The sequence below is a fragment of the Dendrobates tinctorius genome, unplaced genomic scaffold (assembly GCF_039654945.1).
Source record: "Dendrobates tinctorius isolate UK_male_01 unplaced genomic scaffold, ASM3965494v1 ptg000128l, whole genome shotgun sequence".
NCBI lineage: Eukaryota > Metazoa > Chordata > Amphibia > Anura > Dendrobatidae > Dendrobates > Dendrobates tinctorius.
In genome coordinates, this window is record NW_027361796.1 from 4,692,168 (window position 1) to 4,836,346 (window position 144,179).

Consider the following 144,179-nt stretch of genomic DNA (forward strand, 5'->3'; position numbering starts at 1 on the left):
GGGACATCACTGTAAAGTTTCAGATCACTGATCTGACACTTTGCAATGCACTGTGTCAGACCGCGATCTGACAGGCACTCAGGAGGCTTTCTCAGCGCCTGCTCTCAGCAGGCACTGAGGAAGCCGCCTTCCTGCAGGCCCCCGCGGCCATATTGGATCCAGGGGCCTGCAGGGAGGAGGCCCTCGGAACAGTGCGATCACATCGCTCTGTTCCGAGGGTCTCAGGGAAGCACGCAGGGAGCCCCCTCCCTGCATGATTCTTCCCTATGCCCCGGTACACTCGAATCATGTTTGATCGCAGTGTGCCGGGGGTTAATGTGCCAGGTGTCAGCTGTGATAATCAGTTGACACCCTGCCGCGATCAGCGGCGCTCCCCCCATCCCCCCTGATTGCGGTGTCATACTATCCCGTCCCCGGTCATACGGGCCCGGGTACCATGGACGTAATAGTACATCGGATGTCAGTTGAAATTCCGCGCAGTTTTGATTAGTTTTTCATGCGGATTTTTATGTGTTTTGTAAGCTAAATAAAGACATTATTTAAAAAGAAGAAAAAAAAAATTGCAATGTCATTTCATTGTTCAACCTCATAAATATATACACATAGTGGGTATGGAAAGTATTCAGACCCCTTTAAATTTTTCACTCTTTGTTCCATTGCAACCATTTGGTAAATTCAAAAGAGTTCATTTTTTTTTCTCATTAATGTACCATCTGCACCTCATCTTGACTGAAAAAACCCCCCGGAAATGTAGAAATTTTTTGAAATGTATTAAAAAAGAAATACTGAAATATCACATGGTCATAGGTATTCAGACCCTTTGCTCAGACACTCATTTAAGTCACATGCTGTTCATTTCCTTGTGATCCTCCTAAGATGGTTCTACTCCTTCATTGGAGTCCAGGTGTGTTTAATTAAACTGATAGAACTTGATTTGTAAAGGTACACACCTGTCTATATAAGACCTCCTAGCTCATAGTGCCTGTCAGCCGAAATGAGTATCATGAGGTCAAAGGAACTGGCCAAGGAGCTCAGAGACAGAATTGTGGCAAGGCAAAATATCTGGCCAAGGTTACACAAACTTTTATGCAGTACTCAAGGTTCCTAAGAACACATTGGCCTCCATAATCCTTAAGTGGAAGAAGTTTGGGACCACAGGAAGTCTTCCTACACCTGGCAGCCAAACTGAGCAATCGTGGGAGAAAGGCCTTGGTGAGAAAGGTAAAGAAGAACCCCAAGATCACTGTGGCTGAGCTCCACAGATGCAGTAGGGAGATGGGAGAAAGATCCACAAAGTCAACTATCACTGCAGCCCTACACTAGTCGGGCCTTTATGGCAGAGTGGCCCGACAGAAGCATCTTCTCAGTGCCAGACATATGAAAGACCGCATAGAGATTGCTAAAAAAACACATGAAGGACTCCCCGACTATGAGAAATAAGGTTGTCAGGTTTGATGAAACAAAGATAGAACTTTTTGATAATTCTAAGCGGTATGTGTGGAGAAAACCAGGCACTGCTCAACACCTGCCCATTACAATCCCAACAGTGAAACGTGGTGGCAGCATCATGCTATAAGGGTGTTTTTCAGCTGCAGGAACAGGATGACTGATTGCAATTGAAGGAAACATGAATGTGGCCAAGTACAGAGATATCCTGGATGAAAACCTCTTCCAGAGTGCTCTGGACCTCAGACTTTGTCAAAGGTTCACCTTCCAACAAGACAATGACCCTAAGCACACAACTACATTATCAAAGGAGTGTCTTCAGAACAACTCTGTGACCATTCTGGACTGGCCCAGTCAGAGCTCTGACCTAAACCCAATTGAGCATCTCTGGAGAGACCTGAAAATGGCTGTCCACCTACATTCACCATCCAACCTGATGGAACTGGCAATGATCTGCAAGGAAGAATGGCAGAGGATCACCAAACCAAGGTGTGAAAAACTTGTTGCATCATTCCCAAGAAGATTCATGGCTGTACTAGCTCAAAAGGGTGCTTCTACTCAGTACTGAGCAAAGGGTCTGAATACTTATGACCATGTGATATTTCAGATATTCTTTTTTAATAAATATGCAAAAATTTCTACAATTCTGTTATTTTTTTTCAGTCAAGATGCGATGCAGACTGTACATTAATGAGAAAAAAATTTACTTTTTTGAATTTACCAAATGGCTGCAATGAAACAAAGAGTGAAAAATTTAAAGGGGTCTGAATACTTTCCGTACCCACTGTATGTAATACGAAGCCCTAAGTTTATTAATGAACAGGTTTCAGCCAGATACCATCATTAATAAAACGTTAAAGAGTTAAAGACACACACATACATGAAATCTGCGTGAAATGCAATGGGTTTTTTTCTCAAAATATTGAAAAAAAAAAAAAATTGTGTGAGCTCCTGCGTAATTTTCATAACCAACAGAGGGAGAGCCGACAGCTGAGAGCTGATGTTACTATTCTTAGAAGCCAAAAGTCATTAAGGTTCCCAGGCTATTAATATCAGCTCACAGATGTTTGTTTAGCATTTACTGGCTAGTTTACAGAACCCCAGAAAAAAAATGACATGGGGTCCCCCTGAAAAAATTGAACCAGCAAAGGCTAGGCAGACAACTGCGGGCTGATGTTAATTGCCTAGGAAGGAGCCATGGATCAGGCTACAGACATCAGCTCTCAGCTGCCCCAGAAATGGCGCATCTTATAGATGCACCAATTCTGGCACTTAGCCTTACTTTTCCCACTTGCCCTGTAGCAGTAGCAAGTGGGGTTCATGTTTGTGGGGTTGATGTCACCTTTGTATTGTCAGGTGACATCAAGCCCACGACTTAGTAATGGAGAGGCGTCTATAAGACACCTATCCATTACTAATCCTATATTTATATGGTAAATAAACACACAGCCAGGATAAAGTCCTTTATTTGAAATAATCACACATACTCCTTTATTGAATCTTAATTTACCCTACTTACTGAACACCTAATCCCTGTCTCTTGCAACAAAACTAAAATAAACCAGCATATAATACTCCCTGTCCGACATTTACGATCTCACGTGTAGAACAGTCACATCGGCAGATGTGTCTGCTCTACCCAGCCTCCGGCAGTACACTGACAGAAGGTAATCCCTCCCGTAGTGTATCACTGCACTGCCGTGAGAGTTCACCGAAGTTCATCAGCTCCGGTGCTCTCATGGCACTACTGCTGTGTGAGAACTTTCTCACGGAGTGGTGTCGTGAGAGCATCGGAGCTGATCAGCTGATGTACTCCATTGAACTCTCATGGCAGTGCAGTGATAAACTATGGGTGGGATTATCTCCTGTCAGAGTATCGTCTGAGGCCGGGTAGAGTTGTAAGATCTCCCAAAGTAACTGTTCTACACGTGAGATTGTCGTGGGACAATCTGGATTACCTGGACTACGGCGAACAGGGAGTATACGTTGGTTTATTATTTTACATTATTTCTAGGAGGTGAGGGCGTCGGGGATTTGGTGTGAGGTGAGTACCAAATGGTTTTTATTTTTATGTGAATATGTAATTTTATTTATTATTTTTTTTTAACTATGAGCACAGGCGCCAAGATCATACTACTCTACCATCAGCGGCACCTGCTGTCACTGTTATCAGTGACAGCAGACATAGCCTGATGGGAGCAGTAGTCTCATCGGCCAAAACCTGCTTTTTCACCACAGGTCACCTTTGTGGGTCACAGTCAGCTGCGGGATCACGCTGACATCTGCCAGCATGTTCCCACAGCGCTGTGACCAACAGTACTGGCGGTAGCATTACTGCGGGTGACAGTCACAGCTGCGAGGTTACGCTGACATGTGACAGCATGATCCCGGAGTGCTGTGACCGACAGTATCGGCGGTAGTGTTACCGCACACAGCTGCAGACACCTGCACACATACGCACATATTCTCCGCCCACACTCTTCCTCCTTCTGACATCATTTACTTTTCTGCAGCATTTTTTCCAGCACATCCACAGTAAATTCGCAAACCTTTTTTCACCTGCGGTTGTGCTGCGGATTTGACTGACGCAATAAAAATCAATGGGTGCAGAAACGCTGCAGATACGCAAAAAGAATTCACATGCTGAGGGAAATAAAACTCTGCAAATAAGGATAACAATTCAAGAATGCCTTTAACATTGTTTAAGTAATCACTTGCGTTTTTGGAGCATTTCCACAAGGCAAAACCGCTGCGGAAACGCAACAAATCCGCAACGTGTGCACAGAGGCTAAGCTGTACACACACTGTACTAATCGTATTTGTCACGACATCTGTACATCTACCTATTCTATTTGTATTTACTGTATGCAATCCATCTCTTCTATCCTGTCGGCTCCTGCAGTGATTTTATAGTACGCGGCACATGAATTGCCGGCTTTTCTTGTATCTACCTATGCAATATATACAGTACAGACCAAAAGTTTGGACACACCTTCTCATTCAAAGAGTTTTCTTTATTTTCATGACTATGAAAATTGTAGATTCACTCTGAAGGCATCAAAACTATGAATTAACACATGTGGAATTATATAATAAACAAAAAAGTGTGAAACAACTGAAAATACTGTGTGTCTTATATTCTAGGTTCTTCAAAGTAGCCACCTTTTGCTTTGATTACTGCTTTGCACACTCTTGACATTCTCTTGATGAGCTTCAAGAGGTAGTAGATTTGAAGCATGACTTGGAATGTGATTGACAGGTTGGTCACACTCGTCAAACATAGTGTTTGACGAGTGTGACCAACTTTTTACTATTGAGGCTGCCTATGCAGCCTCAAAGATAGATTATTAAAAATAATTAAAAAAAATAAAAAATCCTGATAAACTCACCTTCCGGCATTCCGCACAGCGTCCCCAGGCCTCAGCGATGCTCCTGTTCCCAGCAATGCCTTGCGACAATTACCTTTGATGACGTAGCGGTCTCGCGAGGCCGCTACGTCATCACAGGTCCTTGCCGGCCACAAGGCATTACTGGGAACGGGAGTTGGCGGGAGCATCGGTAAGGCTGCGCGGGACGCCGGAACGTGAGTATAACCCGATTTTATTCTTTTTTTTTTACAGGGATATGGTACCCAGGACCTGGAGGACAGTCTCCTGTCCTCCAGACTGTGGGTACCATCCGCAGATGAGCCGCTCACTTTGCGCATGGTGGGCATAGCCACATGCGGAAAGTAAGAGGATCTCATGCATCCCTATGTGTGCGGAATCGCGTCGATTCTTTGCGGAATCGCGTCGAATCCGCAAAAATAATAAGCCTGCTGAGTTTTTTTCCACTATGCGATTCTGCTGCGGAAAAAAACGCAGCATTAGCACAGCAGGTGCGGAATGCCATAGGAATGCATGGGGTGCGTTCTGTATGCATTTTTGCAGCGTTTTCGCGGCAAAAACGCATACAATTCGCAATGTGGGTACACAGCCTTAGGCTACAGCCACTCTATCAGTATTTAGTCAGTATTTCACATCAGTATGTAAGCCAAACCCGGAGTGGGTCAAACATGCAGAATTGGGGCACTTGTTTCTATTCTACCTTGTCCTCTGATTGTTCCTCACCTGGTTTTGGCTTACAAATGCTGAGAAAAAATACTGAACAAATACTGATAATGTGGCCGTAGTCTAACAGATGATACACGGGATGCTAAAAAAACATAAACAACATCAAGCAAGGACGGTTGAAAATCTGATCCAGTGCCCCCCAACCCTCCTCCCACCGCATGGGAAAAAAAAATCTGATGTGTGAATTCAGCCTTAGGCAATGTTGGACCCTTTATCAAGCCTTAGGGTACCGTTACACCTAGCGATGCACCAGCGATCCCGACTAGCGATATGACGCGGTCAGGATCGCTGGTGCATCGCTAGGTGGTCGCTAGTGAGCTGCCACACAGGCAGCTCTCACCAGCGACATCGCTGGGGTCGGGGATCGCTACTTACCTGTCACACTAGGCGATCCTGCGTCCTCCCGCCTGGCTCCACGCGTCGCTCGTCGGCGCCACAGGAAGCCCAGCAGGAAGTGGCCGACGAGGAATGGTCCAGGAGCTTCTCGCGCGATCAGCGATAACCAGCGGGGGAGCCGGTCGGAGGTAAGTATCACATGTAGCGATATCGCTAACAATATCGCTGCAACGTCACAAAATCGGTGACTTTACAGCGATATTGCTAGCGATATCGCAGTGTTTAACGGGGGCTTTACAATGGGACCAGGGATATTGGCCAGCTGCATTTCATTCTTTTCTGTAGTAGGAGGGATGTCGCTTGCACAGATTATGGACTTTATGCAAATGAATATTTAGCATCTGAAACCAGATGTCCGGATTGCAAATCACAGCATCAGCAGAATGAGACAAGGAAACAAATTGGCCATCAACGTTATTTTATTGACAACTTCACATCTACAAACTGACCACTGATGTGTGGGGTATGAATGTGCTTACTAACATTTAAAAGTTAAGGCACACATTTCATAAAACATTCTTCAGAGTCGGGGAAAAAAGTGACAGAATTTCATACATTTTTTTTCACAGTTGTTCTGAACATATTTCACATGTAGTTCTAAAAATGAACCATCTAGGCAAAATGTAACCGCACGCATGCATCAAACACACTGGGCAAAGTCATTTTCCTGTTTATATCCTCTTAGCTTTATGGATGTTTTGTACAACAGTTACATAGCTACATAGGGTGAAAAAAGACCAAGGTCCATGAAGTTCAGCCTTTCTCCACCAACTGTACATTTTGTCACTAAATTAACTATACGTTATATCAGCAACTGCATTATTACCAGCACCCTTTGGGATAAATCTTATATTTCTTAACACTTTAAGTTTGGATTTATTAGAAAAATGTTCCTGTGTCTAGAGATTGTCATTACATATTTATGGATCCCAAGGAATTTTTTCTCAGAACAACATCTACTTAATGTGCTCAGTGCTGATAGTAACACTGCTCAGTAGCTCAGTCCTACTGTATGGATCCCATTGTACTCAAGAAGGGTATTTATGTCAATAAGAGTCAGTGGACACATTAAAATGGTCATCTCAAGGGGATATAACCCTGTAACGCATCATAACGCCATCAGCTCCCTGAGGAAGATCATGTGAAAAATGCGTTGGAGTTGCTGGCATGGTATCCCACATGAGGCAAGAAACTGGTGTTGGTGTGTGCATGGATACAGTGCTACACTTAGTCTGTCTGTGTATTAAAGTTATACAGGTATTGACTGATCACTAATACATATTGACGTGATATGTATTTTCTGTGGATTACGGCACTCACAGCTACTAGGAGCTGGTGACAGATGCCCTTTAGTGTCACATTAATAGTGTTAAGCAAGAAAAACCCGAAGGACCCTGGTCTTGCGTACACACATCGTGCCAGACTAATCAGAAGAGGTGCTGGGGATGGTAGGTCTGTAGGATTCTGGTCTGGCCACCACAACATATGGACGAGGAAGCCAGAGCAGGTTCCTGGGAATCTTTTTGCTCAACTTTACATATTAATGATATTCTTTACGAACTAGGTTGGAAAGCCTCTTCTATGATAAGACGTTGTGGTCCCCAATGTCTAGGCTCAAAATACATCCATCACAAAATGATCACCTTGAAACATTTCCAAATATGATATAAAATATACATTTTAAAAAAATTAGTTAGATATTGTAAGAAGCGGAATTATAACAAGAAGCTCTTATCTATGAGGTAAAGGAACTAAAGCTTCTTAGTTTATAAATGCTGAACGCAGGCTGCCGATGAGGTAGTCTGGGTATGACCTGGTCTGCTGGCTGGTGTTTTCAGAATGTAATGGCATTAGTATGGCACTCATCTACAATACAATCATCATGCACTAAAATACATAGCTCTAAGGATATATCCCAGAATAAAGTCCAGCTAAAAATCAACCTCAGCTATATAAAATGGCTACCTCTGTACAGCATGAGGGCCACTTGATCGCTAAAACTCAATATGGTCAGGTCTTTATGGCTTCACTTTCAACTGGTGAGCAAACTGTATACAGATCCTAACCACTCTTAGGCCGTCCCTAAAGCTACGTGCACACATTGAGTATCTGGCGAGTTATTTACCTCAGTAATTGTAAGCCAAAACTAGGAGAGGAACAATCAGAGGAAAAGTATAATAGAACCATGTCACCACTTCTCTATTTATCACCCACTCCTGGGTTTGGCTTACAAATACTGAGGTAAAATACTGACCAAATACTGAAGTAAAAAAAAACTCACCAAACATTCAGTATTTTACCTCAGTATCTGTAAGCCAAAACCAGGAGAGGAACAATCAGAGGAAAAGTATAATACTAACATGTCACCACTTCTGTATTTATCACCCACTCCTGGGTTTGGCTTACAGATCCTGATGTATAATACTGACCAAATGCTGAGGTAAAAAAAACTCACCAAACACTCAGTATTTTCCCTCAGTATCTGTAAGCCAAAACCAGGAGAGGAACAGTCATGAGAAAATTATAATAGAGACACGTCACCACTTCTGTATTTATCACCCACTCCTGGGTTTGGCTTACAGATACTGAGGTAAAATACTGACCAAATGCGGAGGTAAAAAAAAACTCACCAAACATTCAGTATTTTACCTCAGTATCTGTAAGCCAAAACAGGAGTGGAACAGTCATAGGAAAAGTATAATAGAAACACGTTACCACTTCTGTATTTATCATCCACTTCTGGGTTTGGCTTACAGATACTGAGGTAAAATACTGACCAAATGCTGAGGTAAAAAAAACTCACCAAACACTCAGTATTTTACCTCAGTATCTGTAAGCCAAAACCAGGAGAGGAACAGTCATAGGAAAAGTATAATAGAGACACGTCACCACTTCTGTATTTATCACCCACTCCTGGGTTTGGCTTACAGATACTGAGGTAAAATACTGACCAAATACTGAGGTGAAAAAAGCTCACCAAACACTCAGTATTTTCCCCCAGTATCTGTAAGCCAAAACCAGGAGACGAACAATCATGAGAAAATTATAATAGAGACACGTCACCACTTCTGTATTTATCACCCACTCCTGGTTTTGGCTTACACATACGGAGGTAAAAAACCCTCACCAATTGCTCAGTGTGTGCCAGGCCTAATTTTCAGGTGTTTTTTTTGCTATAGATTTTCTGCACTAATAGCGATATTGTGTTTTTTCATTGTGTTTTTATCTGGTATTTTTCAGCTGAAGATTTTGTCTCTTTTTGTTATTTCATGTTTTATATAAAACTACTTTGTTTTGGAAACGTCCTGTTGCTTAGCTATAGTAATACTTTAATGATAAATTCATATGTGGATTACACAAATTTCTTGTGCGTTTCCTCTACAGAACCAAGCGAAAAACACATGTATTTGGGGTTTTTTTTATCTGTAGATTTTTCTTATCTCATTTAAGTCTATGGGGAAAAATCTGCACATAAAGCGCAACGTAAAGAAAAATGTACATGTTGCGGATTTGAAACATGCGGCGCAAGTCAGTTTATGCTCAGTATAAAAAGCACAGTGGGCATGAGATTTCTAGAAATACCATCCACTTAGCTGGAATTTTAAAAGGCTACGTTTTTGACACGGCGAAAAAATGCAGCATAAAAAAAAGCTCATCGTGGCAAGAAAGCCTAAATTTACATAATACAGAAAATGATTATGCAGGAGGATTGTACACCCTGAGCTAGGCAAAAATAAAGCATATGGTGTCATCACAAAAGAATACAGGAGAGAGGGTGAATGGAAGGGGGAGGGTAACATTTTGGTAACACTGAATAAAATGAATACAAGAGTACTACAGAAATTATTTGTCTTTTTAGATAACATATGTAAATAAAGATATGCTACCCAGATTCTGCCACAATCATAGACATTGTGCAAGTGGCAATTGTAAAAAAAGCATAAAGCACTGATTTAAGGAAAAATCACTTAAGGCAGCATGAAAAATAATGAAAACGTACAGAGAAGAAAAAGCAGCTTTGGCTAAAGTTCAATTATGTGGAGCCTTTTTAGCATTGTTGTGACATTCTCATAAATTTTGCCCCTGTTAAAATTTCATAGGTTACATAATTATAAAAAAATTAAAACACGATCTTATCGATCAATTAATTAAAAAACAACTATCATTTAAAATGATGTTAAAAGGCAGTAAATTAGCAGGCACATTAAACTGCGATCATGAAATTAAAAATGAAAATTGCTGGATTAAAGTGGTTAAAAACGTTCATGTTTAGCAGATGGCAACCAACAGTCCAGGTTTCAAAGGTGTTTTCCCTTCAGTCTTGACTCGCATCAGGAAGCTTTGTTTGCAGGAATGAATGAACATGGGGCCAGATCTTGTTAGTTTCAGTTCCTGAAAAAGTTTCCAAGACACCCTTGTTTCTAGAGAGACCACAAAGAAGGATTATTCAAGGATAATTTATGCACAATGGAAAGATTGCACATCCTGGGAGATGTATAAGACTAGTGTAAAGGTACTGTCACACATAGCGATGTACCAGCGATCCCGACCAGCGATATGACGCTGTCAGGATCGCTGGTACATCGCTAAGTGGTCGCTAGTGAGCTGCCACACAGGCAGATCTCACCAGCGACATCGCTGGGGACGGGGGTCGCTACTTACCTGTCACACCAGGCGATCCTGCGTCCTCCCGCCCGGCTCCACGCGTCGCTCGTCATCACAGCAGGAAGCGCCGCAGGAAGCTGACGAGAAACAGTCCAGCCTGTTCTCGCGCGATCAGCGATAACCAGCAGGGGAGCCGGTCGTAGGTAAGTATCAGACACAGCGATATCGCTAGCAATATCGCTATAACGTCACTAGTTATAGCGATATTGCTAGCGATATCTCTTAGTGTGACAGGCCCTTAAAACAGTGGAGACCTTGCCCTTGTCAACCATTCACACTGCATTGGCGTACTCATTTTCCAGACTGTTGTCTAAATGGTTTCTACAGATAATTACTTCAGTTTTTGTATAACATTATATGTTCCCATATGACAGCATGGCAGCAAGAGCCACAAAACAGTTAAAATAAAAAGTGCAATCAATATAAATATGTTCACAGAAGCTGAGAGATTCTATTCCCTAAGGGGCATTTGTTTGTTATCAAACAAAAAAATGTTGGTCAGGTATAGGTTGAACATATTTTCTAATATGCCACTTTGGTACACTACTGTTCACTTTGTCTTTGTCAGGGATACTGAGGTAAGAAGAGGCTGCTCACACTGCTGTCCACCCTGCTTTTCTGATTTAATACTGGATATATCATGGGTACTGAGGTAAGTATAGACTGCTCACACTGCTGTCCTTCCTGTCTTTCTGATTTAATACTAAAAATACCAGGGGTTCTGAGGTAAAAAGAGGCTGATCACACTGCTATCCACCCTGTCTATCTGATCTATTACTGAAGATACCAGAAACAAAGAAGTAAGAAGAGACTGCTCACATTGTTGTCCTATCTGACTTTCTGGTCTAATACTGTTATTACCAGAGCTGCTAAAATAAGAAGAGGCCACTGTCTACCCAGCATTTCTAATTTAATACTGGAAATATTAGGGATGCTGAGGTAAGAAGAGTTTGCTCACACTACTGCCCATCCTGGCTGTCTAATATATTACTGGAGATACCAGGAGTAGGGAGGTAAGGATAAGCGGCTTACATTGCGGTCCACCCCGTCATTCTGATCTAATACTGTTAGCATCTGGTGTAAGATGGGGCTGCTCAATCTGCTGTCCATCCTGTATTTCTGATCTAATACTAGAGACAACAGCGGTGATGAGGTAAGAAGAGGCTGGCAAGTGGCCTTTTTCAAGTATAAACAAAATGGTAGATGAAGCTTAATCTGCCATTTTGTTTATGCTTAAAAAAGGCAGCTTGCTGGCCAAAACGTTGCTTTTATGATGCATTTTGGATGAATAAATGCACTCTCTCTCTGGTGCATTGGAAATGATTTGTCTCTGAATTTGCTGGTAACTGTGAGAAGTTGCCGCAAGGAAGCACAGAGCTTGTGGAGTGGTGCTAAGGGAACTTCCATTACCAACACTGTGTAACACCCGGTCCCCGTCCTGGCGCTGTGTCCAGGTCTGCCGCTGCCCCCCGCTCTGGGCACTCACCTCTAGCCTCGCACGCTGTCCTTAGGCAGCAGCCGGCCTCCTCTGGATCTCATGCTGCTGCTCTGCATTCAGGCCTCCCTCCTGTCTCCACCTCCTGGCGTCCCGTCGGCAGATCTGTAACTAAAGCTATTAGGGCACGCCCGCCAGCATTCCTGCCTTCTTAAAGGGACAGCGTGCATTTTTCAAAAAGTGCAATTAACCAATGGCAGTGCACTGGCTGCTATTTCTGGCCTCTCCTCCATGGAGCGAGCGCCGGAGCAACGAGTATCAATCATTGCTACATCTGGTTCTCTTACTAACCTGTCTGTGCTGTGTCTGCAGTCTCTGTGCATTCTCTAATGCTATCAGTATCCTGATCTGCCTGGTTATATCTGCAACCATCTGGGCGAAAGCCATCCCGCCAACAGCCATCTGAGTCCGAGGACTGTGTCAAGGTCACTGGAACCAGCTACTTACCAACTACCCTGATCCAGGACCTGTCCCATCACGGACTCTGCTGTTATCCCTTTTGGTCCCGCTGGGACAGCTGCCACGTGTCCTGGGGCTAACTGGAGGTAGCACCTGTGTCCTCCGGGTATTCCATTCTGGTCCTGTCTGAGGGGCTTTACTACGGGTACACGGGGCTCACTAGTCACGCCCCCTTCGGAGCCCCCCGGACCGTGGTCCCGAGGTTCCACTTTAAAAATAAAAAATGAATGTGAACTTCACCATCTCTGCCTCCGCTTCCATTCGTTACAGATTGCTCCGGCCATGGAATCCGCTGGACCCCAGAGGCCTCCGACTATGGAACTGTGCCAAGAGGTGACCAGCTTAAAATATCAACAGGACAAGATCACGTCTTATCTACGTAACCTGTCCACCCGTATGGATTCTCTACTGAACCCGGCTGCTCCTGATTCATCTATCAGCACCCAGGTACCTGCTGTCACGGCAAGCAAGGGTCCTCGCCTGGCGGCTCCTCCCCGATTCCATGGTTATCCCACTCAGTGTCGGGGTTTTCTCAATCAGTGTACCCTACACTTCGAAATCTTGGGGCACATGTTTGTTTCTGACCGTGCCAAAGTGGGCTTCATTATGTCACATCTGGCAGGAGAGGCTCTCGCCTGACTAAACCCGTTATGAGAGAGAGGAGACCCGCTGGTTAATGATCTTCAATCTTTCCTAGAGACTTTTCGCAGGACCTTCAATGAACCTGGCCGGGCCACGTCGACCACTTCTGCCCTGCTTCGTTTACGCCAAGGAACCCTCACGGTGGCTCAGTATGCGGTTCATTTCCGCACCCTCTTGTCTGAGTTATCTTGGAACAATGAGGCCTTGCTGGCAACCTTCTGGGAGGGCCTATCTGGAAAAATTAAGGATGAGCTGGCGGGACGGGACAGGCCTACCATCTTGGATGACCTGATTTCCTTGGCGACCCGGATTGACCTGCGTTTTCAGGAGCGTTCCATGGCAATTAAGCGAGACAAGAGGTCCTACCACCTGGACTCTAGTTCTTCCAAAATGGCTACCTCATCCTCTTCTCCCGAAGCTATGGAGATAGATCGCCAGCCGCCGCCAGGAGGCACATCGCAAAGATAGAAGCTGTCTATATTGTGGTAGTTCCGAACACCTGATCCGCTCCTGTCCAAAGAAGTAGGGAAACTCCTGCACCTAGGCTCGGTATGAGAGGCCACCCTAGGTAGAGAACGTTCCTCTCCTTCGTTGCAGATCTCAGTCTCCGTGACCTGTGGAGCAATAAAATTTTCTGGACTCTGTCTGTTGGATTCCGGAACCGCCAGGAGTTTTATCCAGCAGACGCTTGTGGATCGTTACCACTTACCAGTTCAGGCTCTTCCCAATCCGTTGCGGGTGACCGCTGTCGATGGCCAGCCACTGACCGAACCCGTCCAGTTCCAGACTGAGCCAGTGGAACTCCGAGTAGGTCTTATGCATTCTGAAAGAATCCGTTTTTTATGTGTACCCTGGTTTGTCTCACCCCTTGCGTTTAGGTTTGCCTTGGTTTCAGAAACACGAACCAGTCCTTAATTGGAGAACAGGCGAAATTCTACGTTGGGGAGATCCTGCACGGACCGTTGCAAAGATTCCTGCATGAACCGTTGCTTAACCCGGATAGAACCAGTTTCACCCCCGGTCCAACCTGCTACCCTGCCTGGGTTACCATGCGCTTACTGGTCCTTCTCGGATGTCTTCGGGAAAAAGGAAGCTGAAAAACTTCCTCCCCACAGGTCGTATGACTGTCCTATAGATCTTCTTCCTGGTACATCTCCTCCCTGTGGGAGAGTTTACCATCTTTCCCAGGCAGAGACTCAGGCTATGTCGGACTACATCCAGGAGAATTTGGCCAGAGGGTTTATCCGAAAATCATCATCTCCGGCAGGAGCAGGCTTCTTCGTGAAGAAAAAGGATGGATCCTTGCGGCCCTGTATCGACTATCGGAGACTGAACCAGATCACGGTAAAAAACAGGTACCCTTAGCCTCTAATTTCAGAACTGTTTGACCGTCTCCGAGGGGCCAAGATCTTCACCAAACTGGATCTCGGAGTTGCCTACAACTTGATCCGAATTAGGGATGGAGACGAATGGAAAACAGCCTTCAACACCCGTGATGGTCACTACGAGTACCTGGCAATGCCGTTTGGTCTAAGCAATGCACCCGCTGTTTTCCAAGAGTTCGTCAATGACATTTTCAGGGATCTGCTTTACACCTGTGTTGTTGTCTACCTAGACGACATTCTGATTTTTTCCACTGACTTGGTCTCGCCCTGGAGGCAAGTACGCCTAGTCTTACACAGGCTCTGGGAGAACAGACTGTATGCCAAGTTTGAAAAGTGCCTCTTTGAACAATCCTCTTTGCCTTTCCTCGGTTACATTGTTTCCTCCACAGGATTAAAAATGGATCCAGAGAAGTTATCGGCTGTACTCAAGTGGCCTCGTCTGTCTGGGCTGAAGGCCATACAGGGATTTCTGGGTTTCGCCAACTACTACAGACAATTCATACCTAACTTCTCCACCCGAGTGGCACCCATCTCTGCTCTGACCCGGAAAAGGTACAAATCCCAAGGATTGGCCCCCTGATGCTGAGGAGGCTTTTGTTTCTATCAAAAAGGTCTTTGCTGTCGCACCTGTTCTTCATCGTCCCAACTCTAATGAACAATTTTTTCTTGAGGTCGATGCTTCCTTTATAGGTGCGGGAGCCATACTAACCCAGAAATCGCCCACTGGGCGAATGCACTCCTGTGGTTTTTTTTCCAAGGTTTTTTCTTCCACAGAGAGGAATTACTTAGTTGGAGATCGGGAATTGTTGGCTATCAAATTGGCTCTGCAGGAGTGGAGGCATCTTCTAGAAGGAGCTCTTCATCAGGTAGTCATATACACCGATCACAAAAACCTTGCTTACCTCCAAACTGTGCAAAGGCTGAATCTTCATCAAGCCCGCTGGGCTTTCTTTTTTGCTCGCTTTAATTTTGTTCTTCATTTTCACCCTGCTGACAAAAATGTCAAAGCAGACGCACTTTCCAGAGCCTATCTACCTCCTGATCAAGAAGAAGAACCGCAGCACATCATTGAACCCTCAAGGTCAGTCGCTGTCGCTTCTGCTGATCTTGCCCGGCTTCCCCCTGGGAATACTTTTGTGTCAGCTTCTGAACGTACTCGTGTCCTTCGGTGGGGTCACTCATCCAAGTTGGCTGGTCACGCCGGTCAGAGAAAGACTCTGCAACTCATCTCCCGGTACTACTGGTGGCCTGCTATGGCTAAGGACATTCAGGAGTACGTCTCAGTCTGTCCTTCCTGTGCCCGTAACAAGACGACCAAGCACCTACCCACAGGAAGGCTTCAGCCTCTTCCAATTCCGTCCGCTCCCTGGCAACACATCGCGATGGACTTCATCACAGATCTCCCGATCTCATCTGGCTGTTCTGTGGTGTGGGTAGTGGTGGACCGCTTCTCTAAAATGGCTCACTTCATTCCGCTACCTGGTCTTCCAACTGCTCCTGAGTTGGCGGATCTGTTCATCCGGCACATCTTCCGTCTCCATGGTTTCCCTCTCCACATCGTGTCCAACAGAGGAGTCCAGTTCACCTCAAGATTCTGGAGAGCAATTTGTAAACTGGTATGAATTGAACTAGATTTTTCCTCAGCATACCATCCCCAGTCCAATGGACAAGTGGAGAGGACAAATCAAATCCTGGCTGGATTCCTGCATCACTTTCTCAACGCGCATCATGACGACTGGGTAGACTTACTGTCCTGGGCCAAATTTTCCTACAACAACCAAGTAAGTGAATCTTCTGGAAAGTCTCCCTTTCAGATTGTCTTCGGACTGCAACCCGGAATACCTCTTCCCATCTCCGGATCATCTGGCGTTCCGGCTGCCGATACTTTCTCCGAAGATTTTTCTAAGGTCTGGAGGGACACCAAAACTGCTCTGGAGAAAGCCTCCCAGTGTATGAAAAGGCATGCGGACAAGAGACGATTGGATGCGCCTATCTTTCGCCCCGGAGACAAGGTAGGACTCTCTTCAAAGTATATCTGTTTAAAGATGCCATCCTACAAATTGGGTCCCTGGTTCATCGGACCATTTGAGATCTTGAGACAAATCAATCCAGTCTCTTACAAGCTGAAGTTGCCTACTACGTGTGCCTAAATCCTTTCATGTTTCTCTCCTCAAGCCAGTAATTTTGAGCCCCTTCTTTAAGGATCCGGGTACCACTCCTGACCCTGTCTCGGGGGATGATGTTTTTGAGGTAAAACATATCCTGGTCGTAAAAAAAGTAAGGGGTAAGACCTATTACCTGGTGGACGGGAAGGATTTTGGTCCTGAGGAGAGATCTTGAGAGCCTAGAGAGAACATCCAGGCTCCTCTTCTCCTTAAAAGATTCTACGCAGGCTTGAAGAAGAGGGGGTGTAAAGAGGGGATACTGTAACACCCGGTCCCCGCCCTGGCGCTGTGTCCAGGTCTGCCGCTGCCCCTCGCTCTGGGCACTCACCTCCAGCCTCGCACGCTGTCCTTAGACAGCAGCCGGCCTCCTCTGGGTCTCATGCTGCTGCTCTGCATTCAGGCCTCCCTCCAGCCTCCACCTCCTGGCGTCCTGTCAGCAGATCTGTAACTAAAGCTATTAGGGCACGCCCGCCAGCATTCCTGCCTTCTTAACCATCTTCACCCCCAAGGGTGGTTTGCACGTTCATGACCGGGCCAATTTTTACAATTCTGACCATTGTGCCTTTATGAGGTAATAACTCTGAAACGCTTCCATGGATCCCGGTGATTCTGACATTGTTTTCTCGTGACATATTGTACTTCATGTTAGTGGTAAAATTTCATTCATATAACTTACGTTTATTTGTGAAAAATACGGAAATTTGGCGAAAATATTGAAAATTTCGCTATTTTCCAACTTTGAATTTTTATGCCTTTAAATCACAGAGATACGGCACACAAAAAACTTAAGTAATGTGGGGGGAACCAGTGTTTCGGCGCATGGCAGAGCTCAGAAGGGAAGGAGCGCCGTTTGACTTTTTCAATGCAAAATTGGCTGGAATTCTGATCGGACGCCATGTCACGTTTTGAGAGCCCCTGATGTACCTAAACAGTGGAAACCCAATTTGTCCTGAGTACGCTGATACCCCATATGTGGGTGTAAACGACTATTTGGGTGCATGGCAGAGCTCGGAAGGGAAGCAGCGCCATTTGACTTTTTTGGCTGGAATTGAGATCGGACACCATGTCGCGTTTGGAAAGCCCCTGATGTACCTAAACAGTGGAAAACCCCCACAAATGACACCATTTTGGAAACTAGACCCCCTAAGGAACTTATCTAGATGTGTGGTGAGCACTTTGAACCCCCCCCCCACTGCTTCACAGAAGTTTATAACGCCCGGGTGTGAAAAAATCGTATTTTTTCCACAAACATGATCATTTAGTCCCCATTTTTTTAATTTTCCCAAAGGTACCAGGAGAAAATGAACACCAAAAGTTGTTGTCCAATTTGTCCTGAGTACACCGATACCCCAATATGTGGGAGAAAACTACTGTATGGGCACACGTAGGGGCTCGGAAGGGAAGTAGTGACATTTTGGAATGCAGATTTTGATGGAATGCTCTGCGGGTGTCATTGTTGCCTTTGGAGAGCCCCTAATGTACCTAAACAGTGGAAACTCCCCACAAGTGACCCCATTTTGGAAACTAGACCCCCCACGGAACTTATCTAGATGTGTGATGAGCACTTTGAACCCCCAAGGGCTTCACAGAAGTTTATAACGCCTGGGCGTGAAAATAAAAAATCATATTCTTTTCCCACAAAAATGATATTTTTGCCCCCATTTTTTTATTTTCCTAAGGGCAACAGGAGAAATAGGACCCCAAAAGTTGTTTTGCAATTTGTCCTGAGTAGGATGATACCCCATATGTGGGGGTAAAACACTGGGCGCATGGGAGAGCTTGGAAGGGAAGATCAGACCCCATTTTGCGTTTGGGGAGCCCCTGATGTGCCCAAACAGTGGAAACCCCCCAATTCTAACTCCAACCCTAACCCCAACACACGCCTAACCCTAATCTCAGCCCTAACCCTAGCCCCAACCCTAATGGGAAAATGGAAATAAATACATTTTTTAAATTTTATTATTTTTCCCTAACTAAGGGGGTGATAACGGGGGGTTTGATTTACTATTTATGGCGGTTTTTATTTTTGGCACCTGTAACATGTTAAAAGACGCTTTTTATTGTAAAAATAGTTTTTGCATCACCATATATTGAGAGCTATAATTTTTCTGTATTTTGACCTACCGAGTCATGTGAGGTCTTATTTTTTGCGGGACGAGTTGACGCTTTTATTGGTATCATGTTCGGGCACGTGACATTTTTTGATCGCTTTTTATTACGATTTTTGGGACGCAGAATGAACAAAAACCAGCGTTTCATGAATTTCTTTTGGGGGGTGCGTTTACATCGTTCCGCGTGCGGTAAAATTGATAAAGCGGTTTTATTCTTCGGGTCAGTACGGTTACAGTGATACCTCATTTATGTCATTTTTTTGTTTTGGCGCTTTTATGCAATAAAAACAATTTTATATAAAAAAAATAATTATTTTTGCATCGCTTTATTCTGCAAAGCTATAACTTTTATTTTTTCTCTGATGATGCTGTGTGGCGGCTCGTTTTTTGCGGGACAAGATGCCGTTTTCAGCGGTACCATGGATATTTATATGCGTCTTTTTGATCGCGCGTTATTGCACTTTTTGTTCGGCGGTATGATAATAAATCATTATTTTTTGCTTCGTTTAATATTTTTATTTTTTAAGGGGTTCGCTAAAGGGGTTAACTAATGGGACAGTTTTATAGGGCAGGTCGTTACGGACGCGGCGATACCAAATATGTGTACTTTTATTGTTTTTTTTTTATTTCCAAAAAATTAATTTATTAGGGAATATTTTTTTTTATTATTTATTTATTTAGCGATTTTTTTAAAATTATTTTTACACCTTTTTTTTTTTTTTTTAAAAACTTTATTAGGTTGTCCCAGGGGGGACATCACTGTCCTGTGACAGATCGCTGATCTGTTTCATCACAGATCACTGTGACAGATCAGCAATCTGTCACAGGCAGTGCAGAAGGCTTCCTCATGCCTGCGCTTTGCAGGCACTGAGGAAGCCAGCTCCCTGCAGGCCCCCGAAGGTCCCCATCGCCATCTTGGATCCGGGGACCTGCAGGGAAAGAGCCCTCTGCAGCAGCGCTGCACATTGCGCTGCTGTGGGGGGGCTCAGGGAAGCACGGAGGGAGCCCCCTCCCTGCCGATGCTTCCCTTTAACCCCTGGTACACCGCGATCGTGTTTGATCGCGGTGTGCCCTGACACATAGTGCCGGGTGTCAGCTGTGATAATCAGCTGACACCCGGCCGCGATCAGCGGCGCTCACCACGTGAGCGCCGCTGATCGCGCTAGACGTACTATCCCGTCCATGGGCATAGGGGCCCGGGGCCCATGGACGGGATAGTACATCTGATGTCAGAAAGGGGTTAAAGGGACAGCGTGCATTTTTCAAAAAGTGCAATTAACCAATGGCAACGCACTGGCTGCTATTTCTGGCCTCTCCTCCATGGGGAGGGCGCCGAAGCAACGAGTATCAATCATTGCTACATCCGGTTCTCTTGCTAACCTGTCAGTGCTGCGTCTGCAGTCTCTGTGCATTCTCTAATGATATCTGTCTCCACAGTGTATCAGTATCCTGATCTGCCTGGTTATATCTGCAACCATCTGGGCGAAAGCCATCCCGTTCCGCCATCAGCCATCTGAGTCCGAGGACTGTGTCAACGTCACTGGAACCAGCTACTTACCAACTACCCGGATCCAGGACCCGTCTCATCACAGACTTTGCTGTTATTGCTTTCATCCCTTTTGGTCCCGCTGGGACAGCTGCCACGTGTCTGGGGGCTAACTGGAGGTAGCACCTGTGTCCTCCAGGTATTCCATTCTGGTCCTGTCTGAGGGGCTTTACTACGGGTACCCGGGGCTCACTAGTCACGCCCCCTTCGGAGCCCCCCGGACCGTGGTCCCGAGGTTCCACTTTAAAAATGAAAAACGAATGTGAACTTCACCATCTCTGCCTCCGCTTCCAATCGTTACACACTGTAAGAAGAGGCTGCTCACACTGCTGTCCACCCTGTCTTTCTGATCTAATACTGGGGATCAAATTAAATAGTAGAAGGGCCTTCAGTTTATTAAATCATGAAAATATACCCTAAAAACAGATACTTTATTGATTGTTGGTTAAACACCCCAAAAGCGTGACTCAAAAAAACAAAAAGCAAAACAAGTGTTCCACAATACCAACAAAGGAAGGGTACACTGCACCGATCTTGGACACATTCCATCATGGTGTCAGGCCTCCTGATGAGCCTAAGCAGGCGAAACGCGTTGAGGCGCTAATGATCTTATGGCGGGTGGCGGTGGCACAGATGAGTATCAATACTCCTGTGACATGTTCTGACGTTTATTGGTGGTAACATGAGCTGGCAAATTTGGTTCACGGATGGGATGCTTATATTGGCTCTTGGATAGGAGCACTATCCTTCTAGTGATACTGTTTGGATTGTATATTGTGTGCAATTAGCTCGAGACACTAGTGGTGTGCAAAAAGGTTTTTTCAACGCCATGTGGCACCATTATATAAGCGACAAATCATGAGCCTTTATATAATTTAATTTTTCTGTGTACTTTATCATTGACACGGCTATTATCTTTACATCGTGCAAAGGCTAATGCATACTGTGTCACCCGTGAGGCCATCTAATGCCTATTGTGTTCTAATGTTTTTAATTTTAAAGGGATCTAGGACCCTCTTAAAGTAGGATTATCTATGTCTAGAATGAGGGGACCCCTTAGCTATCGGGTAGAGGGTCTCCTTTATTGGCTGTAGGGTGCAATAGGGCCTCTAGAGTAAGCCATCGTTGAGTGGGGGCGCCACAACGTTTCCCCCTAGGGTGCCAACCTCTGCGGCCAGGCATGTGCTAGCTTAGGTGACGCACCAGGGATTCCTAGTACCCTTCCTTTGTTGGTATTGTGGAACACTTGTTTTGCTTTTTGTTTTTATGTGTCACGCTTTTGGGGTGTTTAACCAATTTGTTGGTTTTTAATCAATAAAGTATCTGTTTTTAGGGTATATTTTCAGGATTTAATACTGGAGATATCAGAAATGCCGAGGTAAGAAGATGCTGTTTAAACTGCTGTCCACCCTGTCTTTCTGATTGAATACTGGAGATATCAGGAATGCTGAGGTAAGAAGAGGCTGCTCACACTGCTGTCCACCCTGTCTTTCTGAAATGCTGAGTCGCTGCTGTGATCTAGATATAATCTAAGCCACATACTGTCAAAATACACAGCATATCTTCTTACTCCACATGCTCACAGGCACTTGTCCTATCAACATTCTAGGACACGTTTCTGTCAGTATAACAAGACAGTGCCATTTTCATTCTATACTGATTTCCTCCCTAGAAAAAAAAACAAATCTAATGTCCTAGTTAAAGATATTTAGAAATTTAATTCTGAGAGTTTTTCTTTATTTTGATCTATTATTAGACAACCCATTATAGGTAGATTTCCATAACTATAATATCAATGACAATCAATATCTGATCAGTGAGAGTCCAATTCCCTGCACCTACGCTGATCACCCAAATACAAGTGCTCCAGTAAAAGATGGGCAGGCCTTAGCCTCTAGTAAAGTTACGTTCAGGTCACATGTTCATTGTATAAATCTAACTTGTCAATGGAGTTCTACTGCTTAGACGTATGCCAAAGGCCATTTGTTATTAGTTTGGCTAGTGTACAAAAGAAGGAATAAAACTGCATACATTCAAGATATAGATTTAGCTGGACAGTTCATGTGTGGGTGCCCAACAAGTCACAACAGTGCGTAATATCAGAGTTTATGTAAAATCACCCTTGTTCATTCTAAGAGTTAAATAACCCAAGATCATAATCTGGTTTGGATTAAAAAATATATATTTTTAACAGATAAGTCAATAAATCTGTACACGATGGGCAAGTTGGGCACTGATCTACAAATCAGGTAATACGCCAAAGCTACAATTTTGGATCCTGCAGTTGTCTCTGCTGGTATTTACAACCTCATGGATCGTACATCTACAGACAATTCTTTCGTAAAAGAAAATACAAACTATTTGTCTTAAATCAAAAGCAATAATTACTTGTAATATTCCAATACGGGCCTTGTGAGTGCTTCATAAGCGGTTAGTCTTTTGATGACAGTCTCTGGCTTGTCGTCTTCACGTTGAATCAGAGTTTCTCCTGTTACGTCATCAATTCCCTATTACCAATATAGATACATAACAACCATCAATTCCCTTGTAATTAAACATTCCCAGTTCAATGGTAATAAAGATTAAACAGGTAGTCTCGTCTAAAACATTTATCTTCTATCCAGTGTATTGGTAATGATTTTCTCTTTCAAATTTTTCATTGCATTTTATCAACCAAGAGTAAAATATAAAATACAACAAGCACTTTACACAAATCATATCATAGCAATCACAAAAGAAAGCTAAAAATTCCAGAAACGGGATGTAGAGGTTTGTTCCCAATGTATTTGTCATTGTTTACTTTGCCACTGAAAAAAGACAAAAGTAAGGAATCTGTAGTGAGATCGACTGAGGTTAGATGACTTGTGAAGCAACAAAGCTTCCCAGAGGTCCCTGTAAGGGGAGTATGGAAGACGGGAAGGTCATGAACCATATTGTATACTCGAGACCAGGAATAGAGATACCCGCGGGCAGATGCACCACACATGAAGCATATCACCATTGGTCGTGGACAACCAAAAACAATTTGCAAGATAACCAGGAACCATATGTTTTATACGTGGGGACCCCATGTACCAGTACATGAGGACTTTGTATTGGTATTTATTTATTTACTTAACAGTCTTATATAGTGCCATTAATTCCACAGCACTTTACAGACATCATCGATATTGGTGGCAACCCCGCCCCTATGACTGAATACCGAATGCTGGCAGGAAGAATAAAGATAATTTTCTACCCACTGCATTCGGCTGCGTGTAGGTGCCGGACAGCATCATAATGTTGTTAACCTGAAGATTAGGCGAAAAAGACTAGTAATATGAGAATTAGAAAACAATATGTGAACATACAAATCCCCTTTTAAAAGACAATTTATTATGATAAATGTTAAAAAACACCTTCCCAGTGAAAAATCGGCAAATGCCAAAATATGGTAAAAAAACCTAATCTAGAGTGCTGCACAGCCCTAAGATAAGGCCTAGCTAATACCTTCCTATCTGTGGAGGCTGGCACCCTAAAAGTACGATATTGGCGCCCCCTCTCGATGAGGACTATCCCTCGCTTCCCTATTAATCCCTGATATCACAGAAGGGCAAACAATATTCAAATAGTGCATGGATGAAAGGATCAGAATGCCCTAGAACTAGTGCAGAATCACAGACAAATGTCACAAATTGACAATAAAAATACATAATACCCACATCATGAAAACATGTGACCCAAAATATGCTTCCAAGGCATGATAACAAATGGTCCCACTAAGGGGGTATACACATTCAGATATACTTGGTATACAATATATAGTCACTTATCATGTCTGTAGAGAACCCTCAACGCGTTTCCCCGTCGTGGTGGTTCATCAGGAGGTATAGCCGATACTGTTACTGATACTGTTGCCACTTCATGTCTGATATCACAATGTTGCTTGATGGCACCCAGGGTCAGAAAAAGGCAGATTTAAATAACCACCTTAATTAAAATAAGCACCACCCACTAATACTGGTGGCCAAATCAATGGAAAGACGCATATAATTAAACCCAAGTATGCACATGCTTCAATTCAGCTAAGCGCTAAAACCACACTGGAGCGCACCCAAGATGGCGCGGGACCTTCCGGTTAGGTTGACATCACATCCACTTTAATGCAGGTACCCGCGGGAAAAAGCTGGCGTGCGTTCCACAATGGAGCGCACCCAAAATGGCGCGGGACCTTCCGGTAGAATGACATAATATCCACTTAGAGTCATCACCATGGAGCCTAATCACGCTACCCGGGACTCATTGTGCGCTTTAAAACGGCGCATCAAAATAACATAAGAACATACAGTCCCCTATAAAGAACCCTGAACGGCAGCATTAGGATAAGAAAAATCGAAAAAAGGGGCAGAAGAAATACTGATAACACGAGGTACCTGCCATATGCATAACCAAAGTCCCAGGAGAGATTGAGGCCAATATTTTACCCCACCATATCACAGAAAACAGTGTATATATTAATATATTGAGACTCACAAAGAAACAGAGCATATTTTGGGCACATATAAAACTAAACAGAATACATTAGAATCAGTAATAAACATTACCATATGATACGCAGATTTGCCATACAATGCAGCCTATGCCATACAGGCATAATCCAATAGACCAGCAGTATAGAAGCCCCTTCAACCAGCAGAACCCATTTGACCAATCAGAGGATCATTCAAATAAAACAGGTATATGACATGTATTCGTTCATCCCATCTGGAGAGACAGACTGTAACCTGAGTGTCCACTCACATTCCCGTCTCAAAATCAAGTTATCCAGATTCCATCCCCATGTCCTTGGTTTGATCAGTTCAATCATACTGATGGTGATGTCGCACATACGGCCTTGATGTACCGCATTCATATGTCTGGCGACCGGGGTATCACGTTTGTTCCTGATATCCCCCAGGTATTCTCCCACCCTCACCCTCAATTCCCTAGTGGTCTTACCCACATAATCCAAGGGACAGGTACATGTGGCTTTTTACGCCTGTAGATCTGCAGTTTCCAAAATCCCTAATATAGGTCTTACCATTATGTGAGCTCGTAAAAGTTTTGCATTGAAGCATATCCTTTCATCCCTGCACTATTTGAATATTGTTTTCCCTTCTGTGATATCAGGGATTAATAGGGAAGCGAGGGATAGTCCTCGTTGAGTGGGGGCGCCAAAATCGTAATTTTAGGGTGCCAACCTCCACGGCTAGGAAGGTATCAGTTAGGCCTTATCTTAGGACTGTGCAGCACTCTAGATTAGGGTTTTTTTTCATATTTTGGCACTTGCCGATATTTCACTGGGAAGGTGTTTATCATAATAAATTGTCTTTTAGGCTACTTTCACACTTCAGGTTTTCGGCGTCAGGCGTGATCCGGCGTCGTGCCGGAACGCCGGATCCGGCAAATGTTTAGTAAAACCGGATGTGACGGATCCGGTTTTCTGCCGGATCCGTCTTTTTCTTGACAGACAAAACCGGATCTGTCTCATCCGGTTCATCCGTTTTTCTATCCGTTTTTCGACGGATTACGCCGGATCCGGTTTTTAAAATTGACCCTTGTGGCCTTCCGAACGGGACTGGCTACTGGAAAACTATATATAGCATGTTCCTACAGCCCTTCTTTGACAGGTTGTAGAGGAGAAAGTGCAGGTTGGAGAGAAGAGCAAGTTACTGGCGAAGATGGATGTTGTCATTGGAAATATTTTGAAGAATTTGGCGGATTTTATAGCGGAGGCGAATCGTTTGAGGGTGATTGTTCTGGAGGAGAGAGCGAGACAGCAGCGCATCAAGCATCGTAGACGACGTTTGTGGATCCACCCCATCACAGCCAAGAGAATGACGCGTGGGGTCTATTCTACACTCTGCATGGACCTTCGACGAAACCCGAATAAATTTTTTGGATATGTTAGGATGAAAATGGAGAATTTTGATTACTTGGTGGAGCGCATTGCACACCTCATAAGAAAAGCGGACACCTATTGCCGCTTCTCTGTTTCACCCACAGAGCGTCTGATGGTGACTTTAAGGTAAGCCACATTTATTGGATGTGATCGCATCAGAGCACACTTTCACTGCAATCTTGTTGGTGGTAGTTTGTATCTCCAAGTGTTATAGCTCAGTTTTGGTATGTAATGCTGTGATTTAAAACTAATTTATTGTTTTTTAATTCCCCACAGATTTCTTGCAACTGGAGAATCCCTTTCGTCACTGCATTTCCAGTACAGACTCGGGATTTCCACCATATCAGGAATAGTGAAGTACACATGCCGCGCACTGTGGGACTCCTTAGCTGAAGAGTTTTTACCAGAGCCCACAACAGAGAGGTGGATTGAAATTGCTGACAAGTTTCAACAGATATGTCAGTTTCCCAACTGCTTGGGCGCTGTGGATGGGAAACATATCCGCATTGTAAAGCCAGCTGGATCGGGATCGGAATATTTCAATTACAAGAAATATTTTTCAATTGTCCTCATGGCCATCGCTGACGCGGAATACAAATTTACTGCGGTTGATATTGGGGCCTATGGCCGCTCCAATGACTCTCAAGTTTTCAAACTGTCTGCCATGGGGCGTAAACTGTATGGAAACACCTTCCAGTTCCCACCACCTAGACCGCTGCCGCAAACATCTGGTCCACCTATGCCATTTGTCTGTGTAGGGGATGAAGCCTTCCAGCTGTCAGAACACCTTTTGAAACCGTACTCTAGCAGAGGATTGACAAGACCAAAATGCATTTTTAATTACCGCCTCACAAGAGCAAGAAGAATGGTTGAATGTACAGTGGGGCAAAAAAGTATTTAGTCAGTCAGCAATAGTGCAAGTTCCACCACTTAAAAAGATGATAGGCGTCTGTAATTTACATCATAGGTAGACCTCAACTATGGGAGACAAACTGAGAAAAAAAAATCCAGAAAATCACATCGTCTGTTTTTTTTTCATTTTATTTGCATATTATGGTGGAAAATAAGTATTTGGTCAGAAACAAAATTTCATCTCAATACTTTGTGATATATCCTTTGTTGGCAATGACAGAGGTCAAACATTTTCTGTAAGTCTTCACAAGGTTGCCACACACTGTTGTTGGTATGTTGGCCCATTCCTCCATGCAGATCTCCTCTAGAGCAGTGATGTTTTTGGCTTTTCGCTTGGCAACACAGACTTTCAACTCCCTCCAAAGGTTTTCTATAGGGTTGAGATCTGGAGACTGGCTAGGCCACTCCAGGACCTTGAAATGCTTCTTACGAAGCCACTCCTTCGTTGCCCTGGTGGTGTGCTTTGGATCATTGTCATGTTGAAAGACCCAGCCACATTTCATCATCAATGCCCTTGCTGATGGAAGGAGGTTTGCACTCAAAATCTCACGATACATGGCCCCATTCATTCTTTCATGTACCCGGATCAGTCGTCCTGGCCCCTTTGCAGAGAAACAGCCCCAAAGCATGATGTTTCCACCACCATGCTTTACAGTAGGTATGGTGTTTGATGGATGCAACTCAGTATTCTTTTTCCTCCAAACACGACAAGTTGTGTTTCTACCAAACAGTTCCAGTTTGGTTTCATCAGACCATAGGACATTCTCCCAATACTCCTCTGGATCATCCAAATGCTCTCTAGCAAACTTCAGACGGGCCCGGACATGTACAGGCTTAAGCAGTGGGACACGTCTGGCACTGCAGGATCTGAGTCCATGGTGGCGTAGTGTGTTACTTATGGTAGGCCTTGTTACATTGGTCCCAGCTCCCTGCAGTTCATTCACTAGGTCCCCCCGTGTGGTTCTGGGATTTTTGCTCACCGTTCTTGTGATCATTCTGACCCCACGGGGTGGGATTTTGCGTGGAGCACCAGATCGAGGGAGATTATCAGTGGTCTTGTATGTCTTCCATTTTCTAATTATTGCTCCCACAGTTGATTTCTTCACTCCAAGCTGGTTGGCTATTGCAGATTCAGTCTTCCCAGCCTGGTGCAGGGCTACAATTTTGTTTCTGGTGTCCTTTGACAGCTCTTTGGTCTTCACCATAGTGGAGTTTGGATTCAGACTGTTTGAGGGTGTGCACAGGTGTCTTTTTATACTGATAACAAGTTTAAACAGGTGCCATTACTACAGGTAATGAGTGGAGGAAAGAGGAGACTCTTAAAGAAGAAGTTACAGGTCTGTGAGAGCCAGAAATCTTGATTGCTTGTTTCTGACCAAATACTTTCCACCATAATATGCAAATAAAATGAAAAAAAAACAGACAATGTGATTTTCTGGATTTTTTTTTCTCAGTTTGTCTCCCATAGTTGAGGTCTACCTATGATGTAAATTACAGACGCCTCTCATCTTTTTAAGTGGTGGAACTTGCACTATTGCTGACTGACTAAATACTTTTTTGCCCCACTGTACCTTTGGTATTCTGACAGCCAAATGGCGGGTCCTATTGACTGCGATCAACCTCAAGACAGAAACTGTGGACGAGGTGATCAAAGCGTGCGTGGTACTCCACAATTTTGTTATCTGCAAGGAACCCATTTCCATTGAGGACACCTCTGAAGAAACCACCTTGCAAGATTACCATGACATTACCACTAGAAGTTCTGTGACGGTTTCAGTAATGAGGGACAATTTTGCACTATACTTTATGTCACCTCAAGGCAGAGTACACTGGCAGGATGACAGAGTGTGAAAGATTTGTGCCCAACCAAACTTTTGTACCTTCTGTACCAACAGTATATACCTTTGCCAACCAAAGTTGGCTATCTTGTCATGGTCTCTATTTTTAGCTTTAGGCCACAGGTGTGTACCTGGTTGTGTTTTATGCAAAGTATTTCACCTTTTAACAAAAGTTGTGTACATTGTTATGAAATCACCAACAATAAACACAACTTTTTAGGTGAAATACTTTGCTTCAAACACAACCAGGAACACAACTGTGGCAAAAAGCTAAAATTTACCCACAGTTATATACCTAGTTTTGAATACCATTTCACCTTTTAAATACCCTGTATTTAACCTTTTTCGCCGCAGAAAGAAATGACAGACAACCAGTGTAAAATAATTTAACTTTTATTGAAAAATGTTTTTTTTAGTAAACTTTTTTAAAATTTTAATAAACTTGTTTAATAAAGCTTTGAAACCATAAAACTGGTCATTTTTATTTAAATACACACATTATAAATCTGTGTAGTGTGTGGTGGAAATACTGCTGTAGGGGCTGCGGGACACTTCGACACTGGGAGTGTGGAGAGAGGACTGGGATCGTGGTGGGGAAGGAACAGTTAGAGGTGAAGGTGTGGAAAAAACTACAGAATGGGTGGACATGTGGGAAGCAGAAGAGGTGGTGGGTGGTGGAGTGGAGGGTTGGGCAGGGACTGTAGGAGCAGATGATGTTGATGGCAAGTTGTATGGGGAAGGAGTTTGGTACGGGGCAGGTTGCTGGAAGTGGGGAGATGTCTGGTACGGGGCAGGTTGCTGGAAGTGGGGAGATGTCTGGTACGGGGCAGGTTGCTGGAAGTGGGGAGATGTCTGGTACGGGGCAGGTTGCTGGAAGTGGGGAGATGTCTGGTACTGGGGAGGTTGCTGGTACTGGGGAGTTTGCAGGTACTGGGGAGGTTGCTGGTACTGGGGAGGTTGCTGGTACTGGGGAGGTTGCTGGTACTGGGGAGGTTGCTGGTGCTGGGGAGGTGGATGGTGCTGGGGAGGTGGATGGTGCTGGGGAGGTGGATGGTGCTGGGGAGGTGGATGGTATGTAATAGGAGGGGGAGGATGGAAAGTGGCTGGAGGGGGTGTAGATGTAATAGGAGGGGGAGGATGGAAAGTGGCTGGAGGGGGTGCAGGTGGAGGAACTACTGTGGTAGGAGGAGGAGGTTGGGAGGTAACTTGCTGGAGAGCAGCGTGGCATGAATGCATTACATGCATCTGCTGGGCAGGAGAGAGCGTTTCCATGCGCTCCACAACAGACCTGAAAAAGGTGTGGTTTGGCGAAGATCTTGCTTCTGAATGCATGGTTTGCAGAAGTGTCTTCACCTCCAGAATGCTGGAGTTGATCTGCTGATAGCCTGCGGAGATTTGCTCTGACAAGACTTTTAGACAATTCTGGAAAGATGCATTCAGATGCAAGAACTCTGGCGCATAAGTCTTTTCCTGACCCCTCTGCCGCTGCCGCCCAGTACCCGCAGGTGTACTAGAGGTGGCAGGGGCAGAAGGGTGGGGTAAAGGGAAAGCGATCTCCTCACCAGCAGCTTCATGTAATGTAGGCGGCCACGATGCTCCTGTGCTGGTGGATGGGACAGATGGGTCGAATGTGTGGGAAGGCTGGGAAGGTGCAGATGTACCGGGGCGGTCGAAGTGTCCCTCGGTGCCGGTCTCCTCAGGGATTGCCTCAGAAGGGTCCAATCGTGCAGGCTCCCGAGTGCTGCTCACCGTGCTGTGGAATAAAGAGAAAAAAAAACAATTAAAATAGTGACATGGTATGGCCCTGGCTGAAAAAAAAAAGTTACATCTAAACATTTTTTTGTCACATGTGGTGTGTAATATTTACCTTCTGGTGAGCATTGTCTCCCGGAGGAACGACAGGGCTCGTGCGTACTTGTACTTGCTCCTGCGTCCTCCAGATCCACTCGGGGCCCGCATCTCTTTATTGAACTCCTTCTTGAAACGATCCCTCACAGACCGCCACCGCTTCACAATTCTCTCCCCTGAAATGAGAAAGGACAAAGTGGTTAGTATACAACATCAGTGTTTCCCAAACTCCAGTCCTCATGGTCCCCAGGGGTCATGTTTTCAGGATTTCCAAAGTAAATAGAAATCCTGAACACATGATCCGTGGGGACCACGAGGACTGGAGTTCGGGAAACACTAGTTTAAATCAAGCAACCGGTACTGTATATACTTACGCTCTTTAATCTGGGCCCGAGCTTCGAGGTCCTCCCAGCGGTCCACAAGGAGCGAACAGATTTCCTCCCAGAGTCGTCGGGTAACGATCAGGTCAGCGTGGCGTCGGTCAGCCATATTCCAGAGCGGCTCCCTTTCTCTGACGAGATCGATGAGGCGGTCCACATCAATCCCTCCATCCTCACCGTCAGAGTCGGGAGCACGCTGTGAAGGCTGTTAAAGAAAAAGACAAAAATAACATAATTAGCCTCCACAAAAGAAATGAAATAAAAAGTGCAAAAAAAACAAAGCAAAAATATTTATACTTACACGCTGGTGACCGCCGCGTTGCTGTCGCCGATGACCCTGGGAGGCACTGCGAGGACCTCTTGGCCGAGCACCAGATTGGGAAGACTAGAGAAGAAAACAAAAAATGTTATGTCTTTGGATGTAGGCATTTGTTTGCTGTGTGTGGTCTGCAGAACATTGTTTTCTATGTGTTGTGTGTAGTGTGATGTTGTGTTTCTGCGTTTGATGCAAAAAACTTACCAATTGTGAGCCCACTCCAAGTGTCTGTCCACCCCTTCCTTCTTCTTCTGGGAGCTCCTCTTCATCTTGTGATTCCTGTTTTGAAATAAAAGGCAATGAATACACATATATTACAGAGATGATGGATTTTGGAAATAAAAACTTACCGTCAAACGCTGACGATGCGAGGGAGGGCTCCCTGAAGATGTGCTGTCTTCCTCATGGCCAGACTCCATGGCTGTGGGTGGTGTTTCTGCTGCTGTCATTGCTGCTGCTGCTGCTGCTGCTGCATCTATTGGGCGGCTGTTGAATAAAGAGAAACAAAGGGCCAATGAATATCTTGATATTCCATAGCCCTAGTTTGGAGGAATGGGGGATTTGATAATTACCGTCTCTCATCTGCTGCTGGACTCCCCTCCCGCTGTTCAGCATGCTGCTCCATTTGGGGTGGTGCTGATGGTGCTGCTGCTGCAGATGTCTGCTGCCTTCTCCTGCTCCTGGTTCTTGGCTTGGGTGGCATGTTGGGTGTGGCTGAGGGTTCCATTGTCTTGCTTTTATATATGTCCTGTGGGCAGAGCTACTGAGCATGCTCAGACCAAAGAAACCGGATCCGGCCGGCGGATCCGGCTGTCGCCGGATCCAGCGCATTGCGGCGCTCATAGGCTTTCATTGTATGAAAAAGCCGGACACGCCGGATCCGGCGTGTCCGCCTTTTTCGACGGATACAAAAAAAGTTACAGTCACCGTTTTTTCCAGATGCCGGATCGCGTCACATTGCCGGATCCGGCGAAAATCGGATGAAACGCATGGCCATCCGGCTCGATCCGGCTCTAATGCAAGTCAATGGGGGGGAAACCGGATCCGGCATTGCATTTCGACGGATCCGGTTTTAGTCAAAAGCGCCGGATCGCGCCTGAAGCAGAAAACCTGATGTGTGAAAGAGGCCTTAAAAGGGTATTTGTATGTTCTTAACCTGCAGTTTAACCCCATATCTGCAGGTTAACAGCGTTATTCCAGGTGACAGGTTCCCTTTAAACACCGGGCACTGCCAGATCTAACAGTGTAAAAACAATGCAAAAACTTATAAAAACAAAGTAATAGTACAGGTGCACCTTACAGAAGGGCTACAGCTATAATAATATAATAATAAGTCTTAAAAGTCCTTACTGAAACTTTTGGAGGATTGAATTCTGTGTTATATACTCTTCCACTACCAGCATGGATCCACCGTGCAGTAAGACGATCCTTAATGGTCTGAAATGGAACGTTCAAGTCAATGACTGTGTCTATTTGATGAGCCTTATCAAGAGCTTGTGCTTGAGGAACAGTCCTAGGAAAACCTATATGAAATGTTAAAACACAAAATTACTAGCATAGAAAACATTTTAATATTTATAATAGCTGAACGCGTCTGAAGACATCCAGAAAAAGCTCCACACCAGTTTGTGTGGTGTACTCGTACGTCAAATGTCAGGTCCCTGTGTTTGATATAGGCTTGGGAGCTAAGTCCGCATCTACTGTATCCTGGCAGATGGTGGTGTTATTCAGCCGTCATCTGCCGCTAACAGCAGCAAGTGCCACCTAGTTCCACCCACTGCTGTTGTTTAATGTCGCTGTCAATCTCTGACAGTTATATATACAGCATGCGGCCCAGGGACGCACAGTTCTATGCACTTATCGGCTCCCACGAGATATAATCATGCCATGCTGTTGGGTTGCCCTTACAGTCGGGAGTTAATGGAGACTCCTGTGCCAGCCATGACAACTCGGCTATGATGTCCAGCATGCGGCTTGTGTTCATAGGAAGCCATGTTTTTTTTGTTTACTATGTACTGGAGTATTGTGTAAAGTACAAGCAATCAGACAATTGCAGCTTCAAGTCTCCTGAAAGCACTCAAAAATATTGTATTATAAATACATTGCCAGGTCATTTTTACTGCATAATGAATACTATAAAAACAAAACCCAAAAAACTAATTCTGAAATTGCAATTTTTTTTTTCACAATTTCGCCAGACTTGGCATTTGTTCCCCATTTTCCAGTATGTTGCATAGTAAAATGGATGACGTCATTCAAAAGTACAACTCATTTCCCAAAAATTCAAGCCCTCAGACAGGTTTGTCGATAGAAAAATGAAAAAATAAAAATAAAAAAGTTATATTTCTTGGAAGAAGGGGAGGGAAAAAAATGGAAAATCATCAGTAAGGGGTTAACTGATCGTTTCATTATTAATCAACTATATGTGTCCATGCATTGCGTTAATAGTGAAGACCATTTTCCTATCCAGGGATTTATTCTCCCACGTGAATGGACAGTCGTTTGTATTTATGACCATTTATCTCACCATGTACAAACCATACACGGGAAGAATGGAGCTTACCATCTAGCAGCCAGTTATGGTCACCAAAGTTATTTAGCTCTTGTACGATTAGTCGGGTGATCACATCATCTGGCACCAGCTGACCTTGTTCTATGTAGGATTTTGCCAGGATACCAATTTCTGTGGAGAAAACATTATTATTCATATACCACATTTTACCCAGAATTTCAACATCTGTCACTCATATAAAATACACTGAAGATTTATTTAGCTCTACTACAATTTAAGTATTTCCAAATGATTCTGTCCAGAAGATCAATAAAGAAGGAATTCTTCAAAAGTCTGGTTGAGTGAAGAATCTGATTAAGATCAGGCTGTACACGTTAAAGGGGTTGTCCAGTCTATTTTGAGAAGTCTGCAGTCACTCTGAGTGACTGCAGACTTATGAATCCCGCCAACGCTCACACTGTGAACTGTGAAGGTTTGCCGGTTTCTAAGCCGGGAACGGTGGTGATGTATGCAAAATGCATACTCCTGGGCAGAAGATTTCTAGCCCACGCAGCCTCGCTCCATACACTTGGACGCGGCCATCCAGTGCAAGCGTTGGGGGATTCAGAAGTCTGCAGTCACACAGAGTGACTGAAGACTTATCGATCGATCTGATCTAAGCCTGTACCATACCAATCAAAGGCCAACTGTGCTACAGCCAGCATCCGCCATCCAACTGCTGAATGCTGCTATTAACCTCTTAAATTCCACTATCACTCTTTGACCGTGGTATATAAAGCGTGCTGTTGGGGAGCATGCCATTCAATATGACCATTTACCAGCCTGAAACTCAATTGCTGGGTGCCAACGGGTTGCCATGGCAGGCAGGGCCCATGCCTGCTTTGTTGGTACTCCTGGGAAGCCAAGCTATTACTAATACTATGGTACAGTCATATGTTAAAGTTTGGGCACCCCTATTAATGTTAACCTTTTTTCTTTATACTAATTATGGTTTTTGCAACAGCTATTTCAGTTTCATATATCTAATAACTGATGAACTCAGTTATATTTCTGGATTCAAATGAGGTTTATTATACTAACAGAAAATGTGCAATCTGCATTTTAACAAAATTTGACCGATGCAAAAGTATGGGCACCTCAACATAAAAGTGACATTAATATTTCGTAGATCCTCCTTTTGCAAAAATAACAGCCTCTAGTCGCTTCCTGCAGCTATTAATGAGTTCCTGGATCCTGGATGAAAGTATTTGTGACCATTCCTGTTTACAAAACAATTCCAGTTCAGTTAAGTTTGATGGTTGCCGAGCATGGACAGCCCGCTTCAAATCATCCCACAGATGTTCAATGATATTCAGGTCTGGGGACTGGGATGGTCATTCCAGAACATTGTAATTGTTCCTCTGCATGAATGCCTGAGTAGATTTGGAGCGGTGTTTTGGATCATTGTCTTGCTGAAATATCCATCCCCTGCATAACTTCAACTTCGTCACTGATTCTTGCACATTATTGTCAAGAATCTGCTGATACTGAGTTGAATCCATGCGACCCTCAACTTTAACAAGATTCCCGATGCCGGCATTGGCCACACAGCCCCAAAGCACGATGGAACCTCCACCAAATTTTACTGTGGGTAGCAAGTGTTTTTCTTGGAATGCTGTGCTGTGTTTTAGCCTCCATGCATAACGCCTTTTTGTATGACCAAACAACTCAATCTTTGTTTCATCAGTCCACAGGACCTTCTTCCAAAATGTAACTGGCTTGTCCAAATGTGCTTTTGCATACCTCAGGCGACTCTGTTTGTGGCGTGCTTGCAGAAACGGCTTCTTTCGCATCACTCTCCCATACAGCTTCTCCTTGTGCAAAGTGCGCTGTATTGTTGACCGATGCAGTGACAACATCTGCAGCAAGATGATGCTGCAGGTCTTTGGAGGTGGTCTGTGGATTTTCCTTGACTGTTCTCACCATTCTTCTTCTCTGCCTTTCTGATATTTTTCTTGGCCTGCCACTTCTGGGCTTAACAAGAACTGTACCTGTGTTCTTCCATTTCCTTACTATGTTCCTCACAGTGGAAACTGACAGGTTAAATCTCTGAGACAACTTTTTGTATCCTTCCCCTGAAAAGCTATGTTGAATAATCTTTGTTTTCAGATCATTTGAGAGTTTTTTTGAGGAGCCCATGATGCCACTCTTCATAGGAGAATCAAATAGAAGAACTACTTGCAAGTGGCCACCTTAAATACCTTTTCTCATGATTTGATACACCTGGCTATGAAGTTCAAAGCTCAATGAGGTTACAAAACCAATCTAGTGCTTCAGGAAGTCAGTAAAAAGTAGTTAGGAGTGTTCAAATCAAGAAAATGATAAGGGTGCCCATACTTTTGCACCGGTCAAATTTTGTTTAAATGCAGATTGCACATTTTCTGTTAGTACAATAAACCTCATTTGAATCCAGAAATATAACTGAGTCCATCAGTTATTAGATATATGAAACTGCTGTTGCAAAAACCAAAATTGTTATAAAGAAAAAAGGTTAACATTAATAGGGGTGCCCAAACTTTAACATATGACTGTATGACAGTACATAAAGCAATTAGATGATGATAAGTTCAAGTCCCACAAAGAAACTTAAAAAAATAAAAGCATAAAAATAAAAAAAATTTTGAATCAATCCCCTCTACTCCCATTAACCACTTCATGACCCAGCCTATTTTGACCTTAACCCCTTCACCCCCAAGGGTGGTTTGCACGTTCATGACCGGGCCAATTTTTAAAATTCTGACCACTGTACCTTTATGAGGTCATAACTCTGGAACGCTTCCATGGATCCCGGTGATTCTGACATATGATTTTCGGTGATTTTTGGTGATTTTCTCGTGACATATTGTACTTCATGTTAGTGGTAAAATTTCATTCAAATAACTTGCGTTTATTTGTGAGAAAAACGGAAATTTGGCGAAAATTTCGCAATTTTCCAAATTTGAATTTTTATGCCCTTAAATCACAGAGAAACGGCACACAAAAAACTTGATAACTAACATTTCCCACATGTTTACTTTACATCAGCACAATTTTGGAACCAAAATTTTTTTTTGTTAGGAAGTTATAAGGGTTAAAAGTTGACCAGCGATTTCTCATTTTTACAACACCATTTTATTTTTAGGACCACATCACATTTGAAGCCACTTTGAGGGGTCTATATGATAGAAAATACCCAAAAGTGACACCATTCTAAAAACTGCACCCCTTAAGGTGCTCAAAACCACATTCAAGAAGTTTATTAACCCTTTAGGTGCGTCACAGGAATTTTTTTGAATATTTAAAAAAAAATGAACATCTAACTTTTTTTCATACAAAAAAATACTTCAGGTTCAATTTTTTTTATTTTACCAAGGGTAACAGGAGAAATTGAACTGCAAAAGTTATTGTGCAATTTGTCCTGAGTACGATGATACCTGATATGTGGGGGGAACGACTGTTTCGGCGCATGGCAGAGCTCAGAATGGAAGGAGCGCCGTTTGACTTTTTCAATGCAAAATTGGCTGGAATTCAGATTGGACGCCATGTCACGTTTGGAGAGTCCCTGATGTACCTAAACAGTGGAAACCCCCTACAAGTGACCCCATTTTGGAAACTAGACCCCCCAAGGAACTTATCTAGATATGTGGTGAGAACTTTCAACCCACAAGGGCTTCACAGAAGTTTATAACATAAAGCCATACAATTAAAAAATCATATTTTTTCCACAAAAATGATCTTTTCACCCTCAATTCTTATTTTTCCAAGGGTAACAGGACCCTAAATGTTATTGTGCAATTTGTCCTGAGTACGCTGATACCCCACATGTGGGGGTAAACCACTATTTGGGCGCATGGCAGAGCTCGGAAGGGAAGCAGCGCCATTTGACGTTTTGGGCTGGAATTGAGATCGGACACCATGTCGCGTTTGGAAAACTCCTGATGTACCAAAACAGTGGAACCCCCCCACAAATGACACCATTTTGGAAACTAGACCCCCTAAGGAACTTATCTAGATGTGTGGTGAGCACTTTGACCCCCCCAGTGCTTCACAGAAGTTTATAACACCCGGGCGTGAAAATAAAAAATTCATATTTTTTCCACAAACATGATCTTTTAGTCACCATTTTTTTATTTTCCCAAGGGTACCAGGAGAAATTGGACCCCAAAAGTTGTTGTCCAATTTGTCCTCAGTATGCTGATACCCCATATGTGGGAGAAAACTACTGTATGGGCACACGTCGGGGCTCGGAAGGGAAGTAGTGACGTTTTGGAATGCAGACTTTGATGGAATGGTCTGCGGGTGTCATGTTGCCTTTGGAGAGCCCCTAATGTACCTAAACAGTGGAAACCCCCCACAAATGACACCATTTTGTATACTAGACCCCCCAAGGAACTTATCTAGATGTGTGATGAGCACTTTGAACCCCCCAGTGCTTCACAGAAGTTTACAACGCCCGGGCGTGAAAATAAAAAATTCGCATTTTTTCCACAAACATGATCTTTTAGTCACCATTTTTTTATTTGCCCAAGGGTATCAGGAGAAATTGGACCCCAAAAGTTGTTGTCCAATTTGTCCTGAGTATGCTGATACCCCATATGTGGGAGAAAACTACTGTATGGGCACACGTCGGGGCTCGGAAGGGAAGTAGTGACGTTTTGGAATGCAGACTTTGATGGAATGGTCTGCGGGTGTCATGTTGCCTTTGGAGAGCCCCTAATGTACCTAAACAGTGGAAACCCCCCACAAATGACCCCATTTTGAAAACTAGACCCACTAAGGAACGTATCTAGATGTGAGGTGAGCACTTTGAACCCCCAAGGGCTTCACAGAAGTTTATAATGCCAGGGCATGAAAATAAAAAAATCGTATTTTTTCCACAAGCATGATCAATTAGTCCCCAATTTTTTCATTTTCCCAAGGGTAACAGGAGAAATTGGACCCCAAAAGTTGTTGTCCAATTTGTCCTGAGTACGCTGACACCCCATATGTGGGAGAAAACTACTGTATGGACACACGTCGGGGCTCGGAAGGGAAGCAGTGACGTTTTGGAATGCAGACTTTGATGGAATGGTCTGCGGGTGTCATGTGCGTTTGGAGAGCCCCTGATGTACCTAAACTATTGAAACTCCCCACAAGTGACCCCATTTTGAACACTAGACCCCCCACGGAACTTATCTAGATGTGTGGTGAGCACTTTGAACCCCCAAGTGCTTCACAGAAGTTTATAACACTCGGACGTGAAAATAAAAAAATCATTTTTTTCCACAAAAATGATATTTTTGCCCCCAATTTTTTATTTTCCTAAGGGTAACAGGAGAAATTGGACCCCAAAAATTGTTTTGCAATTTGTCCTGAGTAGGCTGATACCCTACATGTGGGGGTAAAACACTGTTTGGGCGCATAGCAGAGCTTGGAAGGGAAGGAGCACCATTTGACTTTTTCAACTCAGAATTGGCTGGAATTGAGATCAGACGTCATGTTGCATTTGGAGAGCCCCTGATGTGCCCAAACAGTGGAAACCCCCAATTCTAACTCCAACCCGAACCCCAACACGCCCCTAACCCTAACCCTAGCCCTAACCCTAACCCTAGCCATAACCCTAACCCTAGCCCTAGCCCTAGCCCTAACCCTAACCCTACCCCAACACACCCCTAGCCCTAACCTTAGCCCTAACCCTAATGGAAAAATGGAAATAAATACATTTTTTTTATTTTATTATTTTTCCCTAACTAAGGGGGTGATAACGGGGGGTTTGATTTACTATTTATGGCGGTTTTTATGTTTGGCGGCTGTCGCACGCTAAAAGACGCTTTTTATTGTAAAAATAGTTTTTGCATCACCACATATTGAGAGCTATAATTTTTCCGTATTTTGACCCACCGAGTCATGTGAGGTCTTATTTTTTGCGGGACGAGTTGACGTTTTTATTGGTACCATTTTCGGGCACATGACATTTTTTGATCGCTTTTTATTCCGATTTTTGGGACGCAGAATGAACAAAAACCAGCGTTTCATGAATTTCTTTTGGGGGGGTGCGTTTACACCGTTCCGCGTGCGGTAAAATTGATAAAGCGGTTTTATTCTTCGGGTCAGTACGGTTACAGCAATACCTCATTTAGGTCGTTTTTTATGTTTTTGTCGGTTTTATGCAATGAAAACTATTTTATATAAAAAATAATTATTTTTGCATCGCTTTATTCAGCGAGCTATAACTTTTTTATTTTTTCGCTGATGATGCTGTGTGGCAGCTCGTTTTTTGCGGGACAAGATGACGTTTTCAGCGGTACCATGGATATTTATATGCGTCTTTTTGATCGCGCGTTATTACACTTTTTGTTTGGCGGTATGATAATAAATCATTATTTTTTGCTTCGTTTTTTATTTTTATTTTTTAAGGGGTTCGCTAAAGGGGTTAACTAATGGGATAGTTTTATAGGGCGGGTCGTTACGGACGCGGCAATACCTAATATGTGTACTTTTATTGTTTTTTTTTTTATTATTTCCAAAAAATGGATTTATTGGGGGAATTTTTTTTTTTTTTTCTAATTTATTTGGCGATTTTTTTTAAATTATTTTTACACTTTTTTTTATTCTTTTTTTTTACTTTATTAAATAGTCCCAGATGGGACATCACTGTCCTGTGACAGATCGCTGATCTGTCACATCACAGATCACTGTGACAGATCAGCGATCTGACACAGGCAGTGCAGAAGGCTTCCTCATGCCTACGCTTTGCAGGCACTGAGGAAGCCAGCTTCCGCAGGCCCCCGAAGGCCCCCGTCGCCATCTTGGATTCGGGGGCCTGGAGGAAGGGAGTCCCCCGCAGCAGCGCTGCACATTGCGCTGCCGTGGGGGGCTCAGGGAAGCACGGAGGGAGCCCCCTCCCTGCCGATGCTTCCCTTTAACCCCCGGTACACCGCGATCGTGTTTGATCGCGGTGTGCAAGGGGTTAACGTGTCGGGGGCGGTCCGTGACCGCCCCTGACACATTGTGCCGGGTGTCAGCTGTGATAATCAGCTGACACCCGGCCGCGATCAGCGGCGCTCACCACGTGGGCGCCGCTGATCGCGCCGACGTACTATCCCGTCCCCGGTCATACGGGCCCGGGTACCGTGGACGGGATAGTACGTCGGATGGCAGAAAGGGGTTAATGACCTGGCCATTTTTTTCAATTCTGACCAGTGTCCCTTTATGAGGTAATAACTCTGGAACGCTTCAACGCATCCTAGCGATTCTGAGATTTTTTTTCGTGACCTATTGGGCTTCATGTTAGTGGTAAATTTAGGTCGATAATTTTTGCGTTTATTTGTGAAAAAAATGGAAATTTGGTGAAAATTTAGAAAATTTAGCCATTTTCAAATTTTGAATTTTTATTCTGTTAAACCAGAGAGTTATGGACCACAAAATAGTTAATAAAAAACATTTCCCACATGTCTACTTTAAATCAGCACAATTTTGGAAACTAAGTTTTTTGGTTAGGAAATATAACGGTTAAAAGTTGACCAGCGATTTCTCATTTTTACAACAAAATTTACAAAGCCATTTTTTTTTAGGGACCACCTCACATTTGAAGTCACTTTGAGGGGTCTATATGGCAGAAAATACACAAAAGTGACTCCATTTTAAAAACTGCACCCCTCAAGCCACTCAAAACTACATTCAAGAAGATTATTAACCCTTCAGGTGCTTCACAGGAACTAAAGCAATGTGGAAGGAAAAAATGGACATTTTAATTTTTTAAACAAAAATTTTCTTTTAGCATCAATTTTTTCATTTTCATATGGGTAACAGGATAAAATGCATCCTAAAATTTGTTGGGCAATTTTTCCTGAGTACACCGATACCTCATATGTGGTCATAAACCACTGTTTGGGCGCACGGCAGAGCTCAGAAGGGAAGGAGCGCCATTTTTCTTTTTGAATGGAAAATATGCTGGAATATTTAGTGGTTGCCATGTCGCATTTGGAAAGTCCCTGTGTGCGTAAACATTAGATCTCCCCCACAAGTGACCCCATTTTGGAAACTAGACCCTCCAAGGAATGTATCTAGATGCATAGTGAGCACTTTAAACCCCCAGGTGCTTCACAAATTGATCCGTAAAAATAAAAAAGTACTTTTTTTTCACAAAAATTTTCTTTTAGCCTCAGTTTTTTCATTTTCACATGGGCACCAGGATTAGCTTAGTTACTCACCGATAACGGTGTTTCTCGGAACCGATGACAGCACCACGGAGAGAGGGGGTCCACCCATCAAGGACAGGAACCTACAGATAAAAAGGCGGCATCTCCTCCGCCCCCAGTTGGTTACAGAGCATCAGAGGGTCTCCCGGTTAGTTAACAACAAAAGTACATACATAACATTATAATATTGCATATTATGGAGAAGCCCCGTGTCTAACAAAAAACACTTTACACACATTAACTCATGCTCACCGCACACGTGAAAGGGGGGGAATAAGCGGGTGCTGTCATGGGTTCCAAGAAACACCGTTATCGGTGAGTAACTAAGCTATTCTCTCTCACCCATGACAGCACCACGGAGAGAATTTCAGAGATTGGTAGCTTAGGGAGGGACCACCGCCTGAAAGACCCTTCTCCCGAAGGTCAGGTCAGACGTAGAGGCCAGATCTAAGCGATAGTGCCTAAAAAAGGTAGAAGGTGTTAACAAGGTGGCCGCCTTACAGATATGCTCTATTGATACCTCTGATCTTTCTGCCCATGAGGTCGCCATTGCCCTTGTAGAGGGAGCTTTTAGACCCTCCAGGATGGTATTCCCACTGGATGAATACGCCAGGGCAATCGCATCCCTTATCCACCTTGCTAGGGTACTCTTGGATGCCTTGAGTCCCTTCCGAGGTCCCTGGAAACACACAAAGAGATACCCTTCCTTCCTACATCCCTTGGTGGCCTCTAGGTACTGAAATAGACACCTCTTCACATCCAGGGTGTGAAATTTCTCCTCTCCCCTATTCCTAGGGTTTGGGCAGAAGGAAGGAAGGACCACTTCTTGGGACCTATGAAAGTGTGTCGACACCTTAGGTAGGTATGCTGGATCAGGTTTCATTATGACTCTATCATCCAGGAATTTAGTGAACGGGGGTATTGCTGAAAGAGCCTGAATATCGCGCACTCTGCGAGCGGATGTTAAAAGTAAAAGTATAGTTTTTAATGATAGGGTTTCTAGGGGTGCTGATTGGATGGGCTCGAATGGGGGCCCTGTTAGTGCAGACAACACTAGGTTTAGATCCCATGACGGTATTTTCTGGGTGGTTATTGGCCTAGACCTGGCTGCGGCCCTCATAAACCGTGCCACCCAAGGGTTGCCTGCCACATCCTGGTTATAAAGGGCACCTTGAGCCGCTATCTGTACCTTCAATGTATTAGTTGCCAGCCCCTGCTCTAACCCTTTTTGTAGGAATTCGAGAATTTTGTGAATTTGGATTCCATCTTGAACCCTTACCCCAGAGCTAGATAGAAATTTCCTCCAAGTTCTACCATAGGCCCTGGTTGTGATCGGTTTCCTACTCTTTTGTAGCGTGGAAACCAGGTTTTCTGGAAACCCTCTCCCCCTCAGCAGTGCCCTGTCAAATTCCATGCTGTTAAATGGAGGTTCACTGCCCGAGGGTGTAACACGGGACCTTGGGACAGAAGGTCGGGGAGATCTGGTAGAACCCAGGGATCAGTTATTGACAGTATTCTCAGCCAGGAAAACCAAGATCTTTTTGGCCAAAACGGGGCTATTAGTATCATTCGTGCCCTGTCTTCTCTGACTTTCCTTATGACTGCCGGGATGAGAATGGGCGGTGGAAAGGCATACATTAGGCCCTGTGTCCATGGAAGCATAAACGCATCCAGGGCCCTTGGATTCCCCCTGGGGTCTAGGGAACAAAATGCTTCCACTTTTTTGTTTTTGTGGTCGGCAAACAGATCCATGTCCGGGGTTCCCCACATTTTTACAATTTTCTGAAAAATGGACTGTTTTAGAACCCACTCCCCTTGATGTAGCTGGGTGCGACTTAGAAAGTCTGCTGTCTGGTTTTCTGCTCCCCGTATTTGTAGTGCAGATAGGGACAGTAGGTTTATCTCGGCTAGCGTGAATATTTCGGAGGATGTGTTCATTAGTGTTCGGGACCTGGTTCCCCCGATGATTTATGTAGGCCACCGTCACTCGATTGTCTGAAAATATTTGGAAATGATGTCCCTTTAATACCGGTAGAAAGTGTGTTAGGGCGTAGCCTACTGCCAGCAGTTCCTTTTGGTTCGAGGAGGCTTCTAGTTCCTGACCTCCCCATTCCCCCTGAGCCACCCTGTTGCTCATGTGTGCTCCCCATCCCTTGGGACTGGCATCCGTGGTGATTATGTGTGTGACTTATCACCCAGGGGATCCATTTGGATAGGTTGTCTCTGTTTCCCCACCAAGCTAGGGAACGAGTAGTTTTGGAGTCTAGTGTAACGTAACCTTCCAAGTGACCTCTTAATGCTGACTGGTTGGCTAAAACATACCATTGGAGATCTCTCGTATGTAGCTGCGCCCACTGGACCCCTAACAGTGACATTGCTTTTCTTAGCGTTGCTCTTGCTGCCATCTGAGCGATCCTCTCTTTTTGTGGTCTGGCAGATAACACTCCTGGGTGTTTGAGTCCAGTGTCAGCCCTAGGAACTCCTGGACTTTCCTGGGCTCCAGCCTTGATTTTTTTAGGTTTAGGAGCCATCCGAGGTTTTTTAGAGTGCCCATCACCCTGTCCCTCTGTTCCCTGCATCTTTGGGCTGAGTTGCCCGCTACTAAAAAGTCGTCCAGATATGGGACTATTAGAACATCTTGTTCTCTTAGGTGAGCCATCATCTCTGCCACTAGTTTCGTGAACATTCGCGGGGCTACCGAGATCCCAAATGGCAGGGCCCTGTACTGAAATTCCCTTATTTCGCCTCCTATGGAGACCGCAAGTCAGAGGTATTGTCGGGAGTCTTTGTGGATGGGGACGTGATAGTAGGCATCGCTGAGGTCTAATACTACCATGAAGCAATGTGGAAAGAGAATTTTGATGGTCGACTTGATCGACTCCATTTTGAATTTTTCGTTTCTCGTTTTTGACATAATCGTTCAGTCTTTTTAGATTTATAATTGTCCGGAAGGTACCGTCCGGTTTGGTTATTAGGAAGAGAGGCGAGTAGAATCCTCTGCCTTTCTCCCGCGGGGGAACCTCCTGGAGGACTTTTTGTTCAACAGGCTTAGGACCTCTTTTTCGAGGGCTTCTTGTTCTTTTACTGATGATCTTAGTGGGGTCACTACATATTTTTTAGGTGGGAGAGAGAGAAAGTCTATCCTTAACCCTGATCCTATCAGATTTAATAACCAAGGGTTGTTCGATATTTTCCTCCAGGCTGGGAGAAAAAAGCTTAGCCTCCCTCCCACCCTGGGCAAACAGTCACTTGGAGGGCTTTTTGTCTCGGGACGAGTTACCAAAGAAGAACCCCATGTCTCTCCTTCTGTCGTCCCATTTCTGTTCTCTCGGGGGTCTCCTCTGAAAATTTTTTTTCGTTCCTAAAGGACCTTTTAAAGCCTGTGGGGCCTGTAGGGCCTAAATTTGGGAATCCCTTCTTTTTGTCCCCCGCCTTTTCGAGGATGTCATCCAAAGTCTCTCCAAATAGGAATTTCCCTTCACAAGGAATGGCACATAGTTTCATCTTAGTTTGTAGGTCCCCAGGCCAACATTTAAGCCACAGCGTTCTTCGGGCTGCGTTTGACAGGGCTGCCGTTTTGGATGACAACCTTACCTAATCAGCCGAAGAGTCGGCTAAGAAGGCCGCAGCTCCCCTTATCACGGGAATGGATTCCAGGATCTTCTCCCTGGGTGTACCTTCCCTTAGCTGCTACTCTAGTCGGTCTACCCACACCATGAGGGCTCTGGAGGTACAAGTTGCCGCTATCGCTGGCCTAAGGTTTCCTCCTGCTGATTCCCAGGTGCCCTTGAGGAAAGTATCAGCTTTTTTGCCTAATGGGTCCTTTAGAGTACCCATATCCTCAAAGGGGAGTGCAAATTTTTTCGAGGCTTTGGCGACCGCCACGTCTAACTTCGGGGCTCTGTCCCAGGACATGGACGCTTCCTCGTCAAATGGGTATTTTCTTTTAAGGGAGGGAACCGTGGAGTTCTTCCTATCTGGTCTCTCCCATTCTTTTTTTTATCAGGCCCTGTACATTCTCGTTTAGCGGGAATACTCTGCGTCTCTTTTGGCCTAATCCCCCAAACATTATGTCCTGGACTGATCTATCTGGCCGAGGGTCTGCTACCCCAATGGTAGACCTTACCGCTTTTACTAACATGTCTACCTCATCCAGGGGAAAGCAATGACGACCCTCTGTTTCCTCATCTGAGGATGACGAGTCAGTGTCTGAAGTATTTGATGTAACTTCCCCTGACGTCGAGGCCTCTGACTGGGAGGCTGCTACTGTGTCCCTTTTCTTTCCCCTCTCTTTGCGTTTTAGGGATGAAAGGGCACTTTGAAACTCCGATCGTATTACCGCTCTTAGATCCGAGGCGTAATCCGGGGTTTCATCACAAAGAACTTCCTGTATGCAGGAGTCGCAGAGTTTATTAACCCAAGCTGCTGGTAGCGGCCTTCTACAGGTGGGGCATTCCCTGTTCTTTGTCTTTTCTTTCTTCTTTCCCTAATAAGGGAAAGAAGTCTATTATAATGGGGGACATTCACGTAGATCACTTACCCCATCATGCGAGGATGCAGGTACCGGTTCAGGAGGAGGATTCAGATCCCTCACGGGCTGATCCACAGGAGGTGATTTGCTCCTCGCAGACGACTTGCTCCGCTGCGTGGAGTGCCTACTGGACCGGCCCTCTCACACGTCCTTTTCTTTTTGCCGGCGCTGGTGCCTGTGCTGCTGCTGCTCCTTATGCTGCTGCATTAGCTGCTCCTCATGCTGGTCGCTGTCCTCCATGTCTATAGGACGCTTCCAGCAAGGAGCATCTGCCGCCGTCTTCTTGAGTCTCCCGGGCCCTGACGGCAACCCCTCCTCCCAGCCTGCCCCACTGTGCCCCGGGGAGCGCGCAATGCGCATGCGCCAACCGCGGGGACCCGGAAGTCTTCATTCCATTTCCGGGGCAGCGCCATATTGGTACACCTTTGTACCACACGCTGCCCCCCGCGTGTACCGGCGTCCCTCCAGCCCCATTCTCTTTTTCGGAGCGGCGGCTCGGTCCTCCCCGCCCGCTCACCCTGTACAGCCCCTCGGCTACAGCGGTGGCGGCTTCAAGCACCGACCCCGGCCCGGCAGGGGCCTCCCCGCTGCCAGGACTACGAACGGGACGGCCCTGGCTCCTCTTCAAAGGTAAGCCTGCCGCCTGCTGCAGGATCCACGGGTCACCTGTCAAGGACAGGAACCCAACTGGGGGCGGAGGAGAGGTGCCGCCTTTTTATCGGTAGGTTCCTGTCCTTGATCGGCGGACCTCCTCTCTCCGTGGTGCTGTCATGGGTGAGAGAGAAAAAAATGGATCCTAAAATGTATTGGGCAATTTCTCCTGAGTACACCGATACCTCATATGTGGACATAAACCACTGGGCGCACAGTAGGGCTGGGAAGGGAAGGCGCGCCATTTGACTTTTAGAATGGAAAATTAGCTCCAATCGTTAGCGGACACCATGTCGCGTTTGGAGAGCCCCTGTGTGCATAAACATTGGAGCTTCCCCACAAGTGACCCCATTTTGGAAACTAGACCCCCCAAGAAACTTATCTAGATGTGTGGTGAGTACTTTGAACCCCCAAGTGCTTCACAGAAGTTTACAACGCAGAGCAGTGAAAATAAAAAATCATTTTTTTTCCTCAAAAATGACTTTTTAGCCCGCTATTTTTTATTTTCACAAGGCTAACAGGAGAAATTGGACCACAAAAGTTGTTGTGCAATTTGTCCTGAATACACCGATACCCCATATGTGGGGGGAACCACTGTTTGGGCGCATGGGAGAGCTCAGAAGGGAAGGAGCGCCATTTTGGAATGCAGACTTTGATGGAATGTTCTGCGGGCGTCATGTTGCGTTTGCAGAGCCCCTGATGTGCCTAGACAGTAGAAAACCCCCACAAGTGACCCCATTTTGGAAACTAGACCCCCCAAGGAGCTTATCTAGATGTGCAGTGAGCACTTTGAACCCCCAAGTGCTTCACAGAAGTTTATAAACGCAGAGCCATGAAAATACAAATTCATATTTTTTTCCTCAAAAATGATTTTTTATTTTCCCAAGGGTAACAGGATAAATTGGACCCCAAAAGTTGTTGTCCAGTTTGTCCTGAGTATTGTAGTACCCCATATGTGGGGGGACCACTGTTTGGGCACACATCGGGGCTCGGAGGGGAAGTAGTGACGTTTTGATATGCCGACTTGATGGAATGTTGTGCGGGCGTCATGTTACATTTATAGAGCCCCTAATGTGCCTACACAGTGGAAACCCCCCACAAGTGACCCCATTTTGGAAACTAGATCCCCCAAGGAACTTATCTAGATGTGTGGTGAGCACTTTGAACCCCCAAGTGCTTCACAGAAGTTTATAACGCAGAGTCGTGAAAATAAAAAAAAACATTTTTTTTGCACAAAAATAATTTTTTTAGCCTGCAATTTTTTATTTTCCCAAGGGTAACAGGAGCAATTAGATGCCCAAAGTTGTTGTGCAATTTTTCCTGAGTACGCTGATACCCCATATGTGGGGGTAAATCACTGTTTGGGCACACGTCGGGGCTCGGAATGGAGGGAGCACTGTTTGACTCTTTGAACGCAAAATTGGCTGGAATAAATGGTGGCGCCATGTCGCGTTTGGAGACCCCCTGATGTGCCTAAACAGTGGAAACCCCTCAATTCTGACTCCAACCCTAACCCCAACACACCCCTAACCCTAATCCCAACTCTAACCCTAACTACAAGCCTAACCCTAATCCCAACTCACCCCTAACCCTAATCTTAACCCTAATTCCAACCCTAACCCTAATGGAAAAATACAAATATTTTCTTTATTTTATTATTTGTGCCTACCTATGGGGGTGATAAAGGGGGGTTTATTTTTTTATTTTGATCACTCTGAGAATTTATCACAGTGATCAAAATGAATGAATGAATCTGCAGCCGGCAGATTCAGGTGGGCGCACTGCGCATGCGCCCACCATTTTCCAAGGTGGCGGCGCCCATGATCCGGGACAGTGGGACACCGGGACGGCCAGAGGGACATAGTAGGTAACGGGGAGGGGGTGAGGGGGAGCGGAGGGAAGCCAATCAGAGCGATCGTAGCCACGTGAGGGCTAAGCCACCCCCCCTGTGGTGAAGTAGAAAGGGTCCTGTGTGTGTGCATGTCGGGTGACCTCTCAGTGACCCCGGTCACCCGACCTGCAGGGGGGCTATTAATTCATGACGCCACATAGTTGTCATGGGTTGGATTGGCACAACTTTTCATGACGCCTACGTGGCGTCAAAGTTCGGGAAGGGGTTAAAAAAAGACAAAAATGCAATAAAAAAAATTACATACTTAGTACTGCTGCATCATTAAAATTCCAAGTTATCAAAATATAAAATTAATTAAACCTTATAAAAAAGCCTTAAAAAGAAAAAAATATAACAGTTAAAATTGTGGGGGGTTTTTGTTGTTAAAACTCCCACAGCACCACCGAACACCGCAGCGGCTCGCCACACATCCGAACACCTCCTTATCCCAGCTTGCGGCCTGCAGCAACGCCCCACTCTTGCCTCCTCCAGCCCCTACCCTGATTGACCGCAGCCACCACCCCTGGTAAGTAATAAGACGCATGGATTATAAGAAGTACCACCATTTTATTAAATAAAAAGGTTTTTTTTTCCTATTTTTCTCCTCAAAATTTGGGGTGCGTCTTATAATCCGGAGCATCTTATAATCCGCAAAATACGGTAAATAAAATCCTAATTGATCAGTTGCCTACAGAAGTCACATAATGAGTAAATTAAGTCCACCAGTGTCCAATTTATTCTCAGTATAACTACAGCTGTTCTGTGAAGGCCTCAGAGGTTTGTTTGAAAACATTAATCCCTTTCTGACATCAGACGTACTATCCTGTCCACGGTACCCGTATGACCGGGGAAAGGATAGTACGTCAGCGCGATCAGCGGCGTCCCCGGGGGGGAGCGCCGCCTATCGCGGCCGGGTGTCAGCTGATTATCACAGCTGACACCCGGCACTATGTGTCAGGGGCGGTCACTGAGAAAGCCTGCTGCAGCGTCTGACACTAGACAGTGATGCCCCCCCCCCGGACAATAAAATAAAGTAAAAAAAAGTGTAAAAATAATTTATTAAAAAAATTCCTAAATAAAAAAAATTCCCTAATACCAATTCATTTGTTAATAAAAAAAAAAACAATAAAAGTACACTTATTTAGCATCGCCGTGTGCGTAACGACCCGTCCTATAAAACTGTCCCACTACTTAACCCCTTTAGTGAACCCCTTAAAAAATAAAAGATAAAAAACAAAGCAAAAAACAATGTTTTATCATCATGCCGCCGAACAAAAAGTGCAATAACGCGCAATCAAAAAGATGGATATAAATAACCATGGTACCGCTGAAAACGTCATCTTGTCCCGCAAAAAACAAGCCGCCATACAGCGTCATCAGCGTAAAAGATAAAAAAGTTATAGCTCACAGAATAAGGCAATGCAAAAATAATTATTTTTTTTATATAAAATTGTTTTCATTGTATAAAAGCGCCTAAACATAAAAAAGACATAAATGAGGTATCGCTGTAATCGTACTGACCCGAAGAATAAAACTGCTCTATCAATCTTACCACACGCGGAACAGTGTAAACGCATCCCCCAAAAGAAATTCATGAAATGCTGGTTTTTGTTCATTCTGCGTCTCAAAAACCGGAAAAAAAAGTGATCAAAAAATGTCACGTACCCGAAAATGGCACCAATAGAAACGTCATCTCGTCCCGCAAAAAATAAGACCTCGCATGACTCGGTGGGTCAAAATATGGAAAAATTATAGCTCTCAAAATGTGGTAATGCAAAAACTATTTTTACAATAAAAAGTGTCTTTTAGCGTATGACAACTGCCAAACATAAAAACCCACCATATATAGTAAGTCAAACCACCCTTTATCACCCTCATAGTTATGGAAAAATAATAAAATAAAAAAAAATGTATTTATTTCTATTTTCCCATTAGGGTTAGGGCTGGGGGTGTGTTGCGGTTAGGGGTGGAGTTAGAACTGGGGGGTTTCCACTGTTTAGGCACATCAGGGGCTCTCCAAACGCAACATGGCGTCTGATCTCAATTCCAGGAAATTCTGCGTTGAAAAAGTCAAACAGTGCTCATTCCCTTCCAAGCCCTGCCATGCGCCCAAACCGTGGTTTACCCCCACATATGGGGCATCAGCCTACTCAGGACAAATTGCACAAACACTTTTGGGGTCCAATTTCTCCTGTTACCCTTGGGAAAATAAAAAATTGGGGGCAAAAATATCATTTTTTGTGGAAAAAAATATTTTATTTTTATGGCTATATGTTATAAACTTCTGTGAAGCACTTGGGAGTTCAAAGTGCTCACCACACATCTAGATAAGTTCCTTGGGGGGTCTAGTTTCCAAAATGGGGTCACTTGTGGGGGGTTTCGACAGTTTAGGCCCATCAGGGGCTCTCCAAACGTGACATGGCGTCCGATCTGAATTCCAGCCAATTTTGCGCTGTAAAACTCAAACGGCGCTCCCACATATCAGGTATCAGCGTACTCAGGACAAATTGCACAATAACTTTTGCACTCTAATTTCTCCTGTTACTCTTGGTAAAATAAAAAATACTGGACCTGAAGTAATTTTTTTGTGAAAAAAGTTAAATGTTCATTTTTTTTAAACATTAAAAAAATTCCTGTGAAGCACTTGAAGGGTTAATAAACTTCTTGAATGTGGTTTTGAGCACCTTGAGGGGTGCAGCTTTTAGAATGGTGTCACTTTTGGGTATTTTCTATCATATAGACCCCTCAAAGTGACTTCAAATGTGATGTGGTCCCTAAAAAAATGTTGTAAAAATGAGAAATCGCTGGTCAACTTTTAACCCTAAAAACTTCCTAAAAAAAAAATTTGGTTCCCAAATTGTGCTGACGTAAAGTAAACATGTGGGAAATGTTACTTAAGTTTTTTTTGTGCCGTATCTCTGTGATTTAAGGGCATAAAAATTCAAATTTGGAAAATTGCGAAACTTTCAAAATTTTTGCCAAATTTCCTTTTTCACAAATAAACACAAGTTATACGAATGAAATTTTACCACTAACATGAAGTACAATATGTCACAAGAAAACAATGTCAGAATCACCGGGATCCATGGAAGCGTTTCAGAGTTATTACCTCATAAAGGGACAGTGGTCAGAATTGTAAAAATTAGCCCCATCATTAATGTGCAAACCACCCTTGGGGGTAAAGGGGTTAAAGCTGTGTGCCCACGTTGCGTTTTTTTATGCGTTTCCGCCGCAGCGGAAACGCTTAAAAAATGCTACTAAAATGCATCCCCATGCAATCCTATGGGATTCCACAGTTGCTGTGCCCATGCTGCGGATTTTACCACTGCGGAATCGCGTAGTGGTAAAATCTGCAGTATGACAATTATTTCTGCAGAATCGCGTCGATTTCGCCACCATAGGATTTCATTGAAATGCCCACCATGCGCAAAGTGAGCGCTTCATGTGTGGATGGTACCCAGGGTCTGGAGGAGACAAGATTCTCCTCCATGCCCTGGGTACCATATTCCTGTAAAAAATAGAATTAGAATAAAAAATAGGGATATACTTACCCACTGTCGGCCCCTGGAGTTGTCCCGCCTCTCAGCCACACTGTCAGCATCTTCCGTTCCCAGGGATGCATTGCACGAATGACCTCTGATGACGCAGCGGTCTTGAGTGATGCTGCATCATCAGAGGTCATTGTCGCAAGGCATCTCTGGGAATGGAAGATGCTGGCAGCGTGGCTGAGAGGAGGGACAACTCTAGAGGCCGACAGTGGGTAAGTATTTCCATGCTTGACAAGTGTGACCAACCTGTCAATCACTTTTCCAAGCGATGCTTCAAATCATTTAGAAAAGCGCAAGCTAAAAACGCTTGCAAAACGCTTGTGTTTTGCGGGAAAATGCATGCGAATTCCACATGCGTTTTACCCACGGCAGGGAGTTGCAGAAATGTTGCGGACATTTCCGCAGCATTTCTACAACGTGGGAACTTAGCCTAAGGATCAAACAGGATCCTGAAAACCAAGAACACACCAGACAGGTCACAGATAAAGTTGTGGAAAAGAGTAAAGCAGGGTAAGGTTATAAAAAATAGCCCAAGCTCTGAGCATCTCTGAACCAAGATTTTGGAAAAATTCATGCACTGTGTGTATAATGAAATCTGTTCAATAGAGAATCTTGAAATGCTAAACGGGGTGTCAATTACACTAAACTGATGATTTGTCTATCTGATAGGTCATCAGTATGAAACCGGTGGGAGCTCTGACACCCCAACCGCTGTCATTTGCTGTAGTGACAGCTGGATGTTAACACATTGACTGGAGTCGCAAAGTGCACGTCCATTCAACGTATAGCAGCCACTGTTGGATGGGGCAGAAAAACTTCTATTAGAAATAGCTGGAGCTATTTTGCAGTAACAGGCAACGGCTGCTACACACTGAGTGGAGCTGAATTTTGCAGCTCTTTTCAAAAGACCAGATTTCTCAAGAATGCAAATTTGTATGCCAGACTTGTTCCACTGTGTGTTGTGGCAAATTCCACCTAATTCATTAACGAATTTTGTGCATCTTTCAACTTCAGAGTGGAATAAAATTGCCAAAAGTCACAAACTTTTTGTGACATTTCACAGTGTTTTATGACAATTCTGGAAAAAACACCTTGATGAATTGGACCCATAGGGTTGACATCCAGTGGTCAATGGCACAAATAACTGATCGGATATTGGACCCACACCGATCTAATATTTATGACATATTCCATGGAAAGGTGGTATCAATGTGCTATGACAGGTGAACCAGTTAAGGCTGTGTGCACACGTTGCCTTTTTTAGCGTTTTTGCGGTGTTGTTCATTCTTTGTGCGGAATCGTGGTGATTACGCACCCATAGGATTGTACTGAAACACTCACTTTACGCATGTGGCTATGCTCATCATGCATAAAGTGAGCGCTTCATGTGCGGATGGTACCCAGGGTGAGGAGGAGGGGAGACTCTCCTCCATGCCCTGGGTACCATAATCCTGTAAAAAATAGAATTGAAATAAAAAAATAGTGATATACGCACCCTTCGACGGCCACCGGAGTCTTTCCCGCAAGTATTTTGCTGTGTTCCGGGACATAGTTCACCGGAGCATGCACACTATTGCTTTTCAGCTTTGCCCGCAGTTGGGCAAAGCATACTGCGCACGTGCGGGAGGCAATTTGAATGCGCCTGTACGCGAACAACGCTATTCGCAGAACGGAATGCGTGCAGCACACCGATTTGGGGTGGAGAGAGGGACCAGAACCAACGCCCATCGGACCAGACCGAGGACATTTACATACAGTGCGGGAACAATATAAAAGGTTTTTATGGGTGATTCATGCAGAGTCAGGGGATTTCACAAGTAGTTGGGGAATGCATAGCTCACACTCTATATTAGATGATATTTTTACTTGATAGGCCAAAAAACTGGTGACAGATTCCCTTTAAAAAATTATTAAATAAAAGAAAAGGTGTGCTGCTTAGCAGACAGGATAATGAACTCAGATGACAGCACTGGATTTTTCCTTGGCACAGCTATCGGCAATTTACAGTGGGGAAAAAAGTATTTAGTCAGCCACCAATTGTGCAAGTTCTCCTACTTAAAAAGATGAGAGAGGCCTGTAATTGACATCATAGGTAGACCACAGCTATGAGAGTCAAAATGAGAAAACAAATCCAGAAAATCACCGTGTCTGATTTGGCAAGATTTATTTTGCAAATTATGGTGAAAAATAAGTATTTAGTCACCTAAAAACATGTAAGATTTCTGGCTCTCACAGACCTGTAACTTCTTCTTTAAGAGGCTCCTCTGTCCTCCACTCATTACCTGTGGTAATGGCACCTGTTTGAACTTGTTATCAATATAAAAGACACCTGTCCACAACCTCTAACGGTCACACTCCAAACTCCACTATGATGAAGACCAAAGAGCTGTCGAAGGACACCAGAAACAAAAAATTGTAGCCCTGCACGAGACTGGGAAGACTGAATCTGTAATAGGCAATTAGCTTGGTGTGATGAAATCAACTGTGGGACCAATAATAAGAAAATGGAAGCCATACAAGACCACTCATAATCTCTCTTGATCTGGGGCTCCATGCAAGATCTCACCCCTTGGGGTCAAAAAGATCATAAGAACAGTGAGCAAAAATTTCAGAACCATATGGGGGGACCTAGTGAATGACCTGAAAAGAGCTGGGACCATCATAACAAAAGCTACCAACAGTAACACACTATGCCGCCAGGGACTCAGATTTTGCAGTGCCATACGTGTCCCCCTGCTAAAGCCAGTACATGTCCGGCCACATCTGAAGTTTGCTAAAGAGCATTTGCATTATCCAGAAGAGTATTGGGAGAATGGTCTGATGAAACAAAAGTAGAATTGTTTGGTAGAAACAAAACTTGTCGTGTTTGGAGGAGACAGAATGCTGAGTTGCATTCAAAGAACACCATACCTACTGTGAAGCATGGGGTGGCATCATCATGCTTTGGGGCTGTTTCTCTGCAAAGAGACCAGGACGACTGATCCGTGTACATGAAAGAATGAATGGGGCCATGTATTGTGAGATTTTGAGTGCAAACCTCCTTTCATTAGCAAGGACATTGAAAATGAAACATGGATGGGTCTTTCAGCATGATAATTAGCCAAAGCACACCGCCAGGGCAACAAAGGAGTGGCTTCTTAAGAAGCATATGAAGGTCCTGGAGTGGTGTCATGAAGTGACTGACACCAGGGAAACTATAACAATGGTGGGCCCTGTCGATAGGGAACAGGGGGATGGACACATCCTGCACTCACTTGAGGATGTGCCCTGATCTCACTATCGTCCCAATACAAGGTTTTTTCACCCCGTCACTGAGCAGGATACCTAATCCCTCACTTGCCCTGCTCTTACCCCTAAGTAGGGAACTGGTGTCAGGAACACCGCACTGCATTTGCTCACTGAGCCAGTGCGCGTGTCCTGAGTAAGACAAACTGTGCTCAGAGATACCTGTGGAGTGGGCAGCAGTAGAGAAGATGCGTGCTTCAGACCCGCAGGACCTGAAGTACGTGACTGCTGGGGGCGTGGCCTAAACTCCAGAGAGCTAGAGCTGCAGGAAAACTCCTAGAATGGAAACTACGGAACAAAGTTACTAATTGGCATAAACAGGGACATAAACCAAATCAGGCCGGGGTCAAAGCACGAGATAGCACGACAATTACCAAAGGGCTAGACAGAACAGATAGTCAAGACGCAGCCAAGAAGTCAGAAACCAGAGAAGCAGATATACAGTACAGAATCAACAGGCAAACTCACAACGGGGAACAGAACCGGATCAGAACCACATAAGCAAGCTATAAGACAACGAACAGGCACACAGGGGTCAAAACACTCGGCTAAAGGCAAAAGTATAACTGACAGGGATTGGAGTTTCTCAGGGCTATAAAAAGCTCTCCCTGAACCAAAGAGAGGCCATAATAATTAACCCCAGGCATGCAGGTCAAAGCCTGCACTGAGCTCAAGACATTAACTCCTGATGTGCAGGTCAAAAACCTGCACTGGGATCATGACAACTGGCAGGCGAGAGCACTGGTCCCACCTCTGCACTGATACAACAAAAGGAATGGAAAGACAGACATGAAAAGGGACAACGTAACAAAAAACGCAACACTTAGCTTTCTGCTACAAAGCACCGCACAGCAGGATAAGACACCAGATCAGCGAACTCAGTAAAGCACCAATGCGCCCAGCCAGCTCCTTCCTCCAGCTCAGTCACTGCAGATTCCTGACCGACAGTCACCTGATGCATCAGATGACCTCTTGAAGGATGGTGGGAGTGGTCACCAGCCACATCAACTGACCCAGCAGCAATGCAATTACTCCAGCAGGCCAGCGGGGAAAAAACGGAGAGTGACCCTGGCCTATATCTGCGGCTTACGCAATATTGAAATTCACCCAAAAAGATATCTACATGTAACAAAGGGAATCCCAGCCTGATTGTGGCATTGCGCTCCCACACAACTTGTACTGTGGCCTAGTCTGCCTATCTCGCTCTAGTCATGCGTCAGCAGTGTACAATGTACAAGATCAAATACCGTTTCCTACGTTAACAATGGCAATGTAAAAATCGGATGCAATATGGCTGACAAACCTTTTTTTTAAATGGATGTAAGGGACTAACATTATAAACGGCTGGTTAGGCAGTGATATGATGTGAATGCGGCTGTGTTGGAGGGTATGGAGGACCTGACAGGATCCCTTTAATATATTCCAATAATCATATTATATAGCTCTGTGTATTTACAATTGCTCATTTTACCTTCTACCCAGATAATTCTTCTCTTTTCTGTTAGTTCTATGATATCTCATGATTATGACAAGATGAACCCCTCTAAGCTCTATGTAGAAAAAGGAGGCTACGTTTCCCTATGAGTCATTAGTCACTGCAAAAGTCCCTGGCCGGGGGAGGAGGAGCAGTTGGGTCAGGAGTTAGGGCCCCCTCACACATAGCGATGCACCAGCGATCCCGACAACGATATCACCTTGTCAAGATTGCTGGAGTGTCGCTACATGATCGCTGGTGAGCTGTCAAACAGGCAGCTTCACCAGCGATCAGGACCAGCGACATGCGGGTAACAAGCGACACATGTCGCTTAGTTACCCGCAGTGTATCTTAGTTACCAGCGCGCTGATGCAGGGAGCTGGTAACCAAGGTACATATCGGGTTTCTAAGGGGCACATGGCACTTAGAAACGCGATGTGTACCTTGGTTACCAGCTCCCTGCATCAGCGTGCTGGTAACTAAGGTACACATCGGGTTTCTAAGTGCCGCTCGCCCCTTGGAAACCCGATGTGTACCTTGGTTACCAGCTCCTGCTCGTTGGTCTCCCGCCTGTCACACGCAGAGATGCGTGCTGGCCAGCGGGAGACCAGCGATCAAAAAAACGTCCAGACGTTTCAACAACGATCAGCGATACCCGGCAGGGGGGCCGGTCGCTGATAGCTGTCACACACAGCGATCTCGCTGGTGAGATCGCTGTTGCGTCACAAATCGAGATCGCTGTGTGTGACAGGGGCATGATTTTTATAGGGACAAGAGACTTCCTGTTTCTACATAGAGAACAGAAAAGAGAAGAATTGGCTGGGTAGAAAGGTAAAATGGGCAATTGTAAGTACAATGCTATATAATATGATGACTGCAATATATTAAGAGGATAAAAACTTTGATGGGAGGAGGAGGGCTGCTTTAATGTGTAAAAATCATGTCCATACTCGTAATACGCTCATGTAAACGAGTCCTAAATTTACCCTAATGATGTAAAAGACATAGAAATCAAATTATTATTATGATCATTATCAAAGACTATAATCAGATAATAAGCAAGCAAAACCTCCTCTCCCACTTCACTTCTCAGTGAGCCAAGCGAGACTTTCCCATTCCATGAATTTCATAGGCCTCATGTGTACAGGGCACAAGTGTGCACTTGGCATAACTGGAGTTCGGCTTACTCTCCGTGGCATATTACCTACGTCGGCCTTTAGTCAATCACACTGAAACAAGGACAAATCTTTACGTGGACATCGGACTTGGGCAACCTTCAGTATCTTAATATTTGGCAAGTATACTAGAAGCAATGCCTTAGTAGTGGGCCAAGTTCAGACTTTGCATTGTAAAGCAACTGTAAAACAATAGGAAAATAAATGGTAAATTTACACTGTAAGAGCCAATTGGCCAGTCCGGATACTTGGACCATTCGGCAACATATGGTAGTCCTTTTCTGAGCGCTTGTGTGGTCTGCATCATTTCTACATGTACAGTCATGGCCAAAAGTTTAGAGAATGACACAAAAATTAATCTTTACAAAGTCTACTGCTTCATTTTTTCTAATGGTAATTTGCATATACTCCAGAATGTTATAAAGAGTGATCAGCTTAATAGCAATTACTTGCAAAGTCAATATTTGCCTAGAAAATGAACTTTAACCCCCCCAAACACATTTCAACATCATTGCAGCCCTGCCTTAAAAGGACCAGCTAACATCGTTTCAGTGATTGCTCCATTAACACAGGTGTGGGTGTTGATGAGGACAGGGCTGGAGATCAATCTGTCATGATTAAGCAAGAATGACACCACTGGACACTTTAAAAGGAGGCTGGTGCTTGGCATCATTGTTTGTCTTCTGTTAACCATGGTTATCTCTAAAGAAACACGTGCAGTCATCATTGCACTGCACAAAAATGGCCTAACAGGGAAGAGTATCGCACCTAGAAAGATTGCACCTCAGTCAACAATCTATCGCATCATCAAGAACTTCAAGGAGAGAGGTTCCCTTGTTGCCAAAAAGGCTCCAGGGCGCCCAAGAAAGACCAGCAAGTGCCAGGACCTTCTCTTAAAAGTGTTTCAGCTGCGGGATCGAGCTACCAGCAGTGCAGAGCTTGCTCTGGAATGGCAGCAGGCAGGTGTGAGTGCATCTGCACGCACTGTGAGGCGGAGACTCTTGGAGCAAGGCCTGGTCTCAAGGAGGGCAGCAAAGAAGCCACTTCTCTCCAGAAAAAACATCATGGACAGACTGATATTCTGCAAGAGGTACAGGGAGTGGACTGCTGAGGACTGGGGTAAAGTCATTTTCTCTGATGAATCCCCTTTTCGATTGTTTGGGACATCTGGCAAACGGCTTATTCGGAGAAGACGAGGTGAGCGCTACCACCAGTCTTGTCTCATGCCAACTGTCAAGCATCCTGAAACCATTCATGTGTGGAGTGGCTTCTCAGCCAAGGGAATGGGCTCTCTCTCAGTCTTGCCTAAAAACACAGCCATGAATAAAGAATGGTACCAGAATGTCCTCCAAGAGCAACTTCTCCCAACCGTCCAAGAGCAGTTTGGCGATCAACAATGCCTTTTTCAACATGATGGAGCACCTTGCCATAAAGCAAAGGTGATAACTATATGGCTCAGGGAACAAAATATAGAGATTTTGGGACCATGGCCTGGAAACTCCCCAGATCTTAATCCCATTGAGAACTTGTGGTCAATCATCAAGAGACGGGTGGACAAACAAAAACCTTCAAATTCAGACAAAATAAAAGCATTGATTTTGCAAGAATGGACTGCTATCAGTCAGGATTTGATCCAGAAGTTGATTGAGAGCATGCCAGGGAGAATTGCTGAGGTCCTGAAGAAGAAGGGTCAACACCGCAAATATTGACTTGCTGCATTAACTCATTCTAACTGTCAATATAACCTTTTGTTACTCATAATATGATTGCAATTATATTTCTGTATGTGATAAAAACATCTGACAAACACAAATAAAAACCAGAGGCCAGCAGATTATGTGAAAATATAATATTTGTGTCATTCTCAAAACTTTTGGCCATGACTGTAGAGTATTTGTACACAATGGTCCTGAGTCATCAAAGCTTTTATGGCCTTATTCTGGTGTAAAAAGCTTTGAAAATTCACAAAATTATGGCGCAACTTAAGGCTGCACTAAAATGTTGCGACTTTTACCATTGTCACACCATTTTTCCATAGCTCCAACAAAGTGGGCGAGCTGAGGTGGGATGGGAGCCATAAAGAGTGATGGCATTAGCTACGTCACACCACAAATCTTATTCGAGTGGGGACTGGAGTAGGATCTGGGGAGAGGCACAGGGAGACACACACCAAGCATCCGATGCTCCCGATTCATTAAGGGGTGTGCGCGTGTTAATGATTCAGGCGCGTCTGACGCCAGCGCTTTTCCTATTCAAGACTGATGTGAACAACACCGATCTTGATGAATTGGGGCCTGAGTTTTTTATGTGGATTTTAAAGTAGATTCTGTCCCAAAATCAACTTGAAAAAAAAACCAATGCTTCAAATACCCTTTGAATAAGCTCCTGCTCATTTCAGTGGGAAAACAACTACATTGCACGTTGTGCAACACCAACATGTGAATTCATGAGGGGTTTATGACTGAAGGGTAAAAAAAACTAACACTACAAATCTGAGTACGGAATCAATTAAAGCAGAAAGAAAAAAATGCACTTCCATAAATGCAGCATTAAAATACATGGCAAAAATGTAGCCAGTTTCTTTGTGACGCTCCTTAATGGTGTGTCCATAGTCTCAGTAGTGAATAGCATGGCGGCTCAGTGGTTAGCACGATGGCTTTTCAGGGCTGGGTCTTCGGCTCAACAATCTGCAAGTTTGTATATTCTCCCCATTTTTGGGGGGGGGTTTCCTTCTACTCAGTGATGTGACGGCCGATAATCACTGTACAGCACTGCAGAATAGGTTGGTGCTAGAACTATACTCATTTACTACCCGTAATTTACAAAATAGGTGTGAAAGTCATTGGCTGCAGCTTCTGAATGGCATTGGTGTGATCACTGAAGGGAGTGATTGGCTGCAGCGTCTGTGAACGGCATTGGTGTGATCACTGAAGGGAGTGATTGGCTGCAGCTTCTGAATGGCATTGGTGTGATCACTGAAGGGAGTGATTGGCTGCAGCGCCTGTGAACGGCATTGGTGTGATCACTGAAGGGAGTGATTGGCTGCAGCTTCTGAACGGCATTGGTGTGATCACTGAAGGGAGTGATTGGCTGCAGCTTCTGAACGGCATTGGTGTGATCACTGAAGGGAGTGATTGGCTGCAGCTTCTGATTGGCATTGGTGTGATCACTGAAGGGAGTGATTGGCTGCAACGTCTGTGAACGGCATTGGTGTGATCACTGAAGGGAGTGATTGGCTGCAGCTTCTGAACGGCATTGGTGTGATCACTGAAGGGAGTGATTGGCTGCAGCGTCTGTGAACGGCATTGGTGTGATCACTGAAGGCAGTGATTGGCTGCAGCGTGTGAACGGCATTGGTGTGATCACTGAAGGCAGTGATTGGCTGCAGCGTCTGTGAACGGCATTGGTGTGATCACTGAAGGCAGTGATTGGCTGCAGCAGTCATGACGTCACCACAGATAGGAGAGCGCGTCGATCAGTGCTAGGGACATGGTCACACTAGGCAGTTTTTCTGGCAGTGCAGCTCCTGATCAGTCGCCTGTCACACTTACCACAAGGCCACACAGGGCAGACTGTATTCTACAGGTAGCCGCTTCCGTTCCCGCAAGGAATAATCGATGCTACTTTCTGAGAAATCTACACACTACCATCAATACTCCTGGTGGATCCCTGCGCCTGTCCCCAAATACGTGCCCTTAAAGGCGCAGGATGGCGGCCATCATTGGCGCTGCTCAAGGCGTGGACAAGGACAGCACAGAACCTAGAGCAAGGTCATGGCCACGTATCCAGAGACAGGATCTACAGGTGAGATTGTTATACTCAGTAGCGCCCCCAAGTGTCATTTTGTGGTATTAACCTAGTTGCTTGAAGGGAAAATTTGCATAATTATCACTGAGGGGCATAAACCATGGATTGGAGGGGCGCAGGATAAAAGAGAAACCCTTCCAGAATCAGAGGGGCAGTACAGACTGGAGGAAGGTGCTCGGTATAAAGAAATAAAAAATCAGATGTCGGCTTTGACAAAGATGTGGGTGGTGCAGGGAATAATGAGTGGGCGCTGTCATAAATCCTGTGCACGTGGTTGCCCCTAGCAACCGGCCACCTTCCAGCTGTCACAGAAGGGTCTGAGGACAATGGCAGAAGCGACCAGATTGGGGGATGTAGCCAACTCCTGCAGGGAACATAGGAGGCAGCTGCCCAGGTCATGGTGGAAGCCTCCTGTCACCTTCACGTCACCCCGCCGCAGGACACGTCTGCACAGATCCCCCTCCCGCCGCCGCCGCCGCCGTACCTGTCCCCTTCTGCATGTTCAGCCTCAGCAGGTCTCCGCTGGACAGGTGCTTGAGCGCGAAGCGTTTCACGATCCTGTCGGAGATCGTCCCCTTCCCTGAGCCCGGGGGTCCCATGATCACTGCCCGGAACAGCACACGAGCCGCCATTGTGCCGATAACACTGGGACAGATCACGCAGAAAAGTTGATGGCAGTTGTTACACACAGGGGCCTGCACGATCGGCTGCGGGCAGGTCAGGAATGGAAATGTGCCTTACAAAATGGAAAAGCAAACTTAGGAAGGAGAGTGCAGAGACTGATGGGACCCGGGCTGCGATCACGGCCTGCGCCCCCGCCTCCCTCCAGCAGGGACTCGGTTATTCCTCCCCCTGAGCCCTGCACTCCACCCCCCCCCCAATGTCTCAGGTGACGGAGGAGGAGATCCGTGGCTGACGGCTCCGGCGGGAGCAGGAAGTGTCCGCCACCTGCTGCCATCACTCAGAGCCGTCATCTCTCGGTGACCGGTCACACGGAGCTCCGTGACTACAGAGGAGAGCCGCAGGGACAGGACCTTGCGTGACGTCAGGAGCATGTGACCACAGCTATGCTGCATGCAGGAAAGCTCCGCACTGTGCACGGCAAGCACGGCTCTGCACTGTAGGATACAAGGCTCTGCACCGTTACTCAAAACACAGGACTGCAGTGTGTACTTACTATATATACACACAGCTCTGCACTGGGTACTCTAATCACACCGTTCTACCCTGTGCAGTCGGTACACACCACCCTGCACCATGCCCTCTTCACCCACTCACGGCCCTGCCCCGTGCCCTCTACACCCACTCACGGCCCTGCCCCGTGCCCTCTTCACCCACTCACGGCCCTGCCCCGTGCCCTCTACACCCACTCAAGGCCCTGCACCGTGCCACCTACACCCACTCAAGGCCCTGCACCGTGCCCTCTACACCCACTCACGGCCCTGCACTGCGCCCTCTACACCCACTCACGGCTCTACATCATGCCCTTTACACCCGTACACGGTTCTGAAACGTACCTTCTACGCTTATGCACAGCCATGCATCATGCCCTCTACACTAACGCACGGCCCTGCTCTGTTGCCTGTACACACACTCACAGCCCTACACCGTGCCCTGTACACTCACTCATGGCCCTACACGGTGCCCTCTACACCCACTCATGGCCCTGCACCGTGCCCTCTACACCCACTCGCAGCTTTGCACCGTGCCCTCTACACCCACTCATGGCCCAGCACCGTGCCCTCTACACCCACTCACAGCCCTGCCCCGTGCCCTCTACACCCACTCACGGCCTTGCCCCGTGCCCTCTTCACCCACTCACGACCCTGCACCGTGCCCGGCACCGTGCCCTCTACATGCACTCATGGCCCTGTACCGTGCCCTGGACACCCACTCACAGCACTGCACCGGGTACCCTCTACACCCACTCACAACCCTGCACCGTGCCCTCTACACCCACTCACGGCCCAGCACCGTGCCACCTACACCCACTCAAGGCCATGCACCGTGCCACCTACACCCACTCAAGGCCCTGCACCGTGCCCTCTACACCCACTCACGGCCCTGCATCATGCCCTCTTCACCCACTCACGGCCCTGCACTGCGCCCTCTACACCCACTCACGGCTCTACATCATGCCCTTTACACCCGTACACGGTTCTGAAACGTAACTTCTACGCTTATGCACAGCCATGCATCATGCCCTCTACACTATCGCACGGCCCTGCTCTGTTGCCTGTACACACACTCACAGCCCTACACCGTGCCCTGTACACTCACTCACGGCCCTACACGGTGCCCTCTACACCCACTCATGGCCCTGCACCGTGCCCTCTACACCCACTCGCAGCTTTGCACCGTTCCCTCTACACCCACTCATGGCCCAGCACCGTGCCCTCTACAGCCATTCACGGCCCTGCACCGTGCCCTCTACAGCCATTCACGGCCCTGCACCATGCCCTCTACACCCACTCACGGCCTTGCACCATGCCCTCTACATGCACTCGTGGCCTTGTACTATGCCCTGGTCACCTACTCACGGCACTACACTGTGTCCTCTACACCCACTCACAGCCCTGCACCATTCCCTCTACACCCACTCACGGCCCTACATCATGCCCTCTACACCTGTACACGGTTCTGTACTGTACCTTCTACGCTAATGCACTGCCTTGCATCATGCCCTCTACACCCACTCACAGCCCTGCGCCGTTTCCTGTACACCCACTCATGGCGCTGCACCGTTTCCTGTACACCCACTCACGGCCCTGCACTGTGCCCTGTACACCCACTCACAGCCCTCCATCATTCCTTGTACACCCACTCACGGCACTGCACCGTGCCCTGTACACCCACTCACGGCCCTGGATTGTGCCCTCTATACCCAATCATGGCCCTACACCATGCCCACTATACACACTCATGGCCCTACATCTTGCCCTCTACACCTACTCACGGCCCTGCACCATGCCCTCTGTACCCATGCACGGCCCTGCACCATGCCCTCTCTACCCATGCACGGCCCTGCATCATGCCGTCTATACCCATGCATGGCCCTGTGTGAAACATGGCTCTGCAGTGTGCACAAAACCCACGGTTCTGCCATGTAGGAGACATGTCTCTTGAGTGTGCACTCTAGTCACACAGTCTGCTATGTAGGAGAGATGCCGCTCTGCACTATGCACTCTACACACACCACATAATGTACACAGCTTTATGTAGAGTATATACAGTGGGGAAAAAAAGTATTTAGTCAGCAATAGTGCAAGTTCCACCACTTAAAAAGATGAGAGGCGTCTGTAATTTACATCATACGTAGACCTCAACTATGGGAGACAAATTGAGAAAAAAAAATCCAGAAAATCACATTGTCTGTTTTTTTTTTTCACTTTATTTGCATATTATGGTGGAAAATAAGTATTTGGTCAGAAACAAAATTTCATCTCAATACTTTGTGATATATCCTTTGTTGGCAATGACAGAGGTCAAACGTTTTCTGTAAGTCTTCACAAGGTTGCCACACACTGTTGTTGGTATGTTGGCCCATTCCTCCATGCAGATCTCCTCTAGAGCAGTGATGTTTTTGGCTTTTCGCTTGGCAACACGGACTTTCAACTCCCTCCAAAGGTTTTCTATAGGGTTGAGATCTGGAGACTGGCTAGGCCACTCCAGGACCTTGAAATGCTTCTTACAAAGCCACTCCTTCGTTGCCCTGGCGGTGTGCTTTGGATCATTGTCATGTTGAAAGACCCAGCCACGTTTCATCTTCAATGCCCTTGCTGATGGAAGGAGGTTTGCACTCAAAATCTCACGATACATGGCCCCATTCATTCTTTCATGTACCCGGATCAGTCGTCCTGGCCCCTTTGCAGAGAAACAGCCCCAAAGCATGATGTTTCCACCACCATGCTTTACAGTAGGTATGGTGTTTGATGGATGCAACTCAGTATTCTTTTTCCTCCAAACACGACAAGTTGTGTTTCTACCAAACAGTTCCAGTTTGGTTTCATCAGACCATAGGACATTCTCCCAAAACTCCTCTGGATCATCCAAATGCTCTCTAGCAAACTTCAGACGGGCCCGGACATGTACAGGCTTAAGCAGTGGGACACGTCTGGCACTGCAGGATCTGAGTCCATGGTGGCGTAGTGTGTTACTTATGGTAGGCCTTGTTACATTGGTCCCAGCTCTCTGCAGTTCATTCACTAGGTCCCCCCGCGTGGTTCTGGGATTTTTGCTCACCGTTCTTGTGATCATTCTGACCCCACGGGGTGGGATTTTGCGTGGAGCACCAGATCGAGGGAGATTATCAGTGGTCTTGTATGTCTTCCATTTTCTAATTATTGCTCCCACAGTTGATTTCTTCACTCCAAGCTGGTTGGCTATTGCAGATTCAGTCTTCCCAGCCTGGTGCAGGGCTACAATTTTGTTTCTGGTGTCCTTTGACAGCTCTTTGGTCTTCACCATAGTGGAGTTTGGAGTCAGACTGTTTGAGGGTGTGCACAGGTGTCTTTTTATACTGATAACAAGTTTAAACAGGTGCCATTACTACAGGTAATGAGTGGAGGAAAGAGGAGACTCTTAAAGAAGAAGTTACAGGTCTGTGAGAGCCAGAAATCTTGATTGCTTGTTTCTGACCAAATACTTATTTTCCACCATAATATGCAAATAAAATGAAAAAAAAACAGACAATGTGATTTTCTGGATTTTTTTTTCTCAGTTTGTCTCCCATAGTTGAGGTCTACCTATGATGTAAATTACAGACGCCTCTCATCTTTTTAAGGCTGGTTTCACATTTGCGTTTTTTTGCGCTGGAAAAAAACGCATACCTGCGCATGCGTTTTTTCCCCTATATTTAACATGGGTGCGCATACCTGCGCGCTGGTAAGCGCACGTATGCGATTTTCATGCGCTGCGTTTTTTGGGGGTGTGTGTTTGTATTTTCCAGACGCAGCATGTTGCATTTTTTGGCCCTGCAAAAAAGCGCATGCGCACGTTTTGCGCTAAAAATGGCCATTATAGCCTATGGATGCGCATACGTGCGCACTGGCATGCTCATGTATGCGTTTTTTTGCACATGCGTTTTTTTTTGTTAACCATGGAATTTAGGGGTTTGGGTTAGAGTTAGGGTTAGTTAAGGGGGTTTAGGGTCAGGGTTAGGGTCAGGGTTAGGGTTAAGTATGGTTTGGATAAGGGTTAGGGTCAGGGTTAGGGTTAAGTATGGTTTGGTTAAGGGTTAGGGTCAGGGTTAGGGTTAGGGTTAAGGTCAGGGTTAGGGTTAGTTAGGGTTTGGGTTAGGGTTAAGTATGGTTTGGTTAAGGGTTAGGGTCAGGGTTAGGGTTAAGGTCAGGGTTAGGGTTAGTTAGGGTTTGGGTTAGGGTTAAGTATGGTTTGGTTAAGGGTTAGGGTCAGGGTTAAGGTCAGGGTTAGGGTTAGTTAGGGTTTGGGTTAGGGTTAAGTATGGTTTGGTTTAGGGTCAGGGTTAGGGTCAGGGTTAAGGTCAGGGTTAGGGTTAGTTAGGGTTTGGGTTAGGGTTAAGTATGGTTTGGTTAAGGGTTAGGGTCAGGGTTAGGGTCAGGGTTAGGGTTAGTAAAGTCATGGTTTGGGTTAGTGTGAGGGGCCACCTAATGTTGGAAAAAAACGCAAACGCGGTAAAAACGCACTAAAAACGCATACAAACGCATAAAAATGCTGCGTTTTTTTCATGCATGCTCATAAAAATGCTTGAAAAAAACGCAGCAGTTGTATGCTTTTGTATGCGTTTTTTCAATGCGTTTTTTTGCAGGAAAAACGCGCTGCAAAAAAAAGCAAGTGTGAAACTAGCCTAAGTGGTGGAACTTGCACTATTGCTGACTGACTAAATACTTTTTTTCCCCACTGTATGAGGTTAATTTGCCCCTTCATGACCCAGCCTATTTTGACCTTAATAGCCTGGCCATTTTTGGCAATTCTGACCAGTGTCCCTTTATGAGGTAATAACTCAGGAATGCTTCAACGCATCCTAGCGATTCTGAGATTGTTTTTTCATGACATATTGGACTTCATGTTAGTGGTAAACTTAGGTCAATAATGTTTGCATTTATTTGTGAAAAAAATGGAAATTTGGCGAAAATGTTGAAAATTTTGCATTTTTCACAATTTGAATTTTTATTCCGTTAAACCAGAGAGTTATGTGACACAAAATAGTTAATAAATAACATTTCCCACATGTCTACTTTACATCAGCACAATTTTGGAAACAAAATATTTTTTTGTTAGGAAGTTATAAGGGTTAAAAGTTGACCAGCGAGTTCTCATTTTTACAACAATATTTACAAATCCATTTTTTTTAGGGACCACCTCACATTTGAAGTCACTTTGAGGGGTCTATATGGCAGAAAATACCCAAAAGTGACACCATTCTAAAAACTGCACCCCTCAAGCTACTCAAAACTACATTTAAGAAGATTATTAACCCTTCAGGTGCTTCACAGCAACTAAAGCAATGTGGAAGGAAAAAATGAACATTTTAATTTTTCCAACAAAAATTTTCTTTTAGCATCAATTTTTTCATTTTCACATGGGCAACAGGATAAAATGGATCCTAAAATTTGTTGGGCAATTTCTCCTGAGTACGCTGGTACCCCATATGTCGTCATAAACTACTGTTTGGGCGCACGGCAGGGCCTGGAAGAGAAGGAACGCCATTTGACTTTTTGAATGGAAAATTAGCTCCAATCGTTAGCGGACACCATGTCGTGTTTGGAGAGCCCCTGTGTACCTAAACATTTGAGCTCCCCTGCAAGTGACCCCATTTTGGAAACTAGACCCCACAAGGAACTTATCTAGATGTGTGGTGAGCACTTTGCGTTATAAACTTCTGTGAAGCACTTGTGGGTTCAAAGTGCTCACCACACATGTAGATAAGTTCCTTGGGTGGTCTAGTTTCCAAAATGCGGTCACTTGTGGGGGGTTTCCACTGTTTAGGCACATCAGGGGCTCTGCAAACGTAACATGACGCCCGCAGACCATTCCATCAAGTCGGTATATCAAAACGTCACTACTTCCCTTCCGAACCCCGACGTGTGCCCAAACAGTGGTCCCCCCCACATATGGGGTACCAGCGTACTCAGGACAAACTGGACAACAACCTTTGGGGTCCAATTTCTCCTGTTAGCCTTGTGAAAATAAAAAATAGCGGGCTAAAATATCATTTTTGAGGAAAAAAAAATATTTTTTATTTTCACTGCTCTGCGTTATAAACTTCTGTGAAGCACTTGTGGGTTCAGAGCAGTGAAAATAAAAAATATTTTTTTTTCCTCAAAAATGATATTTTAGCCCGCTATTTTTTATTTTCACAAGGCTAACAGGAGAAATTGGACCACAAAAGTTGTTGTGCAATTTGTCCTGAGTACGCTGGTACCCCATATGTGGGGGAGAACCACTGTTAGGGCGCATGGGAGAGCCCAGAATGGAAGGAGCGCGATTTTAGAATGCAGACTGATGGAATGTTCTGCGGGCATCATGTTGCGTTTGCAGAGTCCCTGATGTGCCTAAACAGTAGAAACCCCCCACAAGTGACCCCATTTTGGAAACTAGACCCACCAAGGAGCTTATCTAGATGTGTAGTGAGCACTTTGAACCCCCAAGTGCTTCACAGAAGTTTATAAACCCAGAGCCATGAAAATAAAAAAAAAAAATTTATTCCTCAAAAATGATTTTTTTAGCCTGCTATTTTTTATTTTCACAAGGGTAACAGGATAAATTGGACCCCTAAAGTTGTTGTTCAGTTTGTCCTGAGTACGCTGGTACCCCATATGTGGGGGGGAACCACTGTTTGGGAGCACGGCAGGGCTCAGAAGGGAAGGAGCGCCATTTGACTTTTTGAATGGAAAATTAGCTCCAATCGTTAGCAGACACCATGTCGTGTTTGGAGAGGCCCTGTCTGCCTACACTTTGGAGCTCCCCCACAAATGACCCCATTTTGGAAACTAGACCCCCTAAGGAACTTATCTATATGCATAGTGAGCACCTTGAACCCCCAGGTGCTTTACAGAAGTGTATAACATAGAGCTGTGAAAATAAAAATAATTTTTTTTCCTCAAAAAATGATATTTTTTAGCCCGCTATTTTTTATTTTCACAATGGTAACAGGAGAAATTGGACCTCAAAAGTTGTCCAGTTTGTCCTGAGTACGCTGGTACCCCATATGTGGGGGGGGGACCACTGTTTGGGCACACGTCGGGGTTCGGAAGGGAAGTAGTGACGTTTTGTTATACCGACTTGATGGAATGGTCTGCGGGCGTCATGTTACGTTTGCAAAGCCTCTGATGTGCCTAAACAGTGGAAACCCCCCACAAGTGACCGCATTTTGGAAACTAGACCACCCAAGGAACTTATCTACATGTGTGGTGAGCACTTTGAACCCCAAAGTGCTTCACAGAAGTTTATAACGCAGAGCCGTGAAAATAAAAAAATCATTTTTTTTCACAAAAATCATTTTTTTTAGCCCCCAATTTTTTATTTTCCCAAGGGTAACAGGAGAAATTATACCCCCAGAGTTGTTGTGCAATTTTTCCTGATTACACTGATACCCCATATGTGGGAGTAAACCACTGTTTGGGCACACGTCGGGGCTCGGAATGGAGGGAATGCTGTTTGACATTTTGAACGCAAAATTGGCTGGAATAAATCGTGGCGCCATGTCGCGTTCGGAGACCCCATGATGTGCCTAAACAGTCGAAACCCCTCAATTCCAACTCTAACCCCAATACACCCCTAACTCTAACCCAACCCTAATCATAACCCTAACTACAACCCTAACCCCCAACACACCCCTAAACCTAATCCCAACTCTAACCCTAACCACAGGCCTTACCCTAATCCCAACCCACCCCTAACCCTATTCTTAACCCTAATTCCAGCCCTAACCCTAATTCCAGCCCTAACCCTAATTCCAGCCCTAACCCTAATTCCAGCCCTAACCCTAATTCCAACCCTAACCCTAATTCAACCCTAACCCTAATTCAACCCTAACCCTAATTCAACCCTAACCCTAATTCCAACCCTAATTCCAACCCTAACCCTAATTCCAACCCTAACCCTAATTCCAACCCTAACCCTATTTCTAACCCTAGCTATAACCCTAATTTCAACCCTAACCCTAATTCTAACCCTAAATGGAAAAAAAAAATATTTTTTTTATTTTATTATTTGCGCCTGGCTATAGGGGTGATAAACGGGGGTGTATTTACTTTTTTTTTCATTTTGATCACTGTGAGAGTGTATCACAGTGATCAAAATGAAAAATGAACGTGCAGCCGGCAAATTCATGGGCTCCGCCATCTTGGGCAATGGCAGGCGCACTGCGCATGCGCCCGCCATTTTGCAAGATGGCGGCGCCCATAATCCGGACGTCGGGACACCGGGAGCCACGAGGGGACATCGGAGGTACCGAGGGAGGGGGAATCGGAAGGTGGGGGGGAGCGATAGGAAGGGGAGGGGGGAGCAGATGATGACGGCGGCGACCGATCGCCACCGTCCATCGGTGGCGGGGACCGATCGGCCTCGCCAGTCGGTGTGGGGGGGGGTCGGGTATCAGTGTCCAGCCATGTCCGATGCTATTGCAGCATCGGCCATGGCTGGATTGTAATATTTCACCAAATTTCATTGGTGAAATATTACAAATCGCTCTGATTGGCTGTTTCACTTTTAACAGCCAATCAGAGCGATCGTAGGCACGTGGGGGCTAAGCCACGCCCCCTCGGATTAACCATAGAGTGTTCTCTGTGTGCGGGTCGGGTGACCTTTCAGTGACCCCGGTCACCCGACCCGCAGTAGGGCGATTTATAGCATGACGCCTACGTAGGCGTCATGGGTCGTGAAGGGGTTAACTATTTTACACATCACTTGACATCACTTTAATTTGGGGCATAAAAAAAGTTTGAAAATTGTTAAATTTTCAAAATTTTTGCCAAATTTACATTTTTTTTCACAAATAAACACAAGAAATTTTGAAGAAATGTTACTACTATCATAAAGTACAATATGTACAATCTCAGAATCAGTGGGATATGTTGAAGTGTTCCAGAGTTATAACAACATAAAGTGACAGTGGTCAAATTACAAAATTAATGCCTGGTCATTAACCTACAAAGTGGCTTGGTCCTTAAGGGGTTAATAACCTCATTGATAGCAGCCAAGGCGTGTAAGTGCGTGTAGTTCTACGTGCAGGGTTCATACTCGATACTGAATAAATCAGAAATGATAAAAGAATGGAATCACCATTTGCAGATCATTAACATGTCCATCGATCCTGTGATTTCCATAATTCCATGACTTTTCCTCGGTGTTGCAATTTCAATGTTGAGGAGTGTATAGTACAGTATATACAAGACATCCTAATTCATCTAATGATGGGGTTTATGATGTTCTAAACAAGATTTGTTTCCTAACTGATAAAAAGGCAAGTAATGAAAGGATGAGGAAGAGGATCAGTGATGTGTACCCTAGCAGGACCCATGGCAGCAATCTCACCACTGCACACCAATCATTTTTATGTACACTCTGTGATTCTCATTTGTTATTAATATGACAGTTCTGGGGTTCACAGTTGAGCTTATGATTTTCAATAACAGACCATTACCGAATACTGTCGTCAATTATCAGCTATCCAATTACCTGCATTTAATTTCACATTTGCACCATTTTGCAAGTTGACAGCCTTGTCATGTTATATAGCACAGCTACAACTTTTAAGGGAGTTTTTAATTGTGAACCATGAAAGTATCAGAGATACAATAAAGAAATAAACGTCTCCAATATAGTCATGATGTCAGCAACCCAAAGAAAGCAAAGGAAGTAGTCAACTTCTGCAAAGTATTGTCAGTCAAGATTGAACCCACAAATTTTGATCTTTGTACCGTTGTAGTCAATATTATCGGCATCAATAAAGATTGACCAATCATCAAAGGTACCCACTGATGAAGCTATAGGCGAAACGCACGTCAGAGTGCTGGGCAGTGAGGTCTGCTTTTATGGTCTAATGACGATGGCTCTGTGGTGGGTATGGATGTCTCTGCACTACTGCTCTTTGTTGAGAGCTTTGGCTGTGAGGTGTTTTACTCACACTTGAGGTTTATATGAATATGAATTGCACCTTTCACTTTTATATAATCATGTGCTGACTATAGTATTGTGCTTTTGCATTGCTGCCTCCTGTTTAAAGCTTCTGTGTTTCGAGGGGTCATTGTTACCATTGAGGTTTTTATAATAATTATCATGTGATTTTTTTTTTTTTTTTTATATAATCATTTTTTAGGTCCCTATATTTATATTTTGTTCATATATTTGTGCTTGTGCTGTACCCTCATGTGTGATTAATTTATTATGTGTTACTGATTATAATGTGCCATTGTGTTACTGACCACACTGCCTTCGCTTTTTTCTGGATTTTACGTTTTTTTTACTTGTTGAGTTTCGTTGACAATAAACATATTAGAAAATGTCCTATGGGGAAAACTGAAGTGCTTCATTTCCCTGCAGCACCATCACATGGGGAACTAAGCATTACCCAGTACTAATTCTAATCAATGGGCTGCCTGTGCAATGCAAAACAGGTCCTCCAGAGAGAGAGGGACTCTTTGTTAACTGCCCACCACGCGGAGGACCGACCAGGAGATTCAGACCCTGAAAATAGTGCCTTTTTATTCATTCAGAACTCCATAACAATGAATGTGAAAATGTCTTTTCTAAACTGGACAAGCAATTTAGACCAAAATCCTCCCGTGATGAAAAAATTCAGTACAGTGATCATTTATTTCAGAAATAAAGCTCTGGTAACAGCTCCAGTTAAAGGGGAAACTATCAGTGACAGATTATTATTATTATACATTTATATAGCGCCATTTATTCCATGGCACTTTACTGGGAAAAGGGGAAATATAGACAAGTACAAAAAATATGTGCAAGACAAGGGACACACAAGTACAGAAGGAGAGAGGACCCTGCCCGCGAGGGCTCACAGTCTACAGGGATGGGTGAGGATACACTAGGAGAGGGTAGAGCTGGTTGTGCGGTGGTTCAGTAGACCGAGGATCATTGCAGGCTGTAGGCTTGTCGGAACAGGTGGGTCTTCAGGTTCTTCTTGAAGGTTTCCGTTGTGGGTGAGAGTCTGATGTGTTGCGGCAGAGAGTTCCAGAGTATGGGGGAAGCACGGGAGAAGTCTTGTGTGCGGTTGTGGGAAGAAGAGATAAGGGGGGAGTAGAGAAGGAAATCTTGAGAGGATCGAAGGTTGCGTGCGGGTAGGTACCAGGAGACCCTGTTACAGATGTATGGAGGAGACAGGTTGTGGATGGCTTTGTATGTCATGGTTAGGGTTTTAAACTGGAGCCTCTGGACAATAGGAAGCCAGTGATGGGCTTCGCATAGGGGGGAGACAGGTGGATTAGTCTGGCAGCAGAGTGTAGGATAGACTGGAGTGGTGCCAGAGTGCTAGAGGGGAGGCTAGAGAGTAGGAGGTTGCAGTAGTCGAGGCGGGATATGATAAGGGCATGCACTAGTGTTTTTGTGGTTTCCTGGTTGAGGAATGCACGGATCCGGGAAATATTTTTGAGTTTGAGGAGGCAGGAGGAGGCGAGGGATTGGATATGTGGTTTGAAAGATAGGGCAGAGTCGAAGATCACCCCAAGGCACCGAGCGTGCGGGACTGGGGAAAGAGAGCAGCCATTGACATTGATGGATAGGTTTGGTGGAGGGGTACAGTGAGATGGGGGAAAGATGATGAATTCTGTTTTGTCCATGTTCAGTTTGAGAAAGCGAGCAGAAAAGAAGGCTGAAATAGCAGACAGACATTGTGGGATTTTGGTCAGTAAGGAGGTGAGTTCAGGTCCAGATAGGTAGATCTGCGTGTCATCGGCGTAGAGGTGGTACTTTAAGCCGTGGGATTCTTTGAGCTTTCCCAGGCCGAAGGTGTAGCTGGAGAAGAGTAGGGGTCCGAGGACTGAGCCTTGAGGAACACCGACAGACAGGGGGCGAGGTGAGGAGGTGGTGTGTGTGAGGGAGACGCATTTAGTGTTCGGTCTGTTAGGTTTGATGAGATCCAGGATAGGGCCAAGTCTGTGATGCCAAGAGATGAGAGAATCTGCAGCAGGAGGGAGTGGTACACAGTGTCGAAGGCAGAAGACAGGTCCAGGAGAAGGAGGACAGAGTAGTGTCGCTTGCTCTTGGCGGTTAGTAGGTCATTAGTGACTTTATTTAGGGCAGTTTCAGTTGAGTGATGCAGTCGGAAGCCAGATTGTAACCGGTAAAAGAGGGAACAGGAGGAGAGGTGGGAGGACAGTTCAAGATATACATGCTATTCCAGTAGTTGAGGCGTAAGTGAGAAGAGATATCGGGCGATAGACACAGAGGATGGGTCGAGGGAGGGCTTTTTGAGGATGGGTGTGATTTGAGGCATGCTTGAAGGATGAGGGAAAGACAACATTTGTAAATGAAAGGTTGAAGAGTTGGGATGAAGACTGTGGCAAAGTTAGGGATGAGGTGGGACGGGAGCGAGTCAAGCACACAAGTGGTGAGGTGTGATCTTGACAGGAGGTTGGAGAGCTGATCTTCTGTCATGGTGGAGAAGCTGGTTTTGGAAGAATAGTGCTGAGCAGCTAAGAGGGGCATTGGGGGCTGCGGGCCAAAGCTTTCTCTGACCGTATCAATCTTCTGCTTAAAGAAGGAGGCAAAGTCTTCAGCAGAAATGAGAGGAGATGGAGGAGGTGCTGTAGGACGGAGTAGAGAATTGAAAGTGTTGAAAAGCTGTTTAGGGTTGTGAGACAGTGAGGATATGAGGGATGCAAAGTAAGTTTGTTTTGCGACAGAGAGCGTGTACTTGAAGCTGGCAAGGGACTGCTTGTATGCGTTGAAGTGCTCGGTAGAACGGGTTCTCTTCCATCTCCACTCAGCGGTGCTAGAAACCCGTCTCAGTGCTGTGGTCAGCCAGGGCCGCCTGTTGATTGTACAAGTTTTGCTCTGCGTGAGGGGGGCGGTCGAATCCAGTGTTGCTGTTATTGTGGTGTTATAAAAGGTGGCAGCAGCATCTGTGTCATGAAGGGAAGCTATGTCTATGAGAGGTAGAAGGGACTCAGCGAGTGATTGTAAATTGAGGTGTTTCAGATTTCTGCAAGGGTGAGCAAGTTTGTGGAGTGGGGGTTGCGCAGTCGGAGAGGAGAGGGAAGAGAATGTCAGTAGGTTGTGGTCAGACAGGGGGAGGGGTGAGATAGTGAGGGAACAGAGACGGGTGAAGATAAGGTCCAGCGTGTGACCATCTTTGTGAGTGGCCACAGAGGACCATTGAGTGAGGCCAAAGGAGGCAGTCAGTGATAAAAGTTTAGAAGCATCTGAGGTGGAAGTGTCAATGGGGATGCTGAAGTCACCCATGATGATGGTGGGGATGTCAGCAGAGAGGAAATGGAGTAGCCAGGTGGTGAAGTGGTCGAGAAAGGTGGAAATGGCTAGTTCTGGGGAGTGGTAGATGACAGCCGGTTGGAGGGGGAATAGATGTGGACGGAGTGCTCCTTGAACGAGGGAAGAGTAGCAGTGGGTGGAAGTTGAATTGGGGTAAAGGAGCAGGTATCAAACAGGAGCAAGCCAACTCCTCCACCACATTTGTTACTGGGACGAGGGGTGTGAGAGAGATGGAATCCGCCATAGGAAAGCGCAGCTGGAGAGCCTGTTTCAAAACGAGTGAGCCAGGTTTCAGTGATGGCAAGGAAGGAGAGTTTGTTGGTGATAAAGAGGTCATGGATAAACGACAGCTTATTGCAGACAGAGCGTGCGTTCCATAAGGCGCCAGGTAAGAGGAGTGAGGGCTGGATGAATAGGTATGAGGTTATCATGGTTGCAAGAACGTGTAGAGGATCGTGGCAGGATGTTAGAAATGAGTGTGAGGATGTGTTGAGGAGGGCCAGGATTTGGGGATACGTTGCCAGCAATGAGTAGTAGCAGACAGAGCGTTAGAAGGTGGGAGCAAGATAGGACATGATGTGGCCGTGTGTCTGGAGAAAAGGACTGTATGTGGAGGAACAGATCTAAGGAGAAGGTTTGGTGGCTGGGGAGGATGGAGGGGGAAATGACAAGTTCCTTACTAGGTGGGGGCATTACAGGAGATCGAACAAAATAGAGAAGTATGGGGGTGAAAGTGAGAAGAAACCGAAACATTGTTGTGGTTATCTATTCTGTTACCTTTCAGTCAAATTCCAGTCCAATTCTAGTCTAATTCACAGTAGTGTAATTAGAAAGCTGTAATTTGAAATATGGATTTTGAAATATGCATGGTCAGACGCATGGCCCTGAATATATGTGCAATTGAGAGGGGTCAGCTGTGAGGAGGTTGTGGGTGTCATTGCCCAGACCACATGTTCTGACTCAAAGAGAGGTGATAAAAAAGGGGGGGAGGGATTGACTACTCAGGTATGCATGGAAGACACAAGAGGAATGAATACATTATGGATACAAAAGCAGTGCAATACCAGGGTAGGATTATATGCAATTCATATACACACACACGGCAGGAAAGTTGAATGGATGAGTGAGCATACCTGTGGGTATACAAAACAACTTGATTAGATGACGCAGGTGGTGGTGAGGATGAAGATTATACAGCAGTGATGACTGGGTAAGTGCATCACGGAATTCTAGTCTAATTCACAGTAATGTAATTAGAAAGCTGCAATTTGAAAGATGCATGGTCAGACGTATGACCCTGAATATGCAGATGCAGATATACAGTAAATTCTATTGTAGGCTTTCCCTGTATGATAAAAAATAGATAAAACCTACAAGAGATATAGTGAGCAAAAACCCTGCTGTAACTAAGTAAATAAAAAGCAAAAAGTGCATTTAATTCTTACTTTTCCTTATGGCAAAGTCATATGAGAGCTTTTTTTGTGTGTTTTTTTATATTATTGTGTGTGATAACGTGTATTCTTTAATGCTACTATTTTAATAGGCATACAATGTTAATCCCTTACTGACCAGGCCTAAGGGGCGTTAAGGACTGAAATGAATTTTTTTTTCCCCTTTTTGCCTCTCCATTTTTCAGCAAACAATAGCTTTTTATATTTTCATTGACTTGGCTGCATTTGTTTTATTGTATTTTTTGCACAATATAAATGATGTCATTCAGATAATATTTTTATGCAAAGCTTATATATATATATATACCGTATATATAATTTTTTTGATATTTTGTACTGTTTATGTTTCACACCAAATAACCTGTTGAATGAATTACTCTATGGTATTACAGTTGTGTAGATACCTAGTACATGTAGGTTGTTTTTCTTTACATATATGTAATAAAATGTATTTGTGAAAGAAAAAGGAAAGAACTCCAGCGTGTATACTGAGAAAAGTAAAAATTCCAATTTAATTTTCTCAGTATATACTCTGGAATTCTTTCCTTTTTTTTTTTTTTCTTTCTTCATTTTGGACTATGCCCTTGAGCAAGGTGCCTCTGTGAGTGTCCGACAACCAGGTTCCTGCAGAGATTGGTGAGCTGACTTTTCCCTTTACCTCTACCCTGCTGTTTTTTCAAAATGTATTTGTGTATGTGTGTATGTGTATATATATATATATATATATATATATATATATATACACATATATAAATATATATTTTTCCAGATATTTTGCATATTTATATATACAGTAGTTGTGGCCAAAAGTATTGACACCCCTACAATTTTGTCAGGTAATACTCAGTTTCTTCCTGAAAATGATTGCAAACGCAAATTCTTTGGTATTATTATCTTCATTTAATTTGTCTTAAATGAAAAAACACAAAAGAGAAGCAAAAAGCAAAACATTGATCATTTCACACAAAACTCCAAAAATGGACCAGACAGCACCCTCAGCCTAATACTTGGTTGTACATCCTTTAGCCAAAATAACTGCGACCCACCGCTTCCGGTAACCATCAATGAGTTTCTTACAATGCTCTGCTGGAATTTTAGACCATTCTTCTTTGGCAAACTGCTCCAGGTCCCTGATATTAGAAGGGTGCCTTCTCCAAACTGCCATTTTTAGATCTCTCCACAGGTGTTCTATGGGATTCAGGTCTGGACTCATTGCTGGCCACCTTAGAAGTCTCCAGTGCTTTTTCTCAAACCATTTTCTAGTGCTTTTTGAAGTGTGTTTTGGGTCATTGTCCTGCTGGAAGACCCATGACTTCTGAGGGAGACCCAGCTTTCTCACACTGGGCCCTACATTATGCTGCAAAATTTGCTGGTAGTCTTCAGATTTCATAATGCCATGCACACGGTCAAGCAGTCCAGTGCCAGAGGCAGCAAAGCAACCCCAAAACATCAGGAAACCTCCACCATGTTTGACTGTAGGGACCGTGTTTTTTTCTTTGAATGCCTCTTTTTTTCTCCTGTAAACTCTATGTTGATGCCTTTGCACAAAAAGCTCTACTTTTGTCTCATCTGACCAGAGAACATTCTTCCAAAACGTTTTAGGCTTTTTCAGGTAAGCTTTGGCAAACTCCAGCCTGGCTTTTTTATGTCTCGGGGTATGAAGTGGGGTCTTCCTGGGTCTCCTACCATACAGTCCCTTTTCATTCAGACGCCGACGGATAGTACGGGTTGACTCTGTTATACCCTCGGACTGCAGGGCAGCTTGAACTTGTTTGGATGTTAGTCGAGGTTCTTTATCCAACATCTGCACAATCTTGCGTTGAAATCTCTTGTCAATTTTTCTTTTCCGTCCACATCTAGGGAGGTTAGCCACAGTGCCATGGGCTTTAAACTTCTTGATGACACTGCGCACGGTAGACAAAGGAACATTCAGGTCTTTGGAGATGGACTTGTAGCCTTGAGATTGCTCATGCTTCATCACAATTTGGTTTCTCCAGTCCTCAGACAGTTCTTTGGTCTTCTTTCTTTTCTCCATGCTCAATGTGGTACACACAAGGACACAGGACAGAGGTTGAGTAAACTTTAATCCATGTCAACTGGCTGCAAGTGTGATTTAGTTATTGCCAACACCTGTTAGGTGCCACAGGTAAGTTACAGGTGCTGTTAATTACACAAATTAGAGAAGCATCACATGATTTTTCAAACAGTGCCAATACTTTTGTCCACCCTCTTTTTTATGTTTGGTGTGGAATTATATCCAATTTGGCTTTAGGACAATTCTTTTTGTGTTTTTTCATTTAAGACAAATTAAATGAAGATAATAATAACAAAGAATTTGTGTTTGCAATCATTTTCAGGAAAAAACTGAGTATTATCTGACAAAATTGCAGGGGTGTCAATACTTTTGGCCACAACTGTATTTATATTACTTTTTTTTTGCATATGTTACAAAGGAGTCTTAGATACAGGGTAAAACGGCACACTACGGTGACATAGATCACAGGCAGAGCCAATCTGGGTCTTCTAAGACCCAGCAGCTATGCTTTGTTGGCAGTTTCTCTTCAGGTCCTAGAGAAACATTGGCAATGCTAATGCCTCTCTACACTACATTTCAGTCATCCAATGCTTTATAGTCAGGGAACTAGAAGACAGAAATGGTAGTAAACCATTTCTGTCTTCTCAGGACACCAGCTGTGTTTTGTAGCAATTTGTTTTAACCCCGTGCCAAAAATTTACAATAGTAGAGTGTTACATGTATGACACTAGGTTGTTATGAGGTTAAATAACTCATAGAACTTTGGGGAAAACCGAACAATTCACCCATTTTTGGGGAATTTTACCATGAGGTTTAAAAAATATTTATCTTTTACTGCTTTTCTACAACAAAAACTTTTGATTTAAAAAAAAAAAAAATGTAATAGAGCCATAACTCTTTGCTTTGCCTTAAGGCCCCGTTACATTTAGCGATGCACCAGCAATCCTGACCACGATATGACCCGGTCAGGATCGCTGGTGCATTGCTAAATGGTCGCTAGTGAGCTGCCAAACAGGCAGATCTCACCAGCGACATAGCAGCGGTCGGCGGTCGTACTCACCTGTCAGACATAGCGAGGGTGACCGTCTTCCGCCCGCATCCATGGCTCGCTCGTCGGTGCCAGCAGGAAGCAGACGATGAGAAATGGACCAGGCCGATCTCGCGCGATCAGCGATAGCCAGCGGGGGAGCCGGTCGGAGGTGAGTATCACATGTAGCGATATCGCTAGCAATATCGCTGCAACGTCACAAAATCGGTGATGCTTTAGCGATATCGCTAGGGATATCGCTATGCGCAAAGGGCCCTTTAGGCAGAGTACTGACTGAAATCCTGCTGTGAGAACGTGGCTTTAAGGCCACATTCACACGTTCAGTATTTGGTGTTTTTTTTACCTCAGTATTTGTAAGCCAAGATCAGGAGTGGGTGATAAATACAGAAGTGGTGACGTGTTTCTATTATACTTTTCCTGTGATTGTTCGAAATCATACAAATGCTAATGTAAAATACTGAAGAATACTGAATGTGTGAACATGGCCTTATAACCAAATTCCCGCCGTGTACTGACTACACAGTTGGAAATATTGTTATTAGAGAATCCAGGCCTGAGGGGAATGCAATACAAGATTACTCTAGTCAGTGGAAAGTATGTCTTGGCACTGGCCGTGTCATATTATCATGAGCTCATGCGTATACAATCTAAATTTTCTCTTATTTTTAGACACATGATTGGCACATTGGGTTTAGCTAGTATTTGGTTAATGGCTTGTTTGCATGTAATATTTTTTCTATCCTTTTTTACTATTACTATCTTAGTTGTAAACATGAATAATATACGAATACATAATGTTTTAACATTTATTTATTAATGTGCATTATTAATGACCATTTTATGAAGATATAATTAGCATAAAAAGATAATGTTGTACATACATTGCTGACTTGCACTGATCTTGATTAATGTCAAGTCTTACAGTCCAAAGTGCATTTATAATTCTGTCAATTAGGGTATGTGCACATGTTGCGGATTCGTGTGCGGATTTTTCCACGCGGAATCTGCAGAATCCGCAGGTCAAAATGCCTGCGTTTTACCTGAGGATTTACTGCGGATTTAGTGCGTATTTTGCCTGCGTTTTTACACCTGTGGATTCCTAGAATGGAATAGGTGTAAAAACGCTGCGGAATCCGCACAAAGAATTGACATGCTGAGGAAAGTAAACCGCTGCGTTTTCGCATGGATTTTTCCGCAGCATGTGCACAGTGATTTTTGTTTTCCATAGGATAACATGGTACTGTACATCCCTTGGAAAACTGCTGCGGATCCACAGGGCCAAATCCGCTGCGGATCCGCAGATGAATCCGCAATGTGTGCACATATCCTAACAGATGATAAGCTTAAGGCCGGGGTCACACTAGAGAGAAATACGGACTAGTGAGAGGCGTAAAAAACACGCATTGCACACGGACCAATGATACTCTATGGGGCAGCTCCCAACAGCCGTATATTTCTCGCGCATATTTTACGGTCGGTGCCAATCACAGCATTCTGCGTATGTCAACGTAGTACGCCAATGCAAGTCTATGGGTGCGCAAAAACAACGCATTACACACGGACCACACATGTGACTTGCGAGAAATACGCACGACTTTAGCAGGTGACACGAAATGGACCAACCATTTATCAGGAAGCTTAGACATGCTAATTAGCTCAAAAAGCGCTCCAGACATCCAGGAAGTATGCCTCCACGGAGTCTAGCATCATGGCACCCTACTACCTGAATGTGAAGATGCTGATTATTCTAGTGCAGGAGCGCCCGGAAATATGGGACCAACGTGATGCCCATTATGCAGACCGGGCAAGAAAGGAGGCGGCATGGAGGCGCATATGTCGCCAGATGTTCCACGATTTTGGTGATCGGCCACGTGAGGAGCAGCAGCAAATGAGTAAGTTCAACTAAAAAAATGGTTGTAAACTACCTCACATTAAAAAAGGATTTTCGAAGTAGGCCCCCCCTTCCTGTGCTTGGGCTTTTTGCCTCTTGAGGCCTGTAGATTCGGATTTGACCCTCTGTTTTACCCTGACATAATTGGTCACTGTCCATAAGCTCCTCATAATGCCTAGGCAACCAATTTTCGTGTTGTTACTTGCCCCCTGAGTTTTTGTGACCCTGTGTATCTGGCCTGGTTGCCCCAATTATATATGCCACCCTGGGTAGAAATCGCATCCTACTAGGCCACATGACTGTGCTACTTTTTGTAAAGGTTGTTTTGCAAATATGTGAAATGTAGAATATTTTCTGTCACATTGCAGTTGAAGATGTGATGAGATGCTGGCGCAGCATCCGCGACCAGTACAGGCGGGAATGTCAGCAGCGGGCCAGAAGTGGGGATGCGGGCCACACTAAGCGAAAATATGTATACTATGATCGCCTCTCCTTCCTCGCTCCAATTCTGGATCTGAGACCATAAGTAGAAAACTCACACCACATTACACAGATCCTTTACAGGGCCCAAACCAACTTTTTTTTTTTTTGGCCATTTTATATTTCATAACAGAAGTCAGTCTAACCTTACTGAAAGGGAAACTGGGTCAGATACAGAGCCCATCATGGATCCTGTGGCTGGAGGGGAAGAGGTGGCTGGCCCATCTTCTCCCTCTCCAAGAAGCATGGGTCAAGTTTTGTCTACTGCTTGCCCTGCGCCTGCCCTTGGATCTGGACCTGCACCACAAACCCCACCACCAGGACCACAGCCACAAGAAGGACCGTCAGCTGCAGCACCACCCGCCATACAGGATGATCAGGGCAACATCAGCAGCAGCCCAACTGTCCACCTAGAGGGCTCCCCCCAGCCTGCTGTACCATCCCGGTGAGGTAGAAGAAGGCGCCAGATCCCTGCCCAAGATACCCGTACAAATGTGGACACAGGGGTCCTCAACTATCTTGCTCGAGTGAATAAGACTGTTGTGACTCAGGGCTAAACAACCCCAATAACGTTTCCTCTCCCCCACCCAACCAAAATCAAACTTGGAAACCAAGTGATGGGTGAAGGTCGGTCACAGCTTTATTGAATGTTTTCTCAAACAAACATTTTATAGGCACTTAGCTTCTCTTTAACCCGCGCTCGCTGCCAAATGCCCTGTTCTGTATTCACAGGCAAGTCGGCCAGCAAGCCGTAGCTTTGTGCCATTCCTTCTTTCACCGCTGTGACTTGAAACTACAATAAACAAAACAGAATGAACATCAGTAAACAATCATAACAAAAGGGAGGGAGGGTGGGACAAGCACTTCCAGAATCAGCTGCCAGGAGGAAAGAGGGAGGGCGGCCTCGGATCTGGTCCAATATAAGTACAGGAAGGGGCTGTACTAACCCCCTCCTTATCCCCATTGGCCCTATAACATTAAGTACCCACCCAGGACCATGACGTGGGTGGGCCAGCTCGATTAACCCCTAAGGAAGGGGGAAGGGAGGAAAGGCACCCCAGTCGGGCACTTTCCTTAAACAGTACAGTGCCCACCAGACTGTTGTGACTCAGGGCTAAACAACCCCAATAACGTTTCCTCTCCCCCACCCAAACAAAATCAAACTCGGAAACCAAGTGATGGGTGAAGGTCGGTCACAGCTTTATTGAATGTTTTCTCAAACAAACATTTTATAGGCACTTAGCTTCTCTTTAACCCGCGCTCGCTGCCAAATGCCCTGTTCTGTATTCACAGGCAAGTCGGCCAGCAAGCCGTAGCTTTGTGCCATTCCTTCTTTCACCGCCACGGAGGATCCTGTTCCTAAACAGGACTCCGACCCCCACCCATCAATAGTAAAGCTTGCTCCACTCCATCCTGCAGACCAGATAGAAAGATATCAAGCCCGATCTCGTTCAAATGTACCCCATCAGGCCTTAGCAGGGCACTGTTATTTCCTTCCAGTTGTCTGTGACGAACGACAACACCGAACCTCTCACGCACGAACCTAGAGATACGGGCATTGATAGACCTCCTCGAACGTTCGACTGCCATACCATCACGAGCCCCTTGCCACACCGCCCTCGGAACAATCTCCGACCAAACCAACACTAGTTCCTGGAAAAAAACATGAAAGCGTTCCATATCAGCCCGCATCATAGTTAGCAGCTCCGCCACCTTGTATGAGCACAGATCGTTTCCCCCCGCATGTAACACCAGAATGCTCGGCCCCCGAGCTCCTCTTGCGATCGCGACCACCTCCGGTAAAACTTGTGGCCACTGCAGGCCCCTAACACCTCTCCACATGAAAGCCACATCCCGAAATCCAAGGTGCCGTCCACCTGGGCGACACTCCGCACGCTGCGCCGCCCAGAAAATGTAGGAATGTCCCAGCAACCACACAGTTGGCCTGACGGAATCTGCAGAGAAAGAAATCGTTAATATAACAAATCTGGACGAATGTAACGAGCAAAGCAAGCTGATTTCCACCTCCCAATCCTCTGAACTTCAGCATCAGGAAGACCCTCCTTAGCTGCCTCCATAGCTGCTCCAATGCGAAACGAATGGGTCCCATACTCACCAGCTGGAACTCCTAACCCCTTCAAACATTTATTGAACACAGCCTGAAATTGATACCTAGTTAAAGGTAAATGATCAGCATGCGCAAAGAAAAAACTACCTCCCGTCCTCATAGACACATATTCCTTAAGCAAAGCGACCGGGCACAGTGAGAATCTGGCCGCCCGTAGCAAAACCCAGGAACCCCTACCTAAAGGATCAGTCTTCGATTTACGTATTCTCACGCGCACCGACTCATCCAAGAAAACTACATCCACAAACCGCAAACCACACCCCAAATCCAGCTTCGAACGAGGAACCAGTTCGCCAACCCTTAATGCCCCAAAAAATGCCAAGCCAAAAGCGGCAGACACAAGGGCTGCCTCAAAAGCAGAATTGCACACTTTAACGGTAATACCTATGAGTTGGCCAAGAAGGGCAAGGGACACCGGACGCCTACACTCATTACTAGGCTGAACCCTCCTCCAACCCTTCATAGCCTGTCGAACAATGAAACATTTGGTAACATCGGACCAACCCAATAACTGAAAGTGGAAAGCAACACCGGACAAGCGCTGCTGCGCTGACGTACCCGAGAGACCCGTACTATGCAAATGACACACGTACTCCACCGTAACTTGCAATCTCGAGGACTCGCACATCTGAACAGGTCTATTGCCCGCCAACTGACACCATTCCATCCATGCCTTACCATATGCTCGCCAAGTCGACTGGGACACAGAGGAACGAACCAGGGACATCAACTGTTCCTGACCACGTCCCATAGAATCTGCGGGCAACTGAAAACTTCCCGACGGGAATTGGGACCAGGATCCTTGGCAACCTGCAAGTCAGAAAAATCAGCATCGTTAAGCAGCAAAACATCGGGGTCTTGTACCAGTTGAGCCCGAAGCCAAATGTTGAATTTCAAACAACGCAAAGCCAGTCTACGAAGAAGACACAAAACCGGCGGAAACCTGGACGAGAAATGATTGAGGCAACGAGCCACACCTGGATCAACCATCCTCCAATGAATTTCCTGATTGCACAGCAGATCACCCCACAACTCAATCAAAACCATGATCGGAAAAATCGCACACATGGTCCTGTCATTACAAAAACCCAACCTGACCCAAAACTCCGGCCAATTCTCCTGACATAAGCGATTTCCAAATCCTGACGTAAAACCAGAGCCACCCTCCCCAGACGTAAACAAATTCAAATCCTGTGCCGTCCGGCACGGTAACATAAAGCAAGTGTGACCATTGTATGTGTGCAAAAAGGAAAGCCACACCTCCAAATCTGCCTTCATGGCCCTCGTAACCCGCACCCTGAGGTGTGGGCTGGAGACCCCATTCGTAGCCAACGACAGCCGTCGTGAAAAAACCCTACCAACCGGCATTACTCTACTCGCAAATACTAACAACCCCAACAGAGATTGCATCTGCAAGAGAGTAACCTTACGAACCGCCATGAAACCCTCAATCAACGAAACCAGTTTCTGAACCTTGTCACCCGGCAACCGGTATTCCATTGCTACCGTATCAATTTTGATGCCTAAAAAGGTCAAAGTATGAACCGGACCGACGGTCTTCTCTGGTGACAAAGGCACACCAATCGTCCGCGCGATTGACGTAAATGTGGAAAGTAAATTACTGCATAACTCAGAGTCGTTCTGGCCGACAAACAGAAAATCATCCAGGTAGTGAGTGACGGACCTACTGCCCGATTCCCATCTCACAACCCACTCCAGAAAAGAACTAAAAAGTTCAAAATAGTAACACGAAATAGAACATCCCATGGGAAGACACATATCAAAATAAAACTCTCCTTCTACCTGACAACCCAAAAGATGAAAACAATCCGGATGAACCGGCAACAAACGAAATGCCGAATCGATATCAGCCTTTGCCAACCAGGCTCCTTCTCCCGCGATCCTGATCAAAGCCACAGCCCTGTCGAAGGATGCATAAGATACCGACGCATCATCAGGGGAAATACCATCATTCACCGAAGACCCCTTTGGATGAGACAAATGGTGAATCAACCGAAAGGAACCAGGGTCTTTTTTTGGCACCACTCCCAGAGGCGATACTCTAAAATCCGAAAAAGGCGGGAATACGAACGGACCGGCCATTCTACCCAGGGCTACCTCCTTCTGAACTTTTGCCACCAAAACATCCGGATGTTCGCGAGCAGACTTCAAATTTGCCGCAAAACCGGGGGACCTTTGCAATTTAAACGGGATGAAAAAACCTTCCGAAAAACCAAAACGCAGCATACCAGCAGCCTCCTTGTTAGGATAACGGTCTAACCAAGGTGCCATCGCGACTACGCTCACCGGCGTCTTTCCTCTCAGCTTGCTGTGGCTTGACAGGCAGCTTTCCCGCGGGGCGGGAACACTTAGCCGCCGGGTGCGAACCTCCACATGCTGAACACTCATGTCGGAATTTGCAGAGGCCGTAAAACCGACAGTGTCCCTCATTAAACAACCAACAGGTACCGGGTCTCCGCACGACCACTGAACTGGAACCTGTTGATCCTTGTCCAGCAGCCGCTGACGGAAAGGGATACTGCTTCTGAGTCATCATAAGGCGCAACCAAACCTCAGTCGCCTTCACCCCCCATCCGATTTCCGGGTGAAGGGCTAACCGCCTCCTAAATTCCTCATCGTATCTCCACCAAGCTGAACCCCCATGAGCCTTATATGAGTTGTAGATCATATCCTGGTAGATAAACAACTCTGAACAGCGGCTCGGGTGCTCCTGTCCCATAATGCAACCCAGTACGGCGAAAGCTTGCAACCAGTTATTCATAGTTTTAGCCACCTTTGGACGCACTCTCTCCGAAAACCTCTCGACTCTCTTTTCTTTGTCCACGGTGTGTTGGTCCACCGAAACCAACGACCAAATATCTATATAATCGTTACGCCAAATCTTCCTTTTAGTATCATCATCAATGTGCGACCCTAGCGCACCAACCCCACAGAACATGGTATCCTTATACACCCCCGCCAGCGGGGCAACCCCTTTCTGACACTCCTTCGCCGTACTATCTTTGGGGGGCAATTGCCCGATCAACGCTTGCAACACGGATAACACAGCAGTGGTATCGACACTCGGAGAACCCAACAAGGAACACTCAGCCGGATTCACCGTTGGAGGAGGGACTCCCATGGCTGGAGGAACTCCGGCTCCCGGATGACCCGGCGGAATGATGACGCCGCGACTTGTAGCCTCGGGAGTTGTTCTCGCCTCGACCAGGCTGTAAGTCCTTGATCGGGCCCTCGACTCCCGGTGCACGGAAGGAGGGCCACGGACTCGCTCAGGACTCACAGACGCGCTGGACACCTCTGACACTGAAGATGGAGAGCCACGTCTCTAGGACCGGGGATGGTGATGACCACTAGAGGCCGCTCTGCGGCCAGAGTGCCTAGCTCTTTTATGGCGATGCTGTGATGCATGGTACCCGTGACGGCGCGACTGTGGGGACGATGAATAAGAGGAAGAGAAGGATGAGGATCCCCGGCGTCTACGCCTGCTTCGCCTCCTCCTCGTGGGGGAACCGACCACTGCCGCAACGACTGATGCCTCCCGACTACCCCCAGCTACAGCTGAAGCGGGAGCCTGGCACTGACCCCCAACCTCTTGCGTACCACCGCACTGCGGTGCCGCCGCAGGCACTATAGTACCCGGCGCAATCACTTCTGCAGGGGATGATGTAGGGACCGCCCCCACAACAAGAGCCGGTGACAGGCTGCCCCTCCCCTGGGCCCCCACCCCCGGCTGATCAGTGCCCTGCTCCTCTGCTGAGCCGGAAGAGGTTGCACTATTCCTCCCTCCCATATTGGCACCGGATATCCCACTGCACGTACTCCCTCTAGCTTCCCTGCCCGGCTCCCTCCCAACCACTCCCACTCCGCTGAGTGTGGAAACAGGCCCCTTAGATCCCCTAACCCCCCGCGATTGCCTACCGCAGGACCGGCTCCCCCTATTCACGCGTGTCGGCGCGGCTGCGCGCTCAGCTTCTCCAGACCGGAAGTCTGGGGGCGGCGACTTCCGCCTAGCCGCTCGCCGCCTGGAAACTTCAGCCAGCGCAGGCGAGGCATCGCACAGGCGAACAGGAGGGCGGGATCGCCGCACGGACCGCCTGCCTCCCACCTCCCCCACCGCCGCCGGCTGTTGTGACACCGCGGCAGCGGCCAGACCTGACCGCGGTGAAACCGCTCCAGGACCGGGCACCCCTGGAGAAGCTGCAGCCCGCGGGGACGCCAGGTGAGTGAGGAAATCCTGTAGCCACGACTCTCCCTCCTGCAGGACACGCAAACGCAGGGCCTCCAAAAGAGGGTCTGCCATGGTACCGACGGACAGTGCTCGACAAGCACTTCCAGAATCAGCTGCCAGGAGGAAAGAGGGAGGGCGGCCTCGGATCTGGTCCAATATAAGTACAGGAAGGGGCTGTACTAACCCCCTCCTTATCCCCATTGGCCCTATAACATTAAGTACCCACCCAGGACCATGACGTGGGTGGGCCAGCTCGATTAACCCCTAAGGAAGGGGGAAGGGAGGAAAGGCACCCCAGTCAGGGGCACTTTCCTTAAACAGTACAGTGCCCACCATGATGATGGGGAGGAGGCAGCCTGGCCCGTTATCTTTGGTCCCTTCCCCGTTAGGTGAGGCTACGTATTCGAGGATCTTTTCAGATCCTGATTGACACAAGCACACCCCCAATACCCCATATGAGGTATTTGAATTTCTGGAGAGGTGGCAGCTTTCCCCAAGGAATCTGATGCGCCTTAGACCACACCCACACATGCTTGCTCAATCAGGCTCTGAGGATCCTATACGTGGGCCTTAACCTCACCCCCTTCCTCCCCCTACCCAACCTTGGCCACAGCAGCCGCATATGTCTGCCTATAACCAACCTCACCAATATGACCACTTGTTCCTACCCAGTGTTGTAGGCTGGTCCCAACCTGGTTGGGGAAGACATGGCTATTTTGGAGGGTATGAGCCACGGGCCTTCAAGCCCCAACAGGAGGCCCCTCTACAGTATCAGACAGCCCAGTACCCACCACAATCCCATGAGGCAGCACACTACCAACATCATGGCCAAGAGTATGCCCCCACACAGGGCAGGGGCCAAGTTGGCCAAAATAGCCAGCAGCCAACAGGCTGGGCTTCTGCCTTCTCCTCCCCCGACCTACCACCATTTGTAATGCTGTACTATTTTTTGGTTAATTATGGTCTTGTCTTTTTTTGTTGGCTATGCAAATTTGTTGTTTTAAACATTTCCAATATGCAAAAAGGCCACTGTCACGATCCATTTTTGGATCTGTGTCAGATTCTGGATTCTCTGATATAACCTTTTTTTCCTTTCAGGCCATCGGGGGTTAAATATTAGGTTTTACCCCCCGGTGGCCGCTGGTGTTACTACAAGTTTACCTAGTCTGCTTGTGGGTTTTTCCCCAATGGTGTTGCCTGCGGTTCGTCGTGGTGTGGGGGCATGTTTTCAATGTGGGCAGACTGGTCATTTTATCGGGGTCTGCCCAGCTCGCGCCAAAGCTTCTGTACCACCCAAGAAGCCGTGTCCCCCTGGTTGTGCGGAGAGAGGCGACCAGGGAGTGTATATTTCCTCCATTTTGTCCCCTCAATGTACCTTGTCAGCAGAGGTGGTGGTTGGCGGGGTAACTGAGGGCATATCGGTGATTGTGGACAGTGGAGCAGGAGTCAATTTGTCCAGACCCATGGCCTTAGGTGTAGGACGCTAGCTAATCCCCTAAGGTCCAGGCCATTGACTCTGTCCCACTGAGCCAGGGGAGGTTGACCCAAGTTGTGGATAACATAGAACTGCGTATCGGGACTCATCATGAAGAGTCCCTGTCATGCTACGTCTTGGGGGAAATGCCATCACCTATCATTTTAGGCATCTCTTGGTTGAAAAGACACAACCCGGTAATAGTGTCATGATCCAGAGTGGATCTGACAGGTTAAATGTACATACTCGTAATTGAATTTTTTTCCTTTGGCTGTGTGCCAAAGTGGTGTGATTGCCCCCGGTGGCCATTAGAATTATTGCACTGTGGTGTCATTTGTTCTAAGTTGCCCCAGTGGTGGTGAGCGGTAATGCACTTTAGTTTCTTTGGTTAAGTGCACATAATTATAAAACAGGTGTGATCCTCTATAAAAGAGTGTCAGGTGTGTTTGATCACTGTTTGGTGATATTGTGAGTTAGTCATTCACAAGTAAGCCTGGGTGAAAGATGGAGCTGAATAAGAGTCCTGGGCAGCCCAGCCAGAGGGGTTGAGTCAGCTATGGAGTCTGCAAGGAGTGCTGGCATGGATTGGTGGAGTTCAACAATCGTGTCTGGAAGAAGGGCTGGCATAGCGTGGTGGAGTCGCAGTTTATGGTGTCGGCAGGAAGTGCTTGCATGGCTTGGTGGAGTGGCGTCTATGTTGAGAGTTGCACTCAGCATGCTGGACTTGGTTGCTGAAAGCTGGACTCAAGCATGCTTGACTTATTGGCAGAAAAGTTGGACTCAAGCATGCTGGACTTTTTGGCAGAAGCTGGACTCATCTTTGGGACTCTGTTTACTGGGCAGCTACAACTGGTGGTGGACTCTGCTCCAAGGCTGCACTATGGTGATGGATCCGGTTATGGTGATGGATCCGGGTGGAGGAGAAGATGAATTTGGGAAGCAAGCCTGGGTGATGAAGGAGCGGAACAAGAGTAGCATGCTTGACTTATTGGCAGAAAAGTTGGACTCAAGCATGCTGGACTTTTTGTCAGAAGCTGGACTCATCTTTGGGACTCTGTTTACTGGGCAGCTACAACTGGTGGTGGACTCTGCTCCAAGGCTGCACTATGGTGATGGATCCGGTTATGGTGATGGATCCGGGTGGAGAAGGTGCACGCAGGTGGTGGGCTCTGTTGCTAGGAGCATATGCAACAGAGCAAAGCTAAGTGGTGTTTCACCTGTATTGTCATTTTTCCTCATGTGTGTTTAGTGCAGTGGTGGGATTAGTTTCCGCACCGACCAATTCCCTAGTGAGGGTTTAGGTGCAGGGTGAGCTAGGATTAAAAGGTATCCTGTGCGTCGCCCGGTGCAGAACCGGCATAGGGAACGTTTGGAGTGCAGGGACACTGGCTCAGGAGAGTGTAGGAGGTCTCCACTTCCCCGTTTCCCTATCGCAGGGCCCTCCATTGTTAATGTTACCCAGGTTTCCCCTTTATTATTTAAATTCGCCTTACTGGAGGCGGGGTTTCCAGATTTACGTGTAATACCTAAATTCGCCTGTTGGAGGCGGTGTATCCAACTGCACATCTTATTTAAATTCGCCCCACTGGAGGCGCTGTATACAGGGTCACGTGTATCATATGGGTTCGCCTTGCGGTACTCGCTGCGTCCAGACACACGTGACCGTGACAAACAGATTGGCGGTCTAGGGAAGTAATTGACTGGGGTCAGTCATGTTAGGGCTGCTGCCTGGGGGCTACTGTCTCTGCCGTCATTCTACAGTCGTCCCCTTCTTCTCCAGTGGGGGCAGCAGAGATGCTGCCAGGGAGTAGGGGCAAGTCTCAATCCTCGCCATTAGCCAAGCCTGAGAGGTGGAGTCCTCGTAGGAGGAGGGGTCGGAGGAGGGTGGTGGTTCCCTTTCAGAATTGTGGGGGTGTCAGTGTGGCAACACAGGGGGATGCCTCTGTTATCAGTTCCTTGAAGAGTTCACCGTCTTGTGGCAAATATGTGTGTGACAATAAATGTTCAGGTCCACCAAAAACATCCAGTGGAAGTGTGCTGCTGGGGTCTAGAGTTCTCGGGTGATCTGGCCGTATCGGGTGTCAGCCATCCTTGGCCCGGGGACTTACCAGCTGGAGCTACCCCCAGTAATGCCCATACACAACTCATTCCCCTGGTCGGCACTCTGGAGATTTGTGATGCCTCCGGAGCATACGTTGCCACCTTCATCTGCCCACGTTTGCCATAAAGCTGAGAGTCAGGTGGTTGCTGAGGTGAACTCTGGTGGGTCTAGGCATCCTCACTATAGGTGGTTTTCAAGTGAGGTGCAGTGTTGAGGGTTCAGAGGCCCCTCATTGAAGAAGGGGTACTGTCACGATCCATTTTTGGATCTGTGTCAGATTCTGGATTCTCTGATATAACCTTTTTTCCTTTCAGGCCATTGGGGGTTAATATTAGTTTTTGCCCCCTGGTGGCCGCTGGTGTTACTGCATGTTAAGTTAGTCAGCTGCTGGTGACCACTCCCTCCTTCCTATATAAGGTCACCTGGTACACCAGCTAGCTGTTGGTAATACTGGTCATTTGGAAGCCAACCGTGCTGAAGAGAGAAGCTATCTTGAGCAGTGCTGTTTGCAGCTGATCTGGAGCAGTGGTTATCCTGCCGGAAGAGGGTGTTCGGGTACCTTACTCTGCGGTCCGGTGCATGACTGCAGAGCAAGCTAAGTGTTGTTTTTCCCTGTCTGTTATTTTCCCTAGTGTCTTATTAGTACAGCGGTGGGGCCAGTGTCTGCCCTTGCCAGTTCCCTAGTAAGGGATAGGTGCAGGGTAAGTGAGGGACCTAGGTATCCTGGTCGGCAACAGGTTGAAAGAACCTGTATAGGGAACGTGAGGATAGTTCAGGGACACAGCCTCAGGAGAGTGCAGAAGGTGTCCCTTTCCCCGCTCCCTATTGCAGGGCCCACCGTTGTAATTATGTCCCCAGTGTCCCGTTGTTTGGTGACCGACCGATCGTCGGGTCGCGTCACGCAGGGCTAGTCACATCGTAACAGCCACTTTGTGCCATTTACACATTAAACATATGGCAAGAATATGGTTACAAAAAAATTGGCTAAAGTAAAAATTTGTCAAATCAATTTAACGTCTCTTTCTCAATTAAAACATCATGACCTACTAACATATGCTTACCAAGAGAATTACAAAGTGAGAGAAACATAAGGGATTGAAATATATATATTTACACAGACAAAAAGAAAAAATTTACAACATAGACACAGCATGCTCTTGCCAAGAAGTTTCCCCATCAGGTGACATAAAATAATTAGTGAAAATATCACGCACTTTGAGACCAGATAGCGGTCTAAGTTGAGGGTTGACATGTGGTCTCGCCCTACGCACATTGTCCGACCCACGCACAACACCAGCAGAGGAGGAACAATCATGTATCCTGGTGAAGTTATGAAGAGCAACACATGCTTTTATAACTTCATTTACATTTTATTCACTCAGCTGAATGGCAGACTGGAAGACCAGCCATTTGGCACAAAGAATGCCAAAGGAACACGCCACCAGTCGCCGAGCACGTGATAGGCGCAAGTTAAATATTCTGCGCCGGTGGTCCAGGTTGCGCCAGGGATATGGCCTCATTACATTGCGCGTTAACTGAAACGCCTTATCTGCCACAAGGACATAAGGGACTGATTCTTGAGTTGAGCCTGGTAGCTGGTGTGGTGGGGGTAGATGCAACTGGTTGGTTCGTAGCCGCCGACCCATAATGGAAGTATTAAAGACGCTAGAGTCTCCCGTCCTTCCATAGGCCCCAATGTCGACAATTATAAACTTGTATTGAGGGTCGGCCAGAGCCAACAAGTATTGCTTATAATTGAAGAATTGGGAGCCATAGTTTGGCGGCTTACGCACACGGATATGTTTCCCATCAAGGGCCCCAATACAATTTGGAAATTGGCATTCCTCCTCAGAGTCCCTTGAGATCCTCAACCAGTCTTCCATCCTGGGCTGGGGAATGATGAGTTGATGTAGTCTTGACCAGATTTCACTACATGTCAACCTGACTATGCCAGAAATGGTAGATCTTCCAATGAGAAACTCATGGTGGAGTGCGGCATAAGACAGGCCAGTGGACAGGAAGCTGGAGAACAACAGAAATGTAAAATTTAGAAGCTAACAATTAGAAAAACAACAGCTACATACAATACATACAAAACATTATAATTTGTCATATCTACTAACACACATTTTTTAAAGCATAATGACTACGTGATATTCAGTACATAATACACATAATATTCTGGTCTATAAGTTTAAATATATCTGGACTAAGATGAGGCCAAAAAGTGGTACCCAAATAATAAAATACACCTACTTTGGGCAACACAGCATGAACACAGAGAATGTGGTTGTGTACTACATACCGTAATGTGAGTAGAAGTCGCTCCTCTGCAGATATAGCTGTTAAGGCTGGCGGAACGCACCAAATTATAAAATAATAGTAGGTGCGTTCGCAGCCCAGGGTCCACCGTGCAGAGGTGGTACACTTCTGCTAAGTAATGGCGGAAGAATAGAGCGGCGTAAAAACAATTACACGTGGGTTACGTCACCCAATGCGAACAGGTGCGAACTCTATTAATGCACAGAGTCGCACAACCGCTGAACGTAAATGCCGGAGCCTGTTTAGCTCACAGAGCCTGGCCAATAGAGCGCACAATGTACGGCTACAGAACTCTACCCCAAGGACACGGGGTTAGAGTCCTTCTAGGCCCACTGAGCGCGTGGCATCGCTGCCGCGAGCGCCACTATAGGCGCTGGCTATGAAGTGGAGCACGTGCACTGAGGCGTGCCGAGTCCCTGGTGTGGACTGATGCCTGACTCAACCTCTGTCCTACCTACACCTAAGCCTGGGCGCTAGCAGGCTAGGCTGCACAACACATGCGTACCAAGGGTAGGGGTTTCTTAATGAGTCATTCATCAGAGACATTCATACGTGCTTACATCACTCACTTCACAGTCTGTAAATCCAGTCTTATCCTAGCGCATGGCCGAGCGGCCATGCGAACCTTTTATAGCCGCGAGCTTCCGGGACCTTCCTAGCTTCTCGGATGGGCCAATCTGAACAGGAGCAGGAACTGAGCACATGACCTTCGATCTCCAATGGGAGATCACTCCACGGGCATGCTCAGTGGCCCGACATGAGGACTTAGTCCCTGGAGAATCTCGCTGCTGAGTAGCATGTATTGTCATAGCTGCGCCAGAGGTGGCAGCAGCAAGCAAACCCACGGAGCTGGTCTGGGCAGAGCGCCTGGACCAACGAGTTTGCTGAGCAACCTCCTCTGCGGTTGGAGAGGAATGGGAGCCTGCTGGAAGTAAGGCTCGGGATTCTGGCTGAGCAGCGACAGAAATCCGATGCCTAGCATGACCCCCTCCCCTCTGAGCCTCGCTGCGCTCAAACTCCGCAATGAGAAGAGGAGCGTGGATGTTCTCCTCTGGCTCCCAGGTCCGAGCCTCTGGACCATGACCCTTCCAATCCACCAAATAAAACTTTTTGCCCTGCATCACCTTGCATCCCATGATGGCATTGACCTCAAACTCGTCCGATGTCCCGGCAAATGACTCGGACAACCGGGACAAGTGAACAGGCTTAAGGAGGGACACGTGGAATGTATCAGAGATAGCCAAGTGTGGTGGAAGGGCCAGACGGTAGACCACAGAGCTGATCTGCTCGAGGACCTTTAAGGGGCCAATGTAGCGCGGTGCGAACTTAGCGGACTCTTCCCGCAGCCTGATGTTTCGGGCGGAGAGCCACACCAAGTCGCCAGGGGCAAAAGTCGGAGCAGGGCGCCAGTGTGCATCAGTGGAGGTCCTCATTCTCTCCTTGGAGGCCTGGATAGCATCCTGCGTGTGATCCCAAATGTCACGTGCCTCCACCGCCCAGTCTGCCACCCTAGAGTCAGTGGACGACACGGGCATGGGCACGGGGACGCGCGGGTGCTGACCGTAATTTAAGAGGAATGGGTTCTGACCAGTGGAGTCGGCCACAGCGTTGTTCAAGGCGAACTCCGCCCACGGCAGCATGGGTGCCCAATCATCCTGCCTGGCCGAAACAAAACGTTGCAGATATGTCACCAGGGTCTGGTTGGCTCTCTCAACCAACCCGTTCGTCTCGGGATGATAGGCCGGGGAGAGATTTAGCTCTATGCTGAGCAGAGAACAGAGCTCTCTCCAGAACCGAGACGCAAACTGAGGACCCCGGTCGCTGACAATCTTATTCGGCATGCCATGCAGGCGGAAAACATGTTTAATAAACAACGCTGCCAGGCCCCATGCCGAAGGAAGCCGAGAGAGTGGTGCCAGATGCACCATCTTGGAGAAATGATCGGTGACCACCCAAATGATGGTGCTGCCACTGGACTTGGGCAGACCCACCACAAAGTCCATACCGACCATTTCCCAGGGCCTGTCAGCAACCGGCAGAGGGTAGAGTAACCCAGCGGGCCGCTGCTGAGAGGGCCGATTCTGGGCGCAAGAGACGCAAGCCCGTATATAGTCCCTGACGTCACGGGCCATATGCGGCCACCAGTACGTCCTCGCCAGAAGCTCAGAGGTCCGTTTGGTCCCGAAATGTCCACCCAGCCTGGATGAATGAGCCCAAGAGAGGACCTCCGGTTGCAGATGGGCAGGGACAAAAATCTTGCCCGGAGGTACAGACTCGAGGGCGACCGGAGCCACGATCCTCAGGCTCTCAGACGGGACTATCAGGTGAGGCTCCTCCTCCGATGACACCACGGAGCGGGAGAGAGCATCGGCCCGGACGTTCTTCTCCCCGGAGAGAAAATGCAGGGTGAAGTGGAAATGGGAGAAGAACAAGGACCATCTGGCCTGGCGAGAATTCAGCTGCTGGGCTGTTTGTAAATGGACCAAATTCTTGTGGTCGGTGAACACCTGGAAAGGGTGGCGAGCCCCCTCCAGGAGTTGTCTCCACTCTGAAAAGGCCAACTTCATTGCTAACAACTCCCAGTTCCCGATGGAATAATTCCTCTCCGCCAGTGTGAAGGTCTTGGAGAAGCATGGGTGCTTCCGACCTTGCGAGTCCTTCTGGAACAGGACCGCTCCAGCACCGACGGAAGAGGCATCCACCTCCAGAATGAAGGGTTTATCCACATCGGGGCGATGTAGAATGGGAGCGCTAGCGAAATGAGATTTAATAGAGGAGAAGGCCTTGGAGACAGGTTATGACCACAACTTGGGGTTTGCACCCTTCTTGGTGAGGGCTACCAAGGGTGCTACCAAAGTTGAGAAGTGGGGAATGAATTGGCGATAGTAATTTATGAACCCCATAAAGTGCTGCACCGCTTTGAGAGAATGGGGTTCTTGCCAATCCATCACCGCCTGTAGCTTGGCAGGATCCATGGCCAAACCCTGGGCTGAGATGATATAGCCCAAGAAAGTCAAGGACTCCTGCTCAAACACACACTTCTCCAACTTGGCATAGAGGGAGTTTGCCCGCAGGAGGTCGAAAAGTTTGCAAACATCTCTCCAGTGGGAGTCAATATCTGGAGAGTAGATGAGAATATCATCCAGATAGACTACTACCGAGGTGGTAAGCATATCCCGGAAGATATCGTTCACAAAGTCTTGGAAGACGGCTGGGGCATTACAGAGCCCGAAGGGCATCACCAGATATTCATAGTGCCCGTCTCTGGTGTTAAATGCTGTCTTCCATTCGTCTCCTTCACGGATGCGAATCAGGTTGTAAGCCCCCCGCAGATCAAGTTTGGTAAACACTCTCGCTCCCCGTAGCCTATCAAACAGCTCCGATATCAGGGGTAGAGGACACTTATTCTAAACGGTGATGGCGTTAAGACCCCTGTAATCGATGCAAGGACGTAGTTCCCCACTCTTCTTCTGGACGAAGAAGAATCCCGCCCCCGCTGGTGACACTGACTTGCTAATGAATCCTCTTGCCAGATTCTCCCTGATGTATGCATGGCCTCTGACTCCGGGAGAGAGAGGGGATAGACTCGACCCCGAGAAGGCTCAGCACCGGGCAAGAGGTCGATAGGACAGTCATAGGGGCGATGAGGTGGAAGTGTCTCTGCTGCCTTTTCGGAGAACATGTCCGCATACTGTCGATAGTGTTTGGGAAGCGAGGAAAGATCTACGGGGACCTCGGTGGAGGCAACCTTTACGCATTCCCTCAGACATCTACCCTCACATGACTTACTCCAACCAAGAATTCTCCCTGAGGACCACTCTATATGCGGAGAGTGATACCGTAACCAGGGGACCCCTAGAAGGACCTGGTCGATACCCTCGGGCATGACGAGAAGAGATATCGTCTCCTGATGAGACGGAGACTCGGAGAGTAACAGTGGAGCGGTTTGGTGGGTAATCTGTGAGGGCAGAGTCGCGCCATTCACTACTCTGACGATGACTGGTGTAGACATCATAACCAGGGGTATAGCGTGCCGTTGAGCGAAGGCAGATGACATAAAATTGCCCTCCGCTTCGGAATCAGAGCAAACCTCCACCGCCAGAGTGGAAGAACCAAACCCAAGTGTCCCCTTAAAGGACAACTTGGAGGAAAATGCCGCGGATTCTAGTGAGCTGCCTCCTTACGTCCACTAGGGGCGAGCGTCTTCCCAGCCGCTGTGGGTACTGGTTGGCAAAGTGACCGGACTGCCGGCAACCATGATAGATCACAGGGGCTCGAGTGGGCCGGGGCCTGGATCCCTCGCGGGAAGCCCCCTGACGCTCAGACGCCCGATCGGGAGATTCCAGAGGTTTAGCAAAACTGGGTGCCAACCTAAACCTCTGCCTACACTGGGTCCGCTCCAACCTTCGCTCGGCAAAGCGAAGGTCTACACTGTGTTCCAAATTATTATGCAAATTTTATTTTTCTATGATTTTCCTAAATAGTCAGTACAAATGACAGTCAGTCTAATAAAAGTCATCACCCGTTAGAGTATACATCAAATTTTATTGAAGAAACCTCCCAATGATAACAGTATAATCTCCAAAATGAATAAAAACTCAAATTGCACTGTTCCAAATTATTAGGCACAGTAGAATTTCTAAACATTTGATCTGTTTTAAAGAACTGAAAATGTTCATTTGTGGATTTTGCAGCATTAGGAGGTCACATTCACTGAACAAAAAAGCTATTTAACTCCAAAACATCCTAACAGGCCAAGATACATGCTATCATAGGAACCCTTCTGTGACATCACCTTCACAATTCTTGCATCCATTGAACTTGGGAGCTTTTGGAGAGTTTCTGCTTGGATTTCTTTGCATGAAGTTGGAATAGCCTCCCAGAGTTGCTGTTTTGATGTGAACTGCCTCCCTCATAGATCTTTTGCTTGATGATGCTCCAAAGGTTCTCTACAGGGTTGAGGTCAGGGGAAGATGGTGGCCACACCATGAGTTTATCTCCTTTTATGCCTATAGCAGTCAATGACTCAGAGGTATTCTTTGCAGCATGAGATGGTGCATTGTCATGCATGAAGAGGATTTTGCTCCTGGAGGCACATTTCTGCTTTTTATACCATGGAAGACAGCTGTCAGTCAGAAACTCTATATACAGTACTTTGCAGAGGTCATTTTCACACCTTCAGGAACCTTAAAGAGCCCTACCAGTTGTTTCCCCATGATTCCGGCCCAAAACTTGACTCCTCCTCCTCCTTGCTGAAGTCGCAGCCTTGTTGGGACATAGTGGCCATCCACCAACCATCCATTTGCACCATCCAGGGTTGCTCGACACTCATCAGTAAACAAGACTGTATGAAAAATAGTCTTCATGTATGTCTGGACCCACTGCTACAATTTCTGCTTGTGAACACTTTTTAGGGGTGGCCAAATAGTAGGTTTATGCACCACAGCAAGCCTTTGAAGGATCCTACACCATGAGGTTCGAGGGACTCCAGAGGCACCAGCAGCTTTAAATATCTGTTTGCTGGTTTATAATGGCTTTTTAGCAGCTGCTCTCTTAATCCGATGAACTTGCCTGGCAGAAAGCTTCCTCATTCTGCCTTTATCAGCACAAACATGTCTGTGCTCAGAATCAACCACAAATCTCTTAACAGTACGATGGTCACGTTTAAATTTTTGGGAAATATCTAATGTTTTCATCTCTTGACCAAGGCATTGCACTATTTGATGCTTTTCAGCAGCAGAGAGGTCCTTTTTCTTTCCTAAATTCCTTGAAACCTGTGCCCTGCTTAATAATGTGGAACATCATTCTTATGTAGTTTTCCTTTAATTGGGCTCACCTGGTAAACTAATTATCACAGGAATTTGAGATTGATTTCAGTGATCCAAAGAGCCCTGATACACAATACCATCTATGAGTTTATTTGAAAAACAAAAAATTACATCTTTATGACACTTAAATCCAATTTGCATAATAATTTGGAACGCAGTGTATACGGGTGGAGACGGTGATGAGCTCCTCCAGTGTAGCAGGAATCTCCCTGGTGGCCAGAGCGTCCTTCACATGGCCAACCAAACCTCTCCAGAATGCCGGAATGAGGACCTTATATGGCCACTCTAATTGCGAGGCCAGCGTCCGGAACTGGATGGCAAAGTGGCTGACCATGGACAAACCCTGTGACAATGCCAGCAGCCGGAGCGTGGTGTCATGGGTGACTCGCGGTCCCAGGAAGACATGCTTCAGAGTGTCCAGGAACCGAGAGGCACTCTGCACCACATGATCACCACGCTCCCACAGCGGTGTGGCCCACTCCAAAGCCCTGCCCGACAAGAGGGATATAATAAATCCCACTTTGGCCCGCTCGGAGGGGAATAATGCTGCCAGCAGCTCCAGCTGTATCGAGCACTGGCTCACGAAACTCCTACAAGAGGCACTATCACCCGAGAACTTCTCGGGCAGTGGGAGGCGGGACAAAGTCGGGGCAGGGATTGCAGTGGTAGCACTGGGGACAGCCTGAACAGCGACTGCAGTAACATCCGCAGCTGAGGCTGGACGTTCGAGAGCCGCCAACCTGCCCTGCAGCTGCTGGATGTACTGCAGCAGTCGCTGTTTGTCCGCCATTACTAGCCAGACCCTGGCGCTAGGATAATGTTAAGGCTGGCGTAACGCACCAAATTATAAAATAATAGTAGGTGTGTTCGCAGCCCGGGGTCCACCGTGCAGAGGTGGTACACTGCTGCTAAGTAATGGCGGAAGAATAGAGTGGCGCAAAAACAGTTACACGTGGGTTACGTCACCCAATGTGAACAGGTGCGAACTCTGTTAATGCACAGAGTCGCAGAACCGCTGAACGTAAATGCCGGAGCCTGTTTAGCTCACAGAGCCTGGCCAATAGAGCGCACAGTGTACGGCCACAGAACTCTACCCCAAGGACTCGGGGTTAGAGTCCTTCTAGGCCCACTGAGCTCGCGGCGTCGCTGCTGCGAGTGCCGCTATAGACGCTGGCTATGAAGTGGAGCATGTGCACTGAGGCGTGCCGAGTCCCTGGTGAGGACTGATGCCTGACTCAACCTCTGTCCTACCTACACCTAAGCCTGGGGTTTCTTAATGAGTCATTCACCAGAGACATTCATACGTGCATACATCACTCACTCCACATAGTCTGTAAATACAGTCTTATCCTAGCGCATGGCCGAGCGGCCATGCAAACCTTTTATAGCCGCGAGCGTCCGGGACCTTCCTGGCTCCTCGGATGGGCCAATCTGAACAGGAGCAGGACCTGAGCACGTGACCTTTGATCTCTAATGGGAGATCACTCCACGGGCATGCTCAGTGGCCCGACATGAGGACTTAGTCCCTGGAGAATCTCGCTGCTGAGCAGCATGTATTGTCATAGCTGCGCCAGAGGTGGCAGCAGCAAGCAAACCCACGGAGCTGGTCTGGGCAGAACGCCTGGACCGACGAGTTGGCTGAGCAACCTCCTCTGTAGCTGTAGAGGAATGGGAGACCGCTGGAAGTAAGGCTCGAGATTCTCGCTGCTCAGCGACAACAGAAATCCGACGACTAACAATAGCTTTGCGTATCCTTGTGTCCTGAAAGGTTATCCCAGGGTGCACTGTCTCAAAGAGTATGTTAAATGTTGCAAGGCTCATGTGACAGTATTGAAAACATTTTTCAGGATGATCCCGCAGAGAAGAATAGAGCCGGTGGAAATGACCTCTTGTGAGTCGTTGCCTCAAAAGTGGATGGACCCACATTCGTCTCCTCCTCCATGGATCCACTATCACTGGGTATGGCTGACCAAAGCGGCGTGACAAAAGCCAGTTGAAGAGAACCTGCTCAGTTGTGTTGAAACTCAGACTGTCATGTTGGCCAAACAACACCAACATACCTAGACAATGCAAGGTCAAAAATGGACAGAATGGAGGCAGCCACCTGTTACAGAGCTAATAAATAGGGTGTAGGCTAATGATTTAAATAGTTTGCAGGCCTCAAAACCGTTAAATGTCCATTTTGCAAGTTGGCGAGAAAATCTCGCCATACGGATGCTTACATGCGCAAAATACGCGACCGCACCTTGATTACGGATGACATATGGAGCACTCTTTAGGGGACATTTCTCCGTATTACGCATAGAAAGTACGGACTGTATTTCTCGTTGGTTATTGTGACCCCGGCCTAAGAAGACACCATAACAGCTTAGGCTATGTTCACCCTTCCGTTCGGAAATATCTGGTTTGAGGAACAGACATGCATGAGAAATAATGCCAAAACTGGGTCCATTGCATAACTAATGCAAATAGAAGCGTAGGAAGTAGGATCCCATTGATCAATATGGGGTCCATCTAGATTACATTTTTGTGTTCATTTTTAGAATGGTAGAAAAAAATTTCTGCATGCAGAGTTTATTTTTCCACTCTAAATCTCACACATAATAGAACCCAGATGGACCCAATATTAACCAGTAGCGCCAATCTGATTCCTTTTGCTGTTATGGATGTGATTATGAAGATATACAAATCATGGACACTTTGCTGGGTATATATTATGTAACACCGGTCCCCGTCCCCTCGCTGTGGCACCCGTACCTCGGCAGGGCCCCCATCATGGTCCCAGCTCTCAGTCTGCTCCCTGCCGCCCTGCCTCGGCTCTCTCCCCTGCTCCTGCTAACTGGCGCGCGGCCAGCACATCCCCGGGTATGAGCCTTGGGTCACGCGAACGTGCTCCCGGTCTCTTAAAGAGACAGCGTGCATTTTTCAAAAATGTTATTAACCAATGGTATTCTTGTGTGTGTTTTTTCTGGCCCCTCTGCAATAAAGAGGGCGCTGGAGCAACAAGTGTTTCCTGTTGCTAATTCCGGTTTTGTGTTCTGACGTGCCTGTGACCAGTTGTGTCTCTCCAGTGTCCAGCCAGTATCCTGCTAATACTGTTTGTCTTCCTAGAAAAGCAGCGACTTACTATTCCACACCTGTGCGAACCTGTGTGTCACGATGCTGAGTGAGCTCCTGCTGAAGGCCAGCAAGCTGAGTGGCATTAACCGGGTTGGAGAGCTGTAATGAGGTTAGACGGGAGTCCATGGTTTGCATGAAGGTCATGATGCGCTTTTGATTCTCATGCAAGTGACCCAACTCTTCCTGGGCAAAGAATATGGTACCGGCGGGGTCCATGGCTTGGTTATTCTGTGACGCTGCAAGAAGCGAGCGCTAGAGTGGACCCTCTGGACCATGGAACTAACCTACCCCTGGGCGAGCGGGCCTAGTGGTAGCCGACCCCTATACAAGGATCGTTAGGAGCAAGCCCAAAGCTCACAAAACCATGCCAATGGACGCTGCTACCGCAGAGCGGCAGTAACTATAGCCGCTGCACGATGGCACCGGAAGGCCAGACCCCGTCGGAAGCTAGTGTGCAGTGCAGGAGGCACAGTGGCGTGTAGCTTGCCACAATCTGGCGCTGACTAACCAACACTCTGTCACCATTCATATTATCAGAGGGAGGGGGTTTCTTAATAAGTCAGTCACCAGTCCATGCATCATCACCATACACACACAGCATAATATGCTACACTAGCGCATAACTGAGCCACCATGCGGGCTTTTTATAGCCATGCGCTTCCAGGACCTTCCAGTACCCTGGGAAGGACCAATCAGATCCGACACAGGACCTGAACATGTGACCCCTGCTCTCCACTGAGAGGTCACCTTACGAGCATGCCCAGTAGCACGGCATGAGGACTTAGCCTCTGGAGCGGTTCCCTGCAGAGCAGGTTGCGCTACCATTGCTGCACCAGAGGTGGCAGCAACATCCAGGCTCACAGAACGAGGACGGCTGGCTCGCCATGATTGCTGAGCAGGTCCCTGAGCGGTCGGAGCAGAATGGGAGACCGCTGGATGTCTGGCTCTGGATTCCTGCTGTGCAGTGTCAGGAATCCGACGCCTAACAGTTTCAGTGCAGTGGTGGGATTAGTTTCTGCACCGTCCATTTCATTAGAAAGGGCTAGGTGCAGGGCGAGCTAGGGTTCTTAGGTTCCAGCTCGGCGACAGGTGCGGAGCCTGTATAGGGACTGTTAGGAATGTAGAGACTGGCTCAGGGGAGTGCAGGAGGTCTCCACGTCCCCGTTCCCTATCGCAGGGCCCTCCATTGTATCTGTTTCCCAGGGGTTTCCCCTTATTTAAATTCACCCTACTGGAGGCGGTGTATCCAGGGTCGCATGTGTCATAGAAATTCGCCCTGCTGGAGGCGGTGTGTCCAGTCACACATCGACCATCACATTATCACCAACCGCAACATTTTTTTTCCTCTGGTGAGCCATGGGCCAAGTGCAGACCGGTGAGCAGTTGCTGCTGGCCGCCCTCACTGAGGTTAGTGAGGAGCTGAATGATGTGTTTCAGCAGCACCTGCAGCGGAATTATGGGTCTGAGGCCTATCCTCTGCCTCAACTAGAGGGTCCATATACGGCTTTGGCTAGGATGTGCCGTGGAGTCACTGCTGGGGAGCAGGACTTGCTTATACAGGCGGACGTACCCAGGCAGGTGGGTGGAGTGGGTGTCCCCATGGTGCTGCCTGGTGTTCCCCAAGGTGAAGGGGTACATCCCTGTAGTGAGCAGACTAATGATTTAGTCCTTGGCACTGATGCCGAAATTTCTGTACTATCAGAGAAGCCGTGCCCCCCCTGGTCATGTGGAGGAAGACGACCTGGGAGTGTATATTTCCTCCTCGCCCTCAGAAGGTACTATGTCAACAGAGGTGATGGTTGGCGAGGTACCTGAGGGCATACCGGTGCTTGTTAACAGTGGAGCAGAAGTCAGTCTGGTGGATGCTCAGTTTGTCCAGACTCTGTCACGTGGACCTGTCCTGTGTGACGCGACCCGCAGGCTGGTAACTCAGACAACAAGACACGGCACGTGTAACTGAAACAGCAAAACACGGGAGAAGGGGCAACAGTTACAACGGTGGGCCCTGCGATAGGGAACGGGGACGTGGAGACCTCCTGCACTCCCCTGAGTCAGTGTCCCTCCTCTCCTTACGATCCCTAGGCTGGTTCCGCACCAGGCGCCGATCAGGATACCTGTCACCCTAGCACACCCTACACCTATCCCTTGCTAAGGAGCTGGGTGGTGCAGGCACTGGCCCCACCGCTGTACTAATACACACCAGGGAAAAATACAAACAGGGGAAACGCAAAAAGACTTATCTTGCTCTGCTGCCGCACCAGGCAGCAGAGTTCATCACCGGATTAACTTTTCGCAGTGGCTCGACACCTCAGAGCCAGCTGCCACCTTCACCATCTCACTCTGCTGCGGACACCGGGCAGCCAGAGTTCAACACCAGTTTCAGCAGTGGCTCCAACCTTCAAGCCAGCTGCTAACTTCACCAGGTTTCTGCAGTGGCTTCACACCTCAGCCAACTGCTCCCTTCACCGTGGTTGGAATCCCAAAAAGAAGCTATCACCAACCCCTGCTCATAGACCATGTGACCCTATATAGGAAAAGGGAATGGTCAAATGATCAGGGGCTAAAGACTGCTATAATCCCAGTGACCACCGGGGCAAAAGGCAAAGCAAAGAAAACATCAAGTGCAATGACCCTAACAGCCACCGGGGGCAAAACTAGAACTGAAACCACCACAGTGCAAGAAATAAAAAAGGTTACTAGTGCATTTTATCTGTCATGATCCAGCATGGATCATGACAGACTCATGGTCTGAGTGGTGAGACGCCGGACAAACCCATAAGCGTCCAGGCCATTATCTCTGTCCCACTGAGCCAGGGAGGGTTAAACCAAGTCGTAGAAGACATCGTGCTGTATAGTGAACATCATGATGAGTCCCAGTCATACTACGTCTTGGAGGGAAATCCAGCACCTATCGTTGTGGGACCCCCTTGGTCTAAAAAACACAACCTGGTTTTAGATTGGCGGACTAGGGAAGTAGTCAGCTGGGAGCAGTCGTGTGAGGGCTGCTGCCTAGGGGCTACTGTCTCTGCCGTCTCTCTACAGTCGTCCCTTTCCTCTCCAGTGAGAGCAGCGGAGGTGCTGCAGGAGAGTAGGGGCAAGGCTCAACCCTCGCCATTAGCCAACCCTGAGAGGCGCAGACCTCATAGTAGGAGGGGTTGGAGGGTGGTGTTTCTCTCTGTGAATTGCAGGGGTGTGAGTGTGGTGACACAGGGGGATGCCTCTGTCAGTTCCAGAAAGAGTTCACCGTATTATGACAAACGAATGTGTGGCAATAAACGTTCATCCTGAAGGATGGTTATGTATCTCAAGGTGGGTGGCCTTGAGATGGAGACTTATGTATGTGTATTGATCAGCATTGATATTGCTGAGGTGTTGTTTCAAGGTGTAAGGGAGAAGTCTCCAGGTAACTAGAGAGATGGGCGGACCTGGTTACCTACAAACCCACCCAGGGGGTGTGTTTAAGAACCCTATTGTAAAAGACTGTGAGTGTGTGAAGGACCTGTGATGAGGTCATAGTCATGTGACCCGGTGGGCATGGCTATGGACCATATAATGTGGCCAGGGTAGGTCACATGAGGTGAATGCAGGGACCTGGTTGGTCCAGTGTGGAAGGTCTCGCTAGGAGAGTTGTCTCCTGGCTAACAGCCTGTGTTAGGCTGGGTGTAATGGCTGCCAGCGTCTGAGAGTCCCAGAGGAGAGAGTGGAGCAACAGCCATGAGAGAACCCTGATGTGGGTGAGATAATTATGAGGCTGAAGAGCCTGTGTATGCTGGACATTGCTACCAGAGTGAAGCTATAATGGACGCTATGCTGTTATCTGCCGTTTATGTTGCTTCTGTGGGTTTATGATGGAGGAATAAACCACATGGACTATGTTATGATTTATGAAAACACGGTGCCGGATGTGTTTTGTTCGCTGCCTATTGAGGATCCCTAACTGAATAACAGCGCTACCTCACAGGGTATACAGTTCATGTTTGTTATGAGGGGACCTTCTATGGCTATATAAATTATGAAATGTGGGCTTGGGTTGAGGCCTACATTTGACACGCCCACCAGCGCTGTGGGGTACTCAGAACCGGGTCAGACAATTCTTTGGGGAAGTCACGGGACCGTGACCCGAGTCCGTGGTGCTGGCTGTGCCGTAAAATGTGGAATATGTATATGGGATTTAACGTGACACCACCTGTGGTGTTCGGCAACAGATGGTTGACGCTGCAAAAGGAGACCGCTGGGGCTGATGGTGACGCAGCTGGGATGGTTCTGCTCCCCACAGGTGGAGCAGGGGCCCAGGGCTACTGGTTCTGTTTATGTCAGGCTTCATGTACCTTGTGGTGCAGGACTCAGGGCGCAAGAGATCAATGGAGGACACAAGGACAGTAATTTTCTTTTCCTTTACTTGATGGTTGAAAGTACAGACCGGGGCACTGGTAATAGATGGTGATGGAGAGCTGGACAGCCAGGAAGCAATTTTGGATACACCTGGCCAGGTAGGTACGGAGCCCTTCCTTCTGTGGTGCCCTCCCTTTTTCTTTGCTGCCTAACAGCTCACCCTCCTGCTGCTTACTGTCTCTCTGTTTTAAAAACAAACCGTTGCCCGTATGGCAGGCAGCTCGAGCCTATCACAGGTGCCGCTCTTTTGTGTCGGCTTCAGGCTCTGGTATTGTCACCGCTGCTGTGCCTGCCGCCGCTGCCACGGTTAGTAGTTCCTCTTGCTTCCCTAGGTTTCGGCGCGCTGTTCCTGCACGGTCCTGCCGCGTCTCTTATCTGCTTCCGACCTCGTTCCTCCCAGCGTCTGCGCATGTGCCGAGTCCCTTGTGTGGCGGTCGATGTGTGACTGGACACACTGCCTCCAGCAGGGCGAATTTCTATGACACACGCGACCCTGGATACACCGCCACCAGCAGGGCGAATTTAAATAATAAGGGGAAACACCAGGGAAACCGATACAATAGAGGGTCCTGCGATAGGGAACGGGGACGTGGAGACCTCCTGCACTCCCCTGAGCAAGTCTCTACACTCCTAACAGTCCCTACACAGGCTCCGCACCTGTCGCCGAGCTGGAAACTAAGAACCCTAGCTCGCCCTGCACCTAGCCCTTTCTAATGAAATGGACGGTGCAGAAACTAATCCCACCACCGCACTGAAACACACATAAGGGAAGTCACAAACAGGGAAACACCACTTAGCTTTGCTCTGTTGCTCTTGCTCCCAGCAACAGAGTCCACCACCAGAATGTGGCTTTCCTCCTGAATAGCTGCCACCAAGCTCTGTCAGAGCTGCAAGGAAATCCCCTCTGTGACTCCTTCCACACCAGGACTCTGACTGAGCTGCCAGGAACTCTCTCTCTAGCTCCTTCCTCCACCAAGGATGGTGGAGGAAGGACCACTATCACCAACAGTGATTGCAACACCTGAGCAATCACACCTGCTATATAATCACATGCAATAAACTAAAGTAACCAGTGTGCAATGACCCTAACGGCCACCAGGGGCAAAACTAGAAATGAAACCACCACAGTGCAATGACCCTAATGGCCACTGGGGGCAAAACTATCTTTAAGCACACAGCTTAATGAAAAAATAAAAGGTTACTAGTGCATTTATCTGTCATTATCCAACCTGGATCATGACACAGTGGTGTCGTCCTCTCCGATTCAACTGAGGCGAGCAGCATCATTCCGGTGTATGACAGTGACATCATATGGCGGCGACGTGCGCACTGACGTAAGCTGCCGGCCTGTGATTGGCTGGCAGCTGTTAACTGATCGTGCGTTGAAAGACAATCAGTTACTGAAGAGGCAGAATCCTGGGTACCATACTGGCTCCATACACCAGTAAGGGCAGTAATTCCTTGATGGCGGCCCTGGGTGTGGGCATATACATAATATTATTTGCACTGATTTTATTTCACTTTTGTTCAAGAAACAAAGTTTACGTGTGAGTATGTGAATGTTTCTATGCACACATGTATACCTTCACTTGTATGTACAGTGGGTACCGAAAGTATTCAGACCTAGGGTATCCATGGAGTCATACCTCTGGGGTCACATTTTCCATTGTGTATGCATCCTCTTGGTGACGCTCACCACGCAGTGAGCGTTTCCCCTAGCTTCTGGTTTTGGGTATCCTTGGAGATGAGTCTGTGATGCCGCGTGTTCCACGCCCCCATCTTGACGCATCAGATGAGGGTGTGGACATGGGACAGGTGACGCCAATCAGCGAAACACGCGTTGGGGCTCTACCCTGCACTCTCAGGTTCTACATCCCCTCCGTTATCTATACTTGTTATAACATATCTTAATCAGCACTTTATGCAGCATGCTATCAATGTGTCTAGCATGTTTTAATCTTTCCCTATATTGTGATAGGTATTCTGTAGTTAAGAATATTACCTTGGTTTGAAGTCAAGTGATTTATTAAATTTTTTTAACTACGCATATCTTGGAGGTGTTGAAGATTTCTCCCATTACTTTTTATATACAGGTGCTTCTCACAAAATTAGAATATCATCAAAAAGTTAATTTATTTAAGTTCTTCAATACAAAAAGTGAAACTCCTATATTATATAGAGTCATTACAAACAGAGTGATCTATTTCAAGTGTTTATTTCTGTTAATGTTGATGATTATGGCTTACATCCAATGGAACCCAAAAGTCATTATCTCAGTAAATTATAATAATTAACAAAAAACATCTACAAAGGCTTCCTAAACATTTAAAAAGGTCCCATAGTCTGTTTCAGTAGGTTCCACAATTATGGGGAAGACTGCTGACTTGACAGATGTCCAGAGGCAGTCACTGACACAGTCCACAAGCCACAAAAGGTCATTGCTTAAAAAGCTGGCTGTTCACAGAGTGCTGTATCCAAGCATATTAACCCCTTCACCCCCAAGGGTGGTTTGCACGTTCATGACCGGGCCAATTTTTACAATTCTGACCACTGTACCTTTATGAGGTCATAACTCTGGAACGCTTCCATGGATCCCGGTGATTCTGACATTGTTTTCTCGTGACATATTGTACTTCATGTTAGTGGTAAAATTTCATTCAAATAACTTGCGTTTATTTGTGAAAAAATGGAAATTTGGCAAAAATTTTGAAAATTTTGCAATTTTACAACTTTTAATTTTTATGCCCTTAAATCACAGAGATACGGCACACAAAAACTTGATAACTAACATTTCCCACATGTTTACTTTACATCAGCACAATTTTGGAACCCAAATTTTTTTTTGTTAGGAAGTTATAAGGGTTAAAAGTTGACCAGCGATTTCTCATTTTTACAACACCATTTTATTTTTAGGACCACATCACATTTGAAGCCACTTTGAGGGGTCTATATGATAGAAAATACCCAAAAGTGACACCATTCTAAAAACTTCACCCCTTAAGGTGCTCAAAACCAATCCACATTCAAGAAGTTTATTAACCCTTTAGGTGCGTCACAGGAATTTTTTTGAATATTTAAAAAAAAATGAACATCTAACTTTTTTTCACAAAAAAAATACTTCAGGTTCAATTTTTTTTATTTTACCAAGGGTAACAGGAGAAATTGGACTGCAAAAGTTATTGTGCAATTTGTCCTGAGTACGCTGATACCTGATATGTGGGGGGGAACCACTGTTTCGGCGCATGGCAGAGCTCAGAATGGAAGGAGCGCCGTTTGACTTTTTCAATACAAAATTGGCTGGAATTCAGATCGGACGCCATGTCACGTTTGGAGAGTCCCTGATGTACCTAAACAGTGGAAACCCCCTACAAGTGACCCCATTTTGGAAACTAGACCCCCCAAGGAACTTATCTAGATATGTGGTGAGAACTTTGAACCCACAAGGGCTTTACAGAAGTTTATAATGTACAGCGGTACAATTAAAAAATCATATTTTTTCCACAAAAATGATCTTTTCACCCCAATTTTTATTTTCCCAAGGGTAACAGGACCCTAAAAGTTATTGTGCAATTTGTCCTGAGTATGCTGATACCCCACATGTGGGGGTAAATCACTATTTGGGCGCATGGCAGAGCTCGGAAGGGAAGCAGCGCCATTTGACGTTTTTGGCTGGAATTGAGATCGGACATCATGTCGCGATTGGAAAACCCCTGATGTACCAAAACAGTGGAAACCCCCCACAAATGACACCATTTTGGAAACTAGACCCCCTAAGGAACTTATCTAGATGTGTGGTGAGCACTTTGAACCCCCAAGGGCTTCACAGAAGTTTATAACATAAAGCCGTACAATTAAAAAATCATATTTTTTCCACAAAAATGATCTTTTCACCCTCAATTCTTATTTTTCCAAGGGTAACAGCACCCTAAAAGTTATTGTGCAATTTGTCCTGAGTACGCTGATACCCCACATGTGGGGGTAAACCACTATTTGTACTATTTGGAAGTACCGAAAAAATCCAATTTCTATCCTGTCGACAGCAAGGGACATCATCTGAATGTATTTAATGACATTGTACAGGAAGAATTTAAGGAATTGTTCCAGAAGAAAAATAATTATAAATATAAATATAATCTAACCAAGAATGAAATATCAGCATTTAACAAAATTAAAATCCCGTACAGAAATAGTAATCCGCTCAGCGGACAAGGGAGGAGGGGTAGTGATTCACGATCATGAAGAATATTGTGGTGAAGCCCGCAAAATTTTATCTGATAAAAAATACTACGTTAAAACTACATTTGATGTGTTACCAACAGTTTTGAACAATTACGATAAATTGATCTCTGAAGGTAAAAATAACAATATTTTTGATAAAAATGAACTTAAATTCCTTCATATAACTAACCCCCGTATTCCTTTTTTCTACCACTTACCCAAAATCCATAAAGATCCAAAAAATCCTCCCGGAAGACCTATTATATCTAGTATTGGATCTATTTCCAGCAATTTATCACATTATATAGACAGAATCATGGTGTCACACGTCCCCACGCTGAAAAGTTATATCAAAGATTCTACACACCTGATTCGAACTTTGCAGCTTATCAATTGGAAACCTCAATATGTTCTTTTAACTATGGATGTTTCTTCTCTATATTCCAATATCACTCATGATCTTGGACTTGCATGTTTTAATAAGATTTTAGTGAATGATAAAAGACTGTCTACAGCCCAAAAAAGCTTTATATTGAAGGGTATGGAATTTATTTTAAAAAATTATTATTTTACTTTTGATGGGTGCCTTTATCATCAGCGACTTGGGACTGCGATGGGGTCCCAGGTCGCACCCACGTATGCAAATATTTTTATGGGGGTTTTTGAGGATTTTTACATTTTTAATTCCAGACTTCAGCATAATATAATTACTTATAAGAGATTCATTGACGATTTATTCTTTGTATGGGACAATTCAAGAAATAATATCGTTGAATTTATTAAGAACATTAACAATAACCACTGGGGCCTGTCTTTTTCCTCAATTTTTAATTCCTCCACTATTAATTTTTTAGATATAACTATTTTTATCCAAAATAATAATATTTTAACTAAGACTTTTTTTTAAAAATGTGGACAGGAATAGTTACATACCCTTCAACAGTGGGCATTTTGGCAAATGGCTCAGAAATATACCAGATAATCAATACAAAAGAATCAGAAAAAATTGTACTAATATAGATGATTTTGAAAATCAGGCAGAAATTTTAAGGAATCGTTTTTTAAATAAAAAATATCCTATTGATTTGGTAAAAAATGCTTACAAGAAGTGTAAAGATCTCCCCCAAAATTCATTGATCAAAGAGTCTAAGATAACTAAAACTGATAATAAAAGATTCACAAGTAATTTTATCACGCAATATTGCGCTGAGAATATTAGAATCAGAGAAATATTAACACGTAATTGGCATATCCTATTGAACGACCCTATTTTAAGTAAAATTCTTCCTCGGGATCCGGGTATCACTTTCCGAAGAGCACCCACAATTAAAAATTTAGTAGCTCCAAGTCGACTTAGGACAGAATATTTGTCATCTTCACAAAATTCACCAACAGGAATATATAAATGCGGTAATAAAAATTGTCTATGTTGTAAAATCATTTCTCATAAAGAAAAAACCTTTATATCAACTTCTACCATGGAATGCTTTCCTATTAAAAGTTTTCTCAATTGTGCCACAGAATTCGTCATATATGTAATCGAATGTAAATGTAAGAAATGTAAGAAACAATATGTAGGTAGAACGACGCAATCCCTACACCTGAGAGTTAATTCCCATAGACACAATATTAAAATAGGTTTTATGCAACATGGACTTTCAAGACACTTCGCTTTAAAGCATAATAAAAACTATAATGAACTCAAAATTAGTCCTATTGAGCATATACCCAACGACCATCCTGATAGGATTGGACAACTAAATCGTAAAGAGGTGTTCTGGATTTATAGATTGAATACATTAAAACCAAATGGACTCAACGAAATTACAGAAGTGTTTTTATAATTGTACTTTCCAAAAGTGTAATTTCTTTTCTACAATTTTTTTCACCTCTTTTTGTTAGAATATTTCTTCTTTAGCATTTATTTTATAATGGAGCGTTCTTATTTTGACAATGGACAATTAATACATGTCAATTTATATTGTGTATAACCAATTGAGTTTTATTCCTTTTCCAAAATATTTTAATAATCTGAGTATAATTTCTCTTTGGAGGTAGCGATCTCGCTACCAGAGATTGAGTGCGAGGTGACTTCTCTGTAGGTCTTTTTTCATGCTTTGTACCATCGGTTCTTTTGTTCTTTTCCAGATATACGTTCAGGGGTTATACTCCTAATTCCAAACATTTATCCTCATTCACTCACATTTTTAACTTTCATTATACTAACATTTTTTATTATACTACATACAAAAAAATTTCTCTGACGGAGATTTTTATTTTACATATTTTTATTACCTATTTCCCTCATTTTTTATTAAATATCGTCCTAATAAATACATAACTTTTATCCATGACAAAAAATGTTCCTTTTTCCCAGCGTAGTCTCCTCTAGCTCAGTGGTTCTGACGCTAGACTTTGAGCTCCTTTTTTCCCGGTGTTTAACGGGTTCGTTTCCATCATTTTTTCACCATATTAAATGGTAATTCTTCTTTTTTTCTTTTTCCTTTCAGTTTTTTCGTTAAAAATATTTTCCTGCAATAGAAAATTTAAAAGAAATAGTTATTATTAATAACATCTCACTTATTTCCTGCAGTTTTAACCCTTGAACTCTGACACCCGTCACATGTGCTATTGGCGCCAAATTCAAATGATGTATGTATTTAATCTGTGATAGCTGTATCTATTCACTTCATGTCATCCCCTGAGGAAGAAGTGGTTCACACTTTGAAATGCGTTGGGAATTAAAATAATCTTAACTTCTTATGTGTGGGAAATTATCTTGGTCAAGCAGCGCACATTAAACCCGTAAAAAAACTTTATCCATAAGGATCTACATTGGCGGTCACGGAGTGGACCTTCGGGTGTGCAGCAGGCTGACAGTTGCTTTATATGCGTGTTTTCTCCCTGGAAAAGGTGAGTAGCTTTGTTTCACACCTTTTATATCTTTCCACCCAGATAAGACCCTATTGCGCCCTCTTTTTTCCTTAGCGTTGATCACACTGACTATTTGGGCGCATGGCAGAGCTCGGAAGGGAAGCAGCGCCATTTGATGTTTTTGGCTGGAATTGAGATCGGACACCATGTCGCGATTGGAAAACCCCTGATGTACCTAAATAGTGGAAACCCCCCACAAATGACACCATTTTGTAAACTAGACCCCCCAAGGAACTTATCTAGATGTGTGGTGAGCACTTTGAACCCCCAAGTGCTTCACAGAAGTTTATAACGCCCGGGCGTGAAAATAAAAAATTCGTATTTTTTCCACAAACATGATCTTTTAGTCACCATTTTTTTATTTTCCCAAGGGTAACAGGGGAAATTGAACCCCAAAAGTTGTTGTCCAATTTGTCCTGAGTAAGCTGACACCCCATATGTGGGAGAAAACTACTGTATGGACACACGTCAGGGCTCGGAAGGGAAGTAGTGACGTTTTGGAATGCAGACATTGATGGAATGGTCTGCGGGTGTCATGTTGCCTTTGGAGAGCCCCTAATGTACCTAAACAGTGGAAACCCCCCACAAATGACCCCATTTTGAAAACTAGACACCCTAAGGAACTTATCTAGATGTGAGGTGAGCACTTTGAACCCCCAAGGGCTTCACAGAAGTTTATAATGCCAGGGCATGAAAATAAAAAAATCGTATTTTTTCCACAAACATGATCAATTAGTCCCCAATTTTTTTATTTTCCCAAGGGTAACAGGAGAAATTGAACCCCAAAAGTTGTTGTCCAATTTGTCCTGAGTATGCTGACACCCGATATGTGGGAAAAAACTACTGTATGGACACACGTCAGGGCTCGGAAGGGAAGTAGTGACGTTTTGGAATGCAGACTTTGATGGAATGGTCTGCGGGTGTCATGTTGCCTTTGGAGAGCCCCTAATGTACCTAAACAGTGGAAACACCCACAAATGACCCCATTTTGGAAACGAGAACCCCTAAGGAACTTATCTAGATGTGTGGTGAGCACTTTGAACCCCCAAGGGCTTCACAGAAGTTTATAATGCCCGGGCATGAAAATAAAAAAATCGTATTTTTTCCACAAACATGATCAATTAGTCCCCAATTTTTTCATTTTCCCAAGGGTAACAGGAGAAATTGGACCCCAAAAGTTGTTGTCCAATTTGTCATGAGTACGCTGACACCCCATATGTGGGAGAAAACTACTGTATGGACACACGTCGGGGCTTGGAAGGGAAGCAGTGCCATTTTGGAATGCAGACTTTGATGGAATGGTCTGCGGGTGTCATGTGCGTTTGGAGAGCCCCTGATGTACCTAAACTATTGAAACTCCCCACAAGTGACCCCATTTTGGACACTAGACCCCCCCACGGAACTTATCTAGATGTGTGGTGAGCACTTTGAACCCCCAAGTGCTTCACAGAAGTTTATAACGCTCAGACGTGAAAATAAAAAAATCATTTTTTTCCACAAAAATGATATTTTTGCCCCCAATTTTTTATTTTCCTAAGGGTAACAGGAGAAATTGGACCCCAAAAATTGTTTTGCAATTTGTCCTGAGTAGGCTGATACCCTACATGTGGGGGTAAAACACTGTTTGGGCGCATGGCAGAGCTTGGAAGGGAAGGAGCACCATATGACTTTTTCAATTCAGAATTGGCTGGAATTGAGATCAGACGCAATGTTGCATTTGGAGAGCCCCTGATGTGACCAAACAGTGGAACCCCCCAATTCTAACTCCAACCCGAACCCCAACACACCCCTAACCCTAATCTCAGCCCTAACCCTAGCCCTAACCCTATCCCTAGCCCTAACCCTATCCCTAACCCTAACCCTAACCCTAATGGAAAAATGGAAATAAATACATTTTTTTAATTTTATTATTTTTCCCTAACTAATGGGGTGATAACGGGGGGTTTGATTTACTATTTATGGCGGTTTTTATTTTTGGCAGCTGTCACATGCTAAAAGACGCTTTTTATTGTAAAAATAGTTTTTGCATCACCACATATTGAGAGCTATAATTTTTCGGTATTTTGACCCACCGAGTCATGTGAGGTCTTATTTTTTGCGGGACGAGTTGACGTTTTTATTGGTACCATTTTCGGGCACGTGACATTTTTTGATCGCTTTTTATTCCGATTTTTGGGATGCAGAATGAACAAAAACCAGCGTTTCATGAATTTCTTTTGGGGGAGTGCGTTTACACCGTTCCGCGTGTGGTAAAATTGATAAAGCGTTTTTATTCTTCGGGTCAGTACGGTTACAGCGATACCTCATTTAGGTCGTTTTTTTATGTTTTGTCGGTTTTATGCAATGAAAACTATTTTATATAAAAAATAATTATTTTTGCATCGCTTTATTCTGCGAGCTATAACTTTTTTATTTTTTCGCTGATGATGCTGTGTGGCGGTTCGTTTTTTGTGGGACAAGATGACGTTTTCAGCGGTACCATGGATATTTATATGCGTGTTTTTGATCGCGCGTTATTACACTTTTTGTTTGGCGGTATGATAATAAATCATTATTTTTTGCTTCGTTTTTTATTATTATTTTTTAAGGGGTTCGCTAAAGGGGTTAACTAATGGGACAGTTTTATAGGGCGGGCCGTTACGGACGCGGCGATACCTAATATGTGTACTTTTATTGTTTTGTTTTTTTTTTATTTTCAAAAAATGAATTTATTGGGGAATATTTTTTTTTTTTTTTACTAATTTATTTGGCGATTTTTTTAAAATTATTTTTACACTTTTTTTTATTTTTTTTTACTTTATTACATAGTCCCAGGTGGGACATCACTGCCGCTGCCGTGGGGGGCTCAGGGAAGCACTGAGGGAGCATCCTCCCTGCCGATGCTTCCCTTTAACTCCCGGTACACCGCGATCGAGTTTGATCGCGGTGTGCAAGGGGTTAACGTGTCAGGGGCGGTCCGTGACCGCCCCTGACACATTGTGCCGGGTGTCAGCTGTGATAATCAACTGACACCCGGCCGCGATCAGCGGCGCTCACCACGTGGGCGCCGCTGATCGCGGTAGACGTACTATCCCGTCCATGAGCATAGGGGCCCGGGCCCCATGGACGGGATAGTACGTCGGATGTCAGGAAGGGGTTAATGGAAAATTGAGTGGAAGGAAAAAGTGTGGTAGAAAAAGGTGCACAAGCAACCGGGATAACTGCAGCCTTGAAAGGATTGTTAGGAAAAGGCCATTCAAAAATTTGGGGGAGATTCACCAGGAGTGGACTGCTGCTGGAGTCATTGCTTCAAGAGCCACCACACACCGATGTATCCAAGACATGGGCTACAAGTGTCGCATTCCACTGATGGTTTGGGGAGCCATGTCATCTGCTGGTGTTAGGTCCACTGAGTTTTATCAAGAAGACCAAAGTCAGCGCAGCCGCCTACCAGGAAATTTTAAAGCACTTCATGCTTCCCTCTGCCGACAAGCTTTTTGGAGATAGAAATTTAATTCTCCAGCAGGACTTGGCACCTGTCCACACTGCCAAAAGTATCAATACCTGGTTTAACCCCTTAAGGACCAAGTCACTTTGTAAGTTAATCACCATGACTTAATTTTGAAATCTGACAACTGTTACTTTATGTGGTTATAATTCTGGAACGCTTCAACGGATGCCACTGATTCTGAAAATGTTTTTTTCGTGACATATTGTACTTTATGATAGTGGTAAAAATTCTTCAAAATTTATTGTGTTTATTTGTGATAAAAATGTAAATTTGGCAAAAAAGTTGAAAATGTAACAATTTTCATACTTTTAATGCCCCTAAATTATGTCACACAAAATAATTAATAAATAACATTTCCCACATGACTACGTTACATCAGCACAATTTTTGAAACATAGTTTTTTTTGTTATGAAGTTATAAGGGTTAAAACTTGACCAGCGATTTCTCATTTTTCCAACAAAATTTACAAAACCATTTTTTTAGGGACCACTTCACATTTGAAGTCACTTTGGGGGCCTATATGACAGAAAATACCCAAAAGTGATACAATTCTAAGGACTGCACCCCTCAAGGTGTTCAAAACCACATTCAAAAAGTTTATTAACTCTTCAAGTCAGAAGCGTAGCTACCAGGGGGGCAGAATGTGCGGTCGCCCCTGGCCCACAGGAGCCTACCCGGAGCTATACTACCCTTAATTATATCAGTGTGCACAGTCCGTTGATATAGTTAAGCTCCGTGGTCGAGCAGGGACACACAATCTCCCTGCACTATCACGGGCAGTGGCCGATGAGAGAGGGGGCAGAAGGGAAAAAGTGATGAACAGACAAGCCAGGGGGCGCACTTTTTTCTTTAGATTGGTAATATTCTACCTCCCTCTCTTTCTTTTGGTTCCCTCATTTTCGTTTCCCTCTTTGGGGTCTTGTCCAGACAAGAATATTCCTTTAGAATAACCTGGATACATTCGGGGAGCTGAACCCATATGCTTGCCTCTATACACACCTACTGGCTGTTTGTATTTTCTTCTATTTAGCCCGTTGTCATATATAGCAGAGCTGTGCAAGTAACAGCCCACAGAAAGGGACAGACAGTGACCAGAATCTAAGGAGTGTCAGCTTTTGCGGGGTCCATTATACAACGTCATAACTAGTGCGGGGGCCATTATACAGCATGAGAGATGATGCAGGCTTCATTATAGAGCATGGGAGCTAATGCAGGCTTCATTATACAGCATGGGAGCTAATGCAGGCTTCATTATACAGCATGGGAACTAATGCAGGCTTCATTATACAGCATGGGAACTAATGCAGGCTTCATTACACAGCATGGGAACTAATGCAGGCTTCATTATACAGCATGGGAACTAATGCAGGCTTCATTATACAGCATGGGAACTAATGCAGGCTTCATTATACAGCATGGGAGCTAATGCAGGCTTCATTATACAGCATGGGAACTAATGCAGGCTTCATTATACAGCATGGGAGCTAATGCAGGCTTCATTATACAGCATGGGAGCTAATGCAGGCTTCATTATACAGCATGGGAGCTAATGCAGGGGTCATTATACAGCATGGGAGCTAATGCAGGCTTCATTATACAGCATGGGAACTAATGCAGGCTTCATTATACAGCATGGGAGCTAATGCAGGCTTCATTATACAGCATGGGAACTAATGCAGGCTTCATTATACAGCATGGGAGCTAATGCAGGCTTCATTATACAGCATGGGAACTAATGCAGGCTTCATTATACAGCATGGGAGCTAATGCAGGCTTCATTATACAGCATGGGAGCTAATGCAGGGGTCATTATACAGCATGGGAGCTAATGCAGGCTTCGTTATACAGCATGGGAACTAATGCAGGCTTCATTATACAGCATGGGAGCTAATGCAGGCTTCATTATACAGCATGGGAGCTAATGCAGGCTTCATTATACAGCATGGGAACTAATGCAGGCTTCATTATACAGCATGGGAGCTAATGCAGGCTTCATTATACAGCATGGGAGCTAATGCAGGCTTCATTATACAGCATGGGAACTAATGCAGGCTTCATTATACAGCATGGGAACTAATGCAGGCTTCATTATACAGCATGGGAGCTAATGCAGGCTTCATTATACAGCATGGGAACTAATGCAGGCTTCATTATACAGCATGGGAGCTAATGCAGGCTTCATTATACAGCATGGGAGCTAATGCAGGTTTCATTATACAGCATGGGAACTAATGCAGGCTTCATTATACAGCATGGGAGCTAATGCAGGCTTCATTATACAGCATGGGAACTAATGCAGGCTTCATTATACAGCATGGGAGCTAATGCAGGGGTCATTATACAGCATGGGAACTAATGCAGGCTTCATTATACAGCATCGGCGCTAATGCAGGGGTCATTATACAGCATGGGAGCTAATGCAGGCTTCATTATACAGCATGGGAACTAATGCAGGCTTCATTATACAGCATGGGAGCTAATGCAGGCTTCATTATACAGCATGGGAGCTAATGCAGGCTTCATTATACAGCATGGGAACTAATGCAGGCTTCATTATACAGCATGGGAGCTAATGCAGGCTTCATTATACAGCATGGGAACTAATGCAGGCTTCATTATACAGCATGGGAGCTAATGCAGGCTTCATTATACAGCATGGGAGCTAATGCAGGCTTCATTATACAGCATGGGAACTAATGCAGGCTTCATTATACAGCATGGGAACTAATGCAGGCTTCATTATACAGCATGGGAGCTAATGCAGGGGTCATTATACAGCATGGGAACTAATGCAGGCTTCATTATACAGCATCGGCGCTAATGCAGGGGTCATTATACAGCATGGGAGCTAATGCAGGCTTCATTATACAGCATGGGAACTAATGCAGGCTTCATTATACAGCATGGGAACTAATGCAGGCTTCATTATACAGCATCGGCGCTAATGCAGGCTTCATTATACAGCATGGGAACTAATGCAGGCTTCATTATACAGCATGGGAACTAATGCAGGCTTCATTATACAGCATGGGAACTAATGCAGGCTTCATTATACAGCATCGGCGCTAATGCAGGGGTCATTATACAGCATGGGAACTAATGCAGGCTTCATTATACAGCATGGGAGCTAATGCAGGCTTCATTATACAGCATGGGAGCTAATGCAGGGGTCATTATACAGCATGGGAACTAATGCAGGCTTCATTATACAGCATGGGAACTAATGCAGGCTTCATTATACAGCATGGGAACTAATGCAGGCTTCATTATACAGCATGGGAGCTAATGCAGGCTTCATTATACAGCATGGGAACTAATGCAGGCTTCATTATACAGCATGGGAGCTAATGCAGGCTTCATTATACAGCATGGGAGCTAATGCAGGCTTCATTATACAGCATGGGAGCTAATGCAGGCTTCATTATACAGCATGGGAACTAATGTAGGCTTCATTATACAGCATGAGAGCTAATGCAGGCTTCATTATACAGCATGGGAGCTAATGCAGGCTTCATTATACAGCATGGGAACTAATGCAGGCTTCATTATACAGCATGGGAGCTAATGCAGGCTTCATTATACAGCATGGGAGCTAATGCAGGCTTCATTATACAGCATGGGAACTAATGCAGGCTTCATTATACAGCATGGGAACTAATGCAGGCTTCATTATACAGCATGGGAACTAATGCAGGCTTCATTATACAGCATGGGAGCTAATGCAGGGGTCATTATACAGCATGGGAACTAATGCAGGCATCATTATACAGCATCGGCGCTAATGCAGGGGTCATTATACAGCATGGGAGCTAATGCAGGCTTCATTATACAGCATGGGAACTAATGCAGGCTTCAATTTACAGCATGGGAACTAATGCAGGCTTCATTATACAGCATCGGTGCTAATGCAGGCTTCATTATACAGCATGGGAACTAATGCAGGCTTCATTATACAGCATGGGAACTAATGCAGGCTTCATTATACAGCATGGGAACTAATGCAGGCTTCATTATACAGCATCGGCGCTAATGCAGGGGTCATTATACAGCATGGGAACTAATGCAGGCTTCATTATACAGCATGGGAGCTAATACAGGCTTCATTATACAGCATGGGAACTAATGCAGGCTTCATTATACAGCATGGGAGCTAATGCAGGCTTCATTATACAGCATGGGAGCTAATGCAGGCTTCATTATACAGCATGGGAGCTAATGCAGGCTTCATTACACAGCATGGGAACTAATGCAGGGGTCATTATACAGCATCGGCGCTATTGCAGGGGTCATTATACAGCATGGGAGCTAATGCAGGCTTCATTATACAGCATGGGAACTAATGCAGGCTTCATTATACAGCATGGGAACTAATGCAGGCTTCATTATACAGCATGGGAGCTAATGCAGGCTTCATTATACAGCATGGGAACTAATGCAGGCTTCATTATACAGCATGGGAACTAATGCAGGCTTCATTATACAGCATGGGAACTAATGCAGGGGTCATTATACAGCATGGGAACTAATGCAGGCTTCATTATACAGCATGGGAGCTAATGCAGGCTTCATTATACAGCATGGGAACTAATGCAGGCTTCATTATACAGCATGGGAGCTAATGCAGGCTTCATTACACAGCATGGGAACTAATGCAGGGGTCATTATACAGCATCGGCGCTATTGCAGGGGTCATTATACAGCATGGGAGCTAATGCAGGCTTCATTATACAGCATGGGAACTAATGCAGGCTTCATTATACAGCATGGGAGCTAATGCAGGCTTCATTATACAGCATGGGAACTAATGCAGGCTTCATTATACAGCATGGGAGCTAATGCAGGGGTCATTATACAGCATGGGAGCTAATGCAGGGGTCATTATACAGCATGGGAACTAATGCAGGCTTCATTATACAGCATGGGAACTAATGCAGGCTTCATTATACAGCATGGGAGCTAATGCAGGCTTCATTATACAGCATGGGAGCTAATGCAGGCTTCATTATACAGCATGGGAACTAATGCAGGCTTCATTATACAGCATGGGAGCTAATGCAGGGGTCATTATACAGCATCGGCGCTAATGCAGGGGTCATTATACAGCATGGGAGCTAATGCAGGCTTCATTATACAGCATGGGAGCTAATGCAGGCTTCATTATACAGCATGGGAGCTAATGCAGGCTTCATTATACAGCATGGGAGCTAATGCAGGCTTCATTATACAGCATGGGAACTAATGCAGGCTTCATTATACAGCATGGGAGCTAATGCAGGGGTCATTATACAGCATCGGCGCTAATGCAGGGGTCATTATACAGCATCGGCGCTAATGCAGGGGTCATTATACAGCATGGGAGCTAATGCAGGCTTCATTATACAGCATGGGAACTAATGCAGGCTTCATTATACAGCATGGGAGCTAATGCAGGCTTCATTATACAGCATGGGAGCTAATGCAGGGGTCATTATACAGCATGGGAGCTAATGCAGGCTTCATTATACAGCATGGGAACTAATGCAGGCTTCATTATACAGCATGGGAGCTAATGCAGGCTTCATTACACAGCATGGAAACTAATGCAGGGGTCATTATACAGCATCGGCGCTAATGCAGGGGTCATTATACAGCATGGGAGCTAATGCAGGCTTCATTATACAGCATGGGAGCTAATGCGAGGGTCATTACACAATGTGGGAGCTACAGCAGTGTTCATTATGCAGAGTGGGAAATAATGTAAGGGCTGTTATACAGTTTGAAGGCTGCTGTAAGGCCATCATACAGTGTGGGAGCTACCGTGGAGCCATTATACAGTTTGGAAACTACTTTTTGGGCCTTTAAAGAGTTTGGGGCTACTGTGAGGGCACAAAGGATACATTTTACTATTAATTAGGATTCTGCCACTCATCCTCTCTCTTGGGACATCCCCACAGCGCCCCCTAGTGGACACAAGTGGTTACTACACCACACTATGTATGGGCACAGTGGTGGCATTACTATGTTAAGCAGTATGAGGAGCATTGCTTTTGTACCACACAGCAGGAGCAGTAATAGGGACACAACAGCAGCAGCTCAGTATTGGGGTATCATCAGGATAGGGAATTTGTACAGGTTGAGAATAGATGGGGACTGTGCTGGAAATGTGAGAAGTCATATGTGTCTTTGTTGTAATCTCTGCAAACAAGTCCTGGTTGGAGAAGTTGTCATGTCGGTCTGGGCCAGATGGAAAAGACGTGAAAAGTGAATGATTCCATCAGAAAGAATGTCAGCTGTAAGTGACCATCTATAAGTGTACTGTAATCACTTGTATGCTTTGTAGGACTGGTATCTACCACTATATGATCACAATATGTCGGCAATATTAGTGTTGGTCTTTGTAGAGAAGTTTTTTAGTTACAGCAGGTTCATCTGCTGAGGTTATCCTACATCCACTATCAGAGTGTGCCACCATAGTTGTAATCAGAGGTGGGGGCCCACTCAGATGTCTTGCCCTCCCTGAGCTGAACCCCTAGCTACGCCTCTGCTTCAGGTGCTTCACAAGAATTGAAGCAATGTGGAAGGAAAAAATGAACATTTAACTTTTTTTCACAAAAATTTTACTTTAATTCGGACACAATTTTTTTTATTTTGTCAAGGGTATCAGGAGAAAATGAATCACAATATTTGCTGTGCAATTTCTCCTGAGTACACCGATACCCCATGTGTGGAGGAAGACCACTCTTTAGGCGCACAGCAGTGCTTGGAAGGGAAGGAGCACCATTTGAGGTTTTGAATGTAAATTGGCTGGAATCAAGAGCGGACGCCATGTCGCGTTTGTAGAGCCCCTGATGTACCTAAACAGTGGAAACCCCCCTCAAGTGACCCCATTTTGGAAACTAGACCCCCCAAGGAGCTTATCTAGATGTGTGGTGAGCACTTTGAACCCCCAAGTGCTTCACAGAAGTTTATAATGTAGAGCCGTGAAAATAAAAGCCCCATTTTTTTATTTTCTGAAGGGTAACAGGGAAAATTGGACCCCAAAAGTTGTTGTACAATTTGTCCTGAGTATGCTGATACCCCATATGGTAATAGGTACATCACATATGACTTGATTCCTAGAAAAGAAGGAAAAACCAAGGAAAACTGAAGTACAAAAATAGGGATCATATGAAATAAGGAGGGAGTGGGGTAAGAGGGAGAAGTATACATTGGTCCATGAAACATTAAACTGATTTTGATAATGCTGTAATTATTTAGTTTGAAATGCTTCGTAATACAATAAGAGAGGTATTGTGATAAAGGTTGCATATGAAACAGTCATGATCTCTAAGCACTGGATTAGTGTTTAGGTCAGATGACTAATGAATAGATGTAGTTTAAGTTATAATGTCTGTCTGACAGCTTGCCAGGGAACCAACCTTTGCCGGGTTTTTTCGGCACGTTGACAGCAAACTTTCATATGAAATATGAGTCTACCTTTGCTCAGATTTCCTCCATTGATGGCAGTGACGTGGATCTCCATTTTGAGGCTTAACCCTGTCTGGCTGCCGTTAATATTAGAGAACAAACCCATCTTGTGCTGTAGGGGAGTTCCGTGACTCTGATGTTTAACAAAGCTAGGGCAGGGTTGGGGGGGGGGAGTATGAGTTTCAGTGCAGCATGAAATGGCATGAAAGATTTTTTCCCAATATTGCAGTGCTAATAGACAGGACCATCAGACGTGTAATCCTGATCCCACCTCACCGCAGACCCTCCAACTAAGTTGAGAACATGTGAGGAATGCGCTTGGGAGCTAAGTACCATCTGAGATGTATTTTTTTGATAATCTCTAAATGGTTTATGCAGGCTGAGGATTTAGTAGACCATGTTATTGTTAATTGCCATTGTTCATGTGAAAATTATGACAAACTCAAGTCTTTCTCCCATCTAGACATGTATTGAAGTTTGGTCTGCTCAGGCAGGGAGCATAATGTGTTGTAGGCGATTGTAATACCTTTCTGGCATCCTTTTTTCCTCAAAATGAAGAGAAGATATCAAACACGGGCTTTGCGTCAAGATCTCGGGGCAGGAGGCTAGAAGACTTTGTAATTGTATATACTGGAAATATAAATGTTGAGGGAGATTAAATGATTCTGAAAGGTCCTCAAAGGTTCTGAGTTCTCTTCCATAGTAACTGATTGCAAGTTGGGAATGCCATGATCATCCCAACATGAGAAGTAAGAGAACGGAATTATCAAGTCAATGCACTTAAAGGATAATTTGGACAAGGGCATATGCAGTACTTTTTGGGATACCAGATCCTTCTAGACCTTCATTGTGTTGTTTATGCTTGGTAGGATGTATGTGTGAGAACTCCTAAGTATATACTCTGCCTCCATTAGCAACCTAGTTGATTGCCCCTTAACTAGTGACTTTTCCATATGGCCCTTCCGATGGGTAGATTTAGGATCCCAACACTCTCTCAAAGAATCAATTAGATTATGCATGCTTTGTAGTGAAAATGCACATTGGGAAATCCCAGGCCTTCTTCCCTCATTTTATAATATAACTGTCACGCCACCTGTTATGCTGCGCTTACCTGGGGGCGGGACCACGCGCCCGTCGTCACTTCTGGCGCCGCGGTCGCTCCGGGGGCCCCGTCGGGTGCGCACGTGCCCCTCCAGCACTTAGCTCCATCACTGCTCTATGTTGCTAGTGCGCAGGCGCGCTCTTTCCTGCTCTAGCTGCAGCCATGTCCTCTCTATGGTCGTGGAGGACCTGACCCGGAAGTCCTAGTGATCATGTGTTATATCAGGCCAACTCTTCCTATGGGAGGTGCCTGATTATTGTTGTGCTTCCTGGTTTGGTCTGCCTTGTCCTTGCCTGGCTGTGCGCTGTATAAACTTGTAAATAAACTTGTAAATAACTCATGAAAGAATAAAGATACGTTAAAACCAAGCACACCATTGTTTTTCTTGTGAAATTCTCAATAAGGTTGATGAGTCACATGAACCTCTTCCCATTGAAAAAAATAAAGTTGGATCCAAAATGGCCAACTTCAAAAAGGCCGCCATGGTCACCACCCATCTTGAAAAGTTTCCCCCCTCCTATATACTAATGTGCCACAAACAGGAAGTTGATATCACCAACTATTCCCATTTTATTTAGGTGTATCCATATAAATGTCCCACCCTGTACTTTTGAGGAACAGTGCAAAGCTCAAAAGGGAAGGAGTGCCATATTATAGTGCAGATTTTACTATTATGGTTTGAGCGTGCCATGACCCACTGAGAGAGAGCCTGAGGTGCCAGACCAGTAGAATGCCCCATAAGTGACCCCATTTTATGAATTACACCTCTCAATGAATTAATCTAGGGGTGTAATGATCATATTGATACCAAGAGTGTGTCACAGAATTTTATACCATTGGGCAGTGAAGAAAAAATAATTACATTTTTACCACAAAAATATTGTTTTAGCACCCGATTTAACATTTTCACACAAGTAGTTGGTAAAATTGGCACCAGACTGTGTCCCACAATTTTTGCTGTATATAGAAATACACCATATGTGGCTGTACAGTACTGCTTAGCCATACGGAGAGTTTCGATAGGAATGGAGCACTATTTGCCTCCTGGAGCGCAGATTTTCCTAGAATAGTTTGTGGACTTCATATACAGAGCCCCCTAAGTGCTAGAGAGCAGAGACCCCCCAAGTGACCACATTTTGGAAATTATACCCATGCCAAATGTGAATACAAAAGGTGGTTTATGCACACTGGGGCTCAGAAGCAAGGGGGGCATTTGTATTTGGGAGCGCAGAATTTGCTGAATTTCTTTTGGCTTTTCCAGAGCCTTTGTGCTACCAGTAATGTGGAAGCCTCCTATATTTTTATTTTCATGCATTCCCCACCCTCTGCTATTAATTGGTACGTCTGTACTCTGTTTTTCCCCTGACTTTAATTCCATGTATCATACTTCAAACTGACTTCTCCTCCCTCTCTCCCTCACCTGGCTTCATTTCATGGACATTTGAATGGTATAAGTTGAACAGAGCAGGTCAGATATGACATCATTTGAAGTGACATCTTTAAAGTGATACATGAGAAATATACCAGAAATAGTCCAGAAATCGGTCAGACGGTAAGACTAACCACTGCTTTCTTACTTTACTTGCTTTTTTTTTTACCCTGCTCTTTAACCATGCTCACATTTGCCATCACCGTTTTTGCTCCACTAATCTTCACTCTCCTTTGCTATCCCCAAACCCCTGCACCCTTGAACTAAGAGAAACTACCGCAATCCCTCACACTTAAAACCTGTGCCACTGACCCCCTCCCTCCCGCACCCTCTTTCTGGAGCACTTTGGAATGCTCGATCCAACTGCAACCAGCTCCACGTGAATCATGACCTCTTTACCTCCCACAACCTTTCCTTCCTGGCCCTCAATGAGACCTGGCTGAAACCCCCTGACACAGCCTCCCCGGCCGCGCTGAGTTATGGTGGCCTCCACTTTTCCCAAACTCCTCGCTCTGGCAACAGACATGGTGGAGGAGTGGGTTTCTTCCTTTCTAAAAACTGCTCCTTCAACCCTATCTAACCCCACCCTCCCTTATCTTCCCTTCTTTCGAGGTTCACTCTGTCCGTATTTACTCTCCCTCTAATCTCATGTCATATACCGACCACCAGGCTCAGCCACTGCCTTCATCGACCAATTCTCCACCTGGCTCCTCCACTTTCTTCTGACATCCCCACCATCATCATGGGGGACTTCAACATCCCCATTGACATCCACCAGCCAGCAGCCTCCAAATTCCTGTCACTTACCTCATCCCTTGGACTTACTCAGTGGTCCTCCACAGTCACCCACACAGATGGACATACATTAGACCTCATCATCACCTGCCACTGTTCCCTATCTAATCTCACAACCTTTCCCTTCCCCCTATCTGACCACCATCTACTCACCTTCTCATCCTTGTCCTCACCTGCCCCCCTTGTCCAGCCACTAGCACATCCTCGAAGAAACCTCGCACACCTAGACATTCACAGACTCTGACTCTCTTCTACCTCTGTCCTCCATATCTTCACTGCACAACACTGACAGTGCCACCGCTTTCTACAACGCCACCCTCACATCAGCCATAGACTCAGTCGCTCCTCTCATGCATGGCAAAGTGCGACAAACCAATAGGCAACCCTGGCACAACAACCTCACCAAAAAACTTTGACAAGCATCCAGGGTTGCAGAGCGGTGTTGGAAGAAAACACGCCTGCCAGACGACTTCACTGCTTTCAAACAAGCTACACTTGCCTTTAAATCAGCCCTCACCTCTGCTAAACAGACCTATTTCGCAAACCTTGTATCTTCATTATCCCACAACCCAAAACAACTGTTCAGCACATTTAACTCTCTCCTCTGCCCACCACTGCCACCTCCAACTCCCCTCATCTCCGCTGAGGACTTTGCCACCTACTTCAAAAACAAGATCGACCAAACAAGGCAAACCTTTACAGTTCCACCACCCCAACCACTCCACATTCCAGACCTCTGCCCTTCCCTAATAACCTCCCTCTCTAACATCACTGAAGGAGAGCTTACTCATCTCCTTTCCAAATCACACCTCACCACCTGTGCACTTGACCCCATCCCTTCCCACCTGCTCCCCAACCTCACTAACATGATTATTCCAGCCCTAACCCATCTCTTCAACCTATCCTTAACTTCTGGTACCTTCCCCTCTGCCTTCAATCATGCCACCATAACACCCATCCTCAAAAAATCAAACCTTGACCCAACTGCTATGCCCAGCTATTGCCCCATATCACTGCTCCCGTTTGCTTCCAAACTCCTTGAACAGCAAGTCCATGCTCAACTTTCATCCCACCTCTCATCTAACTCCCTCCTTGACATCCTGCAATCTAGCTTCCGCCCACACCACTCCACTGAAGCTGCCCTGACCAAAATTACTAATGACTTACTCACAGCCAAAGCTAACAGACAGTTCTCCATCCTCCTCCTTCTCGACCTGTCCTCTGCCTTTGACACAGTTGACCACTGCCTACTGCTACAGATTCTTTCTTCCCTTGGCATCAAAGACCTTGCCCTGTACTGGATTTCCTCATACCTTTCTGACTGCACATTCAGCGTTTCCCACTCCCACACTATCTCCTCATCCCGCCCCCTCTCTGTTGGAGTCCCCTAAGGCTCTGTCCTTGGACCCCTACTTTTTTCCATCTATACTCTTGGCCTAGGACAACTCATAAAGTCCCATGGCTTCCAGTACCACTTGTATGCAAATGACACTCAGATCTACCTCTCTGGCCCAGATGTCACCTCTCTGCTGTCCAGAATCCAGGAGTGTCTATCAGCCATATCCTCCTTTTTCACCTCTCGCTTCCTAAAACTCAATGTAGATAAAACTGAACTCATTATTTTTCCTCCATCTCACGTATCTTCCCTACTCGATCTATCTATTATGGTAAACGGCATCACACTCTCTCCTGCACCTGAAATCCGCTGCCTCGGAGTAATTCTCGACTCTGCCCCGTCCTTCATACCACACATCCAAACTCTTACCACCCCCTGTCGCCTCCAACTCAAAAATATTTCCAGAATCCGTCCCTTCCTCAGCCCTTAATCTACTAAAACTCTTGTACATGCCCTCATCATCTCCCGCCTTGACTACTGCAACACTCTCCTCTGTGGCCTCCCTGCTAACTCTCTTGCACCACTCCAGTCTGTCCTCAATTCTGCTGCCCGACTAATTCACCTCTCTCCTCGCTACTCCCCTGTCTCTCGCCTCTGCAAATCCCTCCATTGGCTCCCAATTCCCCAACGAATCCAGTTCAAACTACTAACACTGACCTACAAAGCCATCCACAACCTTTCCCCTCCCTATATCTCTGAACTAATATCCCAATATCTTCCCTCACGTAATTTTCGATCCTTCTACTCTCCTCCACACTTATTCGTTCCTCACACAACCGCCTCCAAGATTTCTCCCGAATATCCCCTATCCTCTGGAATTCCATGCCTCAACACGTCCGATTATCCACCACCCTCGGATCCTTCAAATGGAACTTGAAAACCCATATTTTCAGGAAAGCTTACAGCCTGCAATAACCATTCTGCCGCCTCACCACCACCTGAGCTGCCGCCTCATCACCACCAGAGCTGCTGCACCCGAGACCTTCTGTCTCTTCCCCAATATCCCGTAGAATGTAAGTCCGCAAAGACAGGGTCCTTTCCTCTCTGCATCAGTCTGTCATTGTAAATTTGTTTACTGTTAACGATATCTATAACCTTGTATGTAACCCCCCTTCTCATGTACAGCACCATGGAATTAATGGTGCTATATAAATAAATAATAATAATAATGGCAATGTATTGACCAATTATGACTTTATACAATGATATAAAATCCATATTAGGGCAATTGTGTTAGATATGATGATTTGTATACCCTGGATGTGTAGCACTCTTCATTTATTCCCCTTTTTTAACTTGTTGTAATACTTTTCTATGTGTTAATAAAGGATTTGTTTAAATTTGAAGTGGCATTAGCTTCCTTTACTTGTCGTTTTAATTTTTGGGAGTGCGAACAAAATGTGGCCACAAATAGGTTTTCTTTTTTAGAACATGTCAGGCTGGTTTCACATTTGCGATAAAACAACGCTGCGCCCTGCGTCGTTAAGCCCCGCCCCGAGCCGGCCCCCTGCCCGCCCCATCCGGGATCACCGCCTACTTTCGCATTTGCACGCATGCGATCGGCGCACCCTATCTTTAGCATAGGGTGCGCAGATCATGCGCTGCCAGTGTGAAAGTAGCGTGCTGCGCACTTTTGACGGTGCACCGTGCGCGCCGAAATGCAGCATGTTGCATTTCGGCGCGCACGGCGCACCGTCAAAAGTGCGCAGCACGCTACTTTCACACTGGCAGCGCATGATCTGCGCACCCTATGCTAAAGATAGGGTGCGCCGATCGCATGCGTGCAAATGCGAAAGTAGGCGGTGATCCCGGATGGAGCGGGCAGGGAGCCGGCTCGGGGCGGGGCTTAACGACGCAGGGCGCAGCGTTGTTTTAACGCAAATGTGAAACCAGCCTTAGCAAGTTGGTAGACATGCATTCTAGTGCTGACCCCACTATGCCATCTAACCCACTATTCTCACCATGTTGGACTTCTAAACCACTACCTGTGGCATCTTATCAGGCACAAATGTCCTCTGGAGTTTCCATCATCTATATATATATAAAAATGAATGTATTGTATGTGTATGTATGTGTGTATCAGCCACGTCCACTCCACATAGCCCCACCCAATCACTAAGCATCTTTCATTTCACCAGAGCTGTTTAAAAGAAGCTGAGCTGTGATTGGTTGCTATGAGCAACAGTTTTCCCACTCCACAACACCTCAGCAGACAGTGACCGGGTGGGAGAAATCTGGCATCCCCGAAAACATTTAGCTCCCAGCCATTGTCTGCCCCCAGAAAGGAGCAGAGAGCACATGAGAGAAATGAATCACCCCCTCCCATGCCCATATACCAACACACATCCTCCATCCCACAGGCCCATAGGCACATCTTCCCTCTTAAAGTGCTTTGGTACTGACCCCAGGCCTCTCTTAAAGCAATCTTCGGTATGGAAGTGAGGGCAAATCCCTCAGTGCTCTGATTCTGACCCCACCCTCTCTTACAGGGATCTCTGGTATGGAAGTTAGGGCAAATCCCTCAGCGTTCTGATTCTGACCCCAAGCTTCTATTAAAGGGATCATTGGTATGGAAGTCAGGGAAATCAACTCAGTGCTCTGGTTCTGACCCCAGGCTGACGGGATGATGTGGCATATTAGGGATAGTAGTCCGGTGGCTCTGACGGGATGATGTTGGATATTAGTGGTAGTAGTCCGGTAGCCCTGGCTGACAGGATGATGTGGGATATTAGGGGTAGTAGTCCAGTGGCTCTGGCTGATGGGATGATATGGGATATTAGTAGTATTAGTCCGGTGGCTCTGACGGGATGATGTGGGATATTAGTGGTAGTAATCCAGTGGCTCTGATGGGATGATGTGGGATATTAGTGGTAGTAGTCCGGTGGCTCTGACGGGATGATGTGGGATATTAGGAGTAGTTGTCCGGTGGCTATGACGGGATGATGTGGGATATTAGGGGTAGTTGTCCGGTGGCTCGGACGGGATGATGTGGGATGTTAGTGGTAGTAGTCTGGTGGCTCTGGATGATGTGAGATATTATATGTAGTAGTCCGGTGACTCTGTCTGATGGGATGATGTAGGATATTAGTGGTAGTTGTCCGGTGGCTCTGGCTGATGGGATGATGTGGGAAATTAGTGGTAGTTGTAATCCAGTGGCTCTGATGGGATGATGTGGGATATTAGTGGTAGTAGTCCGGTGGCTCTGACGGGATGATGTGGGATATTAGGGCTAGTAGTCCGGTGGCTCTGATGGGATGATGTGGGATATTAGGGCTAGTAGTCCGGTGGCTCTGGCTGACGGGATGATGCAGGATATCATGAATGTTGCTATGCGGAGTGGGCAGGGCTATACACTCAGTATACAGTACATACCAAAAGTTTGGACACACCTTCTCATTCAAAGAGCTTTCTTTATTTTCATGACTATGAAAATTGTAGATTCACTCTGAAGGCATCAAAACTATGAATTAACACATGTGGAATTATATAATTAGCAAAGAAGTGTGAAACATCTGAAAATACTGTATGTCTTATATTCTAGGTTCTTCAAAGTAGCCACCTTTTGCTTTGATTACTGCTTTGCACACTCTTGGCATTCTCTTGATGAGCTTCAAGAGGTAGTCACCGGAAATGGTCTTCCAACAGTCTTGAAGGAGTTCCCAGAGATGCTTAGCACTTGTTGGCCCTTTTGCCTTCATTCTGCGGTCCAGCTGACCCCAAACCATCTCGATTGGGTTCAGGTCTGGTGACTGTGGAGGCCAGGTCATCTGGCGTAGCACCCCATCACTCTCCTTCTTGGACAAATAGCCCTTACACAGCCTGGAGGTGTGTTTGCGGTCATTGTCCTGTTGAAAATTAAATGATGGTCCAACTAAACACAAACTGGATGGAATATCATGCCATAGAGAGAGAGATAGATACATATAATCATTATAATTTGTTATAACTAACCGTAGTTAGTTACTATGCCCGGGCAACCACGGGCTCTTCAGCTAGTATAATATAATTTACTCGCATTCCCTTCAAATTTTTGCACAATCATCATCTCTCAGTCTCAGCACACTTCAGATGGCAGTAGAAGACCTTGTAAGAAACAATAATTTATTACAGTGAACCTACACAACAGGTATGCACTGTAAGGTAGCGCTTGTTATTCAGGTAGGGGACACTCGCTAGGCAGCCAAATAACCAGGTCCGGCACGGGTTTCTCATATAACTCCAACAGTCCATGCGGTTTATTAAGCATCAGAAACCATGAACAGCAACAGAAAGTTCATATACAACAGCATAGTGTCCATGACAGAGCTCCACTCTGTTAACCTTGTAGTCACACAGGTTATGCAATGTCCAATACACAGGCTCTCTAGCCTCACAGTTATCTCACCCCATGGCCGGGTTACCTCATGGTTGCTTCACCACACTGCAGACGTCCATTCCCTCCCCTGGGAATTCTCAGGCACTTGCAGCCATTAAACACAGCGTCCACACATGCTGTTAGGAAGGCAGCCACATCCTCCTGACGAGACCTTCCATATGGACCAATCGGGTCTAAGCATTCCCTCATGTGACCAACCCTGGTCACATTATATGGTCCGTAGCCACGCCCACCAGATCACATGGCTATGACCTCATCGCAGGTCCTTCACACACATCCACTTTACTATGGCGTTCTAGACACCGCCCCTAGGTGGGTTTATAGGTAGCTGGTTCCGCCCGTCTCACCAGCTACATGGAAAGCTCTCCCTGACACAGTGTAATGAAAGCTCAGCAGTACCTCTGCTGATCAACACACATATTCAAGCTTCCATCCCAAGGCCACCTACCTTGGGATACATAACGATCATTCAGCATCCTGCCACTCATCCTCTCTCCTGGGACACACACACACAGCACCCCCTAGCAGACACAGTGGTCACTACACCACAGCACAAAGGTATCTAACTGCATTATTACATGCCTGAGAACTTTAAAAGGCACCATACATGGCAACCAAAGTGCCTGACTATGGTTATGCTACAGAGGAATGTACAAAATGAAATATATGATGGAAGTAACACAGGTGCAAAGTACTTATGAACATACACATTGGTGATCTATGAGGGGCTGGATGGTTAGTAGATCAATTGCACACAAATAAGACTTTTATAAGGTAAGAGTCACATAGTTGTATAGTGCATTTTTGTAAGTACACCCCATTTCTTTCCATTTCCTACCAACATTATAGGGCTAGGCAGCAAGTTGAAAACATGAGTATTAGTTGATATTTGGGCCATCCCAGTTGATATCAAGGTTTGGCATTGTATTGTGAGTCCTTACCCTACAGTCACTGAAAAAGAACTCAAAACTACACCAGATGACCAGGGATGACAATAATCCAGACATTTCTGGACAGTCTGTACATTTTTTCAATGCCCATCAAAAAAATTTAGTGTAAAAAGGGTATAAGGCACTCCTGGTTATAAGATGAGGTGCCCAAGTAGGGTTCCAACCCTTTAATCATATAGTAGAGAAACTTGACACTCAGGTAGTTGCAGTGAAAAAAAAACAATTTTTCTAAGTGATGCATGAATTATATACAAACTATATACAATATACATAGACACATGTATCCCAAACGTCCAATTTCACATTCTTATTTGTACTACATGATGTGGCGGAAATCCGTATATCTTAACCCCTTAACAACCGCCAATACGCCTGTTGACTGCAGTAGTTAAGGGTTCTTAAACCACAGTGCCGTGAATTCATAGCGCTGTGGAAAAAGTGTATAGCGCCCCAAAAGTTAAATGTTACTTTTTTCCTTCCACATTACTTCAGTTCCTGTGAAGCACATAAAGGGTTAATAAACTTCTTGAATGTGGTTTTGAGCACCTTAAGGGGTGCAGTTTTTAGAATGGTGTCACTTTTGGGTATTTTCTGTCGTGTACACCCCTCAAAGTGACTTCAAATGTGATTTGGTCCCTAAAAAAAGGCTTTGTAAATTTTGTTGTAAAAATGAGAAATCGCTGGTCAACTTTTAACCCTTATAAGTTCCTCTAAAAAAAAATTTGTTTCCAAAATTGTGATGATGTAAAGTAGACATGTGGGAAATGTTTTTTATTAAGTATTTTGTGTGAAATATTTCTCTGATTTAAGGGCATAAAAGAAAAAATTTGAAAATTGCAAAATTTAAATTTTTTTTACCAAACTTCCATTTTTTTCATAAATAAATGCAACGCAAGTCATATCAAAGAAATTTTACCACCAACACGTAGTGCAATGTGCCACATAAAAACAATTCCAGAATCAGCGGTATCCAGTAAAGCGTTCCAGAGTTATAACCTCATAAATACACAGTGGTCAGAATTGTAAAAATTGGCCTGGTCATTAAGCTGCAAATTGGCTCTGTCACTTAGGGGTTAAACACTTGTTAAGGTAAAATAGATACACACAGCGAGATCGCTGCTGAGTCACAAGTTTTGTGACGCAACAGCGATCTCACCAGCGATATTGCCGTGTGTGACAGGTATCAGCAACCGGCCCCCCTGCCGGGTATCGCTGATCGTGCTCAAAAGCCCTAGACTTTTTTTGATCGTTGGTCTCCCGCTGGCCAGCACGCATCACTGCGTGTGGTAGGTAGGAGAGCAACGATCAGCAAGCTCCCAGCTCGTATCCAAGGTAAACAGTGGGTTTCTAAGCGCGGCGCTTAGAAACCCGTAGTGTACCTTAGATACCAGCGCGCTGGTGCAGTGAGCTGGTAACCAAGGTAAACATCGGGTTTCTAAGCACCGCGCGGCCCTTAGAAAGCACGCTGTTTACCTTGGATACGAGCTCCCTGCACCAGCGCACTGGTATCTAAGGTACACAGCGATGCGCGTGCTCGTCGTAGCTGGTGAGATCCGCCTGTTTGGCAGCTCACCAGCGATCATGTAGCGACACACCAGCGATCCTGACAAGTTCATATCGTTGTCGGGATCGCTGGTGAGTCGCTATGTGTGATGGGGCCCTAAGACTTGGAAGGATATTACAAAGAATATGCCAGTGATGTAGTTGTGAACTCTTCTGAGCTTCTAGGTTCTGTCACTAGGTGGTAGCCTGTCCAAAAGGGAGAAAAGGTAGTGCAGTCTTGCAGAAGAGCCAATATAGGAGTTTCTCCATCCCAGGTGTAGAATTAGGAAATTAGTATAATAGACCAAAAGAAGAAAGCATACAGCAAGTTGTTCCTTGGGGAGATGAACAATTTGTGATTTGGTACATCGTACATCAAGATCAGTCAAGGGAGAGAGATTACAGTAGGTTAGAGTAAGGACAGAAATGGCCGTAAAAATGAAATAGTAGGTACCGTATGAAGGAACAATGAAGTGGATGTTCCAGCTCCTCTGCATATAATATTTTTTCTTTATTCCATATAAATTACTGTAGAAACATTGATGGCTCCTCGGACATCACAATATTGCACTGGAGGACAAGTGATGCGTTTTGACAGCTGCTGCTGTCTTTATCAAAACTATACACCATACAGACTTCAAACATTAAAAAGGATCAAACAAAAATCAGGTGTCGAAATCTCAACACATGATCTAAGGTCCTAGTACAAACAAATATATACCTATATAATCTAGAAACAAATATACTTAAAAACATCATGGTATATTATATGAAAAGAAACAAAAATTAAATAAAATTAATACATAAACAATAAATGTACTTTGATATAAACTAATAGTGAAACATGATCTCATTTTGGTTATTGAGTCCATCAGGGAATCTAATTCCAAGATTAAAGATCCAGTATGCCTCACGAGTGAGCAAAACTCTGTTGATATCACCACCATGGAGAGGTTTTCTAATTTTCTCCAAACCTATTCCTAATGTTGCAATGTTTCGTGAATGAAAATCAATAAAGTGCCTAGCTTCTTCTTTTTGCTGTGATATACCGTATGAAGGACTCCTGTTATGGAAAAGTTATAAGGGCACCTGATTGCCTCTGAGTAATGAAAATGTCAGTTCACATGTAGCAGTGCGTGGTAACCTGGTTATATGTAGAACTAGCCAGATGCACTAATAATAGCCTGCAGAGCTCGGATCTAAACCAAGCCTACCTGGCATTGCTACAGAATAAACAGAAAGTGGGGGATTTTTTTTAATACAAATTATTAGTCTTTTTTTATTGGTTTTCCAGGTGGTTTTTGGAAAGGACCCACTCCAAAAGACTCCTCATAATACTTAAAAGCCCACATACCCTAAGCCCTGTTTCACATTTCAGTTTTTTGGCGTCCGCCAAAGTGTGAAAAAATGGATGCTACCGGATCCGTTTTTTGGACAGATCCGCTTTAGCCACTAATGCAAGTCTATGGGAAAAAAAACGAATCTGCCCAAAAAAAATGGCAGATCCTTTTTTTTTGCAAAACGGCGGATTTTGACGGACGTCAAAAAACGGCAGTGTGATCCACCTCTAAGATGGTAAAGTACAAGCTCTCAGCATTTTCATTTGAGTGCAAGTTTCCAAGTTCGGGTTTTTTATGCAGTTCTTGATGCCAGAAGAGAGCAGAACCAATCAAAAACATATAATGATGTGCATGCAACTTTTTTTTTCAGGTGGGTCCGATCTGTACCTCACCAGTAAAAGAGCTAAATATACTCTAAGAAGAATGAACATATGCATTTATATTTAAGGGGGTTATCCAGGATTTTGCTTATTTTCTCTAAGGGCTAAGAACTTACACACAAATAGTTACTAACTACCTGTCTGTTCTGCCCTACACCAATCTCTACCAACATAGAGCATTCAAGGGCCACTTCTGCCTGCAATTCTGCGACCTTTGGTGACGTCACATCGACAATTCAGCTTCTTCTTTTCCCCTCTGCTTTGTTGAAGTGGCATGACCGCCAACTTGCTGATTTGTAATAGAAAGCGGGGTACTACTGTGCTAGGTGCTCAAGTAGGGACCCAAACCGTAGTAAGTAGAATGAACTTGACACTCAAAGATGGATGATCAGAAGATATTTTTAGTGCAGTCCACTCAAAGTACAAAATACAGACGTTTTTGTCATTTAGACATTACACTTTCGGTGATGTCACATCCGGTTACACGGTGATAGCGCTATGGCAATTGGAAGCTCTGTTTTAGTAGTCCCGCCTCCTGGCCTTTTTAAATAAGGCATCTTAGTCACATGTATCACCTCCTCCACCAGCGGTGGTTACCGCGTTGTGATCCGGACCTTCAGTTCATTCACCGGTAGGCACTGCATCATAGGTATAGGACATGCTGGCACTGACAGTACTATTTGTTGCCACTATAAGGTTGATATATCTGATATATATAATATGGACACATAAATCCTCCTTTTTTTAAACGGATATTAGGTATATGGACTTGCCTTAAACAAGCAGTGGATACCACGTTTATTGTGGTAACAGTGATCTATTTCAAGTGTTTATTTCTGTTAATGATGATGATTATGGCTTACAGTCAATGAAAACCCAAAAGTTATTATCACAGTAAGTTAGAATACTTTATAACACCAGCTTGAAAAATGATTTTAAAATCCGAAATGTTGGCCTACTGAAATGTATGTTCAGTAAATGCACTCAATACTTGGTCGGGGCTCCTTTTGCATCAATTACTGCATCAATGCGGTGTGGCATGTAGGCGATCAGCCTGTGGCACTGCTGAGGTGTTATGGAAGCCCAGGTTGCTTTGATAGCAGCCTTCAGCTTGTCTGCATTGTTGGGTCTGGTGTCTCTCCTCTTCCTCTTGACAACTGAAGAACTGAAATAAATTAACTTTTTGATGATATTCTAATTAGTGAGAAGCCCCTATATATTACTAGAGTCAGGGATCATACGTTAGTGACACCACTCCAGCGCTGAAATAAAGAAAGAAAACACTAGAGTGGTGCTTTAATGAACTTAGCACATTGTTCACCTGCTCTATTCAACAACAAGAAACATACACCAGTCAGGGACTAGCATACATTTCTGTTGAAATTTTTGTTGGGTGTGCTAGGCTACACCTCCATCCGGGCTGTGGTTCGCCTACTTGTCAAAAAGATTGAAATGGCATAAAAAAGCTTGCTCTAAAAGGCCCCTGATATCGCGCCTTCTAGCTGCTATTTTAACCCCATAGTGACTGGCTCATTTTCTTTTGACGTGTTGATTTTTCCTCTCACTCTTTCAAGAATCTTAATTTTTTTTTTTTCATTTTTTCTTTTAACTTTGCCATAAGAGAGTTTATTTTTTTGTTGAAAAGTTGCAAAATTTTGTCATAACTCAGAGCCAAAATTTTGCAAATTTTGCCGTTTTCAAGCCAGTTTCTCCCAGATCAGCCAAAATGGCCAGAGAGACACGCCAGGAATAGATTTCTGATGTAGGGAATGCCACAGGTGGTGCATGAAGGCTTTTATGGACGTGGTGATACAAAATGTATTTTATATTTTATTTTTCTATATTTAAAATGGGATAAATGGGGGGTATTAGAGTTCTATATAATATAACACCTAAGTATTGCCGTATAAAGCTAAAATTGCAGTTTCCTATAAAGTCTGGCCTGTGGCTTCACAGGAGTACAGACATAGCAGTCATGAGGGCCTTCAGAGGGAAGGGGTGATAGGCATATAGCAATTGCAGCAATTAAAGGGTTAATGGCAGTGATCACAACTTTAGCTCCAATTTCTGCTGTTACAAGCAAATTCATCTGCCGGAGTGCCCCCCAACCCTGTCCCTACACAAGCAGCTGACATAGGACGTACCTGTATGTCCTATGTTGGGAAGAGTTTATTAACACTATTAACCTGTAGATGTAGGTTACTCCTGTATGACTGAATGCTGGTAGCTCCCAGAAGAAATAAAGTTAATTTTCCTTGAGGTGCCACACCTTCATAATGTTATTAACCTGGAAATTAACCCTTGATCTGGAGGTTAAAAGCATTATAAAACATGACAGGTTCCCTTTAACCATGTGCTGTCAAACTCTGATTGCTAGTGTTACAGGCAGATACCAGTCGTGTAACACAGGTGACATCTCCTGAATATGGTAACAGGCTCAGCTCCTGAGCCAGCTCAATACACAAGGCACCTGAGATGAGAGGTACCAGTACGTCCTTTGTCAACAAGGGGCTAACTTGGTACGGGCACGGCTTTTTTTCAATGATGTTTTGTAGTTTTGATTTCCTTTTCAGTGACTACGCAGTATAAATCAGCATAAATAAGTCCGCTTGGTAATCAGGTGGTGTCTCTGCTAAAAAGGGGTCAATGGCAACTAAAGGCAAACTGTATGAATATCCAGAATATAAGGCCACGTGCACATATTCAGTGTTTGGTCAGTATTTTACATCAGTATCTGTAAACCAAAACCAGGAGTGGGTGATAAATACAAAAGTGGTAAATAGTACACTGTGTCACAACCGTGCAGGTGCGCACGTAGATTCCCAAACCCAAATAGAATAGTTAATCAAACTTGGCACTCAGCTTGATGGTATGCAAAGAACTTTAATGCAGTCCAATGTCTAGCACATATACTTCAAACGTTTCGGTCATGTAGCGACCTTCATCAGTGTACTATAATATAAAGGGCAGTGAGAAGATACATACAGTATATCAATACACAAAAGCATGTAGTTACATTCTAATTTTTAGATTTAAACAATGGTATTGCAAAAGAAGATTTTCCAGAAAAAAATAAACATCAATACTATAAAATTCCCCCAGTCCAGGGTAGTGCAGGGGAATA

The 144,179-nt window shown here is 45.5% G+C and overlaps 1 protein-coding gene across 1 annotated transcript; it reads right to left on the bottom strand.

Moving 5' to 3' along the window:
* Positions 1-6,355: 6,355 nt before the first annotated feature.
* AK3 (adenylate kinase 3) lies at positions 6,356-63,714 on the bottom strand. The gene is made up of 5 exons (XM_073542628.1): positions 63,193-63,714; positions 34,200-34,319; positions 32,987-33,159; positions 22,811-22,929; positions 6,356-10,375 (listed from the first exon to the last, which is right to left on the bottom strand). The coding sequence occupies exons 1-5, from the start codon at positions 63,338-63,340 to the stop codon at positions 10,270-10,272; spliced, it is 666 nt and encodes a 221-aa protein (XP_073398729.1). The 5' UTR covers positions 63,341-63,714; the 3' UTR covers positions 6,356-10,269.
* Positions 63,715-144,179: the final 80,465 nt, after the last annotated feature.

Bases quoted from the DNA above. Each gene is read 5' to 3' on its own strand.
- AK3 (XM_073542628.1), bottom strand. From the start codon at position 63,340: ATGGCGGCTCGTGTGCTGTTCCGGGCAGTGATCATGGGACCCCCGGGC. The intron at 34,320-63,192 runs GTACGGCGGCGG...TTTTCTCCACAG, and splicing joins GAACATGCAGAAGGGGACAG to AAATTGGTATCCTGGCAAAA. The intron at 22,930-32,986 runs GTAAGGACTTTT...TATTGGTAATAG, and splicing joins TCAATCCTCCAAAAGTTTCA to GGAATTGATGACGTAACAGG.